General features: G+C 42.6%; 1 protein-coding gene and 1 pseudogene across 7 annotated transcripts; both read left to right on the forward strand.

Moving 5' to 3' along the window:
• The first annotated feature begins 43,016 nt into the window (after positions 1–43,016).
• Positions 43,017–74,993, forward strand: LOC103544582 (S-methyl-5'-thioadenosine phosphorylase). 7 transcript variants are annotated; one of them, XM_070589702.1, is made up of 9 exons: positions 43,057–43,461; positions 46,105–46,317; positions 52,226–52,312; positions 53,558–53,616; positions 57,960–58,127; positions 64,483–64,585; positions 68,532–68,771; positions 71,332–71,454; positions 74,064–74,993. In XM_070589702.1, exons 1-9 carry the CDS (start codon positions 43,429–43,431, stop codon positions 74,100–74,102), a joined length of 1,065 nt encoding a protein of 354 aa, XP_070445803.1. In that variant the 5' UTR covers positions 43,057–43,428; the 3' UTR covers positions 74,103–74,993. The 7 variants fall into 7 exon arrangements, 4 of the variants coding, with proteins under 4 accessions (XP_070445805.1, XP_070445803.1, XP_070445804.1 ...); XM_070589703.1 differs by lacking the exon at positions 43,057–43,461 and adding an exon at positions 43,956–44,093; XM_070589701.1 differs by lacking the exon at positions 43,057–43,461 and adding an exon at positions 44,607–44,704.
• A 517-nt stretch (positions 74,994–75,510) lies between these two features.
• LOC103541932 (A-kinase anchor protein 17A pseudogene) lies at positions 75,511–82,209 on the forward strand (annotated as a pseudogene).
• Positions 82,210–119,879: the final 37,670 nt, after the last annotated feature.

Consider the following 119,879-nt stretch of genomic DNA (forward strand, 5'->3'; position numbering starts at 1 on the left):
TTCTTTGCTCATGGATTGGAAGAATAAACGTAGTTAAAATGTCCATGTTACCTAAAGCAATCTATGGATTCAATGCCACCTCAATCAGAATCCCAATGACATTCCTCACAGAAATAAAAGAAAGAATCATAAAATTCATATGGGGCACCAAAAGGCCCCCAATAGCTCAAGCAATCCTGAGAAAAAAGAACAAAGCAGGAGGCATCACATTCCCTGGCTTCAAAATATATTCCAAAGCTATAATAATCAAAACAGGATGGTAATGGCACAAAAACAGACACATAGATCAATGGAACAGAATTGAAAGCCCAGAAATAAAACCACACATCAACGGAGAGCTAAGTTTTGCCAAAGGAGCTAAGAACATACAATGGAGAAAGGAAAGTCTCTTCAATAAACGGTGTTGGCAAAACTGGACAGCCACATGCAAAAGAATGAAAGTAGACTATTATCTTTCGCCATACACAAAAATTAACTAAAAATGAATTAGAGATTTGAAGGTAAGCCCTGAAACCTTAAAACTCCTAGAAGAAAACATAGGCAGTACACTCTTTGACATTGGTCTTAGAAGGATCTTTTCAAATACTGTGTCTACTCTGGCAAGGGAAACAAAAGAAAAAATAAACAAATGGGACTTCATCAGACTAAAGAGTTTCTGCAAGGCAAAGGAAACCAGGAACAAAATGGAAAGACAACCCACCAGCTGGGAGAAAATATTTGCAAATCATATATCTGAAAAGAGCTTAATCTCCAAAATATATAAAGAACACAACAACAAAACAACAACTCAACAACAAAACAACAACTCAACAACAAAAAACAACAACCTGATCAAAAAATGGGCAGAAGATATGAACAAATATTTTTCTAAAGAAGACGTACAGATGGACAACAGGCACATGAAAAGATGTTCAACATCACTAATCATCAGGGAAATGCCAATCAAAACTACATTGAGATATCACCTTACACCTGTTAGAATGCCTATAATCACTAAGGCAAAAAATAACAAGTGTTGGAGAGGATGTGGAGAAAAGGGAACCCTCACACATTGCTTATGGGGATGCAAACTGACACAGCCACTATGGAAAACACTATGGACATTTCTCAAAAAATTAAAAATAGAAATAGCATGCAACCCAGCTATTCCACTACTGGGTGTTTATCCAAAGATTTTGAAATCAACAATTCAAAGAGACTTATGCAACCCAGTGTTCACTGCAGCATTATTCACAATAGCCAAGATGTGGAAGCAACCCAAGTGATCATTGGCTGATGAATGGATAAAGAAGATGTGGTATATATATATAGAGAGAGAGACAGAGAGACAGAGAGAGAGAGAGAGAGAGAGATACAATGGAATACTACTCAGCCATAAAAAAGACAAAATTGTCCCATTTGCAACAACATGGATGACCTTGAGGGTATTATGTTAAGCAAGACAAGCCAGACAGAGAAAGACAACACCGTATGATTTCACTTATTTGTGGAAGATAAACAGCAAATGGACAAAGAGAACAAATTAGTGGTTACCAGAGGGGTAAGGGGTTGGGAATGGGCATAAGTGCTAAAGGGGCACATGTATATGGTAACAGACAAATAATAATGTAAAACTGAAATCTCACAATGTTATAAACTTTGCTACCTCAATAAGATAAAAAAATAAAATAACTTAGGCTTTCATAATCTTCTTGGTTTGTTGGGGGGAGGGTCATGATCCTTTGAGGTCATTAAAATGGGCTCTCTCCAAGATCTTTGCATACAACTCATGGGATTTATGGATTTTATGAAACCCATTAATAAAAAAGACGCCTGACTTAAAAGAAGAAAATATGGATTTTAGAAACAGTACTTTTCTTTATAATACATCTCTTATTAGAGTTTTGATTTTGTTAGATTACTAAATCTAAAGTCGCATATAGAAGAGCTGAGATTACATACTATGTTAAATTCAAAGTGTTTAAGAGATGCAGGGCAGTACTGTAGGAAGATTACCAAGTTAAGTATTGAAAGTCTAGGGTTCCACATTTGGCTAAAGGCATACCTAATTCTGTGGGTCTCAGTTTTCTCTTCTGTAATTGGGGAGTTTGAGTTACAAGACAGAAGGTGCCTCATGGCTTTGTACTATGAACCTATAAAGTAGACTTGCGTTCTTTCTTTTCTGTAAAATTTTAAATAAAATGGAAACCAAGATGTGTAAGACTTTGACACCGATCATTACAAAACATTATGGAGAGAAATGGTGAAGATGTGTACTCTCCCTAAATTGATTTGTAGATTCAATGCTATCCCAGTGAAAATCCCAGCAGGTTATTCTCTTTTATGGTGGAAACTGACAAGTGATTCTAAAATTCATATGGAAATGTGAAAGGCCAAAATTATCCAAGAAAATCTTGAAAACAAAACTGGAGGACTTATACAATCAGATATCAAGACCTACTATAAAGTTTATATTACATTATATTATAGAATATTATATGATATGATATTTCCCCCCACTTTTATTGACATGTAATGGACATATAACATTGTAAGACACACTCTTTTTCTTTTTTTTTTTGAGGAAGATTAGTCCTGAGCTAACTACTGCCAATCCTCATCTTTTTGCTTAGGAAGACTGGCCCTGAGCTAACATCCGTGCGCATCTTCCTCTACTTTATATGTGGGACACCTACCACAGCATAGTGTGCCAAGCAGTACCATGTCCACACCTGGGATCCGAACTGGCGAACCCCAGGCCACTGAGAAGCAGAACATGCACACTTAACCACTGTGCCACCGGGCTGGCCCCAAGACACACTCTTGATGCAGATCTCAGACTAGTCTATCATGGCTTGGCTTTTTAACCAGCTCATAGTCTTCAATGGACATTTTGAAAGATGTTGATTAATAGTTCAATGAGGAAAATAGTCTACTTATTCAACGAATTTCCTCCAAGTTTCCAGGCCCCTTTAGATATAATCAAAACAGATTATGATGATGGGATGTCAAAAAGATTCTGTTTCTCCTCTGAAGTCAAAGGAATTCGGAAGAGTCTGACATTGTTACAAATGCAATTCAAGTCAAACTTAAGGATCTAATTCCTGACTTGAAATCTTTAAATCTAGTCATAGTAAACAGTTCGTCTTTTTCTTCAAGAGGTTTTAGAATAGACAGGACAATTTTTATATAAATATTTATTGAGACTCTACTAAACACCAGGCAACCAGAAGCAGTAAGACCCTGGTTCCTATGGAGCTTGCAGGACACAATCAAGGAAGCTAACTAAGGAAGTTATGACAAAGTTTGATGTGTGTTATGACAGAGAAAATTCAGTACTATAGCGTCAAGGAAAAGTCAAGAACAGACCTTCTTCCAGAAGGCCTACCCAAACAGATAGCAGAAGGATGGGTGAGGTGGAGTTGGTTAGGAAAAGAAGGAGTAGAGGCGAAAGGATGTTTGAAATATTCACCAAAACATTCGTTTGTGCAAATGAAATCACAGTGAAGACATGGAACTGATAGAAATTCAGAACGGCTGGAATTCAAAGGGAGAGGGTGGAGTCTTACGAGCTGAAGCTGAAACCCAAGGGTGAGATCAAGGAGAAAATTACAAGGCATGTTAAGGATTTTTTCCCCCTTAGGAGTATAGGAAGCCATTGAAGAGATTCTAATTTTAGAAGAAATGTCACTGGCAGCAATGTGTCCAACAGATTAGGGGCAAGTTAGGACCTAGGAGACCAGTGAAGAGGCTGTGAAAGGCCATGGTGAGTTGGACTAGGATGGCAGCAGAGGGAACAGAGAGAGATGGACGAAGTCAGATTTTTAGGACGTCAAATAGATTGATTGGAAGGAAAGGGTGAAGAGGAAGGAAAAAGGAAGACGGAAAATAGTAAGGAAGAATCAAGATGATAGCTTGAAAGTGAGGCTGTTACTGAGCTCAAAAATGTGATTCCAGGAATTTGAGCATAGAGCTCTGTTTTCATCAAAAACTAAACAAGAGTTTAAGGGATTCAGAGTCTTTCTTGTTCAATGCTTCTATAAGTGTCTCCTAGTCATTTAGTGCTAAGTTTAATTTTTCAAGTCATCTCTAAAGTACAACCACAGCACTATCCGTGAAACAACCATCTTCATTTAGACTTCAGGTAGCCACTGCCACAGAGGAAGAAATCCAGTGTTCACACTTTTACTGCTATAAAATATCTCTGTGTAAATATTGATCTACTTTGCGTAATTTGAGACTACAGATGGGGAAAATTTTGATGCAAGTAGTTTGAATTATACACAATAAAGTATATTTTCTATATGTCATGATGTATTTGCTGACAGATATGAAGAATGAACATATTCTTTACATAGAAATAATTGAAACAAAATCTTAATGGATTCCCATAATTGGATTCCATTTTAAAAGATTTAGTAAAAGAATACAGAATATTAATCTCTCCACAAAATTGGGAATTTCCAATATTTATATGTGGTTCTTTTAAAAATATTTATTACATAGTGTATATCTGTAGAAATTGTTGGTGAGCAAAGACACTGGAAAACAGCCACATAGCGACAGTTCCTATCAAAAGTATAGTGAATGTTACAGAAGATTGAAGGAAACTAAAATACTGAAAATAAATGTTGGAATTCTGTCCTGATCAGTGTCAATATGCTGGGAATATATTTTAGAAACATCACATCACTAGAGAGGAAGATACTGAAATTGAAGTCCTAGTAATCGGTATATCATTTTGAAATACTGAGATTTCTAGGTTGTCTTTTTTTTTCTAGAAGTGTTCATAGCAGCCTACAATGAGTAAAGGGCTTGGAAGCCTACTCCGATGTGTACATGTGACAAAAATAACAAACTCCTCACCTCCTCTGCCCCTATATCTGTTTATCCTCCTATGTTCCCTACCTCAGTGGTGGTTTGTTCTTGCTACTAGGCACCAAAATGAAAATCTGGGAAGCATGTTAGACCTCACCCCTGACTCAGTCTCTGATTTCAGCCAACTGTATTTCCTAAATCTTGCTCAAACCCATCCTTCCATCTCTAGAACCACCTCTAGGCCTTGATCGTCTCGCCTGAATCATTGCAATATTCTCCTAACTGGATTCCTGCATTGAGTTCTTACTTTTCTCTCAAATCCATCCCCCACACTTCCACCAGAGGGAGGTGCCTAAAACGTAGGTCAGACCAGGTCACCCTCTGTCTCAACTCCTTCACCACCTTTCCAGTGCTTCTTTCAGTATGAAGATTTTATTCCTTCTTTGAAAGGTTTTAATGGAATTTCAAATGTTATGATCTCAGAGATGTTGAGCCAAATAAGGACAGAACATCTTGCATCAGACTAACACTTCCTGAGAAAACAATTATAAACTCTGCATAAAATATTTTAAAAACAACAATTTAAAGGTGCTAGAGAATGACTAAAAGCAGGCAGAAACTGGGTCATTTGATCCTTGGAATTAGGGAATCACACTGGGTTTATACAGTTCTTCCCCTGAGGCTCTCTCTGGTTTCTGGGGTGTTGGAATATTGATCTCAAAAAAATCTGCATTTGTTGGTCTGAGGAGTCAAATTAAGGACTTCCTTCCCAGAAAAGATGAAGTCGCAGAGAGGGAGGCCTCGAAAGTTGCATCTAAATATCCCCTCAAATGCTTGGCTGTCTCCTCAGCTGCACATGTGTGGGGAAAAGACTCCAAGGAAGCCAGAGGGAAACCAACAGCTGAAAGACTGAGAGGCTGGAAGAGCTAGCCAGATGTTCCAGCTACTACTGGCTGGAGAGAAGTGGTTTAGAGTTCGTGTCCAACTCAATTAGAGGGGCTTGGTAAGCATTTTGTGTTTGCCATTGAAATTTCAGAAAAGCTGCACATTAAAAGTAAAGATGACATTCCAGGACTAAGGGATTTTCTCTTGAACTGAGGACAAAACTAAAATAGGTCTCATTTAGCAAATTGTAAAACCAACCCACAAGTTCAAAACAATCTGCCTGTAATTTAACTGTCTGCTAGAACAAAACTTTATTTATAGTGAGAGTTAGCAAACACAACCCATGGTCTGTTTTTTTTGAGTTCATAATAGTTTACAGCATTGTGAAATTTCAATTGTACATTATTTCTTGTCCGTCACCACATAAGTGCTCCCCTTCATGGCTAAGTAGTATTCCATTGTGTATATATACCACATTTTCTTATCCCATCGTTGGTTGACGGGCACTTGGACCATTTCCATGTCTTGGCTACTGCGAATAGTGCTGCAACAAACATAGGGATACATATATCACTTTGGATTATTGATTTCAAGTTGTTTGGGTAGATACCCAGTAGTGGGATAGCTGGGTGATATGGTATTTCTATTTTTAGTTTTTTGAGGAATCTCTATACTGTTTTCCATAGTGGTGGCATCAGTTTGCATCTCCACAAACATTGTATGAGGGTTCCCTTTTCTCCATACCTTCTCCAACATTTGTTATTTTTAGTCTTAGTGATTATAGCCATTTTAACAGGCAAAAGGTGGTATCTTAGTGTAGTTTTGATTTGCATTTCCCTGATGATTAGCGATGTTGAACATCTTTTCATGTGTTGATTGGCCATCTGTATATCTTTTTTGGAAAAATGTCTGTTCATAACCTCTGCCCATTTTTTGATCGGGCTGTTTGTTTTTAATTGTTCAATTGTGTGAGTTCTTTATACATAATGGAGATTAACCCCTTGTTGGATATATGATTTGCAAAAAGTTTCTCCCAATTGGTGGATTGTCTTTTGATTTTGGCCCTAGTTTCTTTTGCCTTGCAGAATCTCTTTAGTCTGATGAAGTCCCCCTTGTTTATTTTGTCTTTTGTTTCCCTTGTCTGAGAAGACATGATATTCGAAAAGATCCTTTTAAATTCAATGTCGAAGAGTGTACTACCTGTATTATCTTCTGGGAGTGTTATGTTTTCAGGGCTTATCTTCAAGTCTTTGATCCATTTTGAGTTTATTTTTGTGAATGGAGTGAGATAATGCTCTATTTTCATTCTTTTGCAAGTGGTTGTTCAGATTTCCCAACACCATTCTTGAGGGTTTATCATATTATGTCATTAAATTCACACAACCGTGTGTATAATTTTACAGATGCAAAGCCTAAAGCTCACACAAGTTTGCAACTTGCTCCGGGTCATAAATGTTATAACTTTTAGAAGCAGAATTTGAATACAGTTTTGTCTGTAAATAAAACCTATACTCTGCACCACTTTTTCCTTAGATCCCTCAACACACTCACAAAGTTCAATAACTATTTGTGAAATTATTGACTAACGTTAAACTATGATATGAATCTAGTGACATCACTCACTGTCATTCCCCAGGTTTGGTCAGCTATGGCCTGAAACCAACAAGTAAAGCCCAATCACACCCTGGGCCAAACCTGGCCAAAGCAGTTAAGTATTTACAGCTTCAGACCCATCCATTGATTCAATCTCGATTTAGTCTTGGTTCCTAAATAGAGTAGTCAGCATACCAAGATGATCCCACCAGGCTGCTTTCTTTGCTCAGCAACTGGCTTCTTTGCTCCATGGTTCAGTACTGAACCTGGACTTTAGTTTCTTACTGCATATTCCATTTTCCCAGTTAGTCCTGAGGCTGTCCTTGGCTGGAGCCCAGTTTTCAAGATACCTCTCAACATGAGTGGACCCCACCGTCTTTATCCACTGGCAGGGGCCCTGATCCAAACCAAGTAGGTCACCTAGAGCCACACTAATGACTTGGAAAATTACTCTGTCTCCCATGGTTATCCAACGCCAGCCTAGATTGAGGACCAGTTTACTCATGGCCATTGAAAAATGGATTGTTATACATGTCTATGACCATCCCAGCCATGAAGGTCATGTCCTGAGAATCATAGCATTTCCCCATGATCTGATTCCAAAGAGGACTTCTTTGGAGGAAATCCTCAATATGGCCATCATTGGCTACCTCAGACCAGAAAAGATCTGTGATTCTTTAGGTAAGTTCCTATTTAGATCTTCTTCACTATTACTGCAGCTACTTACACTGCTTCTACTTGTAATAACCATGGCAAGACAGATAATAATTGAGCATTTAATATGTGCCAGGAACTGTTTTAAGTGCCTTATAGGAATTAACTCATTTCATCCACACAGCAACAATATGAGGAATTATTTTGTCTGTTTCACAGATGAGGAAGTTGGCACAGAGAGGTCAAGAAATTTGCCCAGGGTCACATAGTAAGTGGTGAAGCCTACATTCAAACCCAGCAGGCTGGCTGCCTCTCTCCAACAGTATGAAGTTAATGACATCTTCATTTCCTTTTTGTATTTCAAGGAACAAATAAATAATACTGTGGTGAATAATGGATGCTTTGCAATGCCGGAAGTGTAAGAAACCATAAACCAGAACATTTGAAATGAATGATATCAAGTATCCTAGTGTAGTGTGATAGTTGTAATTCTACTGTAGAGTTTCCTTTACAAGTGTAAATACTGAAGAGATTGAACGTGAATATTTGTTTCTTCCACTTGATATTTGCAATGTACACCTTTGCTAATGCCTTTCTCTAAGAACTTGCAAGAAGATTAGGGCCATCTTTTGTTACAACTGACTTTTACTTGAATCTGAAAGCAGGGATGGGACAAACATTCACAGGGCATCCAGCCCGTGCTGGAGACGCGGCTGTCTCCGAGTTTGCAGGAAGGCTGCGCACAGGAGCAGGGAAAAGTCTAGAAGGAGTTTTTGATCTTCACCTGCTGTGTTCTCTCTGCAGAGTCACTTATTTTGGCAACTCAGGTGATACTGAGGAAGCTAAGAAACAAATAGATTTACCAGCACATTTGAAACTCAAGACAATTTCTTCCAGGTTCCTAAAAGCAAAATAATGAATGGCCACTGCTGAGAAATCATCTTATTTATTTAGTCTCTGTTATCTAGTATTTACTATTCTTGACTGTGCGGTGTAATCTTGGTGACATTTTAAAAGTCAAGCATTTTCCCAGAGCTCTGAATAAGTTTAAATAGCACCGTGTAATTACCATATTATTTCTCAACTGTTCAGTTAAAACCATTCATGCTACAGTACTAAAAAGAGTCATTTTAAAAATCAAGATTCATTTTTGTAACTTGTTGATTAAAATGTACCACCAGAAAGGTCTTAAGTGACTTGTAATGGAAATGACATGTAGACAAGTATGAGTGAGAGGCAAGTCACTAGTTTGAGGTGAGAACAATAATTCTCATGGTAAAACACTCGCCTGTCTGTACTTGTGTAGCGTGTGCTGCTCAACAGAAAGGCTGTAACAGTCAAGGGTTCACACTTTACTTGAAACCTAAAGGGGAAACTCCAGACGTTGTTATCTGTGCTATTTTGTGCATTAATATATCATTACAGACATGAAGACTTGTGAAATTTCATTTTAATTAGTCATTTCCTTAATGGGGTCAAATCATTGAACTGTGTCCCTTTTTTGTTACAGCTGCCTCAGCTCAAATGGGTGGAAACTCCCTCTTCTATCATTTTTTTGACTTTTAAAGCAATATAATGAGTGTTTTTCAAATCTCTAGGTCTCATTTTTTGTGTTATATAACACTTCTCTCTTATTTTTAAGAATAGGTATTCTTCAAAGTTTTTCATTACTTTGGTTCTTTTTTCCTTTAAATAATTGTCAGTGTCAGGTTTTTTTTTTTTCCATTTAGAATATCCTTCAATTGCGTGGTTACAGAAGACTGCATCTATATCTACCATTCCTTCCTTCACTTTATGAACAGTGATTAAGTGCATATCTATACTGCGTTTCAGAACAAAAAAACCCCAAAACTTCATCTTCAGGTTAAATGAACACATATCAGTTCATTCATATACAACAGTTTCTTAAAGAGCACAAAATACTTGTTTTCTCCCTAGAGAAACTATTTTAGAGCCAAACTATGAGTAGAAAGTTATTTGTTTGTATGTAATTATATGTTCCTAAGCAAACGTAAACTTGTAGTTTTGTGCGCACAATGTAATTTAAAGCTACAGCTGGCTAGTAGTTTGGGAGAAAGGCATAAATAATAAAGTCTTAGTTAAATAATCTTCATACTAAGCATTTTTTCCTCCTACTAATTTCTAAGAAGTGATTTTTGGCACCTTGAGACTTTTGTTTATAGTGGCAGAGAGTTGAAATCTTTGGATATTTGGGAAATAAGATTACAGATTGTGTGGGCCCCCTGAAACAGTTCGTTGCATTATTGTTGACAAGTAAACAATAACAGATTTGGTGGGAGGATGAGGGCAGAAATATGTGGAAGGTAATCTTAAAGATAACTCATGATAAATTATTTTTCCTTAATCTGCACAAATGAATTAGAGAACTGATTTTAACAAAAATATTCATAAAGTGTTTAGAATAACATCTACAGCTCTTGTTGGAGAGGGGGAAGCATGGACAGATTCACCTGGATTGTGTTTTACTTTTTAGTGTATGAATTTCTGGCAAGCAATGTAGTATGAGTCTTTTTCATGTCTTCCTTATAAAACTTAAATAACTTTCTGTCTCATAGTTTAAGTGGCTCTTAGTTTCCCTAGGAGAAAAACAAGTATTTTGCGTTCCTGAATAAATTGTTATATATGAATGAACTACTATGTGCTTATTGAAACTTTGAGGAATTCTGAAGATGAAGTTTTGGAATTTTTTCCTAAAATGCAATACAGCTTTGCACTTAATCGCTATATGGACTTCACTATATGAACTTACTCACGGTTCATATAGTGAAGGATGGAATGGCAGATATAGGTGCAGTCTTCTGTAAATGCACACTTGTAGGATATTCTAAATGGAAAAAAACACCGCCAGTGGCAATTATTTACAGGAAAAGAGAACCAGAGTCAAGAAAAATGTTGAAGAAGTCTATCTACTCTTAAGAGAGGAGAGAAGTGTTGTATAACACAAAAATGAGACCTAGAGATTTGAAAACCAATTATTTTACTGCTTAAAAAAAAAAAATGATAGGAAGAGGGAGTTTAGGCCAATTTGAGCTGAGGCAGCTGTAACAAAAATGGAATACATTTCAGTGATTTTACTCCATTAAGGAAATGACTAATTAAAACGAAATTTCACAAGTCTTCATGTCTGTAATAATATATTAAAGCACAAAATATCACAAATACAAAGTCTGGATTCCCCCCTTAGGTTTACAATAAACCATGAAACTTCTGTTCAATCCACTGACTTTTCCAGCCTCTCTGTTGAGCAGTGCGCACTATGCTAGTACAGACATGCGAATGCTTTAACACAAGAATTACCGTTCCTATCTCAAACTAGTGACTTGCCTCTCAGTCATACTCATCTACATTTCTTTTCCATTATAAGTCACTTAGGAACTTTCTAGCGGAACATTTTAATCAACATATTACATAAAGAAGAATCTTGATTTTTAAAATGAGTCTTTTTGGTACTGTGGCGTGATGGGTTTAAGTGACCCGTTGAGACGTAATATGGTTACTACACAGTACTGTTTAAACTCATTCACAGCTGTAGGAAAATACTAGTCTTTAAAATATAACCAAGATGAGACTGCACAGTTATGAGCCAGGGAATGAAAACATAAGATGATTTTTCATCGGTGGCCATTTATTATTTTCTTTTAGGAAGCTGGAAGAAATTGTCTTCTTTAGGTTCCAAATGTTCTGTAAATCCAGTCGTTTCTTAGCTTCCTCAATATCACGCTGAATTGCTGAAATAAGTGACTCTGCAAATACAAGGCAAAGGTGATCAGAAACTGCTGCTAGGCTCTGCCCTGCTCCCGTGCGCAGCCCTCCTGCCAACTCTGAGGCAGCAGCGTCTCTAGCATGGGCTGGATGCCCCATAAATGTTCGTCCCATCCCTGCTTTCAGACTCAAGTAAAAGTCACTGGTAAACAAAAGACGGCCCTAATCTTCTTGCAATTGCTTAGAGAAAGGCATTAGCAAAAGCATACATTGCAAATACCAAGTGGAAGAAACAAATATTCACATTCAATTCTCTTCACTATTTACACCGGTAAAAGAAACTCTACAACAGAATTAAAGCTATCACACTGCACTAAGATACTTGATACAATTCATTTCGAATGTTCCGATTTATGGCTTCTTACACTTCAAGCATTGCAAAGCATCTATTATTCATCACAATATGAATCCTTACTTGTTCCTTAAAATGTGAAAAGGAAAAGGAAATAAAGGTTTCATTAACGTCATACTGTTGGAGAGAGGCAGCCAGCCTGCTGGGTTTGAATCTAAGCTTCACCACTTAACTCTGTGACCCTGAGCAAATTAGTTAACCTCTCTGTGCCAACTTCCTCATCTGTGAAATGGGCAGAATAATTTCTCATATTGCTGTTGTGGGAATGAAACAAGTTAATCCAGGTAAGGCACTTAAAACAGTGCCCGGCACATATTAAATGCTCAAATGTTATCTGTCCTGCCGTGGTTATTACAAGCAGAAGCAGTGTAAGCAGCTGCAGTAACAGTTAAGAAGATCTAAATAAGAACTTAGCTAAAGAATCAAAGTTCGTTTCTGGTCTGAGGCAGTCAACGATGGAGGATTTCCCCGTAGAAGTCCTCTTTGAAGGCATTCATGATATGAGCTTCCTACAGTCAAGAAATGTTAAAAATATCACCATCAGATCAGAGAGTGCCTGAAACTTGAAATATATCTTCATGTTCATGGTGGGGTAATTTAAATGAAACAATCAACCCTCATTAAATTTTTAAAGACAAGTTAAAACCTAAATGCAATTCTTCCATTGCTCCTGTTCCCGCCCCTGACCTTCCATGTAAACGTTATAACTGAGTAGGGTAGATGTTATATTACAAATCTGGTATGATTTGCTGTTTATAGAAAAAACTAGCATGCACCAAAGTAATTAAGAGTCTTAGCAAGGGGGAAAAAAACTGACCAAAGACACCAAAGAAGGAATGAGCAAAGCATTAAGAGACGTTTCTACTGAAAGAACTAGTTCTAAGGTTGATCAGGATGCATGGTCTCTGACACACGCCAAGCACAGAAACCTTTGAGGGCTGGGCAGAGCCATTGGCTTATGTGGGGGCAGAAGAGCCAACGCAGGTTCCTGACCAAGGAATGATGTGAAAACGGTACAGAACATATTGAAGCAAAACGGTGCAGGACGGAGAAGATGCTCTGGAACCTGACTTTTAGCAGACTGCTACAATGGAGAAGTCTGAGTCCAAAAGGCAGAAAAACCAGTGAAGAGAGCACAAACTCACAGAGGATAGTTGAGGCTGGGCTAGGATGTGGCAGTGGAAATTGAGAAGTTTAAACAATTTAGAAAGACATAACTTGAGACTAGAGGTATATTTTAAGTGTATAACTTAAAAACATCTAATCTAGGAAGTGATCCTTAAAACTGAAGCATCTATTCCAAATCAGCTCAGAGTACAGCTAGATCATTCAGCATAACAAAACCAATTAAAAGATAGTAACAATGGCCCATTGAAAAGAAACCAAACATGAAAATCTGCATTCAATAATTAGGTGGTTGGTCTTTCTTACCTAAGATAGCAAGTCTACCATGTACACTTAAAGTGATTCGGACTGAAAAAAGGAAGTAAGTATCACATGAGACTTTTAGATTAAGGTGAGTTTTATTTTCTCTTAAAAAAATAAAACAATCTACTCTTTCATAATCTTTTTGGTTTGTTGGGGGAAGGGTCATGATCCTTTGAGGTCATTAAAATGGGATCTTTCTGAGTGTCCCCATGTAAGACTTTGCATACAACTTAATGGGACTTATGGATTTTATGAAACCCATTAAGAAAAAGAATCCTGATGTAAACAGTTTAAACGAAGAAAATATGAATACTAGAAATAAGACTTTTCTTTATAATATAGCACTTATGAGAGCTTTGGTTTGTTAGATTACTCAATCTAAAATCGTGTGTAGAGGAGTTGAAATTACATACTATGCTGAATTCAAAGTGTTTAAGAGAAGCAGGGCAGGACTGTAGGAAGAGCACTGAGTGAAGAATCGAGGTCCGGGTTCGGCACTCGGCTACCGCACACCTGACCTCTCTGGGGCTCAGTTTTCTCATCTGTAACTGAGGGGCTTGGGTTGGATGACATAAGGGGTCCCATGGCTTTGTACTAGGAACCAATAAATTTGACTTGCATTCTTCCTTTTCAGTAAAATTTTGAATAAAAAGGAAAGTAAGATGCATAAGATCTTGACACTGATCATTAGAAAACATTATTGTGAGAAACAGTAAAGATGTGTACGCTCCCTAAATTGATCTGCAGTTTCAATGCCATCCCAATGAAAATCCTAACAGATTATTTTTTTAATGATGGAAACTGACAAGTGATTCTAAAATTCATGTGGAAATGCAAAAGGCCAAAATTATCCCAAAAAACCTTGAAAACAAACCTGAAAGTCTTATAGAATCAGATATCAAGACCTATTACAAGCTTATATTATATTATATCATATTATATTTTTCCCCAGCTTTATTGAGATATAATTGACATATAATGTTGTAAGACACACTCTTGTTGCCTGTCTCACACTGTGTCTACCATGACTTGGCTTTTTAACCAGCTCATAGTCCTCAATGGACATTTTGGAAGATGTTGAATAACTGTTCAATAAAAAAAATAGTCTACATACTCCAACTTGCTCAGAAAATTTCCCCAAAGTTTCTAAGCCCTTTTGGATATAATTAAAACACATAATGTTGGTGGGATGTCACAAAGCTTCTCTTTTTCCACCGAAGTCAGAGGAATTCGGAAGAATCTGAAATTGTTACAAATGGGATTCATGTTAAATATAAGGATCCCACTCCTGACTCTAAGTCTTTAAATCTAGTAATAGTAAATAATATCCTTTTTTAAAGAGATTTTAGAACAGAAAAGACAATATTTTTTTATAACGATTTATTGAGACTCTACTAAACACCAGGCAACTAGGACCAGGAGGATGCTGCCCTAGTTCCCATGAAGCTTGCAGTAGAATCAAGGCAGCTAACTAGGGAAGTTATGACAGTTTGATGCATGTTATGACTGAAGAAATTCAGGGTACTCTTGTGTCGAGGGAAAGTCAAGAAAAGACCTTCTGGAGAAGTACAACCTAAAAAGATACCTGAAAGGTGAGTGAGTTGGAGTGAATTAGGAAAACAAGGAATCTCTATTCTTCTACAAGAATCTAAAAGGATGTTGGAAACATTCACCAAAGCCTTCATTTGACTGTGCAAATGAAAGCACAGTGAAAACATGGAAATGTTAGAAATTCAGAATGGCTGGAAGTCAAAGGGAGAGGGTGGAGCGGTACCAGATGAGGCTGAAACCAAGGGTGAAATTGAAGAGAAAATTGCAAGCCACGTTAAGGAATTTTTTTTCCTAAGGAATATAGAAAGACATTGAAGGAATTCTTATTTTAGAAAAAATGTCACTGGCAGCAATGTGGCCAATAGATTAGGAGAAAGGTAGGACGTCGGAGACCAGTGAAGAGGCTGTGAAAGGCCATGGTGAGTTGGACTAAGATAGCAGCAGAGAGAATAGAGAGAAATGGATGGAGTCAGGAGATTTTTAGGAAGTCAAATAGACTGATTTGAAGGATAGGGTGAAGAGGAAGGAAAAAGGATGACAGAAAACGGATAAGGAAGAATCAAGACGAAAGCTTGACAGTGTGGTACTACTGAGCTCAAAAATACGATGCCAGGAATTTAAACATAGAGCTCCGTTTTCATCAAAATCGAAAAAGTAGTTTAAGTCATTCAGAGTCTTTCTTGTCCAATACTTTTATAGGTCTCTCCTGGTCATTCAGTGCTAAGAGGCAATTTAATTTTTCAAGTCATCTCTAACTCTAAGTTAAATTCACAGTGCTATCTGGGACACAGCCATGTCATTCAGACTTCAGTTAACCACCTCCATATAGAAGGAAATCCAATATTCACACTTTCAACAGTATAAAAATATCTGTGTAGAATATTGCTCTACTTAGCATAATTAGAGGAAGTGCAAACTGGAAAATTTTGATGTAAAGTAATTTGAATTATATGCAGTAAAGTGTATTGTCTATATGCCATAATGTGTTCACTAAAAGATATGAAGAATCAACATATTCTTTACATAGAAATAATTGAAACAAAAAACCCCAATGGATTCCCATGATTAGATTCCATATTAAAGGATTTAGTAAAAGAATACAGAATCTTAATCTATTCACAGCATGGGGAATTTTCAATATTTATATGCAGTTCTTTTAAAAATATGTATTACTTGTTCTGTATCTACAGAAATTATTGAGGAGAAAAAGATACTGGAAAACAGTCACATACCAACAGATCCTATCAAAGTTATAGCGAATGTTACAGAAGATTGAAGGAAATAAAAATACTGAAAATAAATGTTGGAATTCTGTCCTGCTCAGTGTCAATATGCTGGGAATATATTTTAGAAACCTCACATCACTAGAGAGGAAGACAATGAATTTGAAGTCCAAGTAATCAATATATCATTTTGAAACACTGAGATTTCTAGGTTGCTTTTTTTTTCCTTTTTAAAAGTGTCCATAGCAGCCTACCACGAGTAAAGGGTTCTGATGTGTACATGGGACAAAAATAACAAATTCCTCACCTCCTCAGCCCCTAAATCCGTTTATCCTCCTATGTTCCCTAACTCAGCGATGGTTTGCTCTTGCTGCTAGTCACCAGAATAAAAATCTGGGAAGCATGCTAGACCTCACCCCCGACACCTACTCGGTCTCTGATTTCAGCCAACTGTATTTCCTTAATCTTGCTCAAATCCATCTTTCCTTCCCTAGAACCACCTCTAGCCCTTGATTCTCTTGCCTGAATCATTGCAATGTTCTCCTAACTGGATTCCTGCATCGAGTTCTTATTTTTCTCTCAAATCCATCCTCCACACTTCCACCAGAGGGAGGTGCCTAAAACATAGATCAGACCAGGTCACCCTCTGTCTCAACTCCTTCACCACGCCTCCAGTGCTTCCTTCAGTGTGAAGCTTTCATTCCTTCCTTGAAAGATTTTAATGGAATTTCAAATGTTATGATCGCAAATATACCTAATGAAAGAACATCTTGCATCAGACTCACACTTCCTCAGAAAACAATTATAAAGTCTGCACAAAATATTTTAAAAACAACAATTTAAGGGCACTGGAGAATGACTGAAAGCAGGTAGAAACTGAAGGTGATTTGACCCTTGGAATTAGGGAATCACACTGGGTTTATATCATTTTTCCCCTGATGCCCGCCCTCTCTGGTCTCTGGTGTTTGGAACAAAGACTTCGAAAAACCTAAAATTTTGTTGGTCTGAAGAATCAAATTAAGGATTTCCCTCCCTGAAAAATACTCAGCTGGCTCTTGCTGGCTTTGAAGATGGAAGGGGCCACATTCCAAAAAGTGTGGTAGCCTCTGGAAGTTGGAAAAGGCAAGAAAGAGTGTCCCATACAGTCTCGAAAAGGAATGGAACCCTGCAAACATCTCAATTTTCGTCCAGTGAGACCCACATCAGACTTCTGACCTACAAAACTGAAAGATAAATCTGCGTGGTTCAAGCCCCTAAGTTTGTGATAATTTGTTACGGCAGCAAAAGGAATGTAATATAGGGAGGCGCTATTATTCCCCTGAATTTTAGATGAGAAATTTGGAGTCCCAACTAGAGGAGTTAATTACCTCAATACAGAAATGCTTTTAATAAGACATTCTTATAGTGTGGACTATGAAGAAGACAATAAGGTGAAGTTTCTACTTGTTGTCTTTAATGATGTTATTATTTATTTCTGCCACCCCTCCTCAAAATGGATGTGAAGCCCTGGTTGACTTCACTATAGTCATAGAGCATATGGCTTTAAAGCTAGAAAATTGGCCTGCACAGAATAAAGGGATTTTTGTGAAAAATCTTCATCTCACAATCACGGGACGGATATTTCACATAACTCAGGTGGCAGAAGCACCCTCCTGTGTAGATGACCAACAATTTAGGGCCGTGACATTGGGGACATCAGGAGCACTCCACCTGGAGACCCCTCTCACAGGTGGGCACGCCCCCGGCTTGGCTCTCCTTCCTGTGGGATATCCTGGGGGAAATGTAAGTGCGGAATTTCAAGCTTGTCCGTATCTAACTGTACACTCAATTTTCAACCAGGCTGCAAAAAAACCAGATTCCACCCTCTGCCAGAGCGCCTTCGGTCAATAGGGTTTGGAAGCTTTAAATATCCCTTTGTAAGAAGGAAGCCTTGAGATCCCGTGCTCCACCTCAAACTTAATGTTTGACCCACTTCAACCTCCTGATATGTGTCATAATTATAACTTCCTGATAAATTGTATGATCAATCGACTAACACACAGTCTATTTCGAGAGGGCAGGGTTCATCTCTCTTTTCACCACTGAATTCTCAGCACTTGGCACAGCAGATGCTCTATAAATATTTGTGAAATAAATGAATGAATTAATTAATGACTAAATCTGAATTTTAAACAGAATGAAGGACTTTCTAATTAAATACAAACAAAGCCCATTAATTTTTCTCAACTCAAAATGTGTTTTTATTAGTCTCTTCCATATCATCTTTAAGCTGTTATTTCAAATAATTATCAGTCCTGGGCCTTAATATTTGAATTATAATAAACCACTCTTAGAGGCTTACTGGGTAAGAGCTCAGTTTTCTGCTTTGTATTCATGCTGCATTTCAGGGTTAAAGAGGAGGTCATTATAATCTAACCAGAGGTATATCTGAATTTATAAAATGAATACTAATGTTAAAATGAAGCTCTCACTATTCCACAATATGATCTTTAAATAATTGGACTTTAATATTTAAATTCCCATAAAATGATATTTAATTATGAAATTCTCATAAAGTGACTTCGGCTTATTTATCTTTATTGTGCTTTCTTTAGAATAAAAAGCAAACGTTTGGCAATCATTTAAAGGGATTATCATAAAATCACATTTCAGAATTTGAAATGACGTAGGAGTTCAAGGGCTGCCAAAGAATTCACAAAATGATAAAGTCAGGTGTGTGTGCATGTGTGCAGACATAATATATACAATATATCCTAATCCAGTACTTGATATAAATATCTATGCAATATATAATTCTATATTTTGCATATAGAGTTTAATGTAATGCACATACAATGCAAAAGTACAAATATATTTCTTAAACATGCATAAAACTTTATGGTGTTATTTTTGTAGAAAGTTTCTAAGTAATATAGTTTTTTATCTTAATTAAATTAGTTTAATTTGAAAAAATTCATAAAACTATAAGCAAAAAACAAAATCACTTATAACAGGGCTATTCCTACAATGCTCATTGACACCATCCAGGAAACAAGAAGCCCCATTCAGTTTTTGGTATAGTTCTTTTATTTTTCTTGTGAAGATGTATAGAGAGAGAGAGAGAGAGAGAATTAACAAAATGGAAGTCATGCTGCTTAAACAACTTTGCTCTCTGCTTCTTTCACTTGACAATACACATTATACAGTAAGCATATTTTTCAAAGATCTTTATTTGCATCATTTTAATGACTGCGTAACATTCTTTCCTATGTATTTACCCAATCCTCTAATGTTGCATGTTCAAGGTGTTTCCAATTTTCTAATATCATCAACAAGGCAGTAATGATGACCTGCTACCAGCTCCTCCATCCTACCCAGAAACAGGCTGCAACCTAACTAAGTGGTAGTACTCCTTTTGGCCAGATTTTCAAGCCAGGCCCACTGTTTGGTCAGTAATCAGACAATAGATGGGTGTTTCTCTGTCCAAGTACCCACCTGTGGTTGAACCAGTCAGAGTCAGCAGCGGTCACGTGTTCACAGGGCTGAGAACAGTGCTAATCAAAGCGTGATGACTGCAGTGGTATTCCAAGGTAGGCAAGAGAGTTTCAGATGGTACATGCACACATGAATATTTATATGCTGTTTTTTAATGAGAAATAAAGTAATATCAGTAAGGTAACCTCTTTGCATGAATTTTTGTCAGTTTTAGTGATAATTTAGGCCTTTCATTCATCCATTGAACAAACACTTATTGAGAATCTCCTAGAGCCTAGGCTCTGTTTTTAAGCGTTGGAGATGCCACTATAAACAAGACAGATAAAAGTTCTACTCTCGGGAGGCTTACCTTCTAGCAAGAGAAACAAATAATAATAAAAAAGTAAGAAAAATATTTAAGTGAAGTTCAGGTAGTGATGAGTAATATGGAGAAAGTAAAGAAAAGTAAGGGAATAGAATGTGACCAGGCAGCCTTGTCTTCATTTACATCGGGACGTCTGCGTATGTCTTTTCATAGAAGGTACTTCTTGTATGTAATAAGGGAATGAGCCATGTGCAGATCTAAGGCAGCAGCATTCTCAGCAGAATGATTTAGGTACAAAGACCTAAAAGAACGAACAAGCGTGGTGCTTTCCAGAAAGAACAAGCTTGGCGCTTTCCAGGAAGCAAAACCAGCCAACTTGACTTAAGCAGACTGAGCAAGTGGGAGCCAGGAAAGATGAGGTCAGGAGGGAGATTCAGGAGCCAGGTGACAGGGAGCCTTGCAAGCCTTGGTAAGGATTTTCCTTGTTCAAAGTGTAATAGCAAGGCACCAGAGGGTTTTAAGTAAGTTTATTGAACAAATTTGTATTTTGAAAACATAATCTGCTGCTGTGTGAAGAACCGATTGGAGGAATGCAGGAACCAAAATAGGAAGACGAGTTAGGGATTTAATGCCACAGCTGCATATAATCATAACTTGGACCAAAATGATAGAGGTGGACGTGGTGAGAACTGTCGGATTCAAGGTATGTTTTGAAGGTACAGCGGACAAGACTCGCTAACAGAAGAGAAGTAACGTTTTGAGAGAATAAAAGATGATGCCTGGATATTTGATTGCGCAGCTCAGGCAATGGTGATGCCATATACTAAAAAAGAGAATCTGTGGAAAGAGCAGACTTGAGAAGGAAAAATGAATGATTTTGATATTAACACACTATGCTTTTTAGACATACAAGTAGAAGTATCCAGTAGGTACGTAGATATTCAAACCTGGAGCTTAGGGGAGAGGATGGAGAGGGATTATCATCAGCATGTAGATGCTATTTAAAGCCACGTGCCTGGATGAGATCGCCTAGGGAGTGAGGACAGACAGTGAGGAGGGCAGGACCAGGAGCTTCAAGCTGGAGCACTCTAACATCAAGAGCTCTGGAGAGAAGGAGGAGGGAGCAGAAGAAGCCAGGAAGCAGCAGCTGTGAGATGAGAGGACAGCCAGGAGAGAGTGGTATGAGGAGGGCCGAGAAGAAAGTGCCTCAGAGTGGTTGATGATTGTGCCAAATCTGCTGGGAGGCTGTAGAAAATGAAGATTGAAAATTGACCACTGCTTTTAGCAAGATGGAGATTGCCAGTGATTTTAGCAGAGCAGTTTCAGGGGAGTAGTGAGGACAAAATCCCAATTGAAACAATAGCGAGTACAGAAAGCTCTCAGGAAGTCTAGAAAGAGCAGCCCAGAAATGCAGCCAGAGGGAGAGTGTGATAGGAAGTCTAGGAAATGTTTGTTTTTGTTTTCTTGAGATGGGAGGTACATTTGCTGATAAGAATGATGCAGTAAGAGGGAATAGTGGATGTGCAGGGAGTGGGGCTCAGAGAGGAGAGATTGTCCTTAGGCAAAACGGAAGCTTCTCATCATTTTGACTGAAGTGTAACTGAAAGTTCAGCCTCTGAACACGGTGCCAATCCAAATAATGAGAACAGAGTCTTGGGTGAAAAGGAAAAACAGCTTTACTTTCCTTGCCAGGGAGAGGGGGCAAAGCAATGGCTAGTGTCTTAAGAACTGCTAGCTCCCCATTGGAAATGTGTAAAGGGTTTAAAGGTTTGCCAGGAATGTGGGGAGGGGGAGGCCTGTGACCTTGTTGGCTGGCGTTTTTCCACCAGCCTTCGGGTGCTTGCAGGGAGGGGGGAGATGTCATTGGCTGTCTCTCTCTGTGGTGGACTCTGGCGCCAGGAAGCTGAGGAGCTGGGCTCTGGGAAGTTTCGGTTTCTTGATATTCTCTGGACAGCAGATTCCTGTAACAAACTTCAAGGACCCAGGAGTAGCCAAACTTTCATGTGAGCCTGAGGCCATCTGGGTTTAACAGTTTGTAACTTCCATTTGGTTGTAAAGCTCAGGGGGTCAAAGGTTAAAGAAACAGATATTTACATATGAGTATAACTAAAGAAGGAGGGAATGGGGGTGAATGTTTTGAACTCCATATATGCTGGGTTCAATGTAGGGGAACCAATATCAGGGCCAGTGTTAATTAAGAGCCTGTAAATATTGAAGGTATGGAGCAAGGAGGCCCAGAGGTTTGGTGAAGGGGAAAACAAGCAGTTCTCTTCTGTTTGCTTCTATTTTCTTAGTTGATTTTAAAAAATCAAGATTATCAGCTATGAGTGAGACCTGGGAGTGAGTGTTGGAGAGAAGAAGATATAAAACAGTCATCTGAAAAAGTGGACAGGAACCTGATCAGAGAATTCCAGCAGAATTATCCCACAGCTCTGAGAACCCACTTGGGATCTGTGGCCATACATGGAAGGCAAATGTGCTTTTCTCCCATTCGGCTGCTTGAATGCAGATGCGCAGTAGGCAGACCTGAATATAACCAGGGTTCCAGTTTTGCAAGGGAAGTTACAATGGACGTAGAGAAGGACAAAAGAGCTGAGAAAGCACACCAGGGAGTTCTGGTGACAATCTAAGCTTTGTGAGGCAGAAAGCTAAACAAGAGAGGTGTTTTGGACAGAGAAAAGGTCCCGGGTGGATCCATAAATTATTGGAAGGGTGATGTTCTTGAGTGAGGATGCAGGAAGAGATGCCATGGATATCAGAAAGTGGGATTTTTGAAAATAAGATTTTGGAGGTTGCTGATAATGACAAGATCTAGGCTATGGCTGTGGGAGGAGTGAAGATGGGGGAGGGGAGGCGGAGAGCAGGAAGAGATGTGGGGGTGAGGAGGTCAGGGAACTAGAATTGGTCTCTTCAGTAAGTGGTTCTGAATCCTGCCTGCATGTTCAGATCAACCGGGGAGTTTTTAAAAAATACCTAATGCCTGAATCCTATTTGAGTAATTAAATCAGTGTCTCTGGGGCTAGGGGAGGACCTGAGCACAGGTATCTTTCAGAACAACCCCAGGCAATTCAAATGTGCAGCCAAATTTGAGGATCTATGATCTCTATAGATGTTGAAGTCACCAAAAATGATGTCAAGAGCAGTGGTGGATGGAAATGCAGTGAGGCAGTTGGTAAAATCTTCCAGGCAGGAAGCAGAATGACTGGGTGCACAGGAAATGAAAGCAAACTGATATACCACCAAGGGAACCAGGATTTCTGAAAGAGAAGCCATGATGAGAAACAAGCAGAGTACCTGTTTGTCTATTCCCACATGAGGAGCTGGAAACGTGGGTGTGGAAACAAAACAGCCACCCTTGGAAAGGGCTGCAGGTAGGCAGGAGGCAGGGAGGAGAGCCAGGTCCAAGCAAGAGGGGAAGGTGTTCAGAGAGCAGTTTGAGAAGAGAATTCAGACGGGAGAAATCAAAGAGATTGAAGGTGAAAGAGACAGTGCTGTTCAAGCTCTGAGTTCCAAAGGCCACACTGGAAGGGCCTGCAGTTTGGGAGGCACGGGAGAGCGCGTCAGATCCAGGAATCGCAGGGATGAGAAGCTGGGACTGTGGAGATGGAGGTCAGGGAGACTGTGAGACGTGATGATTAGCGAAGGGTGGCCGTTAATGCTCAGCGTAGCTTCCTTCTGGGGCTGGGCTGCTTAGGTAGCATGTGGTGGTGAAGCAGGTGGGGGAACCCGGCGAGTGGGTAGTGGGAGGGGCCTGTGGGTCTCTGAATCCTTTTAGGTTGGACTGGGGACAGTGTCAAAGCGGGTAGGAGAACAGACCTAGGAGGAGTGAACGACGGGCCTCCCTGCAAGTCTTTCACACAAGCAGTTAAATGGCCTGAATCTCAGGACTTCAGGACCTGCATTGAGGTTATCTAAGCGCCTGTCTACAGGCTTTAAATGGCCCCGGCGGAATCTTTTTCCTATTTATCTTTCTAGCCCAGGCAGCTAGTATAGTGCCTGGTAGACAGCAGGTGCTTAATAAATGTCCGATGTACTGAAATGAAATGCTTAAAAAGCCAAAGGCAAGGTTTTGTGTCTAGAGTGAAGTAACCAGGTGAGGCGCAGCATTTTATTAGACAGTCTGGATTGTAACCTGACCAGGCTGCACCTATCACTAAGGACACTTACATTTCTAACCACAAACAGCACTTTTAGTTTTTACTCGTTGGAAGAATTAACGTGACATTGTTTCTGCCAGGAATTGTTGCCATAATATATGTGTTTAAGTATTACATGAAGAAATCAGCATTTCTAGCTTGCACTGAGTGCATTAAGCATCCTTGATTCGAAAGAATAAACAGTGTGCACACTTAAGATCAATTTCATGAAAAGCAAAGATGAATTGGATCAGCTCACCCAGGGAGACAGCGGGACCGCAACATTGGCTTTAGTTCGACACCTTGTGCTCTATCTGGGGCACAGGTGTTTCCCTTTCTTTGGGGTTTGTTTTTGGAATAGGGCACAATGTAACACAAAGCAAAAGCAAGGAGAGGCTCTACTTAAAGATTCTGTCGTCTGCTCCCAGCCTCTTGTAGACTCTGTTGTATTTCTTCCTTAGTTGTAACAGTGGATCACAAAAAAACAAATCCGGGTGTTTAATCTAATGTGATGGTTTGCTAGTATATTATTTTTTTGAATTTTTTCTTATGCTGTATATCAAAATAAAGCCCAAAGTTAAGAATTTACTTCTGAGGAAAATAAAAAAGAACAATTTAATCTTATCTAGATGCAACCCACATGCAATAAAAAAGATTCAAAGGAAAATATACAATAATTTGTAAAAATCACAAATATGTAAATCACAAAACAACAATTGAGAGGAAAAATATTTTCATCAAATGTGAAAAAGGGCTAATATTCATAATCAAGTGTATGAAAAAAATAACCCCAATAGTGAAAGAGTCGAAAGATTTGAACAACTTAAAACAAAAAGAGATATAAATTGAAAAGAAAATAAACATAAAATAACAAACAATCAAAATATTAGTTTACACTTCTCAAATGAGCAAAAATGGATTAATAATAATCCACATGCTAGTGAGGATGTGGTATAAAATATCCATGCCATACTTGTGCTGTTGTAATTTAGGGTAACTATTTTGGAAAGTTATATTGAAATGTTACTGTTTGAAAGTTCATAATAGTTCTGGCTCCTCAGCAAAAATATCAATAGAGTGGATACAAAATGTTTCAAGATGTTCATTGTGGTTTTATTTATAATTGTAAAATAATAATGGGAACGATCTGTACAAATGACAACAAATGGCTGGTTATAATAGTATGAAAGTCGTGGCGTTCTTAGAGTACCACAGTGCATGACAGTAAAAGAACGTCATGGAGCGATTAAAAGTAATCCTTAGGAAGCCTACGTAGGCACAGGAAAAAATATTTATGCAGATCAATGAAAAAATACATATTTAAAAGTATATGTGTATTGAGATTATACCCAGTAAAATATGTGAAATTTGGATTAAGATTAAAAGGAACTAAAATTTTTTATTTAATTATTTCGAAAGTAATAAAAATAGTGGCTATAATTAACTAAGCACCTCCTAATGCCAAGCACTGTTCTAAGTGCTTTATATGCTTTATCTAACATGATCCTTAAACAACCCAATTAAGTAGGTATGATTAACATCTCCATATTATAGATGAGGAGATTGAAGCCCAAAGAGGTTTAATAACATTTTTCAAGGTCACTCAGCGACAGTCAGAAGGCGCACGGTCAGAATCGAACCCCTGGCCATCTGGCCTCATGACAACAGAACTATGAATTCTTCTTTTTCAAGCAATTCTAAACTGGTGGAGATGTTGCTTAAATGATTAACAAAGAAGGAATTTTCTGTAAACTTTTCTACTCAGAGAAAGCTAAAAGTGTGAAACAGATCTCTTTAATTCTTTGCCAAATTCCATGGGGATTTCTCTGGCTCTGTAAGAATTCTTTATTTACAAGAAGCTGGGAAAACAAGGACTAGCACCCCATTCCTACCGTCGTTCCTAATGCACCAGTCTCCGCCACACCCTGGTTCAGGGAGAGTTAATATTTGGCATTTTTGGCAGACCCCAAATACTGATTCATCACTCTAAACTAGTCCTCTTCTCTAGCTCGTTCCTAAGAATCCATATTATTTTTTTAGTTTTAGTATATTAAGGTATAAATATTTCAGGATCTTTTCCTACAAGTCTTCATCAATAATGAAAGAGACTGAGACACAAGAAGGACACAACAATAAACAAGGACCGATTTTCAGCAGAAACAAGCTCCATTGAACCACCCTTGGGTCGCAGTTGCTTGTCTTCCCCGGAAGTCCTTGAGACTCTCTGGACTTGGCTGATTTTTCCCTGAGGTCTCATCTCGGTGACCTGGAGAGTGTGCGGGGTGTTCAGCAAGGTGTTCAGTGGGCAGGAGGAAGTCACGAATTCATCCTCCCTACTTTACCCACCACCCAGCAAATCCACCTAGAGGTGAGGCTCCAGCATGCCTTCACCATGGCTGACCAGCAGGTGGACAAAGTGGCTTCTGTGACAGGATGATGTCAGCAGCCAGAGTCAGGGCCAAACTTTGCGAACGCTTCTCAGCTTCACAAAGTCATTTCAACTGTCAGTCTTGCTTTCTCTTCCTGGCCAGATGAGGAAAAGGACAATGATTAAAATACACTCCACGGCATTATTTGTAAAACATTTTAAGACTGTCCTAATTGGATTTATTTTTCTACAACATGGAAAACACTAAATTACATTTACCACATTAAATGCCATGCTGAGGGGAAAAATTTATGTATATAATTTACAATATAAATTTAATACATTTAAACAGGCATTACTATGTTGAGGCAGAAAATTTATGTATAATATACGTGACATATTTTATTTGGTACCGGTTGAGATCTCTCTTAAAAAAGCCCATAGTGTCTTAAATTAATTTTTAAGAAAGTGAGTCTACTTAGCAAGGGCACAAAGAAAGATTCACTAAGGCAGAGGATGTTTCATAAATAAAGTAAGATTAGGTGTAAAATTTGTAACATTTAATTTGGACAAATGTATAGGAGGGATTTCACAGACCTCAATTTTAACACCTTAAAGCGCGTTTTTCTCAGTCGGTGTTTCGGCTTTCCTGAAGGGGTCCTGAAGTGAAATGAATCCAAGCTTCTGCTCCCTGGCGTGGGAATGGGAATTTACTTCTTTAAAGCTATGGGAGTTTTGCTTAGGATTTAATTTCTGTGTCACGAAGGTTAGAATATATTCACCTTTGGTTGGTCCCGTCCAGCTGTGAGATTCTGTTAGTGTCTCTTTTCCAGGAATTATTTCTAGGGCATTCTCACAGAAGATTTTGGGGAAAAATATCCTCTCATTTCCTTCTTTCCAAAGACTGATTGTTTGACCTCACAAATCAGAATTCATTGCTGCTGCTTCTGGGCCGAGAGCTCCCCGCTCTGTCCCTCAGGTACACTCTGTGTCACTCTGCTCTGAATCACAGGTATTCGTTGGCAGGTTGATTTCTTCCACAGGCCGATAAGCTCCTTGAAGGCCAAAATGTGTGTCCTATTCTTTCAAGTGTCCCTTCCTCCAATATTGACAATAGCGATAGACCCCCTGAAAGCAGAGAAGAATTGGGAAGAACTTTGCACATAGAAGGTTCTCTACACTTGTTCAAGGAAGATCAGATGCACCTCAGACGTTGCAACTTGGTGTCTCAGAGACGGGCGCAACTCAGCAGCCGAGTCTCCCTCCTCTCCAGCCCATGACACCCGGACCAGCCTGGGCCCTGGTGTCAGAGCGAGTTTGTGTATCACTCAGCTAGGCTATGGAGCCCACGGTTTGGTCAAACATCAGTCTAGATGTTCAGATGAGGGGATTTTTTCACATATGATTAACATTCAAACAATTAGACTGGAAAAGCAGGTCACCCTCCATAGTGTGGATGGGCCTCATCCAATCAGTTGAAGACCTGAACAGAAAAAACTGAAGTCCCCTTGAAGAAGAAGAAATTCTGCCTCCAGACTGCCTTCAGACTCAAGACTGTGACATCAGCTCTTCCCTAGGTCTCCACCCTACCACCTGCCAGCACAGCTCTCCTGCTACAAACCAACTGCTGCTTGTACAGGATGCGTTCACCCCTCTCGTGATTAGCTTCCCAGCCCCACTCCTGGACCAAAGGGAAGTGGATATGAGATGCTTCATGAACGTTTCCATCACTCTGCACTCTGATGCCAGCTCAGCTGCTAGCAGATGCCAGCCTCGGTTAACCTTCTGGGGCCTGAACCACAGGCAGGAAAGGCCTGGGTTTACTTGTATCTACCATCCAATTTAAGTCATGTCACTTTCCCCAGGAAATCATAGATTATCTGAAGATGAGAGCTTATCTCTACTGGTAAAAGCAGGTTTTAAAGGGCAAGAGCCACTCCAGCAGAAATACTTTGCTACCCCTCAGTAACTATTCTTTTGTATCAGCCCCCTCCCCTGTTGAACTGTATGCATTCCCTTCAGCCCTTTCCAGAAGGGTTAAGATGTGATTCTGTTTCATTATCGGTTCTGAGGGGACCATATATTGATGCTTAAAGGAGCCGCCAAACTAGATTAAGTTCTCCTCTTAAAATCCTAGACTTCTTGCCTAACTTTAAAAATAAAAATAACAGAGGCTGGCCCAGTGGCCTAATGGTTACGTTCCGTGTGCTCCACTTTGGCGGTCGGGGTTTGGTTCCTGAGTGCTGACCTACCCCACTTGTCGGCAGTAGTGGGTGGTGACCCACTACAAAATAGAGGAAGAAGAGCACGGATTTTGGCTCAGGGAGAATCTTCCTGAGCAGAGAAAAAATAACAGAAAGATTGGCAACAGATGTTAGCATAGGGCAAATCTTCCTCAGCAAAAATATAATAAATAAATAAACGAAACCAAGACAGAGGTAACCGGAAGATGGATCACTCCTTCAAAACTAAAGGTTACCGTTTTCAAAAAATGGATCTATTTTCCAATAAAATGTTATTGTAAAAGCAAATGGTATTCAATTGCCCTGGTGTGTGCACAGTCACTTCCTTGCATAAAACTTTTGCTAAAAGCTGAAAACAATTTGCCATCTTGTCCTTCAATCTATTCTCCACATGAAAAGGCAAATTAGATCACAGTAGAATTTCCTGCTTAGAACTCTTCACTGCTCTGCATGCCCTATAGAATAAAATCAGAATTCCTTGGCATGTTGTATAAAGATCAGAGACACAAATGCTGACAGCCTGGAGGTGGGGACAATGACTGAACCGGATGGGCAGAGGTCTGACCAACTGGGAAGTGCACGCGTCATCCATTGGTGCTGTGCTGGAATTAGAACAGGATTGCCAGACTTTCTAAATTTTCTGTAAAGCCGGGAAATCTAGGTTTTTCTGTGTAAAAGATCCTAAATTTTAATGTTAACACCTTATTTTAAAAAAATACTGAATGAGCCAAACAAAACCCATCTAATTTCCCATTTCAACCCACGGCCCCTCTTTGCAATGCTGGACTCTGACGTCCGTCCACCTGTAGGGCTTCAGCTCTCACTCTGCCCCTTAAACACTTACCCAGTGCTCTGATCATAGTCTGAGAAGGGCAGCTCTGTGAATGCACCCCACTGGTTCTCAGTGCGGGCCTCAGTCACGTGCTCACAAACCCCTTCTTGCCTGCTTTTCTTACCTGCAAACATGTAAGTCATATGTCACGATAGCTCAAGCGCATTTCCTCAAGGCATCCCTCCTCTCTACCCAGGCCATAGTCACCATACTGTCCCTTGTCCCCCTCCCTCTCTATCGAACTTCCCTATTACACCTGTAATATTTGGCTCTTTTTTATTCACCTGGCTTTCCCCGAAAGACCGTAAGCTTCCCAAAGGCAGAGACAGCATCTTAGCGATCTCTGTATTCTCAGCACCTGATGCAGTGCCTGGTGCTTCATCATCATCATCAATACACGTAGTACCGACTTCAGTCCTGGTGCCTTACAAGTGTCAACTCTCACAGCAACCAGTTTTGTCCTCATTTTACAGATGAGGAAACTGAAGCAGGGAGTGTGACAAGATTCAACACCAAATAGTCCAGACTCAAAGACCTTGCTTCCAGACCACGCTTCTAGACTATATTTCCTCCCATACAGAGCAGTGTCATTCTTCAGAAATTAAAGCTAAAGGTCATTTCCTAGTAGTTGACCACTTTTCAGTATTTCTAATCCCTTTCTTATGTACGTTCAGTGGCTAATCAAATAAAAGGGCTCAGAGATGTTTCGCCAAGAAGGCAAAACTTTATTAAAATAACAGTGTTCAAAGAATCTAAACTCACCTCACCTTCCGATTTCCTCTGCCCTTGATTCAGCCTTGGTGAAAAGCAGAGTATGGTCTGACCCAGTGCATCCCCATTAGGGAGTTTCTTTTCGTGCAAATAGCAGTTTAAGCAAATATGCCCTTCTGTTTTCTCTAGTGCTCTTTGTTATTGTAGCAAAATCCATGGGGGTTCATGTGGGAAATGAAAGGGCCAGAGACAGCGGGACTTTTCATCATACACAGAAGTGCAGTGAAATGCTTTTTATTCCCGTTCGAGCAGTTATTATTCATCTGTGTGACTGAGGAACAGAAGGTCTAAAGAGAATCTAAGTCCTAGACTGGCCTCTGCTCCTTCACCCAGATGGAAGTTTCAGGGCGAGTGCTGTCACTCTCAAAAACCACGGAGTCAGCCTTTTCCTGTGCAGTTCAAGGACTCAAACTACAGACGCTGTCCTGTTTTTAATCTTATTATAAATACCCAAGTGAAGTAGTTAAATGTTTAGAAAAGCTGGAGACCTGATAATACTAAGAGATTGTGAAGTGCTCGGTTGACACTTAAATAGTGGGGCCAAGGACAACGTAGGAATTCATTTAGTGCTAATGATCAGAATGTAAAAAGCACTGTGTCTGTGAGCAAATGTCCTTCTCTTGGCCAACATCTGTGAATGGATCACTGAAAAATCTGATAAAGGAACATTGTAAAGGTACCCAATGTAATCCAAATGATCTCCATCCGCTACAGCTCCCCTTCTGTAAGGCTCGAACTTGGCATTGTAAAACATTTCAATTACCAGTTTGCTTCAAAATGAACGATGTGCCTGTGGTTAGAAGCCTGCCTTCCTGTCATCAAGGTATTTGAGACCCAGAAAGCTTAACTCCCTGTTTGAATTGATTTTACTTCTGTAATTTTTTAAATAAAGATTTCATGCCCTATATATATGCTTTATTTTTTCCCAAAAATCTTTCTCTATACTCCCAACCCATGGAAAGTGCTGCCATATGCTGGTCATCAGTATATAATTCTATATGAACAGTTTGGGGTCCTTGAGGAAAGAACTATGAAAATCCACATGCACTGTTCTAGAAGGAACTGAAGTAAATTACAGTAGAGTACACTTGCCATGTTAGAATTGACCTTTAAATTATAACGCCTCTCTTTTTGACTCTTTTTCCTTTTTTTTCTTTCTCATATGAAGCCAACATGACTCAAGTATAGGACAATGTTGACTCGTAGGTTTAAACCAGAAAAAAGCAAAGATTTGCTGCCCCTTCCTGTTCCAGTTCCTTAGCATTTCTGAGCTTTCATTTTCTCTTTCGCTGAAACTAAAAACATAATAATTAATTAATGTGTTTGTTCTTCCATTTATTGCTTCATATAGTCGTTCACTCAGTTATTCATTCAGTGAATGAATATAAGCCATAATACGCACCTAGGAACCACGCTCTGTGCAACATGACTGGGACACAAAACTGACCAACGCGACAAGGAAGGAAAAATGAAGAATTTCAAGGCAAAATTACATGAGAATCTGTTTTAAAGTGTCCATCAGTTCTATGAGTTGTAACAAATCCATCCGTTCAGTTGTACCAAATCTGTGATGCCTGGGCTTAGTGACAGTCTGAGGAAGAGAGAAAGGACAGGAAGGGGTGGACAGGAAGGAAAGGGAGGGGGATTCAGAGACAATGGGCAGGCACAGAGAACAGGATGTAATCCAGGCAAGACAGCACGCAGAGGACAACTTGTTTCCTCTCTATTTTAAATCCAATATAAGCTCTTTAATAAAGAGCTACATGAATTTAGCCTGAGTATGTTCCTTTTGGAGCAAGATTTGTGTCTAAAGTTTAACTTAATTCTGGCAATTATTGTCAGATGATCTAGAAGAAAATATTGCATCTGGTACGACATTTCTGGGGAGGCCCATGAAACTCTCACCAACACCAAGCTTCTTTCCTCTTACCTGTGTCCCATTTGGCCAGCAAGAGCTATTCTCACAGTTGGATCAGATGCATACTCTTCAATTCAGCCACTTGGGGGCAATACCACAGTCGTTGGTGGCAATACCACAGCCATTGATGACACACCACAGAGATGCCATATCTCCAGGAAACACCATCCACCCACTTGAAACTTGATGCTTACCATTCCCTCCTCCTCCTTTCACCCTTGACCTTGCTAACTAGAAACTGTCTTTCAGGACCCTCGTCACACAGCCCCTCTTCTCAGAAGTTTGTCCTGATTCTTCCCAAGCTACCAAGCCAATCAAGAACTCCTCTCTTCCATTTCCCCTCAGCACTTTATAAGTACATTTTCCACTGTAGCTGGGAAACGATTGTTTAATTATTAACAAGCTCCTCCACAACCTCAACCTCCTTCCAGATGCCTCTTTCCACCTCCTTGCCTTGGCTGAAACCTAGTCAACCATTTCCCTCCACAGCCCTCTCATGGGGAGGTTGATATACCTCTCCGTATACTACAGGGTCGTGAGGAAGGGTGGCGTTCCCCTGGCTCCTCACTGCCAGTTCTGGACAGTTTGCTTCCCTGACCTCGATAAAACTATCACTATTGTGACGTCTCTGGGTTCGTTGTGGCATCTCTGCCATCCTTGTGGCTGTAATTTGCCAGCCCCTCCAGCAATTGGCTCCTGCCTCCTTGTCTTATGCTTATCCCCAGCCCTGTCACAGTCCCAGGAGATGCAGTATGAATGCAGACAACACACCTAAAACATGCCTTCTGTCCTATCTGATCATCTGATTCAGTTGTTCACTTCCTCATTCTTGCCATAGCCTAGGGTTACTATTCTTCTAAAACCTTGAGTTTCAGTATCTCCCTCCAGGACCTTCCTTCCCTCCATCTTTCACACCTCTTCATCCTGCCATCACTCCTCTTGGACTTCTTTGAGAATTCTAGTTCCTTGGTCCCCCAGTTTCACCCATCACTCAGCTCCTTCAGGCCTCTTTGTTCCCTATAAGGCTGGACTCGCATGGTTGATAATATTTTTTTTTTTTGGTAATTTGTCAGATATCACTTTAATACACAACTTTTTCATATGTAAAGTTGAGGAACCTTTCCTAGATCATTGTCCTTTTTTTTTTTGAGATTTCAGTTGTACATTATTGTTAGTAACGTTGTGGGTACACCACTTCACCCTTTGTGCCCGCCCCCTTTTCCCTGGTAACCACCGATCGGTTCTCTATGTCTATATGTTAACTTCCACCTATAAGTGGGGTCATATAGAGTTCGTCTTTCTCTGTCTGGCTTATTTCGCTTAACATAATACCCTCAAGGTCCATCCATGTTGATGCAAATGGAACAATTTGGTCGTTTTTTATGGCTGAGTAGTATTCCATTGTGTATGTATACCATATCTTCTTTATCCAGTCGTCAGTTTCTGGGCATTTAGGTTAGTTCCATGTCTTGGCTATTTTAAATAATGCTGCGATGAACATAGGGGTGCATGGGATTCTTGGGATTGCTGATTTCAGGTTCTTAGGATAGATACCCAGCAGTGGGATAGCTGGGTTATAGGGTATTTCTATTTTTAACTTTTTGAGAAATCTCCATACTGTTTTCCATAGTGGCTGCACTAGTTTGCATTCCCACCAACAGTGTATGAGGGTTCCTTTTTCTCCACAACCTCTCCATCATTTGTCACTTTGGGTTTTGGATATTTTTGCCAATCTAACGGGTGTAAGGTGATATCTTAGTGTAGTTTTGATTTGCATTTCCCTGATGATCAGCGATGATGAACATCTTTTCATGTATCTATTGGCCATACTTATATCTTCTTTGGAGAAATGTCTGTTCATGTCCTCTGCCCATTTTTTGATCAGGTTGTTTGTTTTTTTGTTGTTAAGCCGTGTGAGTTCTTTGTATATTATGGATATTAATCCTTTGTCGGATAAGTAGCTTGTAAATATTTTTCCCAATTAGTGGGCTGTTTTTTTGTTTCAATCCTGTTTTCCCTTGCCTTGAAGAAACTCTTTAGTCTGATGAAGTCCCATTTGTTTATTCTTTCTATTGTTTCCCTCATCTGAGGAGTTATAGTGTCCGAAAAGATTCTTTTGAAACTGATGTCAAAGAGTGTACTGCCTATATTCTCTTCTAGAAGACTTATTGTTTCAGGCCTAATCTTTAGGTCTTTGATCCATTTTGAGTTTATTTTTGTGAATGGTGAAAAACAATGTCGATTTTCATTCTTTTACATGTGGCTGTCCAGTTTTCCCAGCACCATTTGTTGAAGAGACTTTCTTTTCTCCATTGTAGGCCCTCAGCTCCTTTGTTGAAGATTAGCTGTCCATAGATGTGTGGTTTTATCTCTGGGCTTTCAATTCTGTTCCATTGATCTGTGCACCTGTTTTTGTACCAGTACCATGCTGTTTTGATCACTGTAGCTTTGTAGTATGTTTTGAAATCGGGGATTGTGATGCCTCCGGCTTTGTTTTTCTTACTCAGGATTGCTTTAGCAATTCGTGGTCTTTTGCTGCCCCATATGAATTTTAGGACTCTTTGTTCAATTTCTGTAAAGAATGTCCTTGGGATTCTGATTGGGATAGTGTTGAATCTGTAGATTGCTTTAGGTAGTATGGACATTTTAACTATGTTTATTCTTCCAATCCATGTGCCTGGAATGTCTTTCCATCTCTTTATGTCGTCGTCAATTTCTTTCAAGAAAGTCTTGTAGTTTTCATTGTATAGATCTTTCACTTCCTTGGTTAAGTTTATCCCAAGGTATTTTATTCTTTTCGTTGCGATTGTGAATGGGATTGAGTTCTTGAGTTCTTTTTCTGTTGGTTCATTGTTAGTATATAGAAATGCTACTGATTTATGTATGCTGATTTTATACCCTGCAACTTTGCTGTAGCTGTTGATTGTTTCTAATAGTTTTCCTATGGATTCTTTGGGGTTTTCTATATATAAGATCATGTCATCTGCAAACAACAAGAGTTTTACTTCTTCATTGCCTATTTGGATTCCTTTTATTTCTTTTTCCTACCTAATTGCTCTGGCCAACACCTCCAGTACTATGTTGAATAGGATTGGTGAAAGTGGGCACCCTTGTCTTGTTTCTGTCCTCAGAGGGATGGCTTTCAGTTTTTGTCCGTTGAGTATGATGTTGGCTGTGGGTTTGTCATATACAGCCTTTATTATGTTGAGGTACTTTCCTTCTATACCCATTTTATTGAGGGTTTTTATCATAAATGGGTGTTGGATCTTGTCAAATGCTTTCTCTGCATCTATTGAGATGATCATGTGGTTTTTGTTTCTCATTTTGTTAATGTAGTGTATCACGTTGATTGACTTGCGGATGTTGAACCATCCCTGTGTCCCTGGTATAAATCCTACTTGATCATGGTGTATAATGTTTTGATGTATTGCTGTATTCAGTTTGCCAGAATTTTGTTGAAGATTTTTGCATCTATGTTCATCAATGATATCGGCCTGTAGTTCTCCTTCTTTGTGTTGTCCTTGTCAGGTTTGGGGATCAGAGTGATGTTGGCTTCATAGAATGTGTTAGGGAGTACTCCATCTTCCTCAATTTTCTGGAATAGTTTGAGAAGGATAGGTATTAAATCTTCTTTGAATGTTTGGTAGAATTCTCCAGAGAAGCCGTCTGGTCCTGGACTCTTATTTTTGGGGAGGTTTTTGATTACTGTTTCTATTTCTTTACTTGTGATTGGCCTATTCAGATTCTCCATTTCTTCCTGGTTCAGTTTGGAGAGGTTGTAAGAGTCCAGGAATTTGTCCATTTCTTCTAGGTTGTTCAATTTGTTGGCATATAGTTTTTCATAGTATTCTCTTATGATCCCTTGTATTTCTTTGGTATCTGTTGTGATTTCTCCTCTCTCATTTCTAATTTTATTTATTTGAGATTTCTCTCTTCTTTTCTTGGTGAGTCTGGCCAAGGGTTTGTCGATTTTGTTAATTTTTTCAAAGAACCAACTCTTTGTTTCATTGATCCTTTCTACTGTCTTTTTAGTTTCAATATCGTTTATTTCTGCTCTTATTTTTATTATTTCCCTCCTTCTACTGACTCTGGGCTTTGTTTGTTCTTCTCTTTCTAATTCTGTTAGGTGTCATTTGAGGTTGCTTATGTGAGCTTTTTCTTGTTTTGTGAGGTAAGCCTGTATTGCGATGAATTTCCCTCTTAGGACTGCTTTTGCTGCATCCCAAATGATTTGGTATGACGTGTTCTCATTTTCATTTGTCTCCAGATAATATTTGATTTCTTCTTTAATTTCTTCAATAATCCATTGTTTGTTCAGTAGAGTGTTGTTTAGTATCCACATTTTTGCACCTTTCTCTACTTTATTCTTGTAGTTGATTTCTAGTTTCATAGCATTGTGATCAGAAAAGATGCTTGATATTATTTCAGCTCTCTTGTATTTATTGATGCTTGCTTTGTTTCCCAAAATATGGTCAATCCTTGAGAATGTTCCATGTGCACTTGAGAAGAATGTATAGCCTGCTGTTTTTGGATGAAGTGTTCTATATATATCTATTAAGTCCATCTGGTCTAATTTTTCATTTAATTCTATTATTTCCTTGTTGATTTTCTGTCTGGATGTTCTGTCCATTGGTGTTAATGGGGTGTTGAGGTCCCCTACTATTATAGTATTGTTGTTGATGTCTTCTTTTAGTTCTGTTAAGAGTTGCTTTACAAATTTTGGTGCTCCTGTGTTGGGTGCATATATATTTACAAGTGCTATGTCTTCTTGGTGGAGAGTCCCTTTTATCATTATATACTGTCCCTCTTTGTCTTTCTTTACCTGTTTTGCTTTGAAGTCTACTTTGTCTGATATTAGTATAGTGACACCTGCTTTCTTTTGTTCATTATTAGCTTGGAGTATTGTCTTCCATCCCTTCACTCTGACTCTGTGTTTGTCTTTGGGGCTGAGGTGTGTTTCCTGGAGGCAGCATATTGTTGGGTCTTGTTCTTTGATCCATCCTGCCACTCTGTGTCTTTTGATTGGAGAGTTCAATACATTTCCATTTAGAGTGATTATTGAAACATGGGGGCCTACCACTGCCATTTTATGTCTTGTTTTCCGGTTCTCTTCAATTTCCTTTGTTTCTCATCCCATGGTTTAGTCTGTTCTGATGGAGAACTGCTACTCTCTGTTGTTGTCCTTCTACTTATCTCCTTTGCTCTTGGTTTTGTAGTCACTTTCCTTTTTTTGATTTTTCAGGAATGAGGGTTTTCCTGAGCATTTCTTGAAGAGGAGGTTTGGTGGCAATGAACTCCCTTAATTTTTGTTTATCTGGGAAAGTTTTTATTTCTCCATTGTATTTGAAGGATATTTTCGCTGGGTAGAGAATTCTCGGCTGCAGGTTTTTGTCCTTCAGATTTTTGAATATATCATTCCACTCTCTTCTAGCCTGTAAAGTTTCTGCTGAGAAACCTGCTGAAAGCCTGATGGGGGTTCCTTTTTAGGTTAATTTCTTCTGCCTGGCTGCCCTTAGTATTCTCTCCTTGTCGTTGACTTTTGCTAGCTTCACTACTATATGTCTTGGGGTTGGTCTACTTGCATTGATAAAGTTTGGAGATCTATTGGCTTCTGTCACATGAAGTTCCATCTCTCTCCCCAGGTTTGGGAAGTTCTCTGCCATTATTTCTTTGAATAGGCTTTCTGCCCCCTTCTCCCTCTCTTCTCCCTCTGGTATACCTATAATCCTTAGGTTGCATCTCCTAATTGTGTCAGATAATTCTCGGAGAGTTTCTTCATTTCTTTTTAGTCTTAGCTCTCTCTCCTTCTCTGCCTGCAGCATTTCTATATTCCTATCTTCCAAATTGCTAATTCTTTCCTCCATATTATTGGCCTTACTGTTCAGTGCGTCTAGATTTTTCTTAATCTCCTCTATTGTGTTCTTCATTTCCAGTATTTCTGTTTGGTTCTTCTTTATAGTATCGAACTCTTTTGTGACATAGCTCCTGAACTCGTTGAGTTGTCTATCTGAATTCTCTTTTAACTCATTGAGTTTTTTAATGATGGCTGTTTTAAAGTCATCATCATTTAGGTTGTATATTTCATTGTCTTTGGGATTGTTTGCTGTGTGTTTGTCATTTTCCTTCTGTTCTGGAGATTTAATATATTTTTTCATATTGCTTGATGGTGTAGATTTGTGCCTCTGCATAGAGATAGAGTTTAGTTTGCTTCTACTTGTTTCTACTGGTGTGGTGGGGGGACAGCTATTTATACTGCTGGAACCCTATCAGCTGTTGCTAACTGGGCCTGGGCCCCTCCTCGCAGTCACAGTGGTCCTATGGGTTCCCTCTTCAGCTGTGGGGGCCGTCACAGGGGGGCTTCAGATTGCTGGTGCCTACTGTTGCAGACCACCTAGACGCGCTCCCTCCTTAGGTTCTGCAGCGGTGTTATGGGCTTTCCCAGCGGCCAGGGGCAGGATCACTTATATTTGCAGCTCTGTCACTGTCGGCGCCTACAAAATCTCGCTTGTCCACTATTGGTCACAGCAGAGCTATGGGCATCTTCTGCAGTCTGTTGTTAGCTCGCCTAGCTATGCTACTTTTGTCCCAGGGTCTTCCAGCCTTGTGGTTGCTGGATGGGTGCTCTCTACTAGTGCTGTGCAGAGGCTATCACTGAGGCTTCTGTGAGACTGTAGAGTATCCCCCTGGGCCACAGAGCCGGGTCGCTACAACTCCACCCAGCCCCAGTCCTCTCCCCTAGGATCTCAGGGAGCCCACTGCCCTGTCTGGGGGATAGCCGGATACCTTGAGTTCAGTGGCAGCTGGTCGGCTGCTGCCCTGCCTGGGATTCTCCTCTTTGGGACCCTCCTGGCGTTGTGGATGCTGGGCGGGGCCTCTCTGATAATGGCTGGTAAAGACTCTGCCTGCTGCCGGGACAGAACTCTAGAGTTTCTCGCCCGGGCCGGCGTAGCCAGCCACTGGAGCTCCACCCAGCCCCAATCCTCTCCCAGGAGATCTCTGGTAGTCCGAGCCCCTCCCGGGCAAAAGCCCGGTCAGTGGAGCTGGCGGTGGCAGCTGGTGGGCCGGCGCACCGTTTGGGAGAGCCCCCAGGCATTGTGGAGGTTGGGCAGGGCCTCTCCGATAATGGCAGGCAAAGACCCTACCTGCTGCCTGGACGGGACTTCAGAGTTTCTCTCCCAGGCCGCGTAGTCAGCCGCTGGAGCTCCACCCAGCCCCAGACCTCTCCCAGGAGATCTCCGGTAGTCCCGAGCCCCTCCCGGGTGAAAGCCCAGTCAGAGGTGCTGGCGGTGGCAGCTGGCGGTGGCAGCTGGCGGGCCGGCATACCGTTTGGGATTCTCTCCGGGAGCCCCCAGGCATTGTGGATGCTGGGCGGGACCTCTCTGCTAACGGCGGGTAGGGGTTTTCCCCACCGCCTTCGGTGTGTAACTCTGGAGCTTCCCTCTGGGCTCAGGTGTAATTGTGGGGGGCTTAAGTAGGGCTCTGTTCACCTGTTTCCACCATAGCTCCTTTGGTGTGCACTCCCTCCTGTCCTTGGTGTGCGGCGATGTTCTGGGGGCGTCCACTGGAAGAAAGCCGCCCACAGGCTCTAGGCTGTTCAGGGGTCAGGGTCGGAGAGTTTCACCTATCTCCACCTCCTCCCCGAGGGAAGTCCGTGGGCCTTCCGATGTATAGCAGTGTGGGTCTCTCCGATGTCCTGAGATGCTATATAGATATCCTTTGTCAAGCAATGAATGTCCAATTAGTTGTAGATTCGAAGGGGGAGAGACAAAGAAGTCTGCTCACGCTGCCATCTTGGATCTTCTCTCCCGTGGTTGATACTATGAACTCACCTCCCTGACACCCTCCATTCCTTGATGTCCTATCTATTAGTCAGTAGGGGCCTATCATGGAGAACTGTATACCCTTGCAGATTGGTACCATTTCAAATTCATGATGCTAATCTGACACAATATCACAATCATGCCAAACCCATATGCAACCCCCATCTCCTACTTTGTTGGGAAAATTAGGCCATCAAGTGTGGTCTCCTATAGATTCACAACACCTGCTCTTAAATTTATCTGGAGCCCCATTCTTACTTCCTTTCTTGCAGACCCACGTCTTCATCCTCTGATACAGGACAATGCTCCTGTGAGTACGTCCAATCCCATCCCCCTAAGATTCTCTGGGATCCTGCCCCCTTAGCCATCCCTCTCTATTAGTATCTTCCATTTTTTCTTCGGTGTGAACTTCTTCCCCTCTGCTGACAAACAAATTCAAAACTCTCCCATCATTAAAAGGAAGGGAAGAAAACAACTATTGATTTCCTATCCTCTTCTTATCATGTCCAAAGGTCTCCTCCTTTTTCATCCAAACTTCATGAAGGAGGTGTCTCTTGTCTCTTTTCCTCACCTCCAGACTGTTCCTCATGCTCTTCAATCTGGCCAGAGCTTCTGGTCTTGGTGGAGAAATCAATGTGAGTTTTTCTTTCCAGTTCAAATTATAAAGTATAGTTGACTACTTTTGTAGAATTAGGATTTAAAATTGGATTTTAGAAGGAAAGTATTTATATATGTATCCATCTATTTAATGTGTTTTCAATTTAGAATGTAGATCAAGTCAAAACACTAACATGTGAATGGCCAATACACATATAAGAATAAGCTCAAATATAGGAATAGTCAGACAAATGCACATTAACCACAAAATGGATTTTATATTTATAAATGTAATACTTATTATTGGTGAGTGTGTAGGAAATTGATGATTTCATTTTCTTCCCCGGCAGTGCAAGATGGCGGAAGCTTCCTATAATTTGTCTCAATACAAAATGCCCATTCCTTTTGATTCCCTATCTCCACTTGGATTTATTTGTCACAGAAAGCCTAATTAATTGCACCTTTCTAAATTTGTTATGCTTGTCTTATAGGTCAGGAAGTGATTACTATTTACAATAAAATTTTAAGAAAACAAGGAAAAAAAAGAGAAATGCTTCAATCTCCCATCATTGGAGTAAAGTAGCACTGTAACGTGTCACAAGCAAAGAAAAGATTATTTAAATCTAATTTTCACTATATATTTATTGCAGGGTACTTTTTAAAGCGAATTAGAAGCTAACTTCTTCAAAAAATATTTGCAGTCAAATTTAGGTGGCGATTCCTTATAAGGACCTTTAATAAGAGTGGAGTGTCCGAGAATAAAATATAACTTGGCATCTGTAATTCTGGTTGAGGACAGAACCACTTGCTTTGAAGTGAGAACAGCAGGGTTGGTTGTGACCATGTATTTTGAATGTGGCTCCGGATAGTCGGAGATTCCCCGACTGTTTGTTTTATTGCAAGGCCATCACGTCCTACTCCTTTAGTTTTATCCCTCTTTCCTTCCAGTCTAAGTCCATTTGACCCTAGAAATAGCTAGGAATAGCTTTCATTTCAAGTCATCTTGTCTCTTATTCAGTGTTCACTTCAAATTGTATCTATCCTTTCATTTCTGAGGACCCTACTGAAGAAGACTTGAGTGTTGGAGAACTCAGATTGTACATAAGTCTAGGCTGGCGGCAAGGAATGAGGTTTGTTATTGAAAGGCAGCCAGATGAGAAGATGGGAGTTAGAACTCAGGAAAAGAGTAGGGATTTTATTTGGGGTTTAGGTAGGGGAGGGACAGCATGTGCTGGGGATTTAGGTAGGGAGAGGAAGCATGCTGCCTTGCTGGTTGGCGCCTTCCCACCAGCCTGCGTGTAGCCTTGAAGACTGAATTTCTTTTCCCTTGACTGTCTGGACTTTTCTCTTTAGTTTTCGTCTTCAGCCTGCATTTGGCCTAGTGAGGCCGGATCTTGATGTTTGGACCTTGACTTCCTGGGAAAGACAGCTCACTCACATAGTAAGGAGGGACAGAAAACGTGGTTAGTTTTAAACAACAGTTGATTACGTTGAATATGCCCAGACGCCGCTAGCAAAGCTCATCTCAAAGTTTGTGCTCTGGGGAAGATTTTTTAACTTTTTCCTTCTCATTTCACTTCCACAGCCATGCTCCCACCCCCAGAGTAATCTGCAACATTTCTGCATCTCAGAACATCACTCTCACCCATTCTGTTCAGGAGAGCTTAATCCATCAAAGGAGGGTAAATTGGATTATCCCAGTAGGGAAAGGATGGGCATTTTGAGAGTAAGGGATTATCCCAGTGGAGGGCTGGTGGTGGTGTTGGGGTGTGTGTCTGCGTGTGTGTGTGTGTGTGTGTGTGTGTGTGTGTGTTTGGGGGGCAGGGGGCTGGGCCGAGATGGTGGTGACCACCCAGTGTTGAATGATGAAGACGTGAGTCTGGATTCTGAACCTAGGCGTATGGGCCCTTGTCCGAGGTGGGTGGGGTTAAAGATAGCCCGGGTGGGAGTGAGGCAGCGTCTCATCCCCTTTAAAACTCTCCCCTCAAGTTGAAGATCAATAAGCCATAGTTCGTAAATCAGAAAGTTTATCCGACATATGTAACCCCGTGTATTTCCTTTTTGTCATCCCTGAGTCTCGGGTCAACCCCATTCCTGCTCTGTCCTCCAGGAATTGAGGCAAAGGAGCAAACCCCTGGTCGGGTCGGGTCACCTGGGTAGGAAGAGCAAACCGCGCCCCGCCCCGGGTTGACAGCTAGGAGGAAACCTTTGGGAACAGCCAGTTCCTTACTCTGGACGAATCTCCCACCAATGAGAACTTTTGCAACGTAGACACGCCTAATTTTACAGACAAGACGCTCTATGGTTCTTGTAAAAGTTAAACAGCTGATTAAAGTGCAAAGGACAGAGTCTGGGACAACACAAGTGCTTAATAAACCGTCTCCGTTATTATTATTATCATGAACCCGTTAGTTATAAGCGGGGGTGCGAAAAAGACAAGGCAGAGCCAGAAAGCTCTGCACAAGGGGCGGGACGTGAGAACCTCGAATTTAGGAGGGGGGTGGCGGGGGCGATGCCACACTAGCAGCCAATCCAGCTGTCCCCGGGAGGAAGAGGAGGAGCCAAGGCCCTCCCGGGGCTCGGCTCTGCTCGGTCCAGGAGTGCGCCCTTGACACCGCTGCACTTCTCCGGCTCGCGCAGCCGCCACCGCAGCCTGCTCTCCGCGCCTGACGAGGCCACCGCACCCTCCTCGCGCAGACATGGCCTCAGTGGCCACCACCACGGCCGTGAAGGTGAGATTAGCGGTGCCAGTGGCGGCGGGTCCACCCTGCCCTGTGCTCTCTCGTTCCTACCCCGGGGGACCGCGCCTCTGGGCCATGCGCCCTGCCTGTTCGCCCCCGCCGCGGCGGGGAGGGTCTGGTGCACGGCATCCCGGGCCTGGTCGCCCAGGGGCAGGGAGCGAAGGGACAGGGAACGCTTGCAGAGTCGCACAGCTGCATCTGCACCAGGCAGGGCGTGGGCTAGCCCTTTCCTTCCCAGGCGCCATTCCTTTCCGGGGAGATGCGCCTGGCCGGGGCTAGCGCGCGTGCCAGGTGAGGGAGAATCTGCAGTTGGTGAGACCCTCTTCCTGAGCGCTGCCAGATTTACGCTTCCGCTCGGACTAGGCTCCCTGCCCGGCAGCTCACGTGGGAGAAATGCGTGCTTGCTGTTTTGCAAGCTTCTGGCTTTTTTTTTTCCTTCCTGTTCCAGAAAATATACTTCCAGAAAGTAGCCCTTCTCTGTTCTGAGGTTTTCCCCTGCAGCGCAATGCTTTAGGGATTCTGAGATTTGCTTACAGCACCGAAGTGGAGGACAGTCCAGGGCCGCTCCGTGTTTGGAGGACTCTGGCTTTAAACTGCTTTGCTTGCAACCTGGGAAGTTAGAGGTCAGTTTTCTTGTGCCCTCGGACCTCAGAGGTCTGCGTACAAGGGATCACCTTGCGGTAGGAGCTTGGACCAGAGGAGGGCGTGAGTCCCGAAGGGAGCCGCGAGCTTCCCTGGGGCTTTTAAACACGTCTCTCCTGGTTGCTGCCTGGGAGGGAGTGAAGAGTTACAGAGCCTAGGGAAGAATTGGTGATCAATCTTCAGATCTCTTCTAGGCTGTTTGTGATTGGTTAAGAACCCACTTAACTTGTTTGACTTGAGAAATTCTTGGCGGATGGGATAGGAAGGTCCACCGCCTTCTCGGGAATCTCTTGTGATTCCCCGCTTTGTGCTCAGTTCTCCTAGGAGGAGGCAAATCGCTGGGGTCAGCGTGTAATCAGCCAGAGGGATTCGTTTATTAGGTCCTTGCAGCTCTTAATGAGACACTTATGATGGGGAAAAGGGGAGGGCAGCGTCGCAGTCACACACATGTATGAAACTCCGTTTTGAAAAGGATCTTGCATTCAACAGATATTGGTAGAACGCCCCTCCCTCACCAGTCACTGAGAACAAGGCAGAAAGCGTTTTTATGAAGCTCCTGTGCAAAGTGAGCGAGGTCCGTAGGTGCCCATCTGTAAGTGGGGGTTTTACCGCAGGGTTTCCTGGGACGTTTAGACTTGTGTTGTCTGCCCAGCACGTGGTTGAAACTTATTAAATGGTAGTGCTTCTAAGTGGGGGAGCTGAGAGTAATTTTGAATATCTTTTCTCCAACAATTGAATGGTCATGATAGGTCTCATGAGCCCCCAGCCTTCAGTGGGCAAGCAGGAAACTCTGACCTACCCTTACAGGAATGTACTTCAAGTGAGATTGAAAACAGAGAGGGATGCTATTTATAAGTGTCGTTTTAATCTAGTTCCTCATTCTCCCTGCACCCAGGGGCCCTGTGATATTGGGTTGGTGCACTAAGTGCAGAGTGGACGCTGTGGTCGAGCCCCGAGGTGATTATTGAAGGAGGCAGATATTTGGTCCTGGCGAGCAGCTCACTATAAAGTTGAGGTCCACATAGTACCAGGCCTGCCCGCTACTTTCTGTCTCTGAGGATGGGAAGGTGACCACTTTGCTGTTGAGAATCCATGATGCCAACTGCAGTCCCCCGACTGCTGAGCCAACATCCCATGTAGAAAACACGAGGAGCCAGTGTCCAGAGCAAAGCAGGCTTATAGAAGCCATATCCTATCCGCAGATTGTGGAATGTAGAACTGGAACGTTCCTTAAGACCATATAGCCACACAAACCCCTTTTTGTGGACATAAAGCTGAGGCGCAGAAAGGTCAACTGAGGTGTCCAGACTTACACAGTTGGCCCTAGATAGTGACAGAATTGGGCCTAGAACCTGGCGTTCCACCAGCTGGATGTTCTGAGGCATTTCTGAAATGAGACTTGTGGTCTCTATTCTCTGTTTCGTTGTGGAGTAAGGAGATCCTGCAGCCTTAAGGCAGAGGGAGTGTGGAGTGAGGGCGTAAAGCAGGCTGCCTCCCTGTGCCCATGGGGCGCTCTCCCGTGGTGGTGAGAACAGCCGTTTTCTGGGTGGACCTCAGGGAGGTGTCATCCTTATCAGCCATGGGCGGGTGGTGTGCTTCACTTTGTGGAGGGCTGAACCTGTCTTTGGCGTCTAGACAGGGCATTCTGAGGGTTCCTTCAATGGGCTATGTCCCCGCCAGGCAGCTGCCCAGCTTTTGCTCTGGAGGATTAAAAACAAATTCGATGTAATCCTGGTTGCTGTGGCAAGGAGGGCATATGGTCCCCTCATCGGTGGATCGGGGGTTCTCAACAAATATTATTAAGGAGGAGGAGCAAGTCGTGGAGTCTAGACTGTGGAGAACAGGCATTGTAAGCTCTTTTTTTGGCTGGCTGTCTGTGGCCAGCAAAGGCCTTCAGAATGAAAGGCCTTGAGTGACCCTCCGAACCTGGGGGACAACCCACAGGCCACAACTGGAAACCAGATGACCAGTGAGCCTTTATTTTTTGCCTAGGGACACCATGTCCTGAGCATTGCAGGACGGATGGCGCATCTCGGCCCCTCTGCACGAAATGCCAGTAGCACTACCCCCAGTCATCATGTTGGGGCAGAAATGTCCCCTGGGTTTCCAGGAAACCCCAGGAGAGCCGATTCACACTCGGGTGAGGGCCGTGGACTAAATCCCCAAGACAGAGATGGCCCGGTGAGGAGACGTCGGAGCAGCCAGGTTTGTGTCCTGACCAGCAGAGAAAAATGAGGAGAAAAAGGGCCTTTTATTGTTGCTTTGAGGAAGTGCATTTTGATTTGGTTACGTTTTGCTGGAGGTGGGAGTGTGTACAGAAACAGTGACAGGTAATAATGCATTATGTCATTTGATGTTCACAATTCTCTGAATTAAGGAAAAATCTTCCCCTTCTAGGTGCAGATGAGGAAACAGGTGATAGAAACTTTTGTGCGCAATGGACTCCAGGTCCTTCACTGGGATTATGATCGTGGCATCCTAGTCTGTGCCTCAGAAGCATGTACAGCGGTGGTTCTCCAAGCCCACCTGGGAATTTGTTAGAATGCAGATTCTCGGGCCCCACCCCAGTCCTGCTGAATCAGAAATTCTGGGGGGCGGGGCCCAGGGTCTGGGTTTTAAAAAGAGCCTCAGTGGAGTCAGATGCCCATGGGAGCGTGACCCCCGCTGACCAGGGAGCTTTGAAAAGGCTGGGCGTCTGCATTTTCCCCCAGCTCCTCAGGGGAGCCCTAGTATCCTAGTTGCCTGTGGCTGCTGTAACAGTTACCACGGACTGGATGGCTTGAAACAGCGCAATGTCTCTCTTGCAGTTCTGGAGGGCGGGCTTCCAGGATGAGTCCTACGGGGCTACACTTGGGTGTCAGCAGGGCAGGTCCTCTTGGAAGGCCTAACGGGGCATTCATTTCCCTGCCTTTTCCAGCTTCTAGAGGTCACCCGCATCCCTTGGTTCACAGTGCGCATCACATCGCCTTACATCCCTCTGCTTCCAACATCGCATCACCTTCTTCCTCATTTGACCTTTTTTTTTAATTTTAAAAATTTTTTTTTTTTTTTTTTTTGAGGAAGACCAGCCCTGAGCTAACATCTGTGTTCCTCTTCCTCTACTATATAAATATGTGGGACGCCTGCCACAGCCTGGCTTGCTGAGCAGAGCCATGTCCGCACCTGGGTCTGAACTGGCGAACCCCGGCCGCCTAAGCGGAACGTGCGCATGTAACTGCTGTGCCACCGGGCTGGCCCCCTCATTTGACCTTCTTATAAGGACTCTGGAGATTACATTTAGGGCCCGTACAGATAATCCTGGATAATCTCCCCATCTGTAGATCCTTAATCACATAGGTAACATTCATAGGCTCTGGGATTAGGATGCAGATAAGATCTCTTTCAGCGGCAGTTATTCAGCCTATTCAACCCATACCCTCCATCTGTCGCCACTGGTACCTGGACCCAGGGGATCTCACATACCTCACCTGGTTTCAGGAACCACTCACCAACACTTTGGGGCATGGACACACTACCTTAAGGAGCCCAGCACTCAGTGACGGCATTCACAAAACCCCACACCCCTGAGCCGTGGAGACTAGCTCTTGCCAGGGAGATGGCTGCCTCTGGGCACCTCGAGCTCACGAGGAGGCAAGGGAGCCAGAGCTCGAGCTGGCAGCACTCCCTGATCTCAGCATCTCAGTCCTTCGGCTCTGGTTGCCACTGACAAGTCTGGCAAGCACACAGACAAAAGGCCTTCTTCTTGGACCGACCTGGTTTGGAGGCCTCCCAGGGCCTTGCAAAATCCCGGAAGCCCAGCTGTATGGGGACAGAGTGGCCCAATATCCAGTTTGAGAGGTCTGTTCAAAACCTGCAATGTGGTCCACGAAGATAACTGGGGCTCCATCTCTGACATGACTCCCCCTCTGTAAGCCACCCAGGTAGGTGATGGTTACGGGCTGAATTGCTTCCCCCAAATCCATATGTTGAAGTCCTAACCCCCAATACCTCAGAGTGAGACCATATCTGGAGATAGGGTTTTTGAGGAGGTAATTAAAGTTAAATGAGGTCATGAGGGGGTCCCTAATCGAAAATGACTAGTGTCCTTATAAAGGGAGATTAGGACACAGACACACAAAGAGGGAAGACCATGTGAAGACGCGGGAAGAAGACAGCCACCTGGAAGGCAAGGAGAGAGGCCTCAGGGGAAACCAACCCTACTGACACCTTGATCTTAGATTTCCAGCCTCCAGAACTAGGAGGATAAATTTCTGCTGCTTAAGCTACCCAAGCTGTGGTCCTTTATGGCAGCCCAGCAAACTAATACAGTAATGCTGTGCAGTCGTGCGCCACGTAACAACGTTTCAGTCAACCACAGACCACATATACCATGGTGGTCCCCTAAGGTTAGCACCATACGGCCTAGGTGTGTAGTAGGTTGTGCCGTCTAGGTTTGTGTACGTGCACGCTATGACGTTCACACAACAAAACACCTAACGACGCATTTCTCACAATTCATCCCCATCATTAAGTGACACATGACTGTGTTTTGGTCAGAGATAACTGAGGGCTCAGAACATTGATATTTTTTATTTAACCAATCTCCTCTTGCAAAAGCAAGATATTATTCTAACAGGTAGACACTCTCTGGAAGATACAGTTCGCCTCCTGAAATGTCTAACTATTTTGAGGAGGGTTTTCCTCAGTGCTCACTGTATTCTGTAGAGCTCTCCTTCGCTTGTGGAACAGCAGTAGGATTCTTCCTGGTCCCCTCCTGGTTCTGCCGCTGGATTCTAGAATCCCCCAGGACGCTGTCAATACCAAAGCCCGGGGCCCAGACTCGAGAGTCTTATTAATTTCTTCAAGCTCCTCAGGTGGTTCCAATGTGCAGCCACAATTGAGCACCACCACTCTAGGGCTCAGATCATAAATTTCTAAAATCTGGGCTAGTCAAGAGGTTAGTATGAGCCCTTTGGCACTGCGGGAAGTACGCATTCCGGCCAGGTAAGCCAGCATTTAGATAAAATGCTTTCAGGTCTCAGAGGGGAAGTCAGACCCTCTCCTTTTTTTATGGAGATTGACTGGGTGCTCTGTCATGGAAAGTGTGGGATGAACCACTAATTGTTAAAATTTGCCAGTGACCTTGATTGACCGGAGGTCCCTGTTTCAGAACTTTATCGTGTGCAGTGAAGAAGTCCTGGCTGGGCAGAATTGGCCCAGAAATTCCATCTCGGTCCTCGAACACACTTCCTAGGCCTCCTAGGATTGCCTGGACTGAGGGCTGATGCTGCTGGCCCAGGAGGCCTGGTAAGGTCTTGTCATTGCTGCCTGAGTGTGGCTGACGTCACCGATGGAGACCCCTCTCCCCTCCAGGTTCACTTAGACGCCCAGAGTCATCGTTTCTGTGCTTGCTCTGTGACCTTGGTCCAGAACTTGACCTCTCTGAGCATCAGTTTCCTCAGTACATGGAGACAGTGAAACTTTTCTCATAGGGTCTGACGTTATAAAGGACTCCAGGGGGTGTTGGGAGCTGGTCCGTCATCGTGGGTGAGTGTGAAAGAGCTGGGTTCCTCTTCCAGCTTTGCTCCTTATGATTTGCTCTTGGAGAAGTCTCTTGATTTGTATGCGTTCCTTCTCTGTAAAATGGGTGTAATACTCCAGGGCCTATCTTATAGGGCGGTTGAGAAGATCAGAGGAGGTGAGGCCGCTGAGGTGGTTAGCACAGTGCCTGTGACGTGTGGGTGCTGAGACCCAGTTCCTTTATTACCACGGCAGGGCCTGAGTTGACTGTTGAATTTGGAGGCTCAGGGGTGGACAGAATTAGGCCATCCGTGCTTGGGAGTTTCGTCCTAGTCGTACTCTGCTATGGGCCAGCAGGTGGCGGCATTGCCACATCTTGGCACTGCTGGCCTCCCTCTGCAGCAGGAAAATGGTTAGAGGTCCCTGGTGAGGCAGTACTCAGTCGCTACACTTGTCCTGTATCCCTTGCTAGATACGGTTTTCCATAAACAAGCAGAGCCGGTTGGGTGACCGGATGTGCCCACCTGCAGATAATTCCAGAGCCGGAGACCCCACCCTGGCCTTTCTGGCGAGCAGGAGCAGCTCTTCTTTTCGTGGCCAGCACTCCATGTTCCTCGCTGAGGGCTGAGTACCAGTTTCTAATGCAGTCCTCGTGCAGCCAGCGTGGTGTGGACTGAAGCTTGGGGCCGTGAGGGTGGGCTCGACGGCCTGAACTTCGGCAGGACCCCTGGTCAGCATTTGTCACCCGCGGCTGCGATGCTTCCTGAACGGAGAGGGTGGTTTCAGAAGACGGGGTAGGCTGTGTTTCGTGTGTACAAGTCCGAGAGTTAGTGTTGAATCCGGAATGGGGGGGGGGGCCATGGCCCAGGGAGCATTCAGAATCAACCAAGTCAAAGTGGAAATAAGTAAAAAACAAAACGAAAAATGGGACGTTTTCGTGAACAGCAGAATCCCGAAGAGTAGGCTGAGAATAATTTTAGAGTCAGCAGTTCGGTTCTGTGGTCTGGGCGATGCCATGGGCTGGACCGTGCATTAGGCCCCCAGTGATCTGTGGTGCTTCAGAGAATGTGAAATGGAGGATGAAACGGAGAAGGCAGCCAGAGGAAGGGTTAGGATTGCACAAAACAGTGTGATTAAAAAAAAATCTACTGAATTGGCGTGATTTAAATGTACTGACTTAAGTGACCACTTTTGTTGATTTGAAAACTGATATTGGTTAGTCTTTACCTATGGTGTTACGTTGTAACGAGGCAGGAGAGAAATGGGTTGGCTGGAACGCGGAACCTGCTGTGGTTCCAACAATGCACCACAAGGTGGCACCAACTTCACAAACTGTTTTAGCCGCTTAAGGAAGTTGTGGGGACACGAAGTTCTCAACCCCTTAACCTGCAGTTCTTCTGTGAAATCTTACTAACGTGCCCTTATTTTCCTGTTCCGTTGATTTTTCTTTTTCAGGAAACAGGGCCAGAGAGGTAACCATTTTCCCATGTATTAATCTAAATCAACTTGTGGAACCTCTTCTGAAAATTACTTCATTCAGTTGTTCAGCGTGTTCTTAACTCTGGAATTTTCTCTCAAGGAGCTACTTTTTCTATTTAGTAGAAATTTTATTCAAGTGACAGCAGATTTAAAGCTATTCATTGACAAAAGGAAATGCTCAGTTCCCTTTCCGTTAGATTTCCAGTACAGTGTTCTCTCTACAGCCTGTTTAAATCTAAACAGGACAATTTAATTACTGTTTCTCCTCTAGGAATTATCAGCCCAGGGAAACCTTCCTAGTTTCAGTTATTTCATTTTTAGTTAACGGTTCAGTTAATGTTTAGTTATTTGTGTAATTGTTCTTGTTTGTGTTTCTTAGTCATCGAATTGGATTACTCTAGAGGGTGGTGCCGAGTTTCTTTAACTCCAGTTAATCCCTGAAGACAAGAACTGTTAAATTAATCTCTGGAAAATGCACTTCAACACTTGAACTTAAAAAAATTTAGAACTCCCTTTGAATTACTTATTTGTATTTACATATGTTTATGAAAGACTTTTGGATTTCATGAATATACATGAGGCTAACATTTCCTGCTATTCCAGACTCATCTATCTGCCATCCCCTACAGCTCTGTGATTTTAGTGGCATAAGAAAGAAAAATCTCTGTTTCTTTATCAAATGGGGTAATGAGAAGCAATTATTACCAAATGGCTATACTGAGTATTTTCTATCCCAGCAGTCTCTTCAACATTCTTTATTCCATAGCCCATTTAGGAGAGAAAATAAAATTGATTAGATAGTCCTTTCTACAATTACATTTATTTACTTTTAGGTTTGGTTTTCTAACTTAAGCTAGTTAAAGTGCCTTTCTTCGTTAATTTGTTATTCAGATAGTCAGCAATAAATGTGATAAGAGTCCAGTAGACCCATGCTTTGGTTATTACTGTAATATAGAAGGCTTTCAAATGTTTGTTGAATGAATGATTGTTTTTCAGTAATGTTCTGATTTTTTAAAAAATAGGGCATAGCAAGAAAGGGAACAGTTGAGTGTGAATAATTGAATTTATTTAAAATAATGATTTTGTTTCTAGTGAAAAGTCATCAAATATGGTATCTTTTTCTTGTCTCTCTTAGATTGGAATCATCGGTGGAACAGGTCTGGATGATTCAGAAATCTTAGAAGGAAGAACTGAAAAATATGTGGATACTCCGTTTGGCAAGGTTAATCTCCAATTAGTGGAGACATACTAGCTTTTTCCTTTCTCCTTGCTGGCTTGATTTTTAAGTTTAAAAATTAAAAAACAATTTTAAATTTTTTTAATTGCTTTTGTGTTGGCAGCCCAGAGCTGCCTCCCCTAGGCTGAGAGGGGCCAGCAGTCCCGGCACTGGGTCCCACCAGCTGAGACAGTGGCCCTGAGGATGCCTGGGGCATACGGTAGAGAACGTGGCTTTTGAACATGTGCACTGACTTCTCAACTTCTGTCCCTGGAAGCCAGATGCTCATGCAGACACAGCAACGGTACTTTTCAGGTCTCTGCATCCAAATCAGCTTCTAATTTGGGGCCCATATGTCACACCACACTAATTTAGCAGATAGACTGATTACAGATGGGAGGAAATGTCATTGCCAAGTGGCCTTTCCTTAGGAAGCCCTGCCCAAAGTGGGGTTTCTCGGGGATCCACCACATGATTGCATAACTGAACTGGAAATAAAACTCCTCCTTTCTGTTAAAAGGAGGCTGTTTGTTTTTCCAGCCCACATGTCACCCAGCCAGGGCGCGGGAGTCTCCCTCCTCCTGATTCCATAGTGCTCCTTCCAGACATGGCAGCTCCTCTCATCCTCCCATGAGGATCCTGCGTCTGGCAGTCCCAACTAAACTCTCTCCTTTTCGGCCAAGTCCTTAGATGGACCTCACGTCCTCCAAGCCCTGCGGTCGGCTCGGCTCACTTCTTCCCCTCACGTTGTCTTCACCTCCTCGGTTCTCAGGACCTTTCCCTCCATGACCTCAGGTCACCGCATGGCCATCTTAGACCCGGGTAACATGGCACACACTTCCAGTGCTGAGTTCCTAAATTCCATGACAAGGGCCTCCTGTCCTTCCCACGTTTCACTCTCACACCTGTTCTTGAACCTGCCAGATACCCTTGACACGTGTGTAGTTGACGATCGTATCATCAGAGTGCCCCGTGGTGTTTGCTACAAAGAGCTCTTACTAAAGGGGACCTCCCCACGCACCAGGGTGGCCATTCGTCCGGTGACTCTCTGTGCTCAGAGAGGGCTCAGTGAGGACTGATGGGGTGATCAAGTTGATCCTCAAATCCAGACTCTACTTCTTTAAAGTGTATCTTCAGACTCCAAGTTTCCATGAATCCTGTTGTGGTGGAACAGTTGAAATGGCAGCTTTTTAATCATTCATATGTATGTTTTCAACTCACTGAGCTGTAACCATTTTTCATTATGTGCAGCCTTCTGATGCCTTAATTTTGGGGAAGATAAAGAACGTTGATTGTGTCCTCCTTGCAAGGTAACGTATTTCAAAGCATTTTGAATGTTACTAAAGGAGAATTTAAGTTAAGTTCTAGAAAGAGTAGTGATGCAGGTATGAGATTTTATGCGTTGCTGGAGCCAGAGCATCTTAGTCACCGTGATTGACCACTTAGGGTTTCGGGAAGTTTTATTGACTTTTGAGATCAAGACCCACCCCCTCGCCCCCCAACCTGGGTTGAGAAAGTGGTTAGAATAATCCAGTGAGTGATAAGATGAGTCTGACTGCAATCGAAGCTCTGGTTTCAGTTCTAGCTACAGGAAGAATGTTTTCTTCTGTTTCTCTTTCCTTCTTCTTTTTCCAATTAACAAGTTAAAGCAAAACTGCTTCATTCATGACCCCTTGTGTGGCAATAGTTCTAAGTTTTCAGAGAGTAGCTTTCTGGTCCCTGAAATGGATTCTCTGGTGTCCACACCCTTGTTTTCTTGACAAGGCTAGTGCTGTTCCATATTATAGAGGAGGCAAATTATTCTTATCACACAGTTAGAAATTAATCAGACTACATCTGTTAGCTTTCTATTGCTGCATAACAAAGTACCACAAATTTAGCAGCTTAAAATAGCACACATTATCACACAGTTTCTAGGCAAACAGGAGTGTGAGCACAGCTTAGCTAGGTCTTCTGTTCAGGGTCACACAAGGTCATTCAAGGGCTTGTTCTCAACTGGAGCTCCAGCTTCTCCTTCGATGGCAGAATTCAATTCCTTGGGGTTGTAGGACTGAGGCCTTCAGCTCCCAGAGGTGGTCCTCATTCCTTGCCATGCGGCTCTCTCCGTGGGCAGTTCACATGACAACAGCTTGCTTCTCCAAGACCAGCAGGACGTCTCTAGTGTGTGCTGGCCAGGTGGAGCCTGACTATGGGAGGACTCCCATCGCATTTGCTGTATTCTGTTTGTTGGAAGCGAGTCTTGGGTCCCCTGCAGTCGAGAAGGAAGAAGTTTTTCAGACCATGAGAATGGGGACCATCCTAGGGTCTCTCTTCCACACTGCATTTTTGAAACAGAAATGGCTTCACTGATACTGCAAGTCAAAGGACACCATGAACAAAACGACAAGACAACCCACCAACTAGGAGAAAATATTTGCAAATCATCTATCTGACAAGGAATTGATTTTCAAAATATATAAAGAACTCATACAACTCAACAACATAAAAACAAACAACCCGATAAAAAATGGCCAGAGGCTATGAACAGACATTATTCCAAAGAAAAGCCAGAGAAGGCCAACAAGCACATGAAAAGATGTTCAGCATCACTAATTATTAGGGAAATGCAAATCAAAACTACAAGGAGGTTTCACCTTACACCCGTCAGAAAGGCTATAATTGACAAGAAGTAACAAATGTTGGAGAGGTTGTGGAGAGAACGGAACACTTACACACTGCTGGTGGGAATGCAGACTGTTGCAGCCACTATGGGAAACAGTATGGAGATTTCTCAAAAAATTAAAAATGGAAATATCATGTGATCCAGCCATCCCACTACTGGATATTTATCCAGAGAACACGAAATCAACAATTCAGAGAGATTCATGCACTCCCATGTTCATTGCAGCATTATTCACAATAGCCAAGATGTGGAAACAACCCAAGTCCCCGCCAACTGATGAATGGATAAAGATGTAGTGTATATATACAATGGAATACTACTCGGCCATAAAAAAGACAAAATCATGCCGTTTGTGACCACATGGATGGACCTTGAGGGTATTATGCTAAGCAAAATAAGCGAGACAGAGAAAGACAAAGACCATATGATTTCACTCATGTGGAAGATAAACACATGGAAAAAGAGAATAGATTAGTGCTTACCAGAGGGGAAGGGAGTGGGAGGAGGGAGAAAGGGATAAAGGGGCTGATATGTATAGTGATGGATAAAAATTGGGCTATTGTTGGTGAGCACAATGCAGTCTATCCAGAAACTGATATATAATCATGTACACCTGAAGTTTACACAGTGTTAGAGGCCAGGATGACCTCAAGAAAAACAAAAAGCTCAGCTGAATGCCGTAAAAGTGAATTTTAGTTTCAGCTGGTCACATGGAGTCGGTTTCAGGCAGCCTTCTTTGTTGGTCTGTGGTCATTGCTGGAGAGTCACTTAATTTTTTCCAGGCTCTATGAGAGAACAGTTGGTGGGGTGGCCCTGGCCCCATGAGGAGAGTGTGATACTCCTGCCGACCGGACGGAAGCGTGTTGCCCCGTGAACTGTTTGAGCCTTTAACGCAGTGGTTCTTTTGATCCTTGAATGTTTTCAAAATCTAATCTGAGTTTTGGAGCCTAGACTTAGAAAAATACGTGCGCTTTCTGGACGTTCCTGGGCCTCCAGCTTTTGAGAGGACATCTGTGAACTTGGGGTAAAACCCTGATCGTTACACTTGTCTGAAATTATGTACAAATTATGTTAATGTTTTTAATAATTCTGTTGTCAGTGACCAGAAAAAACATTAAAGTTTCTTTTAAAACACATCCATGGGATGATACAAGGGGTATTTAATAACGACCCTGTGGTGCAGGTATTTTTATAATGCGTTTTACAGATGAAAAAAAAATTGAGCCAAGAGAGCTGAGTGGCTTTGATGAGGTCACACGGCTAGTAGGTGGCAGAGCTGGGGTTTGAACCCAGGCACTGTTACTCCAAAGCCCACGTTTTTAATCATCATTGTACACAGTGAGATTTTTGTGTGTTCAGTTACTTCCTTGAAAGCCTGTCTCAGTGTTATCACATGTGAAGGACGCTGGGCTCTTGACACGTGGCCTTTCTGTGCTAGAACAGCATGTGTGATATTTGTAGTTTGTGAAGCAGCCAAGAATAATTTTAACTCTCCATGTGAAATACTGCTTGTGAGTAACCATCTGACACGTGTGAATTTTAGAAATAATCTTAGAAATTGGGTTCCCTTTACTGGCTGTTTACTGATGCTCTGGGTGTACGTGTGCATGTTTAAGTGCTCAAAGAATTGCCACCAAACACATTTGTTTGTCCAGAAAATTGAGCTACACATGGCAGGTCCTGTTTGAGGTACCAGCAAGGAGACAGACAGGGGCTTCACCCTCTCGGGGCTGATTCTAGTGGGAAAGACGGACACTGAAAAGGAAAAGTTTCAGTTGCTGATGGATGCTAGAAAGAAAAACAAGGTCATGGGATAGTGGTGTGACTTAGACGCAGTGGTCATGGAAAGCGCTTCTCTGAGGAGGTGACACTGGAGCTGTGACGTGAGGAGGCCTGAGCAGGAATGAGCATGGATGAGCAGCGAGAAGCCAGTGAGCTGAGTTGGGACAGGAAGGGATAAAGACTGGCCGAGGTGGCGTTAGTAGACTGGTGCCCACATGGCGTGAGGGCCGTGGGTGTAGGATGTTTGGATTTTATTTGAAGTGTGACAGGAATCGTTGGTGGTTTCATTGGCTTTTCCGAAGCTGCCGTTACAAAGGAGCACAGGCTGGGTGGAAAGAAGTTGTTTCCTCACAGTTCTGGAGGCCGGAAGCCCACGACGAAGGTGTCAGCAGCCTGCATCCTTCTGAGGGCCGGAGCGAAGATGTGTTCCGGGCCTGTCCCTTTGGCTCGCAGATGGCCATCTTCTCCCTGTGTCTCCACGTGTCCTTCCCTCTGTGTGTGTCCAGATTTCCTCTTCTACTGAAGACACCATTGGTGTTGGGGTGGGGCCCACCCTAATAAGCTCATTTTAACTTAATTACCTCTTTCAAGACCCCGTCTCCGAATGCAGTCACATTCTGATGCACCGGGGTTCAGGACTTCACCGTAGGAGTTTGGGGGGACACAGTTCAGCCCATAACAGTGGTCACGCGTGAGGATCGGGTTTTCGACAAAACATTCTAATGTCCTCATAAACAACTGGGGACTCTAATGTTTTAAATGAATCATTAATTTATTTAGGTGATCAGACAGAAAGGAATGGAGAGATTCAGCCGGAAACTTGAGTTTCTGTTTCTATTTTGTATCTTTCTTCACTGGCACATCTTGCTCTGTTTCCTGGCTCGTGTGAGGCCAGATGCCCCAGATTCTGGGGTGTTTGGTGCCCCCCAGGACAGAGACAGCACATCTTCCTGGAGAGTGAATTCTGATTAAGTTATTACCTACTCTTGACAGGAAAATAAATCCGTAAAATGTACAGCTGGCGTGCGCCTAAGACCGAGTAGTTTCTACTCAGAATGGACTAGTCATTGCCCGACCTTCTCATTCTTCCTCTGCCAGTGGAAGTGCTTTGGCTGAAGGGCCGGAAGGCACTGCTGTAGGTTAGTTTTCTTCTCTAACCGTGTTAAAACGCCCTCTCACTCCCTACCATATTTCCTGTCCCTCCCACAGGCACGGGAGGCAGCATACCATCATGCCCTCAGAAGTCAACTACCGGGCGAACATCTGGGCTCTGAAGGAGGAGGGCTGCACACACGTCATCGTCACCACCGCCTGCGGTTCCTTGAGGGAGGAGATTCGGCCCGGAGACATCGTCATTATCGACCAGTTCATCGACAGGTGAGCAGTCATCTGAGAGGCTTGAGGCTCCTGGAAGAGCATCCCCAGCTCCGATGGGCGATGTGTGGGCCCCTGGGGGAGGGGGCAGACCCAGAGAGCTGCTTTAAGCTTCTTATTGTGGGGGTTTTTAACATACACAGAATAAAATAAGAATCAAGAAGCATCCTTGATTGTTGTCTGATGAAATGAAACTCTGGTTGAACCGTATGAAGTTGCCCGTTCTGTATGTCAAGAAATAGTTGAATATCAGCAGTTTCAGGTGGTCCAACCTAATAAATAATGGGGTATACCAAAAGCATCACAACCCCTCACCTATCATTTTCCGATTATTTGTTAGCCCTTGACACTATATACATGTTATCCACCTTCCCCTCTAGAATATAAGCCACGTGGAGGCAAAGACTTTCTCTGTCCTGATCGCCACTTTGACCCTAACACCCGTGCCAGAGCCTCTGGTTACTCAGTCATTATTTTTTGAGTGATTGAATGAATATGATCATTCTAAAGGAGAGACAGCTTGGAGTTCTTGAAAATCTCTCTGGCTGTCAAAGTGCGAGCATTTGGAGGTAATGACTTAAGAAAATGGTTGCTATATGGTTGTTTAATAAAGCAGAGTACAGAACTCCACATTCAGAATGATCCGGATTTATAAAGTATTATAGATGATGCTGGAAAGAAAATCTGATTGGGTCCTAAGCCTGGGATTAATTCATTACTTATGTGGTATAACTATACACTGTTGCATTTCCTGGATCTTTCTCACGTGTAGTAAGTGAAGACAGTTCACGCGCTGGCGCTTTCAAGAAAGCAGTGGAGGCAGAAAGATGTTCACTAGAAAGAGCACGGGTGTTGCCCTCAGATCGGGATTCATTCTGTCTTGGCACTTCGTAGCTGTGTGACCTTCAAATCCTGAGGCTTCTGTTTTCTTTCATGTGCTGTGTGGATAAGCTGCCTCCTTTGTCTTGCGTGGGGAGTTCAGTGTCTCTAGCAAGTGCCTTTCTGGGATCTAGCGTATGTTACCTGCCTGATAAATGGGTGCCGTTGTTGTGAGTGTGGACATGTTGGGCAGAGGGGTCCAGAGGTTAACATCATTTGGTAACAACAGAAGAAAAGATCTGTAAAAGGAGGATCCCTAAGGGAATACCATTTAGAATGTAATCTCAAATTTTCTGTTGGTTACATATTGCAATGATAACATTTTGGATGTATTAGGTTAGATGAGATATTAAAGCTAGTTTTACTTGTTTCTCATACTTTTTTATGTGGGCCGCTAGAAAATTTAAAATTACGTACGTGTCTCATGTCCTATTGCCATTGGACAGCGTCTTCTAAATGAGACTGCCACTGGTTGAGCCGCGTGTTTTGCAGTTAACCAGGCTTGGGCACGTACGTGATTCACTGTGAGTATGTTGAATGGCTCAGGCGAGAGGAGAATCAGCTTTTTGCCTTTGAGCAGTGCCCAATATGCAGTGTACTGATGGTGCATTTTTGAACAAAGTGCGTCTCGGTGTGTGGAAGTGGGCGCCGGGTCCCTGCACTTGGTGCGCTCACCAGGCCCGGGATGCTGAGCTCCGGAGGCTGTGCAGTTTGTAGCCCGAGGACCCGGCCACCCCCACGGCTGCAGCGTGTCTGATAGAATTGCAGTGGTCTGCCAAGCCGCCCAGGGGGTTACGGCCACGGGGCAGGGGCACTGGATCAGGAAGTTTTGTCCTGGGTCTGTTTGGCCTCGGGCAAGTCCCTTGACCTGTGTGGGCCTCGGTCCCCTCTTCAGAATGAGGGGTTGAACTGCAGTGTATCTCTGCCCCCTCTTCTCTGCACTACTCCTGGATTCTTCTCCAGCCACGGATCTAGAAACACACATCTGCCTGTCGCTGTAACTGCCAGCATCATCTTAGGAGAAATTCCTTGTCCGAAAGTGGTCTTCAAATGCTAGAGGGATTGTTCTAATCTCTCTGCCAGAAATCTTTGATAAAGAATCGGAATGAAATATGGCTCTTATATTTAATAGATGGCAGAACTAAAACCTGTCGCTTTCTTCGCCCTCGGTGCCCAGCACAGGGGAAAGGACACCAACTGGGTATGTGAGCCATGCTGAGCATGCCTTAGAGGTCGTTAAGATTCAGAGTGACAAGGGCTCTGATTTTTATGATTGTTTTAAAAAACATTAGATTTCTACTCTAAAAATGAAGTATACCCTTGAAGGAGTCTGACAGGCTGGAAAGGTCTCTTACGAGAATGAGATCATTCTCTTCTGAAAATCATTTTTTTCTTTCATGCCACTTTCTGTCCTGTGAAAAGTTGAAAGCCGGGCCGAGGACAGGGGGATCCTGGGTGTGACTGACCTGGAGAGAGCGGGACAGCAGACAGGTGGGGAGGGTGCCGTTCCAGGTACTTCTGGGTGTGTGCAGTCAGTCCTGGCATCTGTTTCTCAGATGTGCAAGGAAATGCCTTGGTTTATATTTAAAGTGAAAATAACCTTCTTTCATTTATGATTAGAGCAGCTGTGGAAAGCAAAATGGATCTTGATCTAGAATTTGAACACCAAAAGCATGTGCCGCTTTTGTCACTGTCCCCTTCTCATTGCACAGTGACAGGTTTCTTGACTTCCCTCGCCCTGGGTCCTGGGCTCCATGTGCGGTGTTGTTCATAAACCAGAAATTAAAAATACAATTCCTATCAAGAACGTGCTGGAGGATCGTCCACAGTGAGTTTCTTCAGTGCCGTACACCTCCTGCTGTACTGGGTTTAATTAATCCATTTCTTCTGCCTTGGTGGACGTCCCCATTGTCAGAGCCACAAGGCATTTGGCAACTGATGTTGAAACGTGGTTAAGAATGGGACTTGTTCTACTTCTTGACAGTCATTCTACTAGGGTCCATGTGAGCTTGGGAAAGAATTTGTCTGCCCTTTCGTCTGTCCTATTGTTGTGGGCTATTTATACTTGAAAAGGATCTCATAAGGGACACACTGCAAGATTCATAACTTGGGGTTTCTTCTCCCGTGGTACACACCCTTGTGTGTGCAGGGTACACCTGGCACTCACAGTGTCACCTGTGGGGAAGTGAAGCAGGATGGTGAGTGGGGGAGAAAGAAAGACCTCATAAGGGAGTCAAAGTCGATTTCCCTCCCCAGCCTTAGCTTTGCCACGTGAAACGGAGCCAGCATTCTGAAAGCTCAGCTGCTCTCAGGTCCCATAAGGCCTTTTAGGTTGTTATTCTCTTGGGTTGTATACCTGCTTCCATCTCGTGCCTTCTGATCTTCCATGCCTGACTATTTGCCGCCGTCCAGGGAGCAGCTGGGAGAGCCGCCTGTCTCCTTATGTGCTGGGTGGTTGCTGTTACCTCCTCTCCCAGTGGTGACTCTTCTTTCTACAAAGGGCTCTGAGGAAGCACATCCCTGCCTGTGGCATGTTGAGGGCCCCGGGGAAGCCTCACCCAATTCTGAGGCAAGACTTGGGAAAGTTAGAAGCAGGACATTGCAGTCACTTGGCTTCTGTTTTGTTTTTGCTTTTCAGCCTTGCAGCTGGAAGGTGTGACCGTCTCTCACATCAGATACCCACCCCATTCTTAGAGCCTGACCTTAGTGATGCAGTGCACAGTGGAGCGTACAAGTGATTTCTGATGAGAATTTTGCAGCGGGAGCAAGACGCCTGTTTCCCCACCAGCTGCTTTTTCACAGCATGAGGCACATTGTTGTCTACTCCTGTTTTCCTTCCTTGCACACACCCTGCATTGTTGAACCCAGTTACTGTCAGATACTTGTAGGGAGTCATTTGTCTGTGTGAGAGGACTGACTGTATGGCATTTCTTTCACCCCAAACCACTAACTGTCCATGTCGTGGAAGGCACACATGGGCAGGGGATTCCAGCCATTTCCACACGTGACCTTTCTCCTCTTCAACATCATTCCTGATGATTATCATTGAAAGGTATTCAATTCACCATATTTATCATGCATGTATTGAAAGGAACAACTAGATCTGTGACCTGTTTGGGAAGACGCCCACATTATATTAAGTTAAAAAAAATGATGTGGGGGCCGGCCCAGTGGCGTAGTGGTTAAGTTCGCATGCTCCGCTGTGGTGGCCCCAGGTTTGGATCCCGGATGTGGACCTACACACCACTCATCACGCCATGCTGTGGTGGCATCCCACATCTGAAACAGGGGAAGATTAGCAGAGATGTTAGCTCAGCAATAATCTTCCTCAAGCAAAAAGAGGAAGATTTGCAACAGATGGTAGCTCAGGGCCAAGCTTCCTTACCAAGAGAAAAATAGTAGGGACTAGTAAGAGCTCTCAAACTGCTTCTGTCACTATCAGAAATATCTCAAGGTGAGGCTAGCTAACATCATCTGTAAGGACAAGAATAAGATTCTTACTTTTTAATAATTCCCTTTATCAGGAATTTTTTGTAGATAAAGGTTTTGTGTTATTTTTACAATGAGAAAAATATGACCAAAAAATTAAGATAAAGAAAGCAGGTGTAGATCCTAATGCCAAGCGTTTTCTGCAAAATGCTGTTGACACGTTGGCCGGTTGTGCCTGAGGCCCGGGTTAGGTTCTGCTTGAGGAATGCAGCGGAGGAAGCCCCAGCTTGGAAGTGAGGACGTCCACAATGGCTTCCTGTCTCTGCCCCCAAATTCCTTTGTCGCTTAGTCTCTCATCTGCTAAATGAGGGATTGGATTGATTCCTAAGATTTCTGATCTCTACCCTCTTGAGAGAAGTAGTTTCTCACCTGAACTCCCATATTTGACTTATAAGATGGAGATGTTATCACATCAAAGCCTATTGGAATGTAGCGGCTTGAGGTTTCTGCGGCCCTGTTTCATATTTAAACATGGGTGTAAACGGGGATGTTGCTAATACTTGACTCATTGAAGGGTGAAAGCGAGCCGGAGCCTGGAGTACGTGGCACTTGGTTGGTCAGTTTTACAAAAAGAGAAAAGCCTGTTTATCCAGGCTGGAACAGTCATTCCAATGTTCTTAACCCCATTGGAACTGCTTTGGGGTTAACTTAGCATTTCCCTTAGGATACATGTGACAGAGGCCAGCCCCACGGCCAAGTAATTAAATTCGTGCGCTTTGATTCCGTGGCCCAGGGTTTCCCCCATTCGGATCCTGGGCGCAGACCTAGCACTGCTCATCGAGCCATGCTGAGGCAGCGTCCCAATGGCAGAGCCAGAAAGCCCTACAACTATAATGTACAACCATGTCCTGGGGGGCTTTGGGGAGAAGAAGATGAAGAAAAGAAAAGGAAGATTGGCAACAGATGTTAGCTCAGGTGCCAGTCTTTAATGAAAAAAAAAAAAAAAGACACGTAAGCCCAAGGGTTGGGAAGCACAGGGACTGGATTTTCATTCCTGCAGAGCACGGAGGACTTTTTCCTGTGTTACTCATGAGTTTAAGTTTAGAACAATGTAATGGATGTAGAAAGTGGCCTATTCTGAAAACTTCGGGTGAGAAATTGCTGGGTGACTTGGCACTGGGTTAATTATAGCCTCTCTTTTGTGGGTTTGAAAATATTTTATCAAAGAAACTGAACTAAGAGACTATAGAACGAAGTATGGCAGGGAGAGGAACAAGCTAAACAGGGCAGCAAAGAGACAGATTCCCAAATGTGGAGCAGGGCAAACAGCTGCTTTCTTCAATGGGTCAAAGGCATGAAAAAGAAGACAGGGTGGAGGGGAGGAATTACTCTCAATTTAGAGACATGACCTGAAATTGTCAATGCAACTGTTAGAAAAAGACATTTTTGAGGCCATCAGGAAAATTTGCATATGGCCTTAGTATTATGTGATGCTGAGGAATTGATGTTATTTCTATCAGATGTGATAATGACATTTCAGTGGAAAATAATCCACATATTTTGGTGGATCTGAGGTAGGGATAAAATGACGATGTTTGGTTTTGCAACCCTGGAAAATCTAACAGATGAAGCAAGTTTGACAAACTTTTGGAAATTGCTGAGTCTAGGTGATGGGTATATATGGCGTTCACTGTACAAGCCTCTACATCTGCGATGATTGAAAGTTTCCTATTGACTTCTGAAGTGCGTCACCTGCCCTCCTGAGCCCGCAGATGATTTGTCCCTACAGTCCAGTGTGGTTATCGTGTCACAGCCGCCAGACCACAGACATTTTAATTCCCGTTGGAAAGCATGTAGCCATCGACCCAGAGCCAGACAAGCTGAATACCATCTCGGAGCTGCTTTTCTTACTGTTGTCTTCAACTTGTTCAGAGCTGTTGATTCTGGAGTGAGGACCGACAGCTTGGCCTGGATGCAGTTGATTCACCAGCCCCCAGAGGATGGGAGATGGCTTTAAGAAAACCCAAAAACCTTTCACTTTGCTTTGTAGGACCACCAAGAGACCTCAGACCTTCTATGACGGAAGCTCCCCCTGTGCCAGAGGAGTGTGCCATATTCCAGCGGCTGACCCGTTCTGCCCCAAAACGAGAGAGGTGCGTAGACTTTGTGGAAGGTGCACCACAATAAATCATAAGGACTTGGGGTGGCATCTAGAGTTAGATGAATTGGCTCAGCATGTGGTCTCTTTTCCCCCTCAAATTTGTTTCTCATGCAAGGTTTAATGAAGAGCTGTTTCCCTTTGCTAATAATGCCTCTGCTACTATCAATCATTTGTAAGCTAACTCCCTCAAAGTTGCAACCTGCTTTTTTTATAAGTTTAGATTTTCCTGTCAGGATACTTTCTAAATAATTTGTTATATGATAGCATATTAGTCAAGAGTATCCAGTCTGGAATTAGATTACTTGGGGTCAAATCTCTCCTCTTCAGCGTAATAGCTGTGTGTCATTGGATAAGTTACTTAATGCCTCTGAGCTTAAGTTTCCTCATTTGTAAAATGAGGGTGATGATAACATGTACCTTATAGGACTGAGAGAGAAAAGAGTTAATACTTACAAAATACTTGGAACAGTTTCTGTCAGTTATGAGATAGCCAATGACTGCTTACTTCTTTTATAAATTAAATTACTATTGATAATCTGTAAATTGTCAGATTGGCATCATTTGCTTTGAGCTGAGTTCGGCCATTACTGTCCATCCTCCCCTCCGGGATTATAGTAAAAGCTCAGACAGAGGGGCGGCCCTACAAAGGCCAGTGGTGGTGGAAGGGGCGGAAGCGCAGCCTCAGCTCTCAGAGGATGAAAATGGTACCACGACTCAGCGTCCGTCACTCGGTCCACAATGGTGCTTGTCTGATAATCCCAGATTATCAGTCAGGTGGGACCCAACAGATCAGAAATATTGTCAGAGGAAAACTGCCTGGTCAAATCTGCTTTATAAATTAGCTTAGAGAATATAAATACCTAAACATGTTCTTCATTCAGATAATCTTATCACCTGCCTATGGAAAGTAGGTTTAGTTTAGCTTTTCTGTTTAGCCTGCGTAATCCTGTGCCACTGGTTTCCTTCTAGTTCACAGCAGGGCACCTCACTCTGGTCTCCAACAAAAATCTGGAATCCAAAGCCGGGGGTTGTGGGGCCGTTTCAGGTAGACCACTGTGTGTACCTTCTCTAACTTCTGTGAAAGTAAATGTTTTACTTGTTTAAAAAAAAAGGCAGGTTCAGTTTGTGTGAATGTATGTATTTAGATGTATGTGTTTCTGGGTGGTTATCAGCAGAACGCATCAGGATGTGCTGCTGGCCTTCCCTCTGAAACACTGATCTGTCCACGTAATAAATCTGCTCTCCAGGGGAAATCAGATGGATATAAAATTCTCGTCCATTTCAAAATGGGGGCAGCTTGGTAAGAAATGGACTAGGGAGAGAAAATGCATGTTAGTATGAGATCTGAGATCTGGTCTCAGGCAGAAAATAGTGATCTGTGTCACTAGGAGTAGAGGTGGCGGAGGGAGTGCTCGTGCTGTATGCTGAGCCTATGTAAATGTGAATTCCAGTAGTACAGTTTGACCTCCCTTGAGACCGAATGAATTCAGCTATTATTAGTCTAGCCAAGCCAAGGACCCCCATGTAAAAACTAAAGAGTGCTGGGGAAGGAGGTTTAAGAAAATATGAAAAGTAAGCCTCTAGAATATTCCTTTATTCTTCTGTACTCTAAAAGAGATTTTTAAATATTATCCAAAAATTTGAAGAGTAAATGGTGCAACCCTTGGTAATTATCACTTTCACTGTCACCGTTCATGTGATCCTTCATGTACTCATGAGGAAGGACTGTCAGTTGAATTGTCAGGTGGCAAGCAAGATGCACAGCGGTTGTACCGTACCTACCATTTGTGTTAAATATGTGTATATATAAAGAGATTAATATGGACATATTTGCATGTAAATACGTCTTTCTGGGAAGTTGACCAAAAAACTGGTAACAGTGGTTTCCCTTGGAGAGGTGAACGGGGTTGCCAGGACACAGGTGAAAGAAATACTTGTCACAGAATAATATCCTTTTGTACTGTTTATGTTGAGCTGTGTGCAAGTGTTACGTATTCCCAGAGCAGTGTCACTTCTAGTCACTTTAGGAGAGCATCTGAAACAAAGTCTGAAAATTCTGGTACATTAAGTATATTTAGCCTGGTGATATAATATTGCTAATATGCATTTGTGATGATGGCAATACATTCAAAAGTTCCATTATGATTACTCAAGACATGGAAGTGAAAGCATCTTAGCCTCAGACCCAGAGACGTCTCAGCCTGTGGTTTGTATTTCTGGTCCCTTGGGATGGCATTAGCGGTTCTCATGGGGGTGCAAGGTACTGGTTCAGGTGGCACCGCCCCAGGGTCTGTCTGTGGCTGGTCCACATCCACAGCCTCCACCTGCTCCTCCTCCCCATCATAGTACCCACCTCCCAGGGTGATGGGCGGACTTAGGTGCCGCAGGCCAGTGGCACGCGGTAGTTGGGATCTTCCCTCACACATCTCTGGAAGCACTCGGAAGTGTGGCCGAGACATGCAGCTTGGTTATTCGGGATTTTTAAAGACATCTAGTGTCTTTAAAACCTTCGGGGCTGAGCTGGTTGTATCTTAATTTTGAAAAAGAAAATGGCGGGGGTCAGGGAAGGAAGGAGTGGTTTAGGCCCTTGAATGCATGACCTGTGCTCTTTGGGGAGAAGTTGCGACTAAGCATAATCTTATTTTCAGCATCTGTAGGATAAATCAGCCTGATGTAGCATCAGCTGTTCATTGTCTGTGACTTGTCATGGTTCTAAATTTGGAGTTGCCAAGACGCTTGTTAAAATTCTTTCTCCCAATGCCATGGCACAGTATGAGTTATTTTTAAGGAGCTAGGTTAATTCGCTTATGTGGTTCAGACATGTGCAGGCAAGACTTTGGCCTAGATTGCAGCCTTCGATTGACTTTGAGTCACTCCTTTTTATATGTGTAGTATCCCAGGAACCTTTGCCAGTTATTTGGTAAACATTTTAGAAGCTGCCGGTGTTAATTGTTAGGAGACCAGTTTAGCATTTATATAGTGTTGACGCTGTGCCCAACACGGTTCTGTGCTGTATCTTCCTTAGCTTATTTAATTTTCACAATATGTCTGAGTTATACATTATCAGTCCCCTTTTACAGATGAGAAAACTAAGTCATACAAAGGTTAAGTGAATTTTCATCAGTGCTTGAGTAGGTTAACAGTTAAGTTTAAAAGACTAATTTTTTTTTAATTAAAGAAGAGTGTTGAAGCACAGGCTAAGAAAAAATGAAATTAATAACCTGAAAGTTAGACGTGCAATATTAATCAGACACTGGAAAAAGTGATCAAACTTTTAAATAATTTTTCTAAAGCCCCTGTGTGGCCTTGCCACTAAAGGGATGCCAAGGTAAGTTTATCCCTGGAAAGAAAAAAATCAGTGTGGCCTCGTTCTGTTTTGACCATACGTCCCTGGAGAGGCAGCAGACAAAGGAGATTATGAAGAAATCACTTTCTAACCAAAGAAATGCTTTTACAAAAGTCTTCAGATTTTGTAAGGGCAATGAGCGTAATTTCTCAGGGGCTGGCAAGCAGTTCTCAGCGCGTCTCTCTGAGGAGATGTGGGTGAGCAGTGGCCCCTGAGCTCAGCCTTGGAGGTGAAGAGCTCAGATCCAAGCTCACGTTCACAGCCCAGCTGAGTCTCTTCAAGCTGTTAAGAAGTCACTGAGATTCCAGTATGTCTACAAATGCCTGGTGGATAGAAAAAGCTCGCTGTTTGCTCTTGTAGCCGTGCGTGAGCTGTCTGCAGGGGCTGGGGAACAAGATTAAGTAAGTGGCTGAGCGTCTAGGAAGCACCCTTCTGTGATTTCCCAGGTTCTCTCTGAGGACCTGCGGGTCCTAGGCACTCACTGTAAAAGACGTTAACTAAGGAATTAACTTATTAAACCTCAGGGAAAGAATAAAATACTAAGCTCTACTTGTGTTTGTACGTTTTGAGTTTGTGGTTGTTTCTTTTCTAGGTCCTCATAGAGAATGCTAAGAAGCTAGGACTCCGGTGCCACTCAAAAGGGACAATGGTCACAATCGAGGGACCTCGTTTTAGCTCCCGGGCAGAAAGCTTCATGTTCCGCGCCTGGGGGGCGGATGTTATCAACATGACCACAGTTCCAGAGGCGGTCCTTGCTAAGGAGGCTGGAATTTGCTATGCCAGCATCGCCTTGGCAACAGATTATGATTGCTGGAAGGAGAATGAGGAAGAGGTAGGTGGAATTCTCTTCTGGACGAGTATGGCCTGGGTTTCCAGGTGCCTTGAGAGCCATTAAGAGAGTGTCTTAACTATTTGTCTCTCTCGCACTAGTTCCAGAAAGTGTCCTGCTACCAGGTTGTAAAGTCAGCTTTTCATACGTTGCCACATACTTTCTGTAGTTCCCACTGGAAGTTAAGAACAAAGATCTTCATAGGGAAGAAAAAGACACTGTTATCCAAGGGTCAACAATGAACAGTACATTGTAGGCATGTTGGGGATCATACTGAGACTTGGGCCTTATTTTAATGATAAAGGGTCTTTTGGTGATAATTTCCTTATGCTGTGCTGCTGTTTATTATGTTTGTTTTCAAAGGGAGAAACCTATTACGTCTTCCTGGTAAGAGGACTCTATATTCATACCTGTCTGTTTAACTTACCCTGACTGGATACCATCCTTGGTGTAGGAACACGACAGCAAACAGACAAGTCCCTAAGGGGCTAATGCTTTGGTTTTGGGGAGGGGCGAGGGGTAAAGGTTATGCAAACCAGTGTGAGAGCAGATTGCTTCCTGCCTTGGCTTTGTGCTCAGCCTGGTGACGTTTGTCTCCTCCTCTGCAGAGCTAACAGTGCTTCCCTTTAGTTGGCCACAGGGAGTTTGGAAAGCATACAGTTAGAGCTACTTCAGTTAAAAGCAGAGAAACTGAACCCTGTGTAAGTGGAAAGGCGTGAAGGTAAATACTGTTAAATGCCACAAGGAAGGCAGAGTCCAAGATGGCATCATCTCAGCCAGCCATGTGTGTCACTGTGCTTCAAACCAGATGTGCAGCCTGGCGTGGGGGGAAGGTTTTTGTGTTGCTAAACCCATCTTCATGTTGCCATTGTTCCATTTACCTGGGACACTGGGCCCATTATTTACCCCATTACTCTTCTCTAGGATGGAGCCGGGGCTTGGGGGTGACGGGTGTGAATTGTTTAGTTGCAATTCTGACCTTGCAGGGTAACTAGGAGAGTTAAACCAAATGATATATGCTGAGCAACTGGAATAGTGCTGCTCCTAGGAGGGTGGTCCTCAGATGGGAGCTAGGATGGAGTTGGGGGTGGGGAGATCAAAAACAAGTTTGTGAAGAAGGAAACTTTTGAGATTTGAGCTGAACCTTTTGATTAGATTAGATTAGATTTGAATGTGAGGAGGTTAGTAGAAAGGGCGTTTTGGGTGGAGCCCTGGAGCAGGAACAAAGAAGAGGAAAGAGAGGTCCGATTCTTTATGAAATATCAGTCACAGGAAAAGAGTAAATGTAGGGTAGATGTCTTGGATGCTTTATGACTGCATTCAATGACTCCACTTAAGACATGTGTTTACCTGTAGCTGGCAGGCACCCAAGTTGTCACTGCTTTGTGTTCCCACAGTAGTGGGCCCTTCCCTCTGCTATGGTGCTCATCATTTTTTTCTAAACACATTTTGGTGTTTGTGAGAAGTGTCTGGACCTTATACTCCAGGAAATAGAGAGAAAACTACATTCATGGTGACCCTGAATCTTAGAGGTTTTCTAAGCATAGTGAAGTGCGACAAGTTCTATACCTCTCATTGTCCATTTTATAATCACAACTGGTTCCAGCTTTTCCTTGTGAGGCAATTTTAGTCATGTACAAAGTAGGCAATAGTATGAACTACCATGAATCCAGAATCCAGCGTCAACCATTATCACATCAACTTACAGTCAATTGTATTTCATCTACGCTCTCATCCATAATTTTATCCATTAACATGTCAGGAGATATCTAACATAACTGCATCATAGTTATCACATTCAAGCAATAATTCCTTAATATAGCCAAAGTTCAAGTTTCTAGTTATTGCAAATATCATAAATGATGTTATCCAAAAAGAAATCAGGTTTTTTGTCCCATAGAGTTTCCCACAGTCTAAATTGCTGAAATCGTCTCCTTAGGGTAGGTTAGCAGGTTGTTCTGTCGTCTGTTGTTTTCTGTAAATTGGCAGCTGGATCTACAGGTTTGATCACACTCAGGTGTCATATGTAGTGATTTGTTTTTCCATCAGGAAGCACATTAAAATGAGTTGTTCATTTGGTTTTAGTTATTTTTGTTTTGTGATCTTAGCCATCCATTCATTGATTCATTGGGAGCTGTAACATGAAAAATGATGATCCATTGATTCCATCATCTTTCTTTATTGGAAGACTTCTCTAAAGGGAAATGTGCTGATCTTCTGACTGGTTATCCAGTTTGGCAACAGTTTTAAGACTGGAATTCATTCTCTGGACATGGAGAGAATAGACAGAGCTTTCCAGAGCATGCTCGCACATTATACATCTGAGGGAGTTCCTCAGACACCATATTGAAAACCAGCGGTGCTTTTTAGAAATATCATTGAGTTACTCCAAGACCTCCCCACTGGGACCAAGACCATCTTGATAAATGCCCAGCTTGCAGGGCTCCAGATTGAAACTGGGGTAAACTGACCACGCAGGTCAGGTAGGAGCTCAGGAAAACATTCCATGAACAGCAGTGGAATTTTTAATTTCTGGCAACATCCTGTGCCGTTGTTTCTCTAGGTTTCAGTGGACCGGATTTTAAAGACCCTGAAAGAAAATGCCAATAAAGCCACAAGTTTACTCCTCAGTACCATACCCCAGGTAGGGTCCATGGAATGGTCAGAGACTCTTCGTACTCTGAAGGTGAGTATCCTCAGCCATCTGCAAGCAGACGCTTCCATAGGCCCTCAGCTGCCTTTTCCTCTTATTTGCACTTCAACCTTGGTCCCTCTACTCATGTATTTTCTACTAGCCTAGAGGTTTTCTACAAATTTTCATGTCATTTATAGTATACCATCCTAACCATTTGTGAAACTGAGTAGTCATATATTCTGCCTCGTAATGCAAGACCATTGGAAGGTGAGGTGGGGAGCGTTTTCTTATCTAGTCTGCCAGGTTGTTGGCACTGTCCCGTTCTGCAGTGTGTCTCTAAGTCTTCCGAAGATTCATAGTGCCTTCTCTGCCCGAACCTTACATTGCTGACAAAGCTGTTTTCTCTTTGGCAGATCCATGCAAAGTGTCGGCAGCCTTTAAAGCTGAGACACTGACATAGCAATACCAAAATGGTGCTGGGGGCTGTCTGCTTACGGTTAATGTTGCATCACGTGAAGACAGTAATTCATGGTGAACGTCAGATGGGTTGCATATTGGTAGCTTTTCAGCTCCAGTGTAGTCGTGTGCTGCATAATGACATTTTGATCAACAATGGACTGCATATGTGACCGCGGTCCCATAAGATTAGTACCATATAGCCTGGGTGTGTGGTAGGCTGTACTATCTAGGTTTGTGTAAGTGCACTGTAGGTTGTTCACACAACGAAATCACTAACAGCACAGTTCTCAGAACATAGCCCCATGGTTAAGCGAAGCATGACTGTATTAATTCCCAGACTATAATTTAAACTGACTGACAAGCTCAGAGATGCATGATTTTTATTTGGACATTTTATAACTCTCTGATCAAGCACATTAGATAAGGAGTTGCCTCACATTGGTCAGATATCGCATTGACCTGGTATCCAGAGAGGGTAGCCTGCATATCCTGAGGTCTCCTAGAACACGCCTGTGCTCTTGGGTCTCATGGCAGTAGTTGAGAGGGGACTTGAAAGGTTGATGTAAGCCCTTCCTACACTGCTGAATTACCACTGAGGAGCCCCGCACCGAGAGTGACAGTTTTAGTGTGATGACATGATAGGGTAGTAAATGATTGACAGCTGATGGGTGTGGAGGCGCCATGATTTATAGTGTTTCCTGATTTACATGGTATAAATTCTCCAGCACAGCTGATTTCAAACTATCAGCATGAAGCCCCTGATAAGCTGGGAAGTGATACACACAGTCATTTCTTGCAAGCTGGTACAGGCAGGCTCACGCGCACCAGTGTAACTAGGGTGCCTCTCAGCCTTTAGGACTGCACAGTCAGGGATACTGGAATTTGTAATCTGTCTTCCCTAGTAGACTTCAAGTCCCTAAGGAGCAGGAAATACGACTTTTAGTTTCAACCTGTATACCTAGGAGATAAATGTTCATTAATGAATAAATGACAGCTCCTTCCTCCCAAGACATGTGCCATCATAACTGAAGTGCAGGAAGCCCTTAGAATTATGAAGAAAAGGGAAACAGAATATAAATTCTAAGAATTGGAGAATGTCAGTTTGAACTAGCAACAGTTCCATTCAGATGCATAAAATGCAATAGAGCAGCCTGACTTCAGCTTGTCTAAATGAGCACACTATTGATTGGCGGGAAGTGTGATTCATACTTTGTGTTCCTGGGGTTAATGTTACCTGCAAGATTTGGTGGGGGCTTTTTTTCCTTCATTTAAGTTTCCTGACTAACCCCTTTTTGACCCTAGAGTCTTGAAGATAATTTCTCAAGCAATAATTTCTTACTTCAGCTTCATTTTTAAGTAAAAATGCTTGGAAGGTAGAAATCAGTGTTCTCTTTTCCTTCTAGGAAGCTTCTGAAAGTGTGTGTAAAATTGTGTGGTTTTGGATGTATGCGTTTTTAGAAAGCGTTAGTATGTGTAGTTTTCATCAGATTCTCCAAGTGGGATGTGTGACCTAAAGAGAGGAAATGAAGAATTGCTGCTCTAGACACAGTTGAGAATCGTGGCCTCCATTCTACAGCGTGAAGGAACCCCCAATCCCCTTATTCTGGGGTCGTGTTTCCAGTCCTCCCAGCACTGAAATGTATATCATTCATTCACTCACTAATTCATTCCAGAAACGCTTAGTGAGCACCCACTGTAAGTCCAGCTGTGGTTTGCAAAGATACATGAGACTTGCAGTGATGAAGAAGACCCTACTCTTTTTGGACATACTACATATTAAAATTTCAGTGGACTTTTTTTCAGCAGGATAAGATGAAAGATGGGGGTCCCATAAACGATAATCCAGACCGAGGGTTGTGTCCTGGTGGATGTGAAAGGGGACGGAGATAAGTGAGAATCAGAACAGTCCTCTAGATAAGTGTGATGGACGTCACTTTACAGGAAAGGAGAGTGAGGGACCAAGAGTTCGGAGCGACGCCGGATGTCCCACATCTGGTTAATGATTTTCAAACTTTGGTGAATGTGAGAATATTCTGGAGAGTGTGTTAAAAGTGTATGTCCCCTGAGACCTCACTCCATAAAATGAAAATCTGGTTTTTAACAAGCACTCCAGGTGATTATCATGCTCACACATCTGTAAACCCACTGCCTGTGGTAAGTTCTTGGCTGATCGTAATCTGTGCCTGCTTTCTTCCTTTCAGGATATGGCCCGGTTTTCTGTTTTATTACCAAAAGATTAAAACAGTGTGGCTGCCCAGAAGAGAAGAAGACTTTCTCATTCTACACATTTATTGAATTCCTGCCTAACTTTAAAAAAATGGAAAAGACATGCAGCTTTAATGCCCTTGCACGCTAAGGAAGAACATAGAAGACATTGCACGAGTCAGAGATGGCTTTTCTCAGCCATGGACTGCTTCAGAAAACAGAAGGAAAGCAGATGACCAGCAAGTGTCTAGAAAATTCTTACACTTTAGAAAAAAGACAAGAAGATATCATTCACCCTCCCCCATTAAATTTGTAACAATAAATGGTGGGAGGTGGCATCTAATTTCCTATGTTGGCAAGGAATAAGAAGAAGAAATGGGACTCTTAGGTCATTTATTGGTGTGACTGTAAATTGATACAATCTTTTTGGAGGGCACTTTGGTAAAATGTATCAAAAGGCTTAAAAAATACACCCTTTGTGCTGGTTACTCCTAGGAATTTATCTTTAAAACATTATTGGAGATACATACAAAGAATTAGGTATAAAGAAGTATGTCCAATAGAGTGTTAGTTATAATAACAAATATTCAAAACAATCTGAAAATCCAAAAATTGGAGGTAAATTATAATTTAACACTAGATTGTGAAATAGCCAACTAGAGGTCATGTTTTCACATAATATTTGATGTTCTAAAGAAGTGGTGACTCTATAATATGAAATGAAAAAACATATATAAGCACTTTACTGATTTTGTTTTAAAATTCTGTACCTAAATGTACCAAAAGATTGGAAAGATATATGTAATCTTTTGTTACTGTATGTGGGAGAGGGATACTGGGAAATTTCAATTTTATTTATATTTTTCTGTCTCTTCACATTTTTATACAATGAATATAATCAAATAAAGTTTTTTTAAAAATAAAAATGGACTTAGAAAGATCCAGGTCTTGAAAACACACTGTTTCTGATAATGAAGCCAAATTTAAGATGGTAATACTAAGAGGAGTTCTGTTTGAGTTCCAACTTATTTTGTTACAAAAGAAGATCGCTAATGACTACATAGTCAGAATGATATTTGAGTTTGCAACAACTTGAGAAAAGCTGGGTGTTTAATACTGAGTCTTAAAGGTACACTATTTAAGGAACTATGTATATACATATAGTGTGCCAGATATTTCTTAAATTAATATTTGACTTTTTGAGAGGTGACGTCAGCATCGTGGCAGTGTGACTTGTTCCCTTTCTCCCCTCTAAGTTACAACTAAGTGGACGTTCATTAACCAGCAGAGGATTCCCTACACAGCACAATAGGACGTCCGAGAGATCCACGCAGCTGTGCATCTGAAGGTGGGTGGACTGGATCCCTGGGAGGCAGTGGAACTAGGTGAGTGCACCCCTCTCCAGCCCCCGTATCAGCAAGCCGGGTTGTGGATGCTCACACTATGGCCATCATGACTGTAAGTGGAGGCAAGGGCAGCCAGGGCTATGCAAATGCTTTCAGAGTTGTAGCCAGGCCCGCGGGAGTGCCCATCATGCTGTGGTAGCCCCGCCAGTGGGAAGCCTCTACACCAAGTGGTGGCAGCTCAGCCCCCATGCAGGCACTCACCCCTTGAGCACAGTGCAGGTGAGAAGTCACTCCACCCACTCAGAAGGTGCCCAGCCCATGGAGCACAGCAGCCCGTGGGACCAACCAAGTGGCGGCCCAGCTGCCACACAGGCGCCTGCCCACTGAGCACAGTGCAAGTGAGAAAGCACCCCACCGATGGAGCACAGCAGACTGCAGGGCCCACCCAGTGGCAGCTGAGCCCCCACAAAGGCACCTGCCTGCTGAGTGCAGCACATATGAGAAGGCATCCTACCCTCGGAGCACAGCAGGCTGTGAGACCCACCGAGTAGTGGCTCAGCCTCTGAGTAGGCACCTCTCCTGCCTAGCACAGCAGCTCAGCCCATCCCCAGCTGAGCACAGCAGCCCTGCCTGCACAAGAGTGACCTGCCCCCGGTTTGTGACCCACCTACTCAGCATAGAGGACTGGCCCAGGTGAGCTCAGCCTACAGAACATCTGTGGCCAGCCTGTACAAACGTGGAGCAGCCCTACCAGCTCAACTTCCAGCAGATGGAGCGGAATCAGAAAACACAGGTCTTGCTCCCCTGCAGTGGTGGCAGGTGGCATTTGTGACCAGATAATACCACAGGTGCACTTGCAAAGGATGAATTCATTGAACGTCATGAGGAGCTACAATAATACTTCAGAGCAGAAAGAAAGTGACAAATCTCTAGAAACCAATCCTGAAGTCAGAGAAGTTTACAATCTAAGTGATAGAGAATTCAAAACAGTTGTCATAAAGAAATTCAATGAGTTACAAGAAAACTCAGAAAGTTCAATGAGCTCCGGAATAAAACTAATGAGCAGAAGTAATACTTCATTAAAGAGAGTGAAACTAAAAGAAAACCAAACAAGTTCTGGATATGAAGAAAACAATTGAGATAAGAAATAATCTAGAAAACATAAAGAATAGAGCTGATGATATAGAAGACAGGAAAAAGCTTCAGGTAGAGGAGGAAAGAGAACTAAGATTGAACAGAAAATGAAGAAATTCTTTGAGAGATATCTGACTCAATTAAGAAAAGCAATATAAGGATCATAAGTATTTCAGAGGGAGAAGGGAGGGAAAAAGGAGCAGAAAACTTCTTCAAAGAAATAACAGATGAGGACTTGCCAAACCTGGGCAAGTAACTGGACTTACAAGTGCGTGAAGCCAATAGAACTCCTAATTAGATCAATGTTAATAGATCTTCTCCAAGGCATGTAATACTAAAACTGGCAAAAGTCAATGACAAAGAAGAAATATTACTGGCAGCAAGACAGAAGAAAATAACCTACAAAGGAACCCCTATCAGGCTTTCAGTGGATTTCTCAGCAGAAACCTTACAGACTAGGAGAGAGTGGAATGATATATTCAAAATTCTGAAAGACAGAAGCTTTCAGCCAGGAATACTCTATCCAGTGAATGCATTCCTTCAGATATGATGGAGAAATAAAAGCTTTCTCAGATAAACAAAGGTGAGGGAGGTCATTGCCACTAGACCTCCCTTACAAGAAATGATGAATGAAGCCCTCCCACCTGTAACAGCAAGGCAAAGGTTTACAAAGCTATGAACAAGGAGATAAATAGGACAAATCAGAAAATTTCATGTCTCTATCAGGACAGGTTAGCAAGCAAATATAAAAGCTAAAGGGAAGTAAAGCATAAAAAGTAATTATAATCACTTCAGTTTAGTTACAAATTCACAACACACAAAAGAATAATTTGTGACAATAATAACTCAGAGAGGGAAGAGGAAAGCGATGGAAGCTGCTTAGGCTAGTGGAGATAAGAGGCTATCTGAAAATGGACTATCTCATCTATGAGATCTTTTAGGCAAACCTCATGGTAACCACTAAACAAAAAATCAGAGCAGAACTACAAATCATAAAGAAAAAAACCATCACAGAAAACCACCAAACTGTAATGGCAGTCAGAAATACAAGGGGGAAAAAAACGTGGAAACACAGAAGACCTGGAAAAAAAGAGACAAAATGGCAGTATTAAGCCCTCATATATCAATAATCGCTCTAAATGTAAATGGATAGAATTCGCCAATCAAATACACAGAGGGGCTGGAGGGATTAAAAAACAAGACCCAACAATATGCTCCCTCCAGGATAGCATGAATCTATATAGAAAATACCCTAAAGAATCCACCACAAAGCTATTAGAAATCATCAACAACTACAGCAAAGTTTCAGGGTAGAAAATCTACAAAATCTACAAAAATCAGTTGCATTTCTAAACACTGGTAGTGAACTAGCAGAAAGAGAAGTCAAGAATACAATCCCATTTACAATCACAACAAAAAGAATAAAATACCTAGCAATAAATTTAACCAAGGAGATGAAACACTTATACACTGAAAATTGTAAGAGATTATCGAAAGAAATCGAAGAAGACATACAGAAATGGAAAGATAGTCCATGTTCATGGATTGGAAGAATAAACATAGTTAGAATGTCCATATTACCTAAAACAATCTAGAGATTCAATGCAATCTCAATCAGAATCCCAGTGACATTCTTCATAGAAATAGAACGAAGAATACTAAAATTTACATGGAACAGAAGACCCCGAATAGCCAAAGCAATTCCGAGAAAAAAGAACAAAGCTGGAGGCAAGCCCTGACTTCAAAATATGCTACATAGCTATAGTAATCAAAACAGCATGGTACTAGCACAAAAACAGACACATAGATCAATGGAACAGAACTGAAAGCCTAGAACTAAACCCACTCATCTCTGGACAGCTAATCAACAAAGGAGCCAAGAACATACAATGGAAAAAGCAAAGTATCTTCAATAAACGGTATTGGGAAAACTGGACAGCCACGTGCAAAAGAATGAAAGGAGATCATAATCTTATCCCATACACAAAAATTAACTCAAAATGGATTAAAGACTTGAATGTAAGACCTGAAGCCATTAAACTAATAGAAGAAAATATAGGCAGTACCCTCTTTGACATTGGTCTTAGCAGCATCTCTGAATACCATGTCTACTCAGGCAAGGGAAACAAAAGAAAAAATTAATGGGACTACATCAGACTAAAAAGCTCCTGCAAGACAAAGAAAATCATGAACAAATGAAAAGATAACCCACCAACTGGGAGAAAATATTTGCAAATCATACATCTGACAAAGGGTTAATTTCCAAAATATATAAAGAACGTATACAACTCAACAACAAAAAAACAGACAACCCCATCAAAAAATGGGCAAAGCATATGGACACACGTTTTTCCAGAGAAGATTTACAGATGGCCAACAGGCACATGAAAAGATGTTCAATGTAACTAATATTAGGAAATGCAAATCGAAACTACAGTGAGATATCACCTCATACCTGTTAGAATGGCTATAGTTAACAAGACAAAATAAGAAATGAGGGAGAGGATGTGGAGAAAAGAGAACTCTCCTACACTGCTGTTGGGAATGCAAACTGGTGCAGCCACTATGGAAAACAGTATGGACATTTCTCAAAAAATTACAAATTGAAATACCATATGATCCAGCTATCACGCTACTGGGTATTTACCCAAAGTTCATGAAATCAACAGTACGAAGAGACTTATGCACTCCTATGTTCATCACAGCATTATTCACAATTGCCAAGTCGTGGAAGCAATCCAAGTGCTCATTACCTGATGAATGGATAAAGAAGATGTGGTATATATGTACAATGGAATACTACTCAGCCATTAAAAAAAGACAAAATGGTCCCATTTCCAACAACATGGGTAGACCTTGAGTATTATGTTAAGCAAAATAAGCCAAAAACTGCATGATTTCACTCATATGTAGGAGCTAAACAAATGGATGAAGAGAACAGATTAGTGGTTGCCAGTGGGGAAGGGGGTTGGGAGGTGGGTGAAAGAGGCACATATATATGGTGATGGATAAAAATTAGACTACTGGTGGTGAGCTCAATGCAGTCTATAGAGAAACTGATAAGTAATAATGTACACATGAAGTTACAGAATGCTATAAATCATTATGACTTCTATTTAAAAAATTGAAAAAACTAAAGTTAAATAAAATAACTTCTTCCCAAGTGCTTCCCAAGTACATATGAATATAGCCATCTCCCGGTTAAAGTGGCTTCCGTTATCACATACCTCTTGATGCCCTCAAATCTACTTCTCTTTCTCAAATGGTTTTCCTGAGCTCTAGTTCTGTACATCCGATTGCCTGTTAATATCTCTGACTGGATGCCCAGCAGACACCTCAGACTTGAAAGGTAAATGCATTCTTCTCCAGCTTGATCGCCCCATCCCTAGACCACTTTTTCCTGTGCTCCCTATCTTGATGAATGGCTCCACCACCTACCCAATTGTCTGAGACAGCAACCTGGCCATTACCCTCTGCTCCTCCTCTCTCAACCCGCACAGTCAATTTGTCCTCAAGACCTGTCAAGTCTACCCCTTAGATATCTCCTAATTTTGTCTCCCAACTCTTGGCTTCCTAGTATCACTGCCTTAGTTCAGACTCCCATCTTCCCCTGCCTGAATTATTCACCAACTCTCTAACTGGTCTTCTTGTCTCCAGTATTAGCCACTCTATAACCAACCAGACCTCCATATGCTCTCAGATTCATCCTTCTACGTCACAAATATCACAGTGTTGCTTCTCTGCTTAAAAATGACTCTCCATTGATTTTTAGGATAGAATCTTAGTAGCTTTGTGCATGAGGCTCTTCATCAGAACACTGTCTTTACATTCAGCCTCTTCTCTCATCACCTCCTCTGCCAGACTCTTAATCCAGGCATAATTAGTTACTGTAAACCTGAGCCAACCTAGCCCTTTTCCTCCTTACAGAATACTGTCTCCAGCCAACTTTGCTTGGCTTCCTCCTTCTGATCCATTGGAGACTGCATTCCCCCTAGAAAGCCTTCCCTCACCCCTCCATTCTGTGCTCCCTAGTACTCTGCATCCATCCATCTGTTTATTTACTCATCACATATTTATCCAGCAGTATGGCCCAGACAATGTGGATGCACTGTGAACAAGACAGTCAAGGTCCCTGCAGCCCAGAGGGCATATTTGTACCTAGTTACTTATTCTTCGTCTCTCTTTAGATTGAGCTCTTGAAAGGCACAAATTAATGTGTCCTACTCACTTTTGTATCTCCAGTACTCAGCACTATCAGGGCAGGCCGCAGTGGTGCCGGTCACTTCAGGGGAACCTCCAGCTGACAGTGGCAATGCCAGGTGGGATGCGCCTCCTGCCAGGGTCATCGGGGTGGTGGCGAGCTCAGCCAGAGTGGTGGGGGCCTGGGATTCAGGCACAGCCCCTCGGTGGCCCAATGCCCCGGCTATAGCAGCAGCTGCCGTAGTCCACGACGTGTCCAAGGCGGTGGAGCTCTGCCTTCTGTAGGGCCTCTACCTCAAGCCCATCACAAGGATACCATGAGCCCGGCCCTCCTGCCGCTGAAGTAGCTGGGAAGTCCATCTCCAACTGGGAGGCGATGGAAAGGCTGAAGGGCACGGTGCACAATCATCAGTTCTCCACCCTCCAGATTTCCAAGAACACCGTGGACTTCATCCACTTCAAGGGCGAGGTGGAGAAAAGACTCCGGTCAAGTCTTTCGTGACCTGCCTCCACAGCAAGACCATCCAGCTCTGCGGCGTCTACAACATCCTCAAGTTGCCGGGCCGCCGAATTCAAAATCCATTTCCCCACCTGCCATAATGAGAAGGATATGAAGGAAATGCTGCCGGGAGAGAGGCCAGGACGTGATTCCACCTGGAGGGGCTGCCCTGCACGTGGGTCACCTTGAAGGAGTCGGGTTCAGAGAAGCCTAATGAGGACATTCTGGTCAAGGTGTTTGAGAAGTTTAAGGAGATACAGAATGTGGACATCCCCATGCTGGACCCCTGTTGGGAGGAGATGAGAAGCCAGAACTTCCACACATTAAGTTTGGGGGACACTTGACCCTGAAGGCATATGTCCAGAACCGTAGGTACATGGGCTTTATCCAAGTCATGAGCATCTTGTGTGGGATGAAGCTCAGGTACAACGGCAAGGATGGCAAGGCTGTGGCCTCCAACTTCAATGTTTCTGTTGACTCAACTGCATACCTAAGTGATGCCTCAATGAAGAAACCACCGCGAAGAGAAGAAAAAAATCTCCGAGAGAAAGAGGCAGAGGAGAGGCAGAGAGCAGAGGAAGGGAAACAGAAAATGCTAGAAGAATTGGAGAGAGAAAAGAAAAAGAAAGGAGAAGCTTCGCAGGAGGGAATGAAAACAGAGGGATGGTGAATTCTGTTGGAATCAGAAAAACTCGAGGAGCTACAAGCAGAGGAGCCAAAAAGCTACAAGAAAAAAATAAAATTGGGAGAGTGGAAGCTGCTGCTGGCTCAGAGGATCCTGCAGCACATCAGCTGTTTGCCGAGCTGCTGGGCAGAGCCGAGGACCTGCCCCGGGAGCGGCTGGTCTTGACACTCAGCAGGAAGCAACCGCTTCCTGTTCTGGGCTTCGACCTGTGCATTTCTCTGAAACTCGGGGCCAGTGTCACAGCCCCCCTTTCCTTGACTGGTTACAACCATCATTGAACGAAATAAGTGTTAATACCAAGAAAGAACTATATACCAGAAAAAAAATTTGGGGAGAGTGTGCAAAAACAATTTTTTATCATTTTAGAGTGACTCTCAGTAACATAAACAAGAAACTACTCTTGGCTAGAAAGCGCTTACACTAAGGGACAGTCTAAACGAACCTGCGAGTGGTCATGCGCTGTTCACACCAGTCCTCGAGTTTCTTTCATGTATCTCAGAGCATGGTGGATCAGCACTATCCAGCAGAAATACAATGCAAGCCATACATGTAATTTTACACTTTTTAGTAGTCACATTTAAAAAAATAAAAATAAACAGGTCAAATTAATTTTAATAATATATTTATTTAACTAATATATCCAAAATATTATTTGAACATATAATCAATGTAAAATCTATTGAGATATAGATTCTATTTTTGGTACTGTCTTTGAAATCCGATGTTTATTTTACATTTACAGCACAACTCAAGTTGGAGCAGCCCCATTTCGGGTGCTCAGGAGCCACGTGTGGCTGGTGGCTGCTGTACTGGCCAGCACGTCTCTAAGGCAGAACAGTGGTTTCAGGTGGTACTTTTGCAGGAGGCCATTTTCCTCAGATGCAGTCTTAGGCTGAATCCTATTCTGTAAATGGATCAGGGCAGAGCTGCTCAGACTGGAGCAGAGGAGGGGTCTTGGAGCCCCATCGGATGCCCCCACTCTGCCCCTCCCACCACTTCCAGGCAAAACCCCAGCACACAGCGTTTCCCACTCTTCGCCCATCTGCTATTGACTCTCACCTTTGAAAGAATTAGTCTTCCAAACAAACTGCGTTTAAGTAGTCATCAGTTTGTGTTCTCTTCTTTTTATTCCAGAGGTACATATAGTTGCTGCTCAAAACTTCTCATCAGAATAAAATAAATGAGAGACTACACTGAATTGCGGGTGGGGTAGGAGAGTGGTGGAAAGTTTGCATTGGCATTGGCCTTTGGTGGTAAATATTGACTTTCTATTAGGCTTTTTGAAAAAATGAAGGTATTTCTCCTGCCACCATCTTTAGATGTGTAGGGCTTTTATTCCAATTAGGATTGGCAGATAAAATATACTGTATTTTAATTAGCTAAATATGAAAACTCTAGTCCCAACCCCCTGCTGCAGTGCAGTGGGCTAGTGGGGGAGAGGGGCCCTTGGTTTCTAATCAAGACCAGGTAACCGTCATTAGGTAAGTTAATGTCTCTTAACTTCAATCAAAAGAAGACACCAGCTTTTGAAGATTTTTGTGGGAATTAGAGAAATATTTAGTGAGGTTGTGAGCACACTTTGCAAAACTATACATCCTTTAATTGGGTTTTGGATTTCCTGGAAGGATTAAACATCATGATTTCAAGCATTCTCAGTCTCAAAAGTTCAAAAGTACATCCAGACAATGGGATACTATTCAGCACTAAAGAGATGTGAGCTATGGAGCCATAAAAAGGAATGGAAATAAAAAGCCATAAAAATGGAGGAAGCCTAAACACATATTGCTAAGTGAAAGAAGCCAAACTGAAAAGGCTACTGTATGATTCCAACTATATGACATTCTGGAAGAGGGAAAACTATAGAAGCAATAAAAGAATAGTCGTTACCACAGGTGGGGGATGGGGAGAGAGGAATAGACAGAGCACAGATTTTTTTTGTTCTTTTTTTTTTTTTATTTTGAGGAAGATTAGCCCTGAGCTAACATCTGCCACCAATCCTCCTCTTTATGCTGAGGAAGACTGGCCCTGAGCTAACATCCATGCCCATCTTCCTCTATTTTATGTGGGACGCCTGCCACAGAGTGGCTTGACAAGTGGTGTATCAGTCTGTCCCCCGGATCCTAACCAGTGAACCCTGGGCCACCAAAGCAGATCTTGATCACTGTGCCACTGGGTGAACCCCCAGAGATAATTTTTAGGGCAGTGAAAATATTCTGTCTCATGCTATAAAGATGGATATATGTCATTATACATTTGTCCCAACCCATAGAATGTACAACACAGAGAATGAACCCTAAGGTAAACTGTGGGCTTTGCAACACGGTAGCTAACATGCAGCGGTGAGGGTCTCTGGCCGGAAATTGAACCCAGATCACAGGCATGAGAGGAACTCCAGCTACTAGACCACCAGGACAGGCGTTAGGTGCTGGTGGGATTTGACTACTTACAGCTTTCTGACGAATTTTTACACAGTTGGATCCTTCAAACTAGACCAAAGAGAAAATCTTGGCTGGTCTAAGGTTTAAATGTTGTTTTACCAAATTTCTAAAAAGAAGTGAAGAAGGCCTCTGCCTACCAGGAAAAAATGTTGTGGGGAGCAGCATCCAGTCAGGTCAGGCTTGGTGTGCCCTCCTCAGAAACCTCCACCTGGCTAGTGAGGTCCCCAGAGGAGGCAGGTCACCCGCTGGCAGGATCTGGGTGGCTCCTGGCTTGGGACCCCATAGAAAGGGCTGGTGACACACACCCAGGCATGGAGAGGCCTACAGGGCCAGTGCCCGGGTGGGGTGTGCTCCGTGGATGGGGCCTCCCAGTCCTGACCTGTCCCCACATGGTGGCCCGTTTGGTGCTCAACACCTGCACCTGCAGGAGCAAGACCCAGGAGCTAGAAAGTTCAGCTGGGGTGGCACTGGGGCCTCACTCTTTGGCGCCATCTCCTCAGGTGCTGGGCGGCCCCAAGCCCCTGGCTCCCCTTCTCTGTGACTTGTTCTGAGGGGATGTCACAGGCGTCAGGCTGAGTAGAGCAGTGTGGTTTGGCGTCAAGAGGAGTTGGAAGCTAAGGAGACGCTCTCCAGTTTCAGACTCCATTCTCTGGGATCATTTGGCACACGACAGGCTCTAAATGGGCAATTTCCTTTCTAAATTTTGTCCCCTTCCCCGTCGCTGTCCTCTCCTTCGCCCTCGCCCAATGGCTTCCCCTGCCAGTGATGCTGCCCTGCATGGCCAGGACCCCCCACCCCTTGCTGCTCCAGCACCCACCCTCTGCCCTGGTGACAGGCAGTTCCACCTGCATCCTGTGCCTTTACCAGCTGGCTTTTATGTTGCACCCAAGAGGCAGTATCTGATCCAGCAGGCCATGCGCTCCCCTCTGGGGAGCCTCCCCCTGGTGAGCTGGAGGGACTCTCCAAAGAAGCCCATACTCGCCTCATGGAATTCCACGATGTTTGGACACTCCAGAGGCATAAGGATCCCTCCTCCAGGGCAAATTTACTCTCCTGCATTCTCCACCTGAGCAGGTAGTCAAGGCTATGAAGCCAGCACCATATAGTCAGCTCCACCTTTCTTGCCCAAAGGAATCTGAGGTCGAGGTCCAAGAAGAGACAGGATTCTCTTCTTCCTTTTAATGCCAGTCCCATTTTGGGAATTCCACTTCATGAGAATGGAACCCCTTTTCATTCAATCATAGCTTCCACATCTCCTTTTTTGACCTCCTCACACCTCCCAGCACCTCAACCTTCTCCTTCCAGCTCCCCTCCTGCCAAAAAGAATCCCCGACACCCATGTGTGTAGATTCTCCCCATATTTTCTCTTACACACCCTTCTTCCAGTCCCTTCCAACAATACTCCTGTTTTCACCAGCCAGCCCACCCCTTCGGTGGCTGTCCCCTCCACCATCACAGCCATGGCATCTGCAGGTTGGACCTCCCTACTTTAGATCCTGGTGTCATTGACATGGACATGACTTCCCCTTCCCAGGCTGTCACTTTCAGGTCTCCCGCAGGCTCTGCCAACTTCAAGCCTGCGCTTGACAGCGATGCTATGAATGCCACGCCTCCTCCCCAGGCAATCATCTTCCCGTCTCCTCCTGTCTCCAGGGAGGACCACTTCCCATTTTACAAGGTGCCTCCTTGTTCTGAGAATGTGCCACCCAGAGGCGACATTGCCTAGGCCAACGTCTCCAGCCATTTACCTACAGTCAGTCAGCAGACGGGCCGCAATTTCCAACCTTCTCTTTGACCCAGGAATCACTTCTCGGCCCAAATTTGGGTCCTGTGATGGGCAGCAGCCTAACAACTCTGTCCTGGTGGGAGAACTAGTAGCCCCGGCACAAGCTTGGGCCTAACCTCTCCTGCAGCCCAGCCACCCACGGGCGGCATAAGGCCATCTGGTTTTGCAGGTTTGACATTGCCAGCTTCCACATCTGACACCACTGTCAACACCTTAAATCTAAGAACCTGGGGCCCGCCTGTCCAGAACACAGGAGGGGACAACACCATTCCCATGACTGGAGGACCTGATATTCCCACTTTGCATCAGTACAGCTGGGGCTCACCTGGCCAAACCACAGTCGTGGGTAACAACATCTCACTTGTGATGGGAGGTCCCTGTGTCACCGTCTACCATCAGAATGCTTGGAGCCCATCTACCCAGAGCATAGGTGGGCTGATGGGGGATGCCACTGTTCCTACTATGACTGGATGCACTTATGGTCCCCTCACAGAGAACACCTGCAGCCCCCTGGGCAAAGTGCAGGTGGGGTCATGGGGACAGCACCAGATGTTTATATTGAGAAACCTCTACTCTCAGTCAAATCACCTGCCCCCCACCCCCGACCCAAGCTCTGGGCCAGTTTTCTCTAGGCTGGGAACTGGCAGGATGCCCACTGCTCTTTAGAGGGGCTTCCTCTGCCCCTACCCATTTCCTCAATGGGCTCTTATCTTTCCCAGATTACATGTATGTTTTTAATGTATACAAAACCTTGTTCTTGTTTATCTGCCTCTGCTCATGTGGCTTTCCTCTTTGCTCAGCTGTAAAGGAAGAATGGACACATACGAGTGGTGATGTGTTGAGCCAAAACTAACTATGCAAAATGTTCTGTGTCCCGGTAACGGGGATGTGGAAGCCGCCACACTTTATGACTGCACGTGCTGACTCCTGAAATCTGGGTTTGAGTGTGAGGGTGACGCTCCAAGAGGAAGGAATGTCCAGAGGAGGGAGCGATGGGTCACTCACCCTGGCCTCTTGTCTCCGTGCTGCTCTCTTGTCTCCCCCGCTCTGACTCACTGGAGGCTAGATAATCCTTGATGTGTGACAGGAAACTACACTTTATGATTTTAGTTTTGAAAAAGGTTTCAGTGTCTTTTTTGTGCATCTTTTTATTTAATTTACCCATCGGGCAGTCGTCCTCACACATTCCCACTTCACCGGGGAGGGTGGATTTGCACCCAGGTTCTTGCATCTGGAGGAACAAAGGAAGAAAGAGCTCATGCCTGCTCTGCAATTATTGAAAATTTAAATTTTACTTAGAATTTCTCATGCTGCTTAAAAATATCACAAAAGATCTTCTTTAATAACCAGCCTGACTCTAATCTAAACTGCTAAAATATCAGATCGCATGAGTTACAATGGCGCCCAGTTCTAGCTGAACCTAGAGTTCCACTGGGCCTCCACTAGACCTAAGAAATGCATAATTCCTGACCCTGTGGAGCCTATGTTCTAGCTGGAGGGGAGAAAAGAAACAACAAACGTATGTACATTGTCTGGTAGGTTAGCCAGTAATAAATGCTGTAGACAATAAAGCAGCATATGGAGGATTGAGATTGTGGGCAGACAGAGGCAGAGCTGTCAAGATAAGCAGTGGACAGGATAAGCCTCACTGGGAAGGTGGGACTGGAACAGTCTAGAGGGAGGCCAGAGAGTCAGATGTCTGAGGGGAAGGCATTCCAGATCATGGGAAGGCAGAAGGCTGACCAAGCTGGAAAATAGACCTCACCAGGCACTGCATCTGTCTTGATCTTGCACTTCCCAGGCTCCAGAAATGTGGGAAATGTGTCTGTTGTTTAAGCTGCCCAGGCTATGATAGTTTGTTACAGCAGAATTAACAGACTAATTCTGAATTGGTCTGAATTATGAGCAGACTAATTCAGATAGGTAGGGAGGGAGGGAGATAGATGATAGATAGATAGATAGATAGATAGATAGATAGATAGAGGATAGATGCGTAGAGGATGAACGGAGACAGAGCGCATCCATATGAGTTCCTTCAGCAGTAATGCTTTGATTGCCTTCACTAGGCAATTCAAATAGGAGATTCCCATTTTAAAGGGAGCATAAAAGTGCTCACTTCTATGAAGCAAAAATATGGAAAAATATGATAACTGAGTCTAAAAATGCAACAGTGATGAGACGAGCCCTGTGGGAACAAAGCGCGCCATCAGAGAGGCTGCCGGACTCCTCCAGGCCCTGCTGCCTGGTCACGCACTCTGACTTGTGTTTCACAGGCCAGAGATCAAGGCTCCTGCTCTCTGGCTTCAGAGAATCGCCTGCTTCTGTCGTCAGAACTGCCTCTCAGAAGCAGGGCTGAAATCCGGTTTGTTCTGATCGTCTTGCACCCTCTCTCCGCCATGCCTGCAATATTACCAGGGACAAATTTTGAAAATTCATGCTTCTTTTCCTTTGAAAAGGCCTTCAAGCTAAAAATAATGATCCTGATAAGGCAAACGTTTAACAAGTGTGTGAGGGATGTAAAGATGATTTTAAATTCCATGTTTTGATGCACTTACACGATTGAAGCTATTTCTAAATAAATAGAATATTTTAATTTTTTATGAAAATAATACATGAACATGATAGTGACCAGAATACTATGGAAATTCGACCCTTCTCACCCCCATTCCCCTCTCCAGAGACAGGTTTTTGCTATTTCGATGCTACCCCACAATCCTAAACATTATGCTGATCCAGCTGCATCAGGTCAGGTCCATTTTAGACAAGATTTTTAGCCCCTAACACGAGGGGGCAGGATAGACTCCCACTCCCACCACTTCTCCTCTCTCTTCCTTTCCAAAACGTCACGTTCATTTCATTAATTTGCTGCTTCTCTCTGGTAACTTCATCTAATCTTGTTCACTTTATCTATGAGGGAAGTTGGGGGCACAGGGGCTAAAAGCACTGGATCTGGAGATCAACCACCTGGCTTGGAATCCTTGTTCTTCAACTTTTATTAGCTCTGTATCCCTGAGTAATTACATAAGCTTCCTGTGCCTGTTTCCTCATCTGTAAACCAGAGAAAAAGCCAGCCCTGGGGGTCTAGTGGTTAAGATCCGGGCTCTCATCATCACAGCTCTGGTTCCTTTCCTGCTCAAGGAACCACACCATCCGTCTGTTGGTTGTCATACTGTGGTGGCTGCGTGTTGCTGTGATGCTGAAAGCTATTCCGCCGGTATTTCAAACACCAGCAGGGTCACCCATGGTGGACAGGTTTCAGGGGAGTCTTCAGAGGACCTGGGCACCCACTTCTGCAAAACTTGGCCATGAAAACCCTATGGACAGCAGCAGAGCATCATCCGATACAGCTCTAGGAGTCGGAATTGACTCCATGGCTCTAACAACAACAAATTAGGCTTTACCAAGTAAGGGATACCAAAAGATGCTGTATCTTATGTTTTCTCCTTTTTAGTTTTTTACCTTCAATGACTAAGTTTGTCATATCAGTTATGAATTTTCCCTCCTAAAAATCAATCCAATTGTCTTTCAGCTCCATCATCACTGACTCAATTAGGCCCCTAGTCTCTCTCATCTGCGCCTTTCCTACTTCTTCCTGAGTTATGGCTGAACTACAGTCTCTTTTGCTACCCTGCTAGCAAAAGTCATTTCTAATCATCACATTCCAGGCTCCTCATCACCTACATTGATTACGACATTCAAAATTTTGCACATATGGCCATTGCCTCTGTCTCCAATCTCATCACCATGAGCTCCTGGCCCCTCCTCGTTTCCCAGCCTCCCATTTATACTCCAATAGGACTGAATCGTCTCTAAATTCACTGGGATAACGTCCTCTCATCTCATGTCTTTGGGTGCACATTGTTCAGACTCCTCAGAATATTCTTCCCCCACATTGACCTATTGGAGAATTTCTGGTCCTCCTTTATAATCGTGTTCCCTTATAACCTCTCCTGGAAGGTCTTCCCCGACCTTCTCGGAGGTTAATCACTTTCTCACCTGGCTGCTACCTAGGTAACCTGTGCGTATAGTTTTTCACATCATGTTGTGATGGACTTCTTTGAATATATATCTATATCCACTAAAAGACTTGTACTCCTTCAGGAAGCTACCGTTTCCTTTCCAGAACCTAGCATAGGTAAACAATCTTACTTGGTAAACAATCAAGAAATATTGGTGGAATTGAATTTTAAGAAGACAGGATTCAGTTCAGATCCCAGGTGGACATGGTACTGCTTATCGAGCCATGCTGTGGCAGGTGTCCCACATGTAAGGTGGAGGAAGATGGGCACGGATGTTGGATCAGGGCCAGTCTTCCTCGGCAGGAAGAGGAGGATTGGCAGCAGATATTAGCTCAGGGCTAATCTTCCTCAAAAAAAAAATTAAAAAAAAAAAGACAGGATTCACATATATGTCTCTATCAATTAGACAATGATAGACATCATGGGTTGTATTATGCAGTCCATTCCTTTTTGGTCCAGAGTATAAATGGTAAGTGGGAAGGGGGAGGAGAGGTGGTGTCAGTGAAGTGTGAGGAGTATGAGATAACTGCAAATTAGAGCATGTAGGGGCTGGTTCCACAGGAAAAGGATTTGTGCTTGGACTTGATTTGAAAAAGAAAAGGATGTAGGAGGTATTCCTTGAGGAAGTCACTGGAGTTATTCAGTCGTTGACCTGACTTTTATGATAATAATAGTAATAACATTAATTCACCATGTATTAGGAATGTACCACGTGCCGGGCACTGTTCCAGATACAGGGGAAGAAACAGTGAATGGAACCAATCAGATCTTGGGCCTTAAGGAACTTGCCATCCAGTTGAGGAGAAAAAAATAAATCATAACAACACAACTACCATATTTGTTGCCTTCTATGTGCCAGACACAGTCTGAAGCACTTTTCTCATAAGATCTCACTTGGTTTGCACAACACAAATGCTATAGAGTAGGTAATATGATCCCTCTTCACAAATGAGGAAATGGAGGCTCAGTGAGGATGCTCAAAGTGCTGTCAGTCAGAGTGTTTGGGAGTGGTCCAACTGGGATTTGAATCCAGGACTCTCTAGTCCATGTTCTTTCTCTACTACCACTCTGCTTCTAACCAAAGAGTGAACATAGTCTCTATCAGTGATCCTGGGACCTCTTTTTGGGAATAGTGTTAGCTGTATGGAATTTGCCATAACAATGAATCACCAGGTGATGCCAGTGAAGCACCTATGGGATCCTGCAGTTCAGATGCACAATCTCACCTGGTGGCATGGTGTTGAGGGTCAATGACGAATGTTGACCATATATAACTATAAGTCAACCCATTAAGACGTATTCATGAGAGATTCTACCATACAGAAGAAAAAATCTCAAGAATTAAGAATTTCCAAATATGGATTCAGAAGTGGCATCAAATGAGTATAAACGACTGCTATTTAGAAAACCTGAAGATAAAGACTTCAGGTGCTTGACATATACATTTAACGTTGGAATAGACCTTTCAAATCTGTTCAGAGGCCTGCCCAGTGGTGTAATGGTTAAGTTTGCATGCTCCGCTTCAGCAGCCCGGGGTTTGTGGGTTCAGATCCCGGACGAGGGCCTACACAAAACTCATCAGGCCATGCTGAGGCAGCATCCCACATAGAAAAACTAGAGGAAGATTGGCACAGATGTTAGCTCAGGGCCAATTTTCCTCACAAAAAAAGAGATCTGTTCAGAGTTGAGGAGGTTTACTTTAGAGTTCATGAAAAAAGAAACTGCTCAGTGTATTACCCAGCTGAAGAACCAAGTTTAGATGCCATCAACTGAAGTAAATAGTAGTCTTCATTCACAGTGAAATATAAGAATTGTAAATAGATTGTGTTACAAAAAGAAATATATGAACTCTATCAATGCATGCTTGGCACAGACTTTGGATCTAACTGATCCCTGCATATTAACAACATCTGATAATGAATAAATGAGATCTAAAGAACAACTTGAGGGTGTCTTTGGAGTTTGGCTACCTATGTCTACTTTGCATGTTCTCAAACACAGGCAAAAAAGTCATAAAGGTGTCAACACAAAAAATAAATTGGCCGGTTATTTTACCCTCAAAACCAGTTTATTCAGGAGCAACCGAAAGAATTGCAATTCAGGATATGCAGGCTATGGTGGACCAGAGGCAAATTCAGAGAAACAAAGGAAGGGGCTGGCCTTCAGAGGAAAAGGGGGACCTGGGGGAGTGGCTTAACAAAAATATCCATTGGAGGAAACTGGGAGTCCAAAGTGTAGAGACTTCTCATTGGCTGGGCTGTTGCCCTGCAGGAAGAGAAATCTTCCTTCCTCCTGCTGGGTAGAAAAGTAGAAAACATCTTCCTGTTGGAAACAAAAGCTCAGGTCTCTTCCTGTTTGGAGAAATTGATGATGTATGATACTGAGAGCTCCCCCTACAGGCCTTTCTCATCCAATTTAGTTAAGGTTTCTTTATTAATTTCACATTAGTGAAGAAAGATAAGAGGGATGAAGTCTGCTCTGTTCCCTTTTGGGATCTTAGTGAGTAACACGCTACATGGCGTAAAGGCAAATACCTGTTGAGTGATTACAGGAATGAAAATCACTGCCTGCCTGTGCCTTCTGAGCTAAGAATAGAAGCCAGAACTAGGTCCTGTGGCCACATTTACCTGAAGGGTGGATTGAAAGCAAATATCTGGTAAAGGGAAATCAGATTATCATGACAGGTTTAGAACAATCATGACTCATCTTCTGCGGCTTTGTCACCCGAAATAAAAGTTTGTCATTATCAAAGAAGAGAAAGATAGGGCAGCGGAGCTGTTAGACAACCTGGTAAGAATGCCCCTCACTCTGACAAAAGTGTTCATTGATGAGAACTGATGCCAGTCTTCAAGGGAAATAATATAAGCCTCATCAAACTGTTAAAGGAAACAAAAGTGTGTTTGTGAAACAGAGAATTGTAACTAATACAAGGGCAGAACAAATTTGAGATCAGGAGGATTACCATCCCTCTGATTAAGTGATTATCAGTGAAGCCTCTTTGGTGTCTAGGAGTGTGACTCTGGACCTGATAGAAATTCTGCTGTGTCCTTTAGGTTGCTTTTCATTATAAATGATAGAAAAGTCAACCCAAACTGGCTTAACTACAAAAGGAATTTATTGGCTCACTTAATCAAAAAGTCTAGGGCTTGGGGTGGGATCCGTTACTGCTGGAAATGGGGCTCACATCATGGCATCAAGTACTGGTTTATCTCTCTCTCACCTCTGTCTTTTGCTAGGTGGGCTCCATCCTCACCAGAGCTCTCCCCTCACAAGGGCTGCCAGTGAGGCTAGACTTTGCATTCTCTTGTGCCCACATCCAATAGGAAAAAGGCCCTACCTCTGATCCAAGTCTCAGAAAAACTTTCATGGTGTCTTGCTGGCTCAGAAAAAGAATTTGCTAATTTCCATGGTGTAAATACTCCCATCATGGCCAATTTCAAGCTTCAAAAGTAATGTCACTTTAACGTGGAGTTGGGAAGAAATGTAAAGAAGCAAACCATTATATTGTATTCCCATCATACAGAGACATTAGATGCAAATAACCTTGAGTGCATGGCTGATACTAAAATATAAAATAGTTAAGAAGTGATGAGTTTTGGATATTTGTTACCTATGTTTTTAATATAACTTCTTTAATTGAAAGTTTTATAACAATTTTTAATAACAGCTGTGGCTAGCAACTAACTCACAAGATTCCTGAAAAATTAACGATTGGCTTGCATAAGCTGGGACAAGCCAGCTTCCACACACCACTTGTTTTTAGGTAGAATCTTTTCCTCTGTAATTGTTTTCTTTCTCTCAATAGGAAATCTCTTATCAGAATTTCCAGTCTTTTTTCTTTCATTAGTTCCTCCACTCCAATGTTATCAGAAGGCAACAAAATTTTTTTTCTCATTTCCACCATCAATCAGAGAAAAACAGATGGAATCAATAATAAAAGTCTTAGCGAAGACTGTTGTAATTATAGCACACAATTCTGGCTTCTGTTTACTGCTACCTGTCCATGTAGTGACATGAACAATTTCATGCGTTACTTGTACAGAGTAAGCCAGTGTACTCATTTTCTATTACTGCATAGCAAACTGCCACAAATTTAGCAGCTTAAAACAACGTCCATTTATGATCTCAGAAGTCCAGGTGGGCTTGACTGGGTTCTCTGCTTAGGGTCTCACAAGGCCAAAATCAAGGTGTTGGCCAGGCTGGCTCTGACCTCGGGGCCCTGGAGAAGGATTGTTTTCCAAGTTACTCAGGTTGCTGGCAGAATTCAGTTTCTTGTGGCTATCGGATTGAGGTCCCTGCTTTCTTTTCTGGCTGTTGGCAAGGGGTCACTCTTGGCTTCTGGAGGCCACTCTCTGGTCTTGTGGATATAGCCTCCCCCTCCCAGCCTTCAAAGACAACGTCCATGCCTTGAATCCTTCTTATTCTTTGACCCTTTTTGACTTTCCCTCTTCCTACCAGCTGGAGAAAATTCCTTGCTTTTAAAAGCCTCCTGTGATTAGATTAGGCCCACGTGGAAAATCTCCCTTTGGCCACAATGTGCCATAATCATAGGCATGATATCTCATCACATTCACAGTCCTGGGGATCAGAGTGGGAAACCTGGAGGGGCTATTTTAGCATTCTGCCTACTGCAGCCAATAAAACTCTTTCTTTCGCAAGTTGAGTTAGCAAAACCTGTCGAGTCTTTTCAATGTTTGTTCTATTTGAATTCACCAAGTCCTTGCTGGGAAATTTTATAAACAGAACTAACGTGTTCACCAAAAAAGTTCGTTTTTGTTTATAATTAAAACTAATTTACAACATTTTAAAAATAAGTTTATAAAGAATACACAAAATATGCTAGAATAGTTACATCTAATAATAAGCAAGATATAAAAGTTTATGTACAGTACCATTTCAAGCGTATTTCTAAAATTAAAAACCTATGTGAATTATGCAAGTTAAACTATAGAGAGGAAAGGTAAGCAACGTGATCTGCCCCCAAAGGGCTTAATATTGAGGAGGAAAACCAGATATGCGCACAAATAACCACAGAATGAGGGAGAATGCAAACAATGCAATAATTCGGGGGGGAAAAGACAATAAAACTGTTGGAATACAGAGACTGTTATAAAAACCAAATCAATGCATCTACATACTTTTTTGGGGAAAAGTTGAGGGCAGTGTTTGGGAATACAAAATGATCTGCAGAGCTCAGTAAGAGCGGCCAGCAAGTCTCCATCTCGATTTTCCTATGCTCAGTAAAATGAGAGACACTGTTCACATGAAGGTGAGGTCACAGGTCAATTTCAACTAAATGTGATAAAGACATTAGTCCTTGGGCCCCTGGAAGTTCTATAGGTGAGGCAAATGTAGCAAGCAGTGTCTTTACACGGTGGGCCCTACCCTTTCTGCCTAAATCACTTCCCCTTCATATGCTCTTGCTTCTCGAGACACCAATGGGCCTAAGAAGTGGGAAAGTTCCAGAAATGTCAAAAGACTTTGGCTCAGTGCCAGCTTGAGAACTGTACCCTCACTTCGCTTTCAATAACTACATCTCACTTTCAATAACTACATCTCACTCCCTCCATTGAAAGACTATTCCCAGGTATGAAGCTTTTTTTTTTAATCTTGGTGGGGGATGTCCTGATTAGATTCACCATTCCTGTATTCTTTTTTATGCAGATGGTTTGGCATAACAGAAATGTCATGAGTTTGGCATAACAGAAATAATCATCATTCCTGGGATGGAACTCCAGTTCTGATCATTTCTTGTACGGAAATCTTGGGCAAGTTACTGAACTTCTCTGGTTCTCTGCTACGTATGGGAAACTTGAACTCCAGACATCCCAAGAATGCCATAAGAAATGAACGAGATTATGTTTGCGATAGGCCTGGTATACAGAAGGGGTTCTATAAGTGCTAACTCCCCACTCCCATTGCTCTCATATCGTTTTAGTAGCAGTGGAAGCTCATTAATAGGCTCTCTTTCATGAACCTACTATTTTGAAAGGATTTGTGAAGTAAGATTACAGGAGAGGGGAAAGTAGACTTCACCTGCTCTGTACACTTCATCTGGAAGCAAAGACACACCCACTCAGCGCTTGTTAATGAGGCCTCTTCTCAGCCAAGCAAATGCGCTCAAATGAGCGGGTTTAGGCAACCAGATCATTAACTGGAGTTTCTCGTTTGATTTCTCAGCAGACAGAGAAACAGGAGATTGTTCTTTCAGAAACTCGAACAGTGATTTGTTTCAAAACCAGGAAGAAATAAAATTCATTCTTCGCTGAAGTGATAAAAGTTTTGGTTAAAAGGCCATAAATTCAATAAACATACTGGCTGAGTGCCTGACCCCTAATGAAATCTGCTTATCCCCCCACAGCTTTTCACTCTGTAAAGAGCAACCACAGTTCCACCCAGCAGAATAGATTCTTCACAGAAATCTTATTTATACCTTGATTGTCCAAGAGAATCCATCTCTACAAAAAGCTCCTCTTTTCTCCCCAGGCTTGAAAAACTCAAATGTTAGAGTATGGCTGTGAAGCCACAGGTAATCTTGTGTTGTGAGCTGAGAACATTGGCGAAAGAATGAGGACAGAAATCTGGTATTTCTCTAGGTCACTTTTACTTTGAATCCGGGTAGAAAAATCCTTAGGACAGAGTGTTTAAAAGTGCCCCGAGAACAGAGTCAGGGAAATGGGCCTGTCTGGACTGTGGAGGTGCAAACTCATGGAGGCATCCTCCTCGGCCTCCCTGGGCCCCGCATGGCTGTGCCTTGAGGACAAGGTTGCAGCTCATGGTGCTCCTCCACTCGGATCCAGTCAGCCCACACCGGGCAGCAAGCAGCAGTGGCCTGGACTTCGCATGTCAGGGTGGAACTGGAGCTGTGCAAACAGGGCCAGCAGAGGCGGGAGATCAGAAAGTCAGACAACTAGGTGGAGGCAAGTGAAAACCCACAGTCTGGGGCAGGAGGTTGGTTGGAAGGTTGTGTTTGTTCTGGGTCCCAGATTCCAGGTCTCAGACCAGCAAGCTTATAAAGGTGGCTTGACAGTGTTTCAGTATTGATCTGTTCCTCGGACAAAGGGACAGAGAAAACAAATCAAACCGCTTATCAAGAAGCAACTGGGCAAAGATAGAATCTTTGACAAAGGAGTTTTCAGCTGGACTTTGAGATGCATATCCCTGGACTGTGAGGGATCCCGGGATCTTTGTGACTGATGCTCTGGGATGCTCCAAGAGCAATGTCTCTCTCTCTCTCTCTCAACCTGGAATTGAAATTTTTTTCCCTATGGTCCCTTTGGACAAACTCCATGCTGAGTCCTTTGTCGTCTTTGTAACTTCCTTTGCAGCACAGCCGTATAACATCTGGATAGGTTGTCTGTCTTATTTTTCTGTTGATGTTCACTTTTAAAGAGCTGTTTCCTGTTTGCCTTTTGAATCAATTTTGTCTCCTGTGTGTGGATTTCTGATGGCCTTAAACAGGTTTACCTCCTGACATCCACCTGTGAGGATTAAAGGACATCACGCATACGAAAGTCCATTGTAAGCTGTCAGGTGCACCACCAATGTTATACTTTCCCTGTTCACTCATTGTCCATCTTAGGCTGGCAACTGCTATACTGTGGAAACTGAGAGAAATCAAACAATATCCTCAGGCGAACTATCTGGATGTGGTTTCTCGGAAAATGAATTGGGTCAATCAAAGGCAGCTACATAATTTGTGGGGCTCAGTGTAAAATTTATTTAGAATTTCAAGGTGGTGGCAGCAGAGCTTTGAAACTAAGCGTGGTGCCCTTCTAAGCATCTGGCCCTTTGCAACTGCCCAGGTGGCATGCTCATGAAATTGACCGTGACTTCAATATATTCAGAGTAACATGAGGCTTGTAAAATGCATCAGCCACTGCTCTGCCTCCATCCCCAAGTGGGTCAAAGAAGTTACATACCAGAGGTGGTAGCTTTGGGGAAAAGAGATGAAGAGCTCTTAAGATCTAAAAAACAGGTAGATATAGAGGAAACACTAAGGAACATGGCTTGTATGGAAGAGGCAGAATTTCTTCTCAGAATAAAAAGCTTAATTGAAGAGAGCTGGTCTTCAAGTCTAGGATATCTTCATTTCCATTTTAGCTCTGTGTGACGATGGCCAAGTCATTTGAAATAATATGTGTGGCTGTGCCTGATACAGAAGCTCTAAATCTCAAGTTTGTGTGCCCAACGAGCAGGAAGCCAACCATTGAGACACTGGTGCTTGGAGGCAGAGAAAGGTTTATTCAAATTGGCCAAGACAAAAGGCAGGAGGATAGGTTCTCTCAAGTCCGCCTTAATAAAAGAAGAAAGTGGGGGTGGGAGGAGGTTTATAGAGCTAAGGGGCTTTGGAGGAGGAGTTTTGGAGGAATCCGTGTTTCTTTCACTCCAGATAAGCCCTTGGGCAATCAGATGTCTGGGCATCAACAGCAACTGGGGGCTGGTTGTCTGGCCATCCTAACTTCCGGTCAGTAGACGAAATGGAGAGGATGTCATCACTCACATCTCAAGTCTCTACAGGGAAACTTGGGGATCTTACTCTGCTCCTGAATGTTCAGTGTGCACCTCATCAGCTGTGTTTGACTTTTAAAACTGTGTTCTTACAAAGAGCATGGTATCCTCAATGTAGTTAAGCTGCTGCAGTAATAGATATTTCATGTTATCCTTCCCTTTGCAAGACTGTCTAAAAAGGAATGAAGAAGATAAACTTTCAAAAAGGGAAAGGAATCCAAGAAAACACTTCCTTTCGTCTTCGAAAATTTCAAAAAAGTGCTCAAATCAAATCTGTAGAACACAGTAGAAAACAGATCTGAATGGTCTGGTGAAGGGCCGGGGGAACATCCTGGTTTTGAAATATGGTGGAAATCTCAGAATATTAGAACCTGGTTTTGTTGGGTTCAAGAGAAAGATTTGAAAATAAAACAAAAACTTCCTTTAGCAGAAATGCTGTATTGGATGGTGACCCTTTAGTAAATTTGAAATACCAGCAATTCCATAAGCAAAACAACTCCCTGGGCAGCTGTAGAAAATATCATCAAGGCTCAGAGTGTCCTGAAGGGCCCCTGAGATGAACCTGGACTTGCCCGGAGTGACTCAGTCAGCAGCAGGTGTTTGTTACGTGGACCCTAGCAGAACCCAGATGGGAGAATCCTCTCAATGTCCCAGAGGGAGTGACTCCTCTAGGATCCACATCCACCTGCTTCCAAAGAAGTGCTTGTGGTGCCGTCTAGTATGTGTACAAAGTGAAATTGTTGACATGGAAATAGAAGACATGGACCTCGAGGGAGGAGGAGGCAACTGGGCTCATCCATCCCAGCAGAAGTGTAAGCATCTCTTAGCGATGGGGGCCTGTAATCACATGTGGTCTTCAGAAGAACCTGCAGATATGAACAGTTAGGACTGCCTCCTTAAAGTTAAGCAGGGTGGGAAGGAGCAGAGACCTGCTGGCTTGCCCATTGTCCAGGCACTTCCATGAAGCCCTAGGGCTTTCTGGAAAACACTTTGAGAATCAGGATTGTAGGTGGTCACAGCTACTGTGATTGAACATTAGCCCTGAGATTCCTGCAAATCAGGATAAAAAGGGGAAACACTATGAATTACACTTTTTTTCTTCTTTAGATAAAGAAAATCAAAAGGATTTATCAGGCTATCTGGAATATTCTAACGTGCTACATATAAGGAATGCTTTTGGAATGGCTGAAGGACTGGATGGATAGCATGTACTCACATCATCATTTCCTTCAGAGTTCCTTCAGAGTGCAATAATATTTCTCCTTTAAAGGATATTTGTCCTTTTTTTGTACTGCCTAGTGTTTCTCCTCCCCATTATGTTTAGGGAATTTATTTCCCGCTGCATGAGCCTTGGTGGGAAAGTGTGTCTCTCCAGAAGCTGAAATAGCCAGGGACTCCATTTCTCAGTCCCCTTTGCAGCTAACCCATGGACACATGACTGAAGCTCAGCCAGCCAGACGCTAAGCATATAAAGATTAGTTTCTGGGGTAATAGGGCCAGCCAGCTGTGTGGGGGAACGTGGTTCTGGCGGAGTCTGGTGGAAAGGTATGGTGTCCTGGCTCAGCAGCCACGTCACCGTCCCCAATGAACTGGCTGTGGAGTGATTTCGGCTCTGGTTCTGACCCTAGTTCAGAGGTTCCCTTTTCTCACCCAGTTTTCAGATTTCCCATCCATTCTCTGAGCTACCCATCCTTCTCGCAATAAATTCCTTTCCTGCTTAAATCAGCCAGAATCCATTTTTGTTACTCACAACCAGTTAGATTCCCAACTGAAACGGTAATAATGTACAAGGCTTAGGTCTGCCGTGGGAAATACAAAAGATAGTCCAGTGCAGTTGCATAATCCTTGTATTCAAGTGAAGAGAATTCAACTAGACAGGCTCGTTGGACAAGAGCATGAGAGAGAAAAGTAAGACGCTTTTATTTGCTCAGTTATCCTCGCCTGTTCAAACTCAACCAAGGCATCTACTGTCCCAGAATAGGGAGACCTTGGTAAAAATGCAAAGAGAAACAAAAGAATTAAATCTTAGGTTTGAGCTTGAAAAGACCCAGGGTTTAGCAATTTAAGGATAAGTTAAATTTTCATGGGTAGTTTTGGCTTCTATGTCTGCCTTTTGGCCATGCTTGCTGACTTTACAACGCCTTCCTAAGACAAGGTTCAACTATAGACAGCAATAGCGAGTGCTCAAGACTCTTAGCTGTGCAGGGACGGACATTCACCTTTTCCCACACCCCTCAGCAGCTCTGCTTTGTCCTGGATAATCCAGGGAACTAGGACTAGTTTAGAGCACTGATCTTAAGAAACTATAATATTACCGATATCCTGGAGGTAGGCTATTTGACATCTCAAATCTAATTCCAAGAGAAAAATTACCTATATTTCATAGATAACTCCTTTGTTCGTATCTTCTTCACTCCCAAATCAATTGCTCACACATGTTTCCATTAGAGAGAGAAAAGAGGAGAAGAGGGAGGGAAGACAGAGGGGGAGGGGAAGCGAGGGCCAAAGAGAAGGGAAGGGAGAGGAGGGGAGGGAAGGAAGATGTCCTGTAATCGAAATTTCACATCAGGGCTCCTGTCTTAGTCTGCTCAGGCTACTATAACCAAATACCAGAGGCTGGGTGACTTTTAGACAACAGAAATTTATTTCTCATAGTCCTGGAGGCTGAAAGTCCATGATTAGGGTGCCAGCATGGTCGAGTTCTGGTGAGAGCCCTCTTCTGGATTGCAGACTGCCAACTTCTCATTGCATCCTCACCTGGTGAAAAACAGAGCTAGAGAGCTCTGGGGTCCTTTTGTAAGGGCGCTAATCCCAATCATGGAGCTCCACCCTCATGAACTAATCAGGTCCCAAAGACCCCACCTCCTAAATCTATCACATTAGGTGTCAGGACTTCAACATGCGAATCTGGGGGACACATACAGCTCCACCCAGTGTTGGCATCTTATGCTCACCTACACTTCCAACTAGAACAGTAAACATTTTAAATGCAGCTGGACACTCCGGATTTGAAGATGCCAATCCCACTTAAATCCATACCTATGCTCCCCCAATTTTAACACCTATACTCCAAAGTTAAATGTGCACGTGAATTACACAAAACCTGCACAGTAACTGGGAAAAAGAAGATTGCTATCTCACTATGTGCTAATAAAGGTTGAAAAAAATTCCTCTAACAGGAGTTGGCAAACTATGGGCCTGGGAGTCAAACCCTTCCTCCTGCCTCCGTATATAAAAGGTTGAAACACGGCCACACCCAGGCAGTTACTGACTGTCTATGAACATTTTTTCACTCTGGCAAAACTTAAAGAATTTACCATCTGACCCTTTACAAAATGGTTTGTTAACCCTACTTTAGCTAAAAGGGAAAGCCTAAGGCTTCTAGACGAGGGCCCCCTGGAGTGTGGTCTGTGACTGCTCCTGGCCTGTGACCTGCCTGTTACTGAAACGGAGAGTGTTTAGAATCTTTTATAGCATTTTGACATTGTCACACATCCAAGTGTGTGACTCTTTTTCTCGTAATTAATTCTTGTTGTATTTTTTAAAGTATTAGTTCATGTTAGAAATAACCAAAAATTCTAGAAATCACAAATTTTCTATAAGAAAAATGCTAGAGATAATTTAATATCCATTGTAATGACTTTAACTGAGCCTCAGTAGACTACAAAATTCAGCCCTAGAGGTTTCATCCACAGCATAGGTTTTGCCTTGGAGAATAAACTGGAGCTGAGGAAGGCAGAGCCAGGTGTAACAATTTTGTCCCACAAGCTGGGATCCTATGAAGCCTTTTCCAATCCTGCTTCTGAATCAAGACCCCAGTATCAGAGATACATTTATTTCTAATTAATGTCTAATTGTATACAGAGCACTTTCTATATATAGGAGCTGGGGGAATGAAAACACAGCTGAACACCTCTAGAAGCGTTCACTCTGGGTCAAAGAGCTAAGGTGATTATGAAAGCGCGAGATGCTAGAGTGTGTGGGAGGCCGCTGTGAAGACACGACTGTGGGGTTGTCCGTGAGCTCATGTATTCATGAGTGCTGCTCAAATATATCCATCTCCCTTCTGTTAAATGCCTCTCAACCTAACTGACTGATGTGATCCATTGAGACCTTTAAGGGAAGGTGACTGTATGGGAATGCGATCAGGAAAGCCATGCTGAATGCAAATGCCGGGCAGCTCACTCCCTTTACAAGTGACTGAGTCCACTTGCCAGCAGGTTAACCTGCAGTCGGCAAGGGGAGTCTTAGACTTAAATGCTCATGTGGGAAATAGTGGTTGAAAAATACATGAGAAATTATTAAAAGGATAACAAACTAAGTAGAAGGAAAGAGCATCGTATATATAGTTATCCAAAAAGTTTGGAAACAATCATCTTAAACAGTGTGTTAGTTCTATTTTCAAGAAATACACTCAATGCATTTTCAGATAAAGTACCTCAAAATTAAAGCAATGAGCCCAATTGTTAGTCTGATAAAAGTATAGTAAATATACCATATTCCCAGTGTTTCCAGGCTTTTTAGATCCTCTGTAGCGGAATTGTCTGATCCAGTAGCCCTAGGCACACGTGGTTATCTAAAGGAATTACTGCAGAGTAAAGAGGTGGAACAGCACCCTCATGGCAGAAAGTTCTATACGACAGCACTGCTTTATAAATGTGTGCGGTTTTATTCAGATTACTAGCTGGACTCATTAAATTCAGAGGTACTTTATGTGAAAAGGTGTTTGGAAATGGAACAAAAGCATACTGAGCCTATAATTTGAAAACATAATACACTATCTAAAAATAAGTTTATCCTACATTTCCCAACTTTTTGAACAGCCTCTAAATACATAATCAGCTTTTTAAAGGCTGACTTTTATTTTCATCAAGTTATGCCTGCATAGAGTTTAAGGAATCAAAATATTCAACAAAACATAGTAAGACAGGGAAATATTAATTTGCTTGCTCCCACCATACCCCGTTTCACACTACTTAGAAGCAAGTTCCACCCTTCCGGTGATTTGATGTGCATCTCCCTGTCTCTAAGGGAGATGCTTACACTGCTGCTTCTTATGTTTTCAGCTTAGCTGTCTACCTATTCATTTCCCACTAACGGAAGATGAGCATTTCTTTTCCAAACTCCTCCTTTCTATCACTGCCCCTCCACACTTCCCGTCTCCTCATCCTTCCCCAAAATAGATTTTGTTTTATAAAAATTCAGTGATGTAATTCCTATGACCATATAAATGACATTCACAGCTGAGTTGTACAGCACATTATTTGTCTTAATTGTCTGTGCACAAGTATAAAGCTTGATGAATTTTCGCAAAACGAGCACACTGTGCAACGGTCATCCAGCTCTAGAAACAGGACAGGAAGACGGAAGCACCTAACAGCCTTCATGATTCTCCCAAGTCACCCCATCCTCAAGAACCACTCGGACCTTTTTTGCTATAGTTTTGCCTGTTCTTAGCATTTGTATAGACTCGTACAGGAGGTACTCTTTTTTTATCTGGTTTCTTTTACTGCTCTTTTTCTAGCTTGAGATCAAAGCTTAGATTATCGATCTTTCTTTATCTATGTATTTAAAGCTGTAAATCTCTTGAGGAAAGCATTAGCTACATCGCATGTAATTTTGGATGTTGCATATTATCGTTCATTTCAACATAGCTTTCCATTGTGATATTTTTGTATTTTTAAAGTACTGATTTTTCTCCATGGTATTGTGATCAATGTGTTCTTTATACCAATCCTTGGAAAGTTGTTGAGACATTTTCTATATCCCAGATAATAGCTGCAGTTGAGGTCATCATCTGATTAGCTTATGATGATACAGTCGTTCTCCAAGATCCATAAGATTTCTGTCTAGTCTGAACAGATATGATGGGAGCCTTCACCCTGCATCTTTCAGGATTTTTCATGATGGCTCTCTGCAATGTCCTCAGATGTAGCATTGATTTGGCTTAGTACTCTGGGTTCTACTTGGCCATCATTATGGTCAGGGAACCAAAGTGGGGATTCTGTCAGCTGTCGAGTATGTCTACTCTCAATACACACTCAGGAACAGGGGAACTAAGCACAGGGTAGGTTCAAGGACTACCTGAGCAGCCTGGGACACAAGCTGGGGCTCAAACTCTATGTATGACATGACCCAAAGGACGCCAACTGTCAAAGAAACGTCGAGTCACAGCTACATCAGAAAGAGTACGGAAGGTGAATTTGGAACGATAGACAACAGGTACATGACAGCACAGACACAGACTCGTCAGATCTCACAGTTCACCAATCCTGTGTCTGATCTGTACGTACTCGTCCAGCGAGATTTACCTTGTAATTATTTCCTCATCACTATAAATTCTATTTTGACAATTCTTAAACCCGCCCAATTTCATAGAACCTGGTTATTTTACCATTTGACACTTTTATTTCTTGACACATATTAGACAGTCATTTCAAATTCTGTACCTGATCATTTCTATGTCTGTCATCTTTCTGGAGCTTATTCTGTAATTTCTTTCTGCTAACTCTTGCTTACGATGGCATCTCTTTTTACAGGTGGATTTATTTCCTAGCTCAGTCTCGGAAGGTCAGATTGGTTCTCCTCTGTCAGCCTCACATCCATTTTCCAGGTAAGATGGGAACAGAAAAAGGCTAGCACTTCCACCAGGAAAGGAAAATGGTCCTCATAAATCCCAAGTGGACTTCTGTTTCCAGCTCTCTGATCAGAACCGTGTTCCATGCCAGGCCCCACTGCAGGCTTTTAAGCCTCTGTAGCTGAAAGCGCTGGAGACGAGAGTTGAAAGAGCAACTGTGAGTTCCAGTGTGCAGTGGAGACAGGCAAGAGTTCCAGGTCACTGCTGTGGGGTTGGTGGCACAAGTCATGAAGGTTACAGAGCCCTGTCAGGAACAGGAGTCACGGAAGGGAACTCTGACCCATGTGTAATCCCCTGGCGCTTATAACTCCAAAACGGAATGAGGACCCTCACTCTCAGAAAGCGGACTTTTAGAGTACTGATGTCCTGTGAATGCTCTCCAAAAACGTGTCACTGACACAGGCATAAAAAGCAGGGCCCTTAGAGGCAACGCCTTTGGCTGAAGACCCACCCCCGCATGCCAGGTTCTCCCTACACCTGCCTCCTGTGACCTGCTAGTCAGGCCCCTAACACACCTGAAAGGAAGCATCAGTCAACAAATTAGGAACTTATACCGACAAGGCAAGGATTCCAGCTGACCCGGAGAAAGAGAAGAAGCACTTACACAGGATTGATTTCAAGGCCTGAAAGCAGTCAGACTAAACAAAAATGACATTACTGCAGTTTCTTATAATACATAACTATTTAAGATAAAACTTTAAAAAATGTAGGCACTATTAACTAACTCTTAAACCACATACTATACGATTTTGAAAAGCAATGGCTCTGTAACAAAATGTAAGGTGACACTATCACAGAACTTCCACACTCAGTGAGGACATAATTAGCGGAAGGCTATTCAAACAAGCACAAATCCGTTTCTACACTTTCCATGCTTGTTTTTGACTTCGCTTCATAAAGCAATTGATAATTGAGGCATCTTTCAAGTATAGGATTTCTAACGTTAAATGACATTTCTAAGTATTTTTATAAAGAACAAATGAAAAAGATTCGTGCTACATTTCTTGCCATAAATTCACACACCAAAAAGTACAACGCAATCCAGCTGAATCTCTCCACGCTTCCCCCTCTCTGACATGACCTTTAGATGTTTTTCTAAACACTTTATAAATGTTTTTGTTAAAAATCAGTTCTCTAATTCATTCGTGCGGATTAGGAAAAAATGATTTATAGTGAGTTATCTTTAAGATGACCTTCCATACATTTCTATCCCCCTTCCCCCACCAAATCTGCCGTTGTTTACTTGAAAGCAATAATGCAATGTACTGTTTCAGGGGGCCCACACAATCTGTAATCTTAATTTCCAAACTATCCAAAGATTTCAACTTTCTGCCAATATAAACAAAAGTCTCAAGTGGCCAAAAATCACTTCTTGAAAATTAGTGGGAGGAAATAATGCAAAATATGAAGATTACTTAACTAAAACTTTGTTATTTGTGCCTTTCCCCCAGCTACAAGCACACTGTAGCAATAAATTACATTGTGTGCACAAAACCACAACAGTTTCCATTTGCTTAGGAACACAGAATTACATACAAACAAATAACTCTACTTCACCGTTTAATTGGCTCTTAAATAGTTTCCCTAGAGGAAAAACGAATGTTTTGTGTTCTTTAAAAAACTGTTATATATGAATGAACCGCTTTGTGTTCATTTAAACTTTGAGGTATCCTAAAGACGAAGATTTGTTTTTGTTTTTTTTCTGAATTGCAGTGCAAATATGCACTTAATCACCGTTCACATAGTAAAAAGATGGAACGGTAGATATAGATGCAGTATTTTGAAGGTGTATAGTTGTAGGATATTCTAAATCAAAAAAACAAAAACTGACACTGACAATTATTTAAAGGAAAAAAGAACCAAAGTCAAGAAAAACGTTGAACAATATCTACTCTTAAAAAGAAGAGAGAAGTGTTATACAACACAAAAATGAGACCTAGATTCAAAACCACTCATTTTATTGCTTTAAATGACAAACAAAATAACGATAGGGAGTTTCCACCCATTTGAACTGAGGCAGCTCTAACAAAAATGGAACACAGTTCAATGATTTGACCCCAGTAAGGAAATGACTAATTAAAATGAAATGTCACAAGTCTTCATGTCCGAAATAATATATTAATGCACAAAATATCAAAAATACGAAGTCTGGAATTTCCCCCTTTAGGTTTACAATAAACTACAAAACCTCTGTTGAAGCCATTGACTTTTACAGCCTCTCTGCTGAGAAGCACACGCTATACGAGGACAGACAGGCGAGTGTTTTTTCACGAGAATTATCATTCTCATCTCAAACTAGTGACTTGCCTCTTATCCATATTTATATACATTTCAATTCCATTATAAGTCACTTAAGACCTTTCCAGGGGTACATTTTAATCAACATATTATCTAAGAAAGAATCTTGATTTTAAGAATGACCCTTTTAAGTACTGCACCATGATGGCTTTGCTTGAACAGCTGAGGGATAATATGTTAACTACACGGTGCTGTTTAAATTCACTCACAGCTACAGGAAAATGTTTGACTTTTAAGATATAACCAAGATAAGACTGCACAGCTATAAGCAGTAAATACTACAGAACAGAGAATGAATAAATAAGATGATTTTTCATCAGTGGCCATTCATTATTTTGCTTTTAGGAACCTGGAAGAAATCGTCTTCTCTGAATTTCAAATGTGCTGTAAATCCAACCGTTTCTTAGCTTCCTCAATATCGCCTTGAATTGCTGAAATAAGTGACTCTGCAGAGAGAGTATACCAGGTGACAATGATCAAAAACTGCTGCTAGACTTTTTACGACTCCTGTGCGCAGCCTTCCTGCAAACTCTGAGGCTGGCAGCAGCTCTAGCACAGGGTAGATACCCTGTAAATATTTGTTCCATCCCTTCTTTCAGACTCAAGTACAAGTCAGTGGTACAAAAAAGATGGCCCTCATCTTCTTGTAACTTCGCAGACAAAGGCATTAGCAAAAACATACATTGAAAATACTAAGTAGAAGAAACAATCATTAGATATAATTAAAACAGATTATGATGGTGGGATGTCAGAAAGCTTTTCTTCCTCCTCTGAAGTCAGAGGAATTCAGAAGAGTCTGACATTGTTACAAATAGGATTCACATTAAATTTAAGGATCTAATTCCTGACTTGAAGTCTTTAAATCTAGTCATAGTAAGCAGTTTGTCTTTTTCTTCAAGAGGTTCTAGAATAGACAGGACAATTTTTATATAAATATTTATTGAGACTCTACTAAACACCAGGCAACCAGAAGCAGTAAGACCCTGGTTCCTATGGAGCTTGCAGGACACAATCAAGGCAGCTAACTAAAGAAGTTATGACAAAGTTTGATGTGTGTTATGACAGAGAAAATTCAGTACTATAGTGTCAAGGAAAAGTCAAGAACAGACCTTCTTCCAGAAGGTCTATCTAAACAGACAGCAGAAGGATGGGTGAGTTGGAGTTGGTTAGGAAAAGAAGGAGTAGAGGCGAAAGGATGTTGAAATATTTGCTAAAGTATTCATTTGTTTGTGTAAATGAAAGCACAATGAAGACACACAACTGATAGAAATTCAGAACGGCTGGAATTCAAAGGGAGAGGGTGGAGTCTTACGAGCTGAAGCAGAAACCCAAGGGTGAGATCAAGGAGAAAATTACAAGGCATGTTAAGGAAGTTTTTTAGCCCTAAGGATTATAGGAAGCCATTGGAGAGATTCTAATTTTAGAAAAAATGTCACTGGCAGCAATGTGTCCAACAGATTAGGGGCAAGTTAGGAACTAGGAGACCAGTGAAGAGGCTGTGAAAGGCCATGGTGAGTTGGACTAGGATAGCAGCAGAGGAAATAGAGAGAAACGGACGGAGTCAGGAGATTTTTAGGACGTCAAATTGATTGATTGGAAGGATAGGGTGAAGAGGAAGGAAAAAGAAAGATGGAAAATGGCTAAGGAAGAATGAAGATAATAGCTTGAAAGTGAGGCTATAAGTGACTTCAAAAATGATTCCAGGAATTTGAGCATAGAGCTCTGTTTTCATCAAAAACTAAACAAGAGTTTAAGTGATTCAGAGTCTTTCTTGTTCAATGGTTCTATAAGTGACTCCTAGTCATTTAGTGCTAAGACGCAGTATAATTTTTCAAGACATCTTTAAGTTAAATCCACAGTACAATCCGTGAAACAACCATCTTCATTCAGACTTCAGTTAACTACCCCCACATAGGAAGAAATCCAATGTTCACACTTTTAACACTATAAAATATCTGTGTGTAAATATTGGTCTACTTAGCACAATTTGAGAAAGTACAGACTGGAAAAATTTTGATGCAAAGTAGTTTGAATTACACACAGTAAAGTATATTTTCTATATGTCATGATGTATTTGCTAAGAGATATCAAGAATTCACATATTCTTTACATAGAAATAATTGAAACAAAATCTTAATGGATTCCCATTATTAGATTCCATTTTAAAGGATTTAGTAAAAGAATACAGAATATTAATATCTCCAAGAAATGGGGAATTTTTAATATTTATATGTTATTATTTTAAAAACATATATTACATCTTGTATATCTGTAGAAATTATTGATGAGAAAAAGATACTGGAAAACAGCCACATACCAACAGTTCCTATCAAAGGTATACTATTTTGGAAAGTTATATTGAAATGTCACTGTTTTAAAGTTCATACCTTTATGTTTAACAATTCCGGTTCCTCAGCAAAAATATCAATAGAGTGGATACAAAATGTTTCAAGATGTTCATTGTGGTTTTATTTATAATTGTAAAATAGTAATAGGAACGATCTGTACAAATGACAACAAACGGCTGGTTATAATAGTATGAAAGTCAGGTGGCCTTCTTGGACCACTGCAGTGCATGACAGTACAACACTGTCATGGAGCTACTAAAGGCAATCCTTAGGAAGTCTATGTAGCCACAGGAAAAAATTTTTATGCAGATCAATGAAAAAATACGTGTTTAAAATTATATGTGCATTGAGATTATACCCAATAAAAATAGGTGGAATTTGGATTAAGATTAAAAGGAACTAAAACTTTTTTTTATTGTGGTCATAATAGTTTTTGTAATATTGGGAAATTTCAGTTGTGCATTATTATTTTTCAGACTGTGCCCCTTTACCCCTTTTGCCCACCCCCCACTCCTTTCCCCCTGGTCACCACTAAACAGTTCTCTTTGTCAGTAAGATTGTTTCTAGGAACTAAAACTTTTTGATGTAATTATTTCAAAATTAATAAAAAGAGTGGCTAATATTTGCTAAGCACTTACTAACGCCAAGCACTGTTCTACGTGCTTTATATACTTCATCTAACATGATCCTCAAGCTACACAATTAAGTAGGTACTATTAACATCTCCATGTTATAGATGAGGAGATTGAAGCCCAAAGAGGTTAAGTAACTTTTTTCAAGGTCACTCAGCAACAGTCAGAAGGCGCACGGTCAGAATTGAACCCCTGGCCATCTGACCTCATGACAACAGAACTATGAATTCTTTTTCTTTTTCAAGCTATTCTATACTATGGTGGAGATGGTGCTTAAATGATTAACAAAGAAGGAATTTTCTATAAACTTTTCTACTCAGAGAAAGCTAAAGGTGTGAAAACAGATCTCTTTAGTTCTTTGCCAAATTCCATGGGGATTTCTCTGACTCTGTAAGAATTCTCTATTTACAAGAACCTGGGAAAACAAAGACTAGCACCTCATTCCTATTGTCGTTGCTAATGCACCAGTCTCAGCCACACCCTGATTCAGGGAGAGTTAATACAGCCGGCTCTCCAGAACCATCGGCTCCAGCGTGCGCGCTGGGTGAAGATTACGTTCGCCTGTTCTCGCTAACCTGGTGAACACCGCGCTCTACCCCAGGGGAGCGCTCTCCTGCTAGAGAAGAAACTCCAGTTAAATCATAGAAAATCACGTCTCCTGTGTGAATGAAGGCAGAGGCACAGGCCAGAAAAAATGTGTTACAATTGGGTATTTTATTCCCTTTCATAAATAAAAACCTGTAGGAGATTCCACCTTGAGCATTTTTGCGAGATGGCATAGCATTTTCTTTTTTGCTTTCACTCAACAACAAAGGGAAGTCTGAGTGTCATCCACACACATATGCAGTTTAGATTCCCTTTAAAGGAAAATTCCACTGATTTCTCTTGCACAGCGTGACACCACCAGAAGTGGTGACATTTTTGGCAGACCCCAAATACTGATTCATCACTCTAAACTAGTCCTCTTCTCTAGCTCGTTCCTAAGAATCAATATTATTTTTTTAGTTTTAGTATATTAAGGTATAAATATTTCAGGATCTTTTCCACAAGTCTCAACAATAACGAAAGAGACTGAGAGACAAGAAGGACACAACAAATAAACAAGGACTGATTTTCAGCAGAAACAAGCTCCATTGAACCACCCTTGGGTCACAGTTGCTTGTCTTCCCCGGGAGTCCTTGAGACTCTCTGGACTTGGCTGATTTTTCCCTGAGGTCTCATCTCGGTGACCTGGAGAGTGTGTGGGGTGTTCAGCAAGGTGTTCAGTGGGCAGGAGGAAGTCACAAATTCATCCTCCCTACTTTACCCACCACCCAGCAAATCCACCTAGAGGTGAGGCTCCAGCATGCCTTCACCATGGCTGACCAGCAGGTGGACAAAGTGGCTTCTGCGACAGGACGATGTCAGCAGCCAGAGTCAGGGCCAAACTTGCGAACGCTTCTCAACTTTGCAGTCATTTCAACTCTCAGTCTTGCTTTCCCTTAGTGGCCGGATAAGGAAGAGGACAATGATTAAAATCCACTCCAGGACATATCTGTAAAACATTTTAAGATTCTCTTAGTGGGATTTTCTTTTTCTACAAAGTGCAAAACATCAAATTATACTAACTATGTTTAATGCCATGCGGAGGGGAAAAATTTATGTCTATATATAACATGACATAATAAATTTAATACATTTAAAGGGGCATTGATATGTTGAGGGAGAAAATGTATCTATAATATACCTGACATACATTATTTGATGCTGGTTGAGACTTCCCTTAAAAAAAAACAGTGTCTTAAATCTATTTTTAAGGAAGTGAGTCTACTTAGAAAGGGCATAAAGAAAGATTCATTGAGGTAGAGAATGTTTTTTAAATAAAGTATGATTTGGTATAAATTTGTAACAATTTGGACAAATGTATAGGAGGGATTTCACAGACCTTAATTTTAACAGCTTAAAGCGCATTTTTCTCAGTCGGTGTTTCGGCTTTCCTGAAGGGGTCGTGAAGTGAAATGAATCCAAGCGTCTGCTCCCTGGCGTGGGAATGGGAATTTACTTCTTTAAAGCGAAGGGAGTTTTGCTGAGGATTTAATTTCTGTGTCACGAAGGTTAGAATATATTCACCTTTGTTTGGTTCCGTTCAGCTGTGAGATTCTGTTAGTGTCTCTTTTCCAGGAATTATTTCTAGGGCATTCTCACAGAAGATTTTGGGGAAAAATAGCTTCTCATTTCCTTCTTTCCAAAGACTGATTGTTGGACCCCACAAATCAGAATTCACTGCTGCTGCTTCTGGGCCGCGAGCTCCCCGCTCTGTCCCTCAGGTACACTCTGTGTCACTCTGCTCTGAATCACAGGTATTCGTTGGCAGGTTGATTTCTTCCACAGGCCGATAAGCTCCTTGAAGGCCAAAATCTGTCCTATTCTTTCAAGTGTCCCTTCCTCCAATATTGACAATAGATAGACCCCCTAAAAGCAGAAAAGAATTGGCAAGAACTTTGCACATAGAAGGTTCTCTACACTAGTTCAACGAAGATCAGATGCACCTCAGATGTTGCAACTTGGTGTCACAGAGACGGGCGCAACTCAGCAGCCGAGTCTCCCTCCTCTCCAGCCCATGACACCCGGACCAGCCTGGGCCCTGGTGTCAGAGCGAGTTTGTGTATCAACTCGGCTAGGCTACGGAGCCCCACGGTTTGGTCAAACATCAGTCTAGATGTTCAGGTGAAGGGATTTTTTTCACATATGATTAACATTCAAATGATTAGACTGGAAAAGCAGGTCACCCTCCATAGTGCGGATGGGCCTCGTCCAATCAGTTGAAGGCCTGAACAGAAAAAACTGAGGTCCCTTGAGGAAGAAGGAATTCTGCCTCCAGACCATCTTCAAACTAAGACTGTAAATCAGCTCTTCCCTGGCTCTCCAGCCTACTGCCTGCCAGCATAGCTCTCCTGCTACAAACCAACTGCTGCTTGTACAGGATGCGTTCACCCCTCTCGTGATTAGCTTCCCAGCCCCACTCCTGGACCAAAGGGAAGTGGATATGAGATGCTTCATGAACGTTTCCATCACTCTGCACTCTGATGCCAGCTCAGCTGCTAGCAGATGCCAGCCTCGGTTAACCTCCCTGGGGCCTGAACCACAGGCAGGAAAGGCCTGGGTTTACTTGTATCTGCCACCCAATTTAAGTCATGTCACTTTCCCATGGAAATCATGGATTATCTGAAGATGAGAGGTTATCTCTACTAGTAAGAGCAGGTTTTAAATGGCAAAACCCACCCCGCCAGAAATACTTTGCTGCCCCTCAGTAACTATCGTTTTGTACCAGCCTCCTCCCCTGTCTAAATGTACCCATTCCCTTTAGCTCTTTCCAGGAGTCTTAAGATCTGATTTTATTTCATTATCAATTATAAGGGGACCATATATTGATCCTTAAAGGAACTGCCAAACTAGATTAAGTTCTTCTCTTAAACTCACAGGGGCTGGCCCGGTGGCACAGCGGTTAAGTTCACACGTTCCACTTCGGTGGCTCGGTGTTCCCTGGTTCAGATCCCGGTGCGGGCATGGCACCGCTTGGCAGGCCATGCTGTGGTCGGCGTCCCACATATAAAGTAGAGGAACATGGGCGTGGATGTTAGCTCAGGGCCAGCCTTCGTCAGCAAAAACAGGAGGATTGGCAGCAGATGTTAGCTCAGGGCTAATCTTTCTCAAAAATAAATAAATAAATAAAACGCTGCATTTAAAAAAAACATCTTAAACTTCTTGCATAACTGTAAAAATAAAAATAACACAGAGATAACTGGAAGATTGATCACTCTTGCACAACAAGATTAAACTTCACTGTTTTCAAAGAATGGATTTTATTTTCTAATAAAATCTTTCAGTAAAAGCCAATGGTATTCAATTGCCATAGTGTGGGTCCAGTCACTTCCTTGGATAAAACTTTTGTTAAAAGCTAAAAACAATTTATCATCTTTTCCTTCAATCCATCCTCCACACAAAAATGCAAATTAGATCACAGTAGAATTTCTTGCTTAAGACACTTCACTGCTGTGCATGCCCTATAGAATGAAATCAGAATTCCTTAGCCTGTTGTATAAAGATCAGAGACACAACTGCTGACAGCCTGGAGATGAGGACAATGACTGAACTGGAGGGGGAGAGGTCTGACCAACCGGGCAGTGCATGTCATCCATTGGTGCTGTGCTACAATTACAGCAGTATTGCCAGACCTACTAAATTTTCCGTAAAGCCAGGAAATCTGGATTTTTCCATGTAGAAAATCTTAAATTTTAATGTTGACATCTTATTTTTTAAAAATACTGAATGAGCCAAACAAAATGCACCTAATTTCTGAATTCAGCCCATGGCCCCTCTTTGCAGTGCTGGACTCTGACGTCCGTCCACCTGTAGGGCTTCAGCTCTCACTCTACCCCTTAAACACTTACCCAGCGCTCTGATCATAGTCTGAGAATGGCAGCTCTGTGAATGCACCTCACTGGTTCTCACTTCGCGCCTTCAGTCATGTGTTCACAAGCCCCTTCTTGCCCCTTTTTCTTACCTGCCAACATATAAGTCATATGTCACGATTCAGCTCAAGAGCCTTTCCTCAAGGCATCCCCCCCCCCCCCAGGCCATACTCACCATATTGTCCCTTGTCCCCCTCACCCCAAACTCTATAGGACTTCCTATTACACCTGTAATATTTGGCTCTTTTTTATTCACCTGACTCCCTTCGAAAGACTGTAAGCTCCCAAAGGCAGAGACAGTATGTCATCAATCTCCGTATTCTCAGCACCTGATGCAGTGCCTGGTGCTTCATCATCATCATTAATACACGTAGTACCGACTTCAGTCCTGGTGCCTTACAAGTGTCAACTCTCTCAGCAACCAGTTTCGTCCTCCTCATTTTACAGATGAGGAAACTGAAGCAAAGATTGTGACAAGATTCAACACCAAATAGTCTAGAGTCAGAGACCTTGCTTCTAGACCATGCTTCTAGGCCACACTTCTAGAGCATGCTTCTAGATTATAATTCCTCCCATGCAGAGTAGTGTTACTCTTCAGAAGTCAAACCTAAGGGTCATTTCCTAGTAGTTGACCACTCTTCAGTATTTCTAATGCTTTTCTTATGTATGTTCAGTTGCTAAGCAACTGAAGGGCTCAGAGACTGTTTTGCCAAGAAGGCAAAACTTTATTAAAATAGCAGTGTTCAAAGAATCTAAGCCCACATCACCTTCGGATTTCATCTGTTCTTGATTCAGCCTTGGTGAAAAGAAGAGTGTGGCCTGACCCAGTGTAACCCCATTAGGGAGTTTCTTTTGGTGCAAAACAGCAGCTTAAGGAAATATACCCTTGTTTTTTTTCTAGTGCTGTTTGGTATTGTAGCAAAATCCATGTGGACTTCATGTGGGAGATGAAAGAGCCAGACACAGGGGGACTTTTCATTATACACAGAAATGCCATGAAATGCTTTTATTCCCATTTGAGCAGTTACGATTCATCTGTGTGGCTAAGGAATGGAAGATCTAAAAAGAAACTAAGTGGCTTTTCAGGTGGAAGTTTCAGGGCAAGTGCTGTCACTCCCAAAAACCACGGAGTCTGCCTTTTCCTGTGCAGTTCAAGGACTCAAACTACAGACACTGTCCTGATTTTAATCTGATTAGAAATATCAAGCAAAGTAGTTAAATGCTTAGAAAAGGTGAAGACCTGACAATACTAAGAGACTCTGAGGTGCTCTGTTGACACTTAAATAATGGAGCCCAGGACAATGCAGGAAGTCATTTAGTGCTGATAATCAGCAATCTAAAAGCATTGTGTCTGTGTGCAAATGTCCGTCTCTTCACTAACATCTATGAGTTGATCACTGAAAAATGTGATAAAGGAACAGTGTAAAAGTACCCAGTGTAATCCAAATGATCTCCATCCACTACAGCTCTCCTTTTGTAAGGTTCAAACTTGACATTTTAAAACATTGCAGTTATCAATCTGCTTCAAAATGGACAGTGTACCTATGGTTAAAATTCTACCTTCCAATCATCAAGATATTTGAGACCCAGAAGTCTTAACCCCCTACTTGATGTTGATTTTACTTGTGTAGTTTGTTGTTGTTGTTGTTGTTGTTTTTTGCAGGGAAATATTCGCCCTGAACTAGCATCTGCTGCCAAACTTCCTCTTTCTTTTTTTTTCCCTCCCCAAAGCCCCAGTGCATGGTTGTAGATCCTAGTTGTAAGTCTGTCTAGTTCTTCTATGTGAGCCACAACCACAGCATGGCTACTGAGAGACGAGTGGTGTGGTTCTGTGCCCAGGAAGTGAACCTGAGCCACTGAAGTGGTGAGAGGGCTGAACTTTAACCACTAGGCCATCAATGCTGGCTCATTGTTGTAGTTTTTTAAATAAAAATTTCATGCCCTATGTATGCTTTTATGTTTTCCCTCAAATCTTGTTCTATATTCCCGACCAATGGAAAGTGCTGCCATCTGCTGGTCATCGGTGTATAATTCTAGATGAACAGTTGAGGTCCTTGAGGAAAGAACTATGAAAAACCACATGCATTGTCCTAGAAGTAACTGAAGTAAATTATAGTGGAGTACACTTGCCACTTTAGAACTGACCTTTAAATTATAACACATCTCTCTCCCCTTCTTCCTTTCTTTTTTTTTCTTTCTCATATAAAACCAACATGACTCAAGCTTTGACAATATTGACTTGTAAGTTTAAAAAAAAAGCAAGCATTTGCTGCCCCCTGCTGTTCAAAATCCTTAGCATTTCTGACCTTTCATTCTCTTTTGCTGAAACTAAAAATAGAATTAATTAATGTGTGTGTTCTTCCATTCATATAGTCATTCACTCAGTTATTAATTCAGTGAATGAATATAAGCCATACTAGGCACCTATGAACCATGCTTTATGCAACATGACTGGGACGCAAAACTGACCAATGTCACAAGGAAAGAAAAAGAATTTCAAAGCAAAATTACATGAAAATCTATTTTAAAGTGTGCCCAGAATCTATCAGTTCAGTTGTACCACATCTGTGATGCCTGGGCTTAATGATAGTTTGAGGTAGAGAGAGAGAGAAAGAACAGAAGGAATGGACAGGCAAGGAGAGGGAAGGGGAGGTGGAGACAATGGGCAGGTACAGAGAACAGGATGTAATCCAGGCATGACAGCACACAGAGGACAACTTGTTTCCTCTCTATTTTAAATCCACTATAAGCACAAAATTGTTTAACAAAGAGCTAGATGAGTTTAGCAGGAGTAAGTTCCTTTTGGAACAAGATTTGTGTCTGATGTTTTCACTTAATTCTGGCAATTATTGTCAGATTATCACCAGAACAAATGTGTGTCCTCTTCTTGGCAAGTTAAATCAAACTGCACCAGAAGTAGTTGTCCCACAAAGCAGAAATTTTATTTGTGGCATGCAGCAAAGAAAATGGAGACCACAGGAAATAATTTCACAAAGCTATGGCTCCCCGAGAATGGGAATATGGATCCCTTTATTTGGGGTAGGGAATGAATATTCAAACGGCAAGTTTCATCATCACACGTAGAGGTGAGCATAAGCTTGCACATGTGTGGTTTGAAATCATGCTTTTACATATATTGCATGTTCTAAAAATGGCTGCTTCGCCCCTTCTAGAGGAGGAGAATTTATGATGTTAATGAGGCAGGTTACTTTAGTACAACTCTGCCTGTCCGCTCAGGTGTCATTCTTATGGTTGTGGTCTGGGCTGGTTTGGGCCAGTTCAGAGCAGCAGGGTCCAGGGCAGTTGTTGCTTAGAGTTTCTTCCTGGAACACAGCTGAAACCACAAAAGCTCAAGACTCCAAAGTCATTAGAGAAAGCAATATTTGCACCTTTCAACAAGACAAGAGAATTAGGTCAAACACAAAAGGTTAGAGGTTAGGCAAGACAAGAAGAGTCCATGACTAGTGAGAAGATGATCCAGAATGAAATTTAGCATCTGGTGCAAGATCTCTGGGGAGGCCCATGAAACTCTCACCAACACCATGCTTCCTTCCTCTTACCTCTGTCCCATTTGGCCAGCAAGAGCTATTCTCACAGTTGGATCAGATGCATACTCTTCAATTCAGCCACTTGGTGGCAATACCACAGCCATTGATGACACACCACAGAGGTGCCATATCTCCAGGAAACACCATTCCTCCACTTGAAACTTGGTGCTTACCATTCCCTCCTCCTCCTTTCCCCCTTGACCTTGCTAACTAGAAACTGTCTCTCAGGACCCTCGTCACACAGCCCCTCTTCTCAGAAGTTTGTCCTGATTCTTCCCAAGCTACCAAGCTGATCAAGAAGTCCCCTCTTCCATTTCCTCTCAGCGCTTTATAAGCACATTTCCCACTGCACCTGGGAAATGATCGTTTAATTATTAACAAGCTCCTCCACAACCTCAACCTCCTTCCAGATCCCTCTTTCCACCTCCTTGCCTTGACTGAAACCTAGTCAACCATTTCCCTCCACAGCCCTCTCGTGGGGAGGTTGATGTACCTCTCCGTATACTATGGGATCGTGAGGAAGGGTGGCGTTCCCCCGGTTCCTCACTGCCAGTTCCGGATGGTTTGCTTCCCTGACCTCGATAAAACTATCACTATTGTGACATCTCTGCCAACCCTGTGGTATCTCTGCCATCCTTGTGCCTATGATTTGCCAGCCCCTCCAGCAATTGGATCCTTCCTGACCATCTTCCTCTTACCCTAAGCCCTGTCACAGTCCCAGGAGATGCAGTATGAATGCAGACAACACACACAAAACACACCTTCCATCCTATCTGATCATCTGATTCAGTTGTTCACTCCCTTGAACTTGCCATAGCCTAGGGTTACTGTTCTTCTAAAACCTTAGCTTTAATATCTCCCTCCAGGACCTTCCCTCCCTCCATCTTTCACACCTCTTCACCCTGCCATCACTCCTCTTGGACTTCTTTGAGAATTCTAGTTCCTTGATCCCCTACTTTCACCCATCACTCAGCTCCTTCAGGCCTCTTTGTTCCCTCTAAGGCTGGACTCCCATGGTTGATAATATGAACTCACCTCCCTGACGCCCTCCATTCCTTGAGGTCCTATCTAATTAGTCAGTAGGGGCCTATCGCAGAGAACTGTATACCCTTGCAGATTGGTACCACTTCAAATTCATGGTCCCTAATCTGACACAGTATCACAATCATGCCAAACCCATCTGTAACCCCCATCTCCTACTTTGCTGAGAAAAAAATTAGGCCATCAGGAGTGATCTCCTATAGATTCACAACACCCGCTCTTAAATTTATCTGGAGCCC

This window comes from Equus przewalskii, chromosome 22, assembly GCF_037783145.1.
Source record: "Equus przewalskii isolate Varuska chromosome 22, EquPr2, whole genome shotgun sequence".
NCBI classification, from domain to species: Eukaryota; Metazoa; Chordata; class Mammalia; order Perissodactyla; family Equidae; genus Equus; species Equus przewalskii.

Bases quoted from the DNA above. Each gene is read 5' to 3' on its own strand.
- LOC103544582 (XM_070589701.1), top strand. From the start codon at position 44,660: ATGAAGCTCCTGTGCAAAGTGAGCGAGGTCCGTAGGTGCCCATCT. The intron at 52,313-53,557 runs GTTAATCTCCAA...CATTATGTGCAG, and splicing joins TGGATACTCCGTTTGGCAAG to CCTTCTGATGCCTTAATTTT. The intron at 71,455-74,063 runs GTGAGTATCCTC...TCTTCCTTTCAG, and splicing joins AGACTCTTCGTACTCTGAAG to GATATGGCCCGGTTTTCTGT.